Source organism: Echiichthys vipera (genome assembly GCF_963691815.1).
Source record: "Echiichthys vipera genome assembly, chromosome: 13".
NCBI classification, from domain to species: Eukaryota; Metazoa; Chordata; class Actinopteri; order Perciformes; family Trachinidae; genus Echiichthys; species Echiichthys vipera.
Window position 1 is genome coordinate 5,361,816 of NC_139838.1, and position 144,179 is coordinate 5,505,994.

Below are 144,179 nucleotides of genomic sequence, written 5' to 3' on the forward strand. Positions count from 1 at the left end.
AAAGCGATGTGTTTTAGCTCCATGACTATCTTCAAGCATGAGCAGGCTGCAGATTGTCTAACATTGCTCTGTGGTGTAAAATCATTTATGTCCAACAATGGTGAAACGTAGGGCCGCAGATTTATTTGAACGGTTACTAGAGTAACACGAGTCTAAGGCAGTAAAGGCGGTGGAAAAGACAGATTGGGGTCTTGCGAAGCAAATACGGTGACAGAGCAGCACCAGGAAAATTATCCATACATGACAAAGAGAAAGGACACCCACACAAGAAGGATGAAATCAGAAAATACATCAGCCTACCTAAAAAGACTGATGTAAGGTCTCTGTTTTCACCTGTCCAGACTAAGGCCGTGTTTAGACGAAGACGCTCTAGAAAGGAAACGCAAAAGGCGTTGCATTCTCACTTTTTATTCCACGTTTAGACGAGCGTCTTTGGTGGGAAATCTGCGTGCCTACGGTGACGTAAAGGTGTGCACGTCAGGTGGCTAGGTGGAGCTGTGAAGCACTGCCACACAACACCACCCAGAGCTGGTGCATGCGTAGAAATCTCCCTCTAAACACGTACGTGACGTGAGCCAGCGTGAGCAGATCAGTGCACACTTTTAGTTTGTCCCGCGGGCGTTGTCGTGTAAACAAGGCCTAAAACATAATCCCGTAGTAAAGACGGCCGAGCAGCATTTCCAAACATTTCCATTATATGGGCTCAGAAACACTGGAGTAGTGTGGACACGAGCTGTTAACGTAGTAAAAGATGTGCATTTTTAAATGAAAACGTAGTAGTGTGGATGTAGTCTTTATCTGCTGCTTGGTGCTGAGCAGGCAGTGTGCAGTAGGTGTATTAGAGCTTTTGCATTGCAAACAGCTGGTGGCTGCAGTTGAAAACTAGGTTGATGAGGACGCTTTTGCACCAAAAAAGTTACATTGCAGACTTTAAAACCAAACAAAAGCACTAACAGAGGCTAGAATGCAGCAGAGTTGGGTGATAATTCTCTGTAGGTTCATCATTGCTCATATAAAAATATTGATTAGAGCAGCTTTAAGATATCCCCATTGGAGGGTGGTTGTCTGGATGTTGAAAAGCAGATCGAGGGACATGGGTTACACTTGAAAGACACTTTGTACACTGATAACCCATGCGGAAACCCAACTATTTAAGAGTATCTGAAGATGATTTTTCTCTTTCCTTATTAGTGACGCAAACAGAATTGACTGCAGCTTATTAAATCCAAAAATGTCTTTCAGTTTTCAAAACCTCATATCGGCCAAACCCTAGTTCATTAGTTGACCTGTTCACCAAATAGCTGTCGATTGATTGGGTTTGATTGATTGACGACAGCTGATTGGCTCCTGGCTGAGGAGGGGGCAAGCAGCTCTGTTGTTTGACATGGAACAGGGATAAAACGTATCGACAATATTGGGTGCTGAGGTGACCATGTTGTCCATTTCTCATGGGCTCCTCTTTCTCGTTGTCCCAAATGATATATGTGTGTGTTCTGTGGATGAAGATGCCCAGATCAGCCCACCAAGTTCCAGTTCCTCCTCCTTTTTACTTTTTTACACTTGAGTGTGAGTTGATGTTCCCAAGGACAAATAACAGAGCGTCTTTTCCACAGAGCTGCCAATTGGAATGCAAAGCACACACCATTTATATAACATCTCTGCAGTGAGCTAGATAGTAGAGTATTACAGTTACGTCGGTACAACATTCAACAGAAACAAACAAGAGTAATTCAGCATTGTGAAGTTGTTTCCTAAAGGAACAGATAACAGTCCCTGCTGTGGTCAGGCGCCTGAGGGCCGTCCTGTCGCTTCAGGGGTGGATGTGGACATTCTTCGGCTGTGAAGGTTTTCCAGCTTAAAAAAAAAAGAAAAAAAGAAAAACACCAAGATGCCTCCCTTCATCTCTCACCAGGAGAGCAAGACAGAGAGAGAACCCAGGGAGAGCATTTCCTATGTTACATTGAGATAGAAGTAAGTATTCCTTAACACTGCATATCATTCTTCTGACAGACTCCATGACATTATTCACATTCACACACGCTAAAACAAAAAAACTGAAACAGCTCTGGTTTCCCTTATGATATGTATTTCTTTGCAGGGATGGAATGCAGATGGGTTTTTATTATGTGCTGCAGTGACCCAGAACCCTTCACTGCCCTAAAGAGTTGTCTTTCCTTTTCCGGATCAAATATCAGAAGCTGAATGACTCATCTTGTCACTGCAGACGGATGCATGGGAAGATATCTGTGCCAGGTTCTGAATCAGGTTAGATAGATAGATAGATAGATAGATAGATAGATAGATAGATAGATAGATAGATAGACAGACCGACTTTATTGATCCCAAGCTGGGAAATTGCAGATATAGGTTTTGATATCATCTGCAAATAGCTCAACAGTGTGGTTCCAGAAGTGAAAATCCGATTGATATTCTGCAGGATTTTGATTATTAGCGATAATGTCTTAACCATCTAGGAGCTACGAGATTGCAGCACCATAACAACACCATCTCTGATTGGTGGAGCCTGATACCACCATGGCGAAATGTTGAGCGCCCCTGCAAAAGCGAGTCACATCATTAATTTATTCCGGGTTGATCTAAGCTTGGTTGCACTTGGTCAAATGATACTTTGAACTTGGCTTTAACACAGCATGCTTCGTGTATTCATTTTCAATCAAATTCAAACTTGGCTCACAGCTTGACATGACAAAACTTAGTTTTCAATTTCAGATGAACCAAATCCAATACCTGCTGGCACAAATATCTGCTTATAAACCTTCACTAGTGTTAGAAACTTCTCATTCTGTGCGTTAAACTAAGAATGGGTCATCTGTAGTGCTCCAAACTTATAGTACTTCTGCATCATTTCCAAAATAAAGAAACAAGCAGTGTGAAAGCATTTCCAAAACTGCTCAGTATTAATATTCTCTGTGACGGATAGCTTTTGTGCTTCATTTCTTTAAAACTGATCTTTGGCCTCCTTAGTTGCGGAGGGTCTGCTGTTAGCCTTCATATTGTCCAGTTTCAGTACTGCAGTAACATTTAAAGGTTCAGCATGTTTTAAGTGCTACAGTTAGTTGGTCCCCTGCCCACTTGCTATCAGGGTGAATGGGGCCGTTGTTCAGCCAGCAGGGACAGCAGGGTAGTGAGGGATCTGGGTCCTATGAGAGGAAATAATGGAGTTGATTTCTTATTGTTCAGTATCATGTGTGACTTCAGCTGTGGAGAAAAGCAGCTTTTCTGGGTCCATCTTCTAATTTCAGCGAGACCACCTCATCCGATCCAAGACACACTGCCTACTTCTCCGCCAATGACATTAAGAGCTCAGTTGGATTGACTGTCCAAAGAGAAGCTTTAGTCGAAATGCACTTCTCAGGGGGTTGAGAGGTCATCAGGAATCTCCTTTTGCATCATTAAATATAGCTTACACTGTTGAGTCTGAAGAGCAAGGCGAACGTTCGGAGAGGGTTTGTGGATCCAACCCCACTGTGTGCTTTCTACATTACTGTACAATCGTCCAGACCCACATGGTCCGGTCATCAGTGTGATTTAAGGATTGCATTGCCCCCGTGTTTCACCGGTTCTAACAAGACACTTGAAAAGGGAGAGAAAAGCGGGTTGAGAAGCTCTGCTCATAAGGCCATAACAGAGCCCATGTGCGTTTGTAGAGCCCGGTTGGTAGTACATGCTTTTAGCGGTAGATACACACTCATTAGGTTGACATTTAGGCATTTAAAAAAAAAATTAAGTCAAGCTGCAATAGGCTGTGATCAGACTGAGTTCCAATACAAAACAGAACTACCAGTTAAAATAGAAAACAGTAAATGATAGGACATAATGAGTGTTACTGTTCCTAAAAGGCTACAGAAAAACTCCAGTTATAACAATTTGGGTGTTTATTTTGGCCGTGGTTTCTATCCATTAAAATAACATTTTATCCTATTTTTCAAAGTAATTGCTGAGATATCGGAACATTGTGACATCACTAATAGAACACACATTCGGTCAGATGATCAGACAGGTTGTAAAAATAGAAATACAACCCCAATTCCAATGAAGATGGACGTTGTGTAAAACGTTAATAGAAACAGAATACAATGATTTGCGAATCCTTCTAAACCTGTATTCAATTGAGTACACTACAAAGATATTTAATGTTCAAACTGATAAACTTAATGTTTGTTTTTTTAAAAGATCATTTTGTTGACAGTTTTCCAAGCCTTTATTATATAGGATAGTCAGGAAATGGGGTAAGAGAGAGAGGGGGAGACATGCAGCAAAGTGCTGCTGCCTCGACGACCTCCAGCTTCTTTACATGGGGTGACTGCTCTGACCACTCAGCCACTGGCCGCCCCAACTTTATGTTTTTTTTGCAAATATTCACTCAATTTGAATTTGATGCCTGCAACATTTTCCAACAAAGCTGGGACAGGGGCAACAAAAGACTGGGAACTTGAGGAATGCTCCAAAACACCTGTTTGGAACATTTCACAGGTGAACAGGAAACAGGTGAGTGTCATGATTGGGTATAAAAGGAGCATCACTGAAAGGTAACTTGAACATCTGTGAAGGCACCATTAATGCTGAAAGGTACATACAGGTTTTGCAGCAACATATGCTGCCATCCCAGCAATACTTTTTCAGAGACGTCCCTGCTTATTTCAGGAGGACATAGCCAGGACACATTCTGTACGTGTTCCAACAGTGTGGCTTCATAGTAAAAGAGTGCAGCTACTAGACTGACCTGGTAGCTGCACTCTTCACTGTCTCCCATTGAAAATGTATGAGTCATTAGTAAGAGCCAAATACAAGAAACAGAGACCCCAAAATGTTGAGAAACTAAAGTTGTACATCAAGAAAGAATGGGAAAGAATTCCACCTACAAAGCTTCAACATTAGTGTCCTCAGTTCCCAAACTCTTATTGAGTGCTGTTGGGTGATGCAACAAAGTGATAAACATGCCCCTGTCCCAGCTTTGTCATCAAATTTAAAATGAGTGAATATATGCAGAAAACCATTAAGTTTATCAGTTTGAACATTATATATCCTGTCTTTATAGTGTATTCAATTGAATAGAGGCTGAAAAGGATTTCAAATCGTATTCTGTATTTATTTAAATTTTACAGATCAACCCAACTTCATTGGAATTGGGGTTGCAAATTCTGTAGAAATCGAACTGTTTTATTACTATACTTAATTTTGTTTCAATTCACATTGGGACACAAAAGGGGTCCTGACCAAGCTAAAAGTGACTGTTACCATGTGAATAGATGATAACAGCCTTCTGGAGAGGAGGACTAGGTGTAACAGACTTCTTCTAGCCCATATCTATGAGTCTGATGACCACTGATAACCCCCATTTAATGGAGTGATTTGAAACAGGTGCTGTTGGCTTGTTTAAAACCTGTCTGACCCCAGAACATTAGCATAACTGATAAAAAATGGTGAACAATATTACAACAACAAAAAAAAAATCCCAAATTGTAATAAAACTGGACTATAACTCTGAGTGATGCTAAACTCATCAGCAGCTAGGAGGGCATCGGAGAGCGCAGACCTCTGCCAAGGCCATTTTGCATTGTTAACGATTGTGAGAATAATTTCTGTATGGAATGGCTTCTTCCTTGCTTCACCCTTCTACCAAATTTAATGAAAATCGTCAAACAGACAGACGAACACTTGGCAGAGGTACAGCTACAACCTTACTACTTCTGGTTTGACCGATAGCTCATGGTGACTTATGCTAGCTAATGTTAGCTAACATTAGATTGTTGCGTGTAACTGAAATGACTGAGTTATGTTTCAGAATTCAGCAAAAGTTAAATTGACCCATTGTATACCAGACAAGAGGCGATGAATACTGGCTCTGCAACGTGCCAGTCTGGAAAGAGAATGTGGATACGTCTTTTTCAAGGATTTATTTTCCTCACTTCATTGTTGTGTCACAATTTGCACTCCTTCGGTATGTATTCTATAATAAATTAGTTTCCCTGGCATTCAGACCTTTTCTGTACTGTGCAAACTAGACCATGGCTTTTGGGAGAGCTCACATTTGTTTAGGCATAGGCATTTTGTGCATGCCTCAAAGATAGGACTGACTGCAACTGTTGTTGCAAAGAAACATTCATAGCTGCAGGGGGGTCATGCCTATGTTCCCCAAAATGGTCCTATGTTCCCCGGTCGCATAAGCCTCTGCCTTCACAGATTTTATCCAGCATTTTGTTAGGGTAAGAGGTTACAGTTAGGGATCAGGGTAAGGGGGTAATTCAATTCAATTCAATTCAATTTTATTTATAGAGCCAAATCATAACAAACATTATCTCAAGACACTTTACAGAGTAGGTAAAGACCACACTCTATGACTTATTTATGATTTACACAGACCCAACAATTCCCCCGTAGAGTACGGTGGTAAAGAACACCTTCCCTATTACAGGCAGGAACGTCAGACAGACCCAGCTCTGTGGAGGACGCACATCTGTCTGCACCGGATAGTGTTATGGTCTACATAGATTTGCCTGTGAATTCGGCACTGATTGTGGACAAAATAACAGACCGGGGTACACCAGACCCTTTCTGTGAAAAGCGGGGAACAAGGGTCCGATGTTCCCCGGTCACATACAAAGTGGGGAACATAGGTACGCTCCTGCTGCGAGTACTTAGGTTTACTTGCCTTATGTTAGCATATCTGATTTGTAATAATCAATTAATGACTACATCAAACCGCCACACTGGTATTAAAGTTAAACACCACAGTGTTATATAATACAGCCAACTAAAGCAGAGCACAGTCGATTGACTTAGATGTTTTGGTAAACACAGAATATGCGAATACGTTTCTTTGTTTATTTTTTTATATTTATACATGAATAATGGGGATTCATTGTTCAGAGTGGGAGTTAGGGGTTAAAGTGAGTGAAGTTTTCGATATTCCGTGGCCACGCTTCGCTGGTGATGGCAACATTAGCATGCATGCTGGTATATTTATTCAAATGAATTAGTGATGAGTCACCCTCATACATCAGTAACCAATTTTACGCATGATCCATGGAGATAAGGACAGAAAAATTTGAAATATATTGCAAAAATAATATATTGTAAATAGACCCCCAAAAATGTCACAAATCATGGCCCCTGGCTCCCTGGTAGTTTGCACTGTGCTTGTACTTTTTCCACTGAACAATGAATTCAAATTGTCGAGAATTAGATTAAGCAATGGCAAGTAGACTAATGTAAAGCCAGACGGATTCTTCTTAGAATCACTTGTGGTTTGAGGCCAGTATTAATAAGCATGATGCTGTAGGGAAACAAATTCTTTAGGCGAAACAAATTGTGGCACAACATTGGCTTGTTAAACCTCTTCACTGACCAGATGATGATAATAAAGTGCAAGTTAAAGTGGAATCTCGGTCCTGCTGAAGTACAGGTGAACAGGCAAATGGATATAAAAGGTGTCCTATGTGATCACAGCCCTTTACAGAAAAGTCTCTGGAATCTATCAGCAACCTCGTTTTCCCGATTTGTTTTGACATTGAGGTAAACTGATTTAGTGAGAACAGCCACCAGATGAGCTGATTTCACAGACTGGCTTATTCTAAATCTAATCTTGTTCGCTCTCTGTGATTCATGTCGAGACTGAGACTTTAAACAGACGCCGCCAATCTGATGAGTGTGCATCGAAGGCTTCTGCTGTTGTGCTTCTCTCCTTTGAGGAAACTGTTGAACAGACTCGGCTGTCGATATGAAGAGAAGCTTTGCATTCTGGCGGTGTGGATGTACACTCATTCATGTAGAGACATGAACCAATAAGTGTTATAAAAGACAAAAAACAGTTTTAAATATAGGAACAAATATAAAATATTAGACTTCCATAATGTCTATATGCAATAACATTCTAGATAACTTTTTGAAGGACTTACAATTAGTCCCGCTTTAAACCTTGATCGTATCACCTCAAAGATAATATTTAAGACAATGAAAAAAGCACCACAAAATTCATCATAGAAACAGAGATCTAACCATACAATGGTATGTACAATGTACGTATGCCAACAATACGAGGGATGAGAAGAGACAAGGACAGAGAGAGAGACACAGAGAGAGAGAGGGAGAGAGAGAGAGAGAGAGAGAGAGAGAGAGAGAGAGAGAGAGAGAGAGAGACAGAGAGAGAGAGAGAGAGAGAGAGAGAGAGAGAGAGAGTAAAACCACTTATCAAACTCCCGTCATGCAGATAAGAATTTACACAGGAGACCTGAGCAGTATCATCTCTGGTGGTTTTGTGAGGGCCACGCCCTTCCTGTCACAGTTCCTGTCACAGAGACACCACGCCAAATAACAGCTCAATTCAGAATTATACACAAAGTACTGATCCTTTGAGGCCTCCGTGTTGACGTTTTCTTTTTAAGGAGCAAATTTTAGGGGAATCGGGGAGAAAAATAGGACGAGGATATAAAGATAACGTAATACCAAGCAAAGGAGTCGCGATACAGGGCTAATAGGGGTCGGCGCCTGGCTGTTCCTTTTTTGTGCAAAGGAATAGGATAAGGAATCAGAGAGAGCCTCCTAGGGCTCCTCGCTGGGCGGTGTGGCCGTAGTCTCCTCTGTGTCCAACGCCTCTGGCGACTCAGCGTCAGCGGCTTCCTCATTGTTGCTGCCCTTACTGCTGGGGCTGGCCACCTGCTCAGCTGAAGTGCTGCTGCCAGTGCTGCTAGTGCTGCTGCTGCTGCTGCTGCTGCTGCTGCTGCTGCTGCTGCTGCTGCTGCTGCTGCTGCTGCTAGTGCTACTGCTGCTGCTGCTGCTGCTTTGGCCATCCTGGCCCTCCGAGTTCTCCAGCATCTCCTGGATGAGCGGTGGCATGGAACCCGGGATCTCCATCTTCAGGGAGATGACTCGCTCTGCTCCTGCAAGACAATGATGGGGTGGAAATATGAGGACTAAAATTTGGAATGTGAAAGTTTAATCTTGACGTTGAAAAATAGTAGTTTAAAAAATCTCCTGACATTCCCAGGAAAAATCCCAATTGGCGCACGTTAGTGTCACGAAAGATGGAATGAAATGGTATAGAGCTCCTGTTACCTAATGGGGTGCAAAAAAGTGACAAATAAAAAACGAGTTGTCTGAGTTATCTCAATCATCTGAGGCGTTCAGAAACGTTAGTTGACGTTAGGTTAGCTGTGTTCCCAGATATCATGAGAATTTGCTGCTGAGATAGAAACAGGTCTCAAACAAAGTTCATTTTCTCCTGACAGGTCCTTCTGGAAAATGCCATTTTAGTGTCCAATATTTACTTCAGTGGCTATGGGGCTAAGGGAAATATCATAATCTGTGTTTACACTCACTTCTCCCATTGGAATCAATACATTCAGAACCTGCTGTTAGTCTCCTCAAGAGGCGGGGAAGTGGAATAACACATGTGACAGAAGGGATTTTTGTATAGAAAATGCGTCACATATGCGTAATATTCCTCCTTTCCCAAAAGACACTTTCTGGGATAGGCGTCAACATGTTACGTGCCATGAAGCACAGATTTGTGCGCACAGTGATGGACATCATAAGTGTCAGAAGAAGTTAGCCCTGTGATCTGATCATTCAGGACTTTCTTTGCCATGATGGTCGGCATTTACCAGGCTTTCCTGTTGCTCATCACAACAGTTGATATTTTGCTCTCTCTCGTTCCTGTGATCAGCTGTTTTCTGCTTTTAAAACTCCCGGCTGTGGGTCGCACAGTAGTTAACGTCATCGACACCTCCACCCAAGTCACGTCTGTGCTGCCAAGATGCATCAACTCTGTTTACATGGAATTCGAGCCGCCAATAGGTGTAGTGTCCTAGCCGTCACATTAGGGTGCTAAATCAAGGACTAGGAAATTACTGGAAGATGAAATGTCTCGCTTCTAAACAATCTCTGGTGACATGTTTTCCATCACCCAGCAGTGGTTGGTCCGCGAGAGAGGGTAGGCAGAGCTTACCCAACAGACTTGCCCTTCAACTCACGTGTGAGAAGCAGCGTACTGTTTTTATCCAGTCTCTGCTAGCATTGCAAGTAAACACCCCAGGTACCAACTGCCAAATGACTGACGTCAAACAGGCAAAACTGTTTGGATCTCTGGGAAGTGAGAAAAACAAACAATAGGTTCCACCAACGAGATTTGAGATCTTCGATCTTTAAAGACACAATTAGGCAATTTTATCGGTGGCTTTATACACTACTGAGTAAAATCAACATGAGACACCTTGTGTAAAATAATGTTCAACTGCAGGAAACTCTACTTTACATCAGTAATTTCATTATGTAGTGCACTTTAAAAGCACAGTTAAGCAGCTTTAGGGGTCACTAGATAAAGAATATAAAATAAGACAAAGGAGTAAAACCCAAAAGAAATTATACTAGAAAAAAACACTGGATCAGCAGACAAATAAAAGCAGTTAGCTGGTAATGCAACTAGATAAAACCATGCAACATTACATGCAAGTTTAAAAGATGAGATTTAAAGAAAAATACAAAAGGGATAAAGTATTGGGACTTCCACAATAACTTCTTTAGGTGTGCCATTTCAAAGTCAAGAGGCCCAGGTCTGTGGTGGGGCAGGAGTGCCTTTGAGGATCTCACAGTAAACCCCGGCTCATACGGGGTAAAAGGCTCAGCACTTTGAGCGAGTCCAGAATGTGATTTAAAAGTTGCTACAGAGAGTTCAAATCAATAGGGGTTTACAGGCAGTCAGAGAAGTTCAGAGTGAGGTAATGTGTTCACTTTTCCTGCCCCTTGTTATGTGTAATAATAGATTGTATGCTGTGTCTGCTGATTTTTTTGAGCCACTTAGGGTCAGAGAAGACAACCACAACAACTGGAACCCTCATCTCTACATCTGAAATATAACGGCTTTATATATTTGCCACGCTCACGACATACTGTTCACCTTAGTTTGTTTGAAGCATACTGAGGCCTTTAGCATTAATGTAGAGTTGCATTTCTTGCCACCTGATGAATACATGTCCTTTTGGCTCTGTTTTGGTCTTCAACTGCTGAGAAACATATCTGGCTCGTTAACTGTTCTGATGTTCCAATTCCTTCTCCAGCTACTCGCTAACCTTCTTTGTTTGTTGTTTGATGCTAGAGGAAGGTAGTAAGTGTACATCACAGAAATACATTCAGCCTAATATACCTAATAAGGTCTTAATATGTTGATAATGCAAGACACACATAAGAAGAAGTGAAGACTTTAATTTATTTTCTAAGTAGCAAACTGATATTATATTTCACGATAGGAGTTGGAGCATGTTCTTGGAGCCAGCAACTAGTGGCCATTAGCCGAACTGCAGCTTGAGACACTAGTAGTTTCCCTATTCGGCCGTGATGTTTGCTGCTTGTAGACTGACAGGAGGATAATACACAGTTTGTAGAAGAATTGTTAGGGAACCAAAGAAATCTGCCAAACAACTCGAGCTCTGACAGCCAGTCACAACCGATAACTGAAAGAGGAGTTTAATTCTAGAATCTAGTGCCTGAATGTAACTTTCGTTCTTACCAATTTACCAGGCTCATGAAACTCCGATCAAACTCTGAAAGTAGGCAGCGCTGAACAACTAAGGATCAAACTTCTGTTTCCTGCTTCCAAATAGATCAAACGGCAACTGCATGTGTCACTTAACGCTACGTTGTTTTGTTGCTGTGATTGGTTGTAGGTCATGTTTCGTTGCTGTGATTGGTTGTAGGTCACTGTCGTTGCTGTGATTGGTTGTCGGTCACGTTTTTGTTGCTGTGATTGGTTGTAGGTCACGTTTCGTTGCTGTGATTGGTTATCGGTCAGATTTTGTTGCTGTGATTGGTTGTCGGTCACGTTTTTTTGCTGTGATTGGTTGTCGGTCACGTTTTGTTGCTGTGATTGGTTGTAGGTCACGTTTTGTTGCTGTGATTGGTTGTAGGTTACATTTTGTTGCTGTGATTGGTTTTAGGTCACGTTTCGTTGCTGTGATTGGTTGTAGGTCACTTTTCGTTGCTGTGATTGGTTGTCGGTCATGTTTCGTTGCTGTGATTGGTTGTAGGTCACATTTCGTTGCTCTGACAAGTTGAAGGTCATGTTTCATGACTCTGATTGGTTGCATGTATATCTGATTGCATCCATAGAAATTTTGCTCTGAACCGTAAAAATTATGAATTCCAGACATCAGGCATAGTGTGACGATGTCAGGCCAAAGAATTGTGATGTTCAAGCCACCATTGTGGCCGGACGGGACTATACAAATCCTGATATGCCTCAGTGTGCATCAAATTCAGCACTTATTGGATTGTCTATCAGCATCTGAATCCCCCACTGTCCCACGTCATCCTACTGCTGCACAGTGGGAGCAGCTATTTCAGGCATCCCAATTACAGATGACTCACAGAGCAGCAAAAAGAACTGTGTTAGAAAACATCTGGTACACCAGCTTGTGAACATAGCAGCTTAAGTTGAGAAATAACTAAGACTTTGAAAACTGATAATCTGCATCTTAAATCAATTTATTTTCAGATTCTGGATCAGTTTTCGAGGAATACAGTAAGTGCCTCTTACTTGCTTTGTCTCCAAAGCGAGTGACCTGGACTGCCCTCCTACTACTGTAATATTTTGATTGCGATTATCTAACATAACTACAATTCGATATCCTTCCTACCTTTAGCGCTGATGCTGCGTAGATCTGTGATCTTCATCAGGGTTTTGGGGAACATGTGCGGTTTGCTGGGCCGGCGCTTCCTCACGTAGATCTTCAGAGCTTCCAGGAGCGGCTCCTGCAGCTGGTCCACCTTGGAGGGCTCTTCCAGGTCCTGACGGTCTGACACAGACACACATGCATGCATGCACACACACACACATACACACACACACACACACACACACCCACACAAATCAAGTCAGACTTAAGGCTCAGCTATGATAAATCCATGTCTTATCTTTATCTGATGTAGACAAGCTAGAGGCTAATGCATGTATCACAGCATGAAGCCGGGTTTGACTAAGAAGGAAGCATCTATCTCATTATGTCAACTCATTTGCTGCAGAGGAAAGCCTGTAGAGATGGTTACAAAGAGATAACTTGAGCAGAAAACCAATTTGAATCCTCTCCTTTGAGCCGTAGTGTTTAGCTCAGATAACGTAACAGGTTTAAAGCCTCAAACAGCAGGGAAACAAAATCTAACTGCATCAAAAGTAATCAAAAGACGTTGGATTTAAAGTGACGCATCTATTAACAGAGCACATTTCTGCACACAATGATTATTGGGATATCTCAGTGGTCGAATGCACCAGTGTCTCTGCTCTGAATAGAGGCTGACTCAAATCCTCCATCAATAAATGTTTTGGACTTTTTAGCCGACCTTTCTCTTTTGATTTCTCAGAGTCCTTGAGAATTCATCATGTTTATAGCTTTTATCTGATTTCATTACACAGTACATCATATTCAGCCATTGGAATCTTAACCAGACGCTTCCACAGTCTATAGAGATTACAGCACCACCAACAGTGCCATGGATTTATCAATAGAGCAGGCTACTGATATTTCAGAGCCATGGTCGGGGCCATGTATTGTACCAATTGTCACAAACCTCATTCAGATAAACGATCAATTACGCAGACTAAACCAACATATCCAACTAAACCACCCCTTTGCCCTGCACTTTTGTCATTTTGCTAACGCAAGGGATGGCACCCCCCTCACCTCCCTGAAATTGCCTTGTCACTATACTCATGAAAGTATTTGCTGAGATTTGAGAACTGAAGCACTTAAAGTCAGACGCTCCTACCTGTTAAAAGAAAGGTTTTCGTTGCCACTGTGTGCAAGATTTCTGGATATACTGTATATAGATATTGCAACTCACTCAGGTGTGTGTGGCACTGATTGGCTTTGATTAAGGCCAGGTGTGGGGAGTCTTCATAGTGCTCTTTGCTGACTCATTATCTCACTATCAGAAGTAGTAAGAGTGTCTCCCTGTTGTGTAGCTACAAACACTATCTCAGAAGTTTGTGTGTATTTGTTGTCCATAGCATGTTTTCTAGTGGATAGTAGGGGCGCTGCAGAGTTTGTTGTGTCTCCAGCCTTTTTGTTTATCAAAGATCTCCTGGGCAGTCTTTGCCTTTAGTTTTGTGATTTCTGGGTCTCCTGGACTAGTTTGGTTTTGTGTCAGCTGCTTGGCAGCGGTGAATGAATGAATGAATTTATCATCTTAGTGCTTTATTCCCTTAAGGAAGCCTGTAGTGGCTTTATACATTTTCACATTTTTCCCCCTTTCCTATTGATGTGGGAATTTTGGATATTTGTAATTCATAATCATAGTTTTGTCAGGTCAGACGCAGTGTAGTGTCTCCTCTGTTTAACCTTATAGTATGACTAGTACATAGCTTGTTTGTGCTTAATGGATAACGTAAATAACTGCCTCATGATGGTATAACGGCATATCTGTGCTTCAATACATCCTGTTTCTTGCAGATAACTCATGACTGTTTTTATGGCCTATGTAGACCCTGTTTTAGAGACCTTGTGATGAGAGAAGTTCAGAGAAGGATTGTAATGTCTAAGACATTTTTTATTTGGTCTCAAGACGTCACCCAACCAAGGCTTAGCTCGTTCTATCTATTACCTTGTGACCCTGTCTGTCTGGATGGGGTGTCTCCTCCTCTAAAAGGCTGAGCACCAGTGGGATCGGGGTCATAAACTCTGAGCCTTGTGAGGAAGCACGGGTGAACATATTTTTGTCTGCAGAGGAAAATACTTTGTCAAAATAAACCACGGAGAAAAAACTGATCCTGTTTGTTGATCTTTATTGAAGAAATTAATTTCCATAACACAATCTATTGCTATTTTTTTGGTTATCCCTCCGGGATAACTTTGAGACACCCCTGGGTCTGCACCGGCGTCTTTTGACCTCCCGTTGTGTTAATCATGTTTGCACAAAAACTCTGAAACTTTTGTCTGTCATTAAAGTTTTCAGAGAATGATCCATTTCATGCATTTTTTCGCATCTGTCAAAAGCCTTTAGAGAGTTGTTTGACCACTTGGCAACTGTACATGCAAACGTCATCATCCAAAATGGCATCTGATGAGTTGATTCACTTCATACACAAACACAGTAAAGAATGCAGAGATGCACAAGTAAAAGATTGTGGCAGGTGACTGAACAGCTTGGAATCAGGGATGGTAGGGAGGCCCAATGATCGCAAAACAAAGGATGTACGAAGATTAGACAGTAGTGATTGTGCTTTAGGCAGCAAAATGATAGCATTCATTTATTCATGAGTCCTGTTTGGGACAAGTGCTTTCCATTGCACCCACATGATTAATATAGGCTTTGACTTTTAATAGAATGCATCCCTGGCCACTGGTAACTCCATTTTGTATCAGTCTTTTGCAACAAATAAAATAACAAAACATAGACTCAGTGTACAGTGTCTCTGTACAGAAAGATTTTTTATCATAAGATGGATTTAAAAAATGCATACAAAAAACACAGACTGTGCAACATAGAGAAATGCTAAAACCCATTATGGCTGCACCATTCTATTGGAGTGAAGTAGATGTCTCGTAGTACATTTTATACAGAACTTACAAGGTTGACATTTTTGTAATCTTTGGAAAGTAGAATAAAAGTTATAGGTTCACATTGTTTCTAATCTGTCTGAGACACTATTCACATGTTCATTAAAGGAGTTTTCTGTTGCTATCATTGTTCCTCCTGTTTATTCAAAAAATCAACAATTACAATGTAAGAAATATATCTGTGTAAAAGTGTATTCTCAAGTTCAACTGAAGATAGTGTGTCTTCAGCAGTCTTAATCAAATATAGAGGGCTTCTTCCAAAGTTACACTTTTTAGTGTATTTAGTGTAAAACCCCTTTCCTTACTCTACCAAAGATTTTGGAAGGGACTGACTTGATTTGTCTAATGTTTTAGTTTGTTTAATTTCAACCAAATTATCAATGACTGACCTGGTGGTAGTGCAGTCATAGTTGATTGGTTCTACCTTCTCAAATTTGGAGATTTGCTGCTTTTTCTCTTTGATTCTAAAATGAACATTTTAGAGTGTTTGACTGTTGACTGGACAAAACAAGCCAACTGAAGATAACTGAGCAACCAACACCTGGAACTCTATACCTAGTGCAATACGACACCTATCTACTTTTACTTCTTTTTACAAACATCTTAAAATATGGCTTCTGGAAAATCAAACCTTTTTGTCACTAGTTGAGATAATTTGTCCACTGCTGCTGATCTATTGTAGTTTGTTATTATCTATTATGTCTATAATGTTTTTAAAAATATATAATTTAGGGACCATCTACCCGTCAGGAACCAAGGATGGAAATTAGCCTTTGGCTATAATCCTGTATATTCACTCACTTTTTTTAAAATGTTCATCAAAATACTTTGTCCCTTTTGTGAAAATAAATAAACTAAGAAGTCACCTTTGATCTGATGAATTGTGTTGGGAATATTTCACTTTTTTCAGACATAGATTAACTGAAAACAATAAGTGCACCGTGGTAAATACATTTGTTCTCTCAGTGATCATCTTTAAGGGGAGACACTAAAAACGGGGCTTGGGATTTGGGGTTATTTTGCTTCTAAAACTAGTCTTCTTTCAGACTAGTGAAAAGAAAACAACCAAAATACACATTTAGGTGTTTCTTTACTACATGTTACATATCTGTGTCTGTAGATTTCTCTTATATTCGCCAAAAGTTACATAATGCCTTATTTGCATATTTAAACCTTTAAAAATTTCAGAAAACTTGTATTATAAACAACAATTATCTTAACGAAGGTAATCAATTGGGGAAGTTTCGCAATCATATCTATTGGTTCACAATTTTTTCCAAACCACCTGTAATGTCTGCCCTTAAGTGTTACTATAGTAATATATAAATGTTATATATATTATATATATAAATATTATGTGTATAAATGTGATATATATTATATTATATATATTATATATATAGATATTATGTGTGAACAGTCTGTCACACACTGAGGATTACATGTCAAATTGTGCCTGTTGTCACACACACACACACACACACACACACACACACAAACACACACACGCACACACACGCAAAAAAACACACACACACACACACACACACACACACACACACACACACACACACACACACACACACACACACACACACACACACACACACACACACACACACACACACACACACACACTACATCATCAGGCCATAAGGTGGCAGTGTGTGCACAGAGATCAGCAGCTGCTGGACCTGTGGTTTAGGTCTGTGATTACAGATGCAATCAGAGGTGTCTCACTGCTGTGGATTATGCAAGATCCTGTAATATTTGCCAAGGCTCTGGGGATTGCGTTTATAAGTATATATTGTTGAATGAAACACCAGCAGTGATGAAAATGAAAGGTGGAGGAGAGAGAAGGGACAGGGGAGGACTTCTGGTGGTCGCACAGTAAAGAGCACAGAGGCGTGTGTAAATATGTGTAGTCTGACATGAGGGAGGTAGTGCCTCAAGTATCTCTGGGGAAAACAACCAGAGAAGGCTTCTTTCCTCTGGGAGGGCAGTTCAAACTGGTGCAGCTGTGACATACACCTGGTTTCACACTCTGTGGATTCTGACTTACGCTCATCCCGAACTGGACTGCAGCTCCACTCAATATTTATCTGGAGGAATCAATACAGGCTGACTTTGTTGAATGGAGAGCAGTCAAGTATAGTTTGAATGTTTATTCAATTCAATTCAATTCAATTCAATTCAATTTTATTTATAGTGCCAAATCATAACAGAAGTTATCTCAGGACACTTTACAAACTAGGTAAAGACCACACTCTATGATAAACATAGACCCAACAATTCCCCCGTAGAGTACGGTGGCAATGAAAACCTTCCCTTTAACAGGCAGGAACGTGGGACAGATCCAGCTCTGTGGAGGACGGACATCTGTCTGCACCGGTTGGGGAGGAAGAAAAGGAGAGAGAAATTGAGAAAAGACGGACAGATGGACAGAGAGAGAGAAAGACAGACACAAAGACGGAGACAGACACACTTACAGTAACTATAATAATATCTATAGTAATGTGAATATGACTTATATGTTATGGCCTAAACATACAGACCAGAATGTTCTTTTCTCCCAGGCCTTAAACAGGTTTAATAATGCTGTGAAAACTGTCTGTTTAACATGGCACTACTTTACCGGATCAACCAGGAAGTCGCTGTGGTGGGGGCTTGGTTGAGACACAGTTTTGCCTAAAAACATTCTAATGTCTTATCTGGCATCCTCAGCTTGTTGTAAAGCTACCAAACGAACATCAACACTGAAAAGCTTTAAAGGTTAGCGGTGAAGGTCAGCATCTGTCATTGATCCTTACACTTCAACAGTACTGCTAACACCAGCTTCTTTACTTTGTCTCTCACTGGCACTCCAACTCAGCTGTCAACCAAACATGCATGCCAGTACTCAGAGGCTTGGAAGCATCTCCGCTGTATCCCCAAAGGCCTTGTTTATTCCCTGCTGACCCCCCCAGCCCTCCCTTCACTAATGCCCAGCACTCTGCCCCGGCTTGCTCACCTCCGGAGATGAGACAGATGGCGCTGAGGAGGCCTGTCTCTGTGTCGTCCATCTCGATGGGCAGCAGCTGGTTGGCAAAAGTGAACACCAAGTCGGTGAGCGGGCCGAAGCCAGCGTTGTGCATCTGCGTCCGGTTGAGGGTCAGACCATCCGAAAAGGTCATGGTGTCCTGGTCGGGGGTGTACCTCGTACAGATGCGCAGGATCTGGCAGGGAGGGAAGGAAGGCAGGGACAGGATTAGTCAGCAGGGAGTTAGGACAGGAAACCTTCAGAGATGTACAGTCGGGCTGAGTTGTAGAGTTTTTCAACAACTCAAAGTTGAGCATTTGTCTTGCAAAAAAAGACAGACTGAGTGTTTACCTCTGGCTATTGTCAGTGTAGAAAATGTGCCAGAAAAGCATTACACAGGGTTCCTCCACATTTTCCATTTCAAAATTCGAGACTTTTCCCGATTCAAATTTCCTGACTTCTCTGAGGATTTTTCAGTCAATATTAAACATCTGAATACCAATTGTTAGAAGCTTATTAAGTAAATAAATGATTTTAAAATCCAACTTTTAACACGTATGTTCAATTTTGAATATGTATGCCATTATGTTGCCAAGTAATTACAAGACATTTTACCTTCGTATTGTAGCTCATAAGTGAATAAACTCTGTTCAACGCACAGGGATTTATTCCAGCAAAATGCTAAAAGAGTGAAATTAATAACTGAACCTGTAACACTACAGACAGGAGCAGTAGAGTTGGATAATTAACCAGGAACTACAAAAGAAAACACAAGTCTGTGTTTCATTAGCTTTAGATGGAGTAAACATACTTTGAAATAAATAAAATATTAATAAATAAGAAATAAATCACAATAATAATTGAGAATCGCAGTCGCACAACCAAAGGTAACCATGGTAACCTGACACCATTCTACAGCCAGCTTGATTAGTTTCATATCATCTACAGCTATGTTGTGTTAGTAAACTTGTTTTGATTTATATATATTCATATATATTATTTTAGAAAGTGAGAGAATAGTCTAGAAACAACACAAACATTTTTTTTCAAATTTATTATGGAATTACTCAAATTAAATTCCATACTTTTCCATACTGCGTAGGAACCCTGATTACATCATCAGTTGCCAGGTGTGCAAAAACCCTTTTACTGATTAGACAAAAACGGATTTTCATGAACGTTACATTTTTCAGCAACAACCCAGAGCGTTTTCATGCTACCACGCTGACTATGACAGCTGTGAATGGAGGCATTATGTTTTCGGAGAAACATGATTTAGATTTTGGAGGTCAAAGGTCACCGTGACCTCACAAAAGCACATTTGTCCATAACTCAATAATTCCTGCACTAATTCTGACAAAATTTCACACAAGTGTCTACCAGGATAAATTGATGAGGTAATGACATTTTCTATCCAAAATGTCAAAGGTCAGCTTCACTGTGACATCATAATGTTTCATAAATCAGGAACAGGAGGGGAGACACATTCGGTCAGATACTGAACTGGTGACACTGACTGTGCTGATTGTAGAGATCTGAAGGTATGTGTGTTTCACAAAAAATAGTGAATATTGAAAACCAAAGTCCTCACTCCATTGATTATGTAAGTCTGGACAGTTTGGATATAAACTGCAACTTGACTGTTTGCCTGAGGAATGCAACCACAAGGCAATAATTCACTAAGCACTAAGATGATAACTCCCAATGGTAGCCACACCAGACTCCAGGGCTGACACAGTGCTATGGAGATAGGTCTGGCTATTTGAGGCCCTGTTTACACGACAAAGCTCAAGGGTGAAAACGACTAAATATTTGATCAGATCAGATTTTATTTAGTTTAGACGGCGTTTCTGGGGCTTAAAAACTAAAAAAGTGGAAACCACCCTCCAGAGTGGAAATCTTAATAACGCTACACCGTTGTGTTACCGTGTTTCCGCTCTGATCTACATCCATGTGCAGAGAACAGGTAAACAACAACAAACGTGCTGGACTATTTCCATTAGTTGGACATTCAAATGTCCTACGTGGGAGCCGGGGTGGTGGGAGGCTGCAGACCATGCTGCAGATTTCACTTTTGCATGGCCGTATGCACGTAGAGTCCCCCCAAAGATGTGTGTCTAAACAGAATAAAAAGTGAGAACGCAACGCCACTTTTGTGTTTCCTTTCTAGATCGTCTTCGTCTAAACTGGGAGACTACTGGTTTAGTACTGATATATGTGAGTAATTTATTAGTATAATTATTAGTAAATGATTTATAAAAAGTGCCTTTTTACAAAATAGTAAATGCTCCCTGCAAACTGGTGCCCTTCAAAGACATAAAAAATGAGAAAGTGACACACAGGTTGATCTGCATCTTGGTGAGGGAATTCAAAATCAATGATTTATGCATGACCATACATATTTATGCGAGATGTAAATGCAAAGTAGCAAAATCATATGTCATATGTGGACACAAGCTGGAAAAATAGCCGCTTATTAAAAAGAGAGGATTAGTTTGCTGTACAGTACAGTACTTGTTATTCAGTGTATATTTCCATATTAATAGGCTGATTTTGCTGTTTGTATAGACCAAGTCATGCTTGTCAGAAGTAACAGAACGGTGAAGTGAACTCCCAGAGACACAGAGGTGAGAAGTTGAAGGCCAGCAGTGATGACTTTCTGGCTCACGCTCAGCCATCAACATCCGCTCACCAGCACATTTCTATGGTGAAGGGCGTAGATATTGTGCACAAGGGCTGGGTGACGGAGTGTCAGAGAAAAGATCAAACACTACGTGTGTGTGTGTGTGTGTGTGTGTGTGTGTGTGTGTGTGTGTGTGTGTGTGTGTGTGTGTGTGTGTGTGTTTGTGTCTAAGCGCAGGCCTGGCCAGCCGGTGCGAGTTACCGCCAGTAGCCATGTTTTATTCTGTTTCATGTTGCAGACACGCCTGCCACTCACTGTCAGAGCCAGCCCACTCAAATACTAGCTTCAAAGGCTTCTGTAGGCTTCACATCCACCATCAGTTGCTTCATTAGGTGTAACACACACCCATAGACGCACACATGTGGTGCAGAAGGAGACCCAGAGGTGACTCTTCCTGAGTGTGTGGAAGGTCATTGTTTTGGTCGTGCTCGTTGTCTCTGCTGCTCTTCATGGGAAACTTGGACCTGGTTCAGACTTTATTAGAGTTCACCTGAATTAGTTAGCAGGTCATCATCAGTCACGGGTACGATTACTGTTTCATGTCAGGTCAAATCAAAGCCACCATAAACACTTGAGGCATGGTTCAGGTGGTTCAATTTGTAGGTATTGTCTTTGTTTGAATAAAGGCTCAGTTCACCCAAATTACACACACGTGGATATTCATATCACTATAAAATCTGCAAACACAGACACTGGACTGTCCTGCTGTTATTACAGACACTGAACTAACCACATACACTGAACTATCCTGCTGTTATTACAGACATGTGAACTAACCACAGACACTGGACTGTCCTGCTGTTATTACAGACACTGAACTAACCACATACACTGAACTATCCTGCTGTTATTACAGACATGTGAACTAACCACAGACACTGGACTGTCCTGCTGGTATTAAAGACACTAAACTAACCACAGTCACTGGACTGTCCTGCTGTTATTAAAGACACTGAACTAACCACGGACACTGGACTGTCCTGCTGTTATTACAGACATGTGAACTAACCACAGACACTGGACTGTCCTGCTGTTATTACAGACACTGAACTAACCATGGACACTGGACTGTCCTGCTGTTATTACAGACATACGCCTTCAGACTTCTTGTAATTCCTTTATAAAAGCTTTGTGAATAGGTTTTTAAGAGGACAGTCTTAGTGAGTCCTCCGAGTGCGAAGAACAAATGTATTGAGAATACTGGCCGAGCTTTCTAAAGCTTCCTATGCTCAAAACTACAAGTACTGAGAGTTGAACTCTGCATTAGATGACACATAACAAGCCTGTCATCATTTTCTTCCCAGTATCTCTTCCTTCCTCTCCCTCTGAGCAATGAATTGTAATCAAATCACCCCCCCCCCCTGAAACCCACAGCAGACGAGCACACATGAGGGAGACAAAAGAGGAAGAGACAGCCATTTGCCTTGTTCCATCTCATTACTACATTAGTACTGTACATCACTCCACTTAACAACTCCTAAATAAACAAACCGCCGGTCGACTCTGCAGACATTTGTGCATCTGTACTCCATAAAGAACAGGCGGCGTCTTTAACAAATGCAGAGTGACTGACTGCCCGATATTTTAAAAAACAGACGACCATCCCAAAAAAGATTAGAGGCTGAAAAATGTTTCTGTGTGTGTAATCTAATCTGCGCTACAGACAGTTACTCCACATGAAGAATCAAATTGACTGGCATGATCAATTAATCGGATCCTCCGTGCTCCCATTGGCCAGCTGAGTAGGTCATCCAATAAGGTTTGACAATTAGTCTGATGTGAGCTGGGCTTGAGGTAAAACCCAGCGATCCCCCAGAGATCTGAGGATATTGACTCACGGCACAGTCTAAACAAATGAACGAGTTCTTTCACGACCAGGAACAACAGGGAGAAGAGAAAATAAGTGTTAGAATACACTGACGTAGACAACACCCTGTATTTATTTATAACTGTTATGTCACCGCTGACTGTGAACAGTTCTGGGAAGGTTTTAAGCTTATCACTGAATATTTTAGAGAGTTTACTGAAGAAGTATCTAAACTGTCTATCTTTGAGATACTCCGTTACTTTTTGTTGCCAAAGCTTAACCATCACCTTTTGCTGTCTAAACTGAAATGTCACCTTCTGTCGTATAAACTTAACCTCCACCTATTGTCGCCTAAACTTAACCGTCACCTTATGCGCCTAAACTTAAAATCACCTTTTGTTGCCTAAACTCAACTTTTGTTGCTTAAATTTAACAGTCACCTTTTGCTATCTAGACTAAAATGTAAAGTGTTGTCACCTAAACCAAACCTCACCGATTGCGGTGTTAACTAAAATGTCAACTTTTGTTGTCCAAACCTACCTTCACCTTTTGCTGCCGAAACTCAACCATCACCTTTTGTTGTCTAAAAAGGTTGTTGCCTAAACTTAACATCACCTTTTGTTGCCTAAACTCAACCATCGCCTTTTGTTGCCTAAACTCAACCATCACCATTTGTTGCTTAAACTTAACAGTCACCTTTTGCTATCTAAACTAAAATGTAAAGTTTTGTTGCCTAAACTTAATCGTCATCTTTTGTTCCCTAAACTAAAATGTCACCTTTTGTTGTCCAAACTCAACCATCACCTTTTGTTGTCTAAAAAGGTTGTTGCCTAAACTTAACATCACCTCTTTTTTTCTAAACTCAATCGTCACGTTTTGTTGTCTAAACTCAACTGTCACATTTTGCTGCCTAAACTTAACAGTCAGCCACCTACCAGTCGCCATTTCACAGTGTTAAATAGAACATCATGTTTAGTAAGATATCATATGAACCTGTGGAGAATATGTTGTCTGGTTTTCAGAAAATTTCAATTCGATTTGGAAATGAACTGAGGCAGAAATGGGTGGAAATTCAGTCTTTTACCTATGGGAACTCGTGCGTCTGTATTCTTGTTACATCGCGCGATAATTGTGAGATCACAAGAGCACACTGTATATCCATCTTGTCAGGCTTCGAGTTATTCCTTTTTGTTTGTGTCTTAACCCCCATTGCCTGGAATGTGTGCTGGGCAGCATTTTGTTCAAAACAACAATAGCGGCTCCTGAAGAGGTTAGGGTTAGAGGTCAGTTTCCAATGAGGCCTTCTCAGATGGTTCTGTGAGTCTGGTTAGGGAAGTTTATGAATGATCAAATTAATCAAATGAAAGTGATGAATAATAATAATAAAGAATAGCATTTCAAAGTGTAATGACAAAAAACACACTTTTGATTTATGTATGATAAGCATACACAATATACGACTGTCTTAGGCCTGATAAATGTTTTCTATGTTTGTTAACAACAGTTTCCACAGAAGTCTCCTGAGAAGGTCAATGGATTTCTGCTCAAAATGTCCCTGATTATGACCATATACTGTAACACTTGAAGTAGATTGACTGCACATTACTTTACAGGGAACATCAGAATCAAAATGACATTCTAACACACACAAAACTCTCAAAAATGAAATGAAAAAATGTTTTCCTTTAGGGGTTTGCTGAAATCTTCAATGTAGTCCTCTTCAGGATGACCCTGACTCTAAACAGACTCTCAACTAAAAGCTTGTTATCCGGCTCTGGCCGAAGTGCCAGGAAGGAAGGAAGGACAATCACATGGTCTGCAGCCTCCCACCCATGACCCTTGAATGTCCGACTGATGGAAACAGTCTGACACATTTGTTGTTGTTTACCTGTTCTCTGCACATGGATGTGATGTAAACATGTATGTGATGTGAGCCAGCATGGGCAGATCAGAGCACACTTTTGTACAGTAAATTTCAGTGCAGGTAAAAAAGAAGTTGACCCATGTAATTTTAAAAGCGACTTCCACCAGTGCATGTACACAGAAAAAAAAGGATTTCGACCCCTGGATGCAATACAAGTCAAGTGACTATTTCCTTTTCTCTCTTATGTTCACTTTACTGTTCTTCCAATCCCCCCTAGTCGCAATAATGCGTTTTTCTTCTTGTTCCTTCACTGTAATGATTGAGCTGCACTCTGCGGGATGATGGATGTGCAGAGTTTGTTTTCAGGTTTACCTGCTGAAGGAAAGTTCCTCTTTGCTCACCTCCAATCTCATGGACCAGGGTAATATTAAGCCAAACCCTGAGAATATGATTTTCACTGAAATACAAGTGAATGAAGAAACAATAGATAGATTCTGGACTTTTCAAATAGGGCGAAGGAGTAGATGTATTTAAAGCGTTTTTAACAAGGTAATGAGGATTTTTATGGGCGATATCTTTAATTACATTTCATCTTCTTTTTCAGTGTGAATGTACTTAATGCTTAAAATAACAATTTAATTATTCCAGGTGTATGTTACCTTGGCAGTTTGGTGATAAAACACATGCTAATTGGCTAAAGGACTTGTGATGCTGTGAACAGAAAAAGCACCTCACTGCAGCCACTTCAACAACAGCAGTGGGCCGTTCCATAAAGAATGCTAAGAAAAGCAGGACTTACAGTCCAAAACCTGACTTGAATAAGCCTAAAAATGCGGGTCAATTCAAGTTCACACAATCAGACTAATTCGAGACAGGTTCAAGGAGTCAAGATCACTGTGTGTGCATGCTGTTCATAGGCAGCTCAAGAGGTCGAACATGGATCAGATCGATACACCATGGCAAACAGAGAGCAGCTACATGTTCACAGCCACAGAGCAGCCCTTACAGGTCTTTAGTATTCTAAACACATTTCATGTTCAAGATTCACAGATCTTATATGTACACTAAGCCGAAACGATTAAAGGGGTGGCTTTGGCATCCACTAAATGGTTTTCTGTAGTAGAGGACATTAAATATCACTGATAAGCAACATTGTAAATCTTACAACAGTCGTTATATTTCGCTAGGATGGTTCCTGCCATTCACTCCATTCTGGCTGGTGACCGCTGGAGTTATCAACTCAATCCATTTTATAGCGCCAAGTTATCTCGAGAATTGAGTAGGTCTAGATCACACTCTGACCTATTTATCATTTGCAGAGACCCAACAATTCCTCCATGAGCAAACAGTAACGGCAACAGTGGTGACAGACAGCGGGTGGAGCTCTGTGCACAGCGGAGATGATGGGTGATGTTCAGCTACATGTTCTCCCACCCACTAAATACATTTAAGAGTTGACTTTTAAAGGACAGGGACACAGACCTACATACTACAATTTGAAATAATATTGTTTAATATATTCATTAAGCTCTTAATGTAGCTATTATCATTCAATTGGGGTAATTTAAGCGTTTGATATCAAATACCATTTAATTTAATACGTATGTAGGTCTATCTTATATCTTATAATTCATAATCGTAGTAGTGAAGTGGATTTTCTTTCTGATTTAGCGGTTAATAAAGTTCAAAAACTTGGTAGCATAGCAGGACGTCAAGGAAAATCATCTCTTTCTCTTGAGACTAAGCTTGACAGTGCCCCAGACAAGGACAGTGCACCAGCATACGTTGCCATACTAACTGAGCTTGAACTATGCTGAACTTGTTCAGTGGAACTGAATCAACTGTATAATTAGTCAGACTATCGTAAATAAGCCTGGTTTATTTGGTAAGTTCGCCTTATGGAACGGGTCTCAGGACTCATGTCATTCCCATAGACTGTATAAAAAATGGACGTATCGTCTCCTTCAGGGTCCGTTCTCTCAACTTGATCCAATCGTACTCGCCTACGGGAGTCGCCATCTTGTCGGACTTTGACTCCTCCTCATTTCCTCTTACCAAAAAAGGGCATGTATGTGACGTTGGGGGGAGGGAGACGTATACCTCCAAGGAGAAGTGAGGGCCAGAGGCTAGCTGTCACTCAAGAGACCACGCCCTTAATTATTCATAAACTTTAACATCCAATAAAATAAAAACTAGCCTGGTCCAAAAAAATTCACCCCCCTCAGTGTTGTCATGGAGATATGACCTAAACATACAGACTAGAATTTTTTTTTGTCCCAGGCCTTAAACAGGTTTAATAATGCTGTGAAAACGGCCTGTTTAACATGGGGGTCAATGAGAAACTGCTCTGTTATGAAACCTGCCCCTAGTGGACACTCAGAGAACTGCAGTTTTTTGGCACTTCCTTGTTGGATAAACCAGGAAATCACTGTGGTTTGGACTTGGTCATTCTCTAAACAAAAAGTTAATTCCTTCAAAATAAAAGCACCAACACCAACCAGAATGTCCAGACAGGCAGCTTTCAGAAGCGTGATCTGGTCTGCAATGGTCAACGCTGTGAAGCCAGGCACTCGTTTGGCAAATTCCACGATCTTGATAATGCACTTAGTGGCCAGCTCGCTGAACTTGTCCCACAGGCCTAGGTCCAGCCTCACACGATGGTCTGCGCTCGAGTTCTGCAACACACAAACAAACAGAGAGTAAGGTGCCAGGCGAAGAGGCAGCTACTTTTCTTCATTGCTCTTCGTCTGGAATTAATGATCTCCTCAGTGCACCCACTTCACTCTGCTCTATATGTGTCACACTTACATACAGTAAATAAGCTCCAGAAGACCTGAGCTCTCAAAAACTCTGGCAGGATTGTTGTTGTGAATACGCTGCGCTGAGCCGGGCGGCCGGGCTCTGAGATAATGAGCATAACAGTGTCAGTAGGATGCTCTGGCAATGATGGGATGCAGAAACAGAGCTGTGACAGGTAGCACAGTGCGGTTTGAAGCCAGAGGTGCCATTAATACTGCTATACAGTCCTGACCCTACACAAACACTGGAGGGGAGCAGGGATGAGTGGAAGCCTGGGAGCAATGAGACATTCTGAGGAAAAAGTGTAAGTAAAAGTGCTGTGAGACATCAGAGAGAGGAAGGAAAGAGAGGAAATTGAAGTTAAGTGTGTGGGAGTAGAGAGGCATTGTGGGAGGGCGGAGGGAAGAGAAGCATGGATCCTGAGTTTCTCTCTTGGGAGGTGATGTGTAAGCTAAGGGGAGATTGATGATTTGTGGATGTATGACCTTTGATTAAAAATCACACAGCAGCTGGTTCCATCCACCTCTCATGAGTTCTTTCTCATTTTTATTTTGGATCTTTGCCAAGAGAAACCATACGAAACAACAAAAAAATGAACAAACAAAGGAAAACACGATGGAATTATGACTTTTCTCGTCATCACTGTAAATGAGAGAAACCTCAGTGTACTTGGAGTATGAATAAAGGTTGATTGATTTGTGGTTGTTAGATGTATCAATGTGGGGAAGGTTACAACCTCCTTAGGACAAAATTGAGAAAGAACTCTAATATTAAAGGTTGAATATGTAGGGTCTTTATTAAAAGCTATATTTAAAAAAATAATATTATTTTAAACAATTTTTGACGAGTTTGACAATGATTTTCTGTCCCGTTCTGTTTCCATGGTAGCAGCCAGTAGCGTTGGGCGTTGCTGGTTGCCAGGGTTGTCTGTTGTTGGGTGCAGCTACTGTAGGCTGGCACTGGGTGAAATGGAGTTTTCCAATCCTGCAGCTGCTTCGGAGCCTCAGTGAAGGGGACGTTATTTGTCCCAGCAGCTGAGTGAGCGGAGACGGGCAACAACCAGAGTCAATATAGGCCGAGCATTCACTCCATGGACTGAGAGAAAGGAGAGAAAGGCCATTCAAACTCACGGCCACATGGCTACGTTTCTCCTTGATCGCTAACATCAATTTTCATCTTTACTTAGCTGGAACGGCTAATGCTAACGCTAACTGTGTGTCAAACTCCTCTAATCCTTGTTTTTACGGTGTGATTTGCCGGAGGGGATGGGTTGATACACTCAGCAATGAACCTGGCAACCCGACTGCTGGAACTATTTTTTGTTGTTGCAACTACGATCTTGGGACACTAGATGGCGGTGTTCTGCAAATTTTCCATATTCAACCTTTAATATGGTCTAATTTAGATCATAACATTTAACTTTGGTTATTCTTGTAAGTGTACTTAAGTAAACTCATTATAAATTATATAAACAGTCTCTAAATTACAGGTGAAGGTTAATAATTTACTTACATTGGATTCAGAAACACAAGCCGATATATATGAGTAAATCCTTTGTAGGTTAGGCTGATCTTAAAATATTGGTCAGCCAAAAAAATATTTCGGTTGGTTGAAAGTCAGTACATCCATTCTCCTAATCGGAAAAGTCAAAATAAAAACAAAGCCTTGGATCTCGGGTTGGTCTGTGAGTGCAGGGTTAACACCCTCTCTGCATTTTCAATTATGTTTTGAAGGAAATGTATTTTCCAGCCACCTGCGCACAAACCTACTGGGTTAGGTTTTCAGAAAAAGGGGATGTTTGGGCTCATATAAATACGTTTGGTAAGTATTTAGGTTATGTACATAAATACTTTGATTAGAAACCTATTTGTGACAACAAATGTAATCTGGGACAAAATATGTTTAACTCTGAGAATGCAGTTTAGTTATATGACAGTGTAAGTGAGCTGCTGGTTGATGAGGACACCATTTTGAGTGGAACCCTTGCAGTACTTTACACATTGTTTGTCATTACAATAAACAAATCAGCCTTAAAACACGTCATACTCGGAAGAAAACAGCAGCTCTGAGGAAGGCTGGAGTACAGCCGAAACTATCACCTAAGAAAAGGTAAGAGGACATCAGCCTGTGAATGTTCTCATTGGTCCAGGTCATCGTTATCCTCAAAGCAATTTCAGTCAAAAACAACTGGACTGGTTGTTTGTCTAGGAAGACGTTTCACCTCTCATCCAAGAGGCTTCATCAGTTCATGTACGCATCTGACCAGGCTGGGACTGGTCCAACTAACTGGTGTGGAGATCCTGGTATTTAACCTCTCACAAGGCCGATGATGTCACTGAAACCCTTTGTGCTCCAAGTGCCCACGCCCGTCGTTAGAGTGACAGTCGGTGGTGGGCAGTTGGTTTCGACGTCGTTAGTGCTCTATTGAGTCTGAACGACAGTCGTTGGGGTCACCCGGGCCATGTGTGAACAGTTGTCCTTTGAGGTTAGATTGTTGAATCTCCTGGGAAGGGACGAAAGGGCGGCATTGTAAATTGGAGATAAGTGGTGTCTCAGACCCCCTCCTCTGTTTAGCGATGGTTTCTCCACTTTGACATAGATGGCTTCTTTTACTCCTCTTTCAAACCATCTGTCCTCTCTGTCCAAGATTTGGACATTGCTGTCATCAAAGGAGTGGGCTTTCTCCTTGAGGTGTAAGTGGACAGCCGAGTCCAGGCCTGAGGAGTTAGCTCTCCTGTGTTGGGCCATGCGTTTATGCAGTGGTTGTTTTGTTTCTCCAATGTAAAGATCTTTGCATTCCTCGTTGCATTGGACAGCATAAACCAGGTTGCTTTTGTGGTGGTGTGGTGTTCTGTCCTTCGGATGTACTAGTCTCTGTCTGAGTGTGTTACCGGGTTTGAAATACACAGGGATGCAGTGTTTGTTGAAAATCCTCCTGAGTTTCTCCGATACCCCAGCCACATATGGGATGACTATGTTGTTTCTCCTGTTATCTTTTTCTTTCTCAACCACTTTGGTTTTCTTTCTGGAGGCAGCTGCCGTTTTAACAAAGGTCCAGCTGGGGTAGCCACAAGTTGTGAGGGCGCCTCTCAGGTGCTTGCGTTCTTCCCCTTGAGCCTGTGAGCTAGTGGGTACGTTATCAGCTCTGTGCTGCAGTGTTCTGATAACGCCAAGCTTGTGTTCCAAAGGGTGGTGAGAGTCGAAAAGTAGATATTGATCCGTGTGAGTGGGTTTTCTGTATACCCCTATGTGGAGGCTCCTGTCATTCTCCATATGGACGTCACAGTCCAAGAAGGGCAAGCTGTTGTCTTTAACTTCCTCTCTGGTGAACTTGATGTTTCTGTCCACTGAGTTGATATGTTCAGTAAAAGTTTGCACCTCTTTGGATTTGATCTTAACCCATGTGTCGTCCACATATCTGAACCAATGGCTTGGGGTTACTCCTTTAAAGGAGTTCAACGCCTTGCCCTCTACCTCCTCCATGTACAGATTTGCCACAATCGGGGACACTGGTGAACCCATGGCACAGCCGTGTTTCTGTCTGTAAAAAATGCCATTAAACTGGAAATATGTGGTATTCAGGCACAAATCCAGAAGTTGGCAAATGTGGTCTGGTTTGAGATTTGTTCGGTTTTGTAAGGAAATGTCCTGTGTGAGCCGCTCTCTTACCGTGGCCAAGGCCTCCATGGTTGGAATACAGGTGAACAAGGAAGTCACATCGTAGGACACCATGGTTTCATCTGGATCCATTTTTAGGTCTCGGACTTTGTTCACAAAGTCCATGGAGTTTTGGATGTGGCGTGGGGTGTTTCCCACCAGTGGTGCCAGAATATTGGCAACATGCTTGGCAATGTTATAAGTGACCGAGTTTATGCTGCTGACAATGGGCCTGAGCGGGGCCCCTTCTTTATGGATTTTTGGGAGTCCATATAAGCAGGGGGTTGAGTCCTGGGGGTAAAGCCTGTAATACTGTGGTTTGCTAATGACTCCTTCTTTTTGTAGTTGCTGTAGACATTCTATCACCTTCTTTTTGTAACCGCTGGTAGGGTCTCGTTTCAGAGTTTCATAAGTGTTAGAGTCACTGAGTAATGCGGAGATCTTTGCCTGATAATCAGTTGTATTGAGAACAACTGTGCATCTACCCTTGTCTGCTGGAAGGATAGTGATGCTGTGGTCTTTGCTCAGTGCCGTTACTGCTTTTCTCTCCTCAATGGTGAGGTTGGATGGGGGGACCTTAGCCTGGGACAACGCTGCTGACACTTTCAACCTTAGCTGTTCAGCCTCAGTTCCATTAAGGTTAAGAGGACATCCTTACTGTATAACTAACTTGTCTGACAAGAATAAACTTTAACTTTCAAAATGGATAAAGAAGACATTAGGAATAGGTCTCAGGAGAGGTTGAAACAAAGCCTTCGTGCAAATGTAATTGACTGTTGTATAGCCTTTTATTTTCAGATCACGAATGCAACTGCAAAGAGACTGTGACAAAGAGGGCTTTGTGTCTCCAAACAAACTCCTTGGATATTTAAGCTGTCTATTCAGCATAAACAACTGAAATTGAAAAAAAGTCACTAGCATAAAGCGAAAGTATCTCCAGACCAAGTTGATTTAGAGACAGAGAAAAAGCTGCTGTCTTTGTCTATTTAAGCAAGCAATATATTTCATTTGGTGATATCTGACTTTTTTCTTTCTTTTTTAAATGAGAATAACCCCTGATTTCAGTTTTTAAGTTGATAAGAACATAAATAATGAACAGAATTGACAGACAAAGCAATGGACTAGGAAAATAAAACATTACATAACTAAATCGAAACCGAGACAAACAAAAGGAAATATTAATATTTTCACACTTTTAACAGTCTAACCAAGGGAGCATACACGTCTCCCCTGTCACAGTGGTGTTATGTAATCTATTCATTTACGCTAAGTATGGTATAATTTGTCTTTCTGTGTTAGGGTAGAAAAGCCTTTTGAACAGCATTCAGACCTCAGTATATATATTAACATTTGTAAAATGGAAACTTGAATAAAATGACATTGAAACTTTAACAACTTTACCAGGTTGCCGTTAATCAGAACTTGATTTTTTCAACAGCTCTTTAGAAAACCGAGTCGTACTTGGTGAGAGCCCACCTTTCTTATATATCTCTATAGCCACATTATGCTTGTTTTTTTATCGTGCCAATAAAAGGTTTTCTGATTTATTATATATATAATTTTCTAAATTCGATCCGACCTTGAAATCTGAATGGTCAACTAGACTGTGTTAAAATCAGCACGACAGCACACTGTGCTCATCACTAAAATATTACTCCGCCATAATGCTCCTGTTATGTAGGAGCATCACACTACAGGTTTATTGGGGTGAGATTTGTGAACAGGAAAGGGGGATGGTTTTGAAACATTTTTATTCATGTAAATAAAACACAGTTTAGAAACCTGAACTAAATGTTTGAGTCTCAGATTGCTAGAGAGACTGCTATCTTAAGCTTAAGCTAACTCTACATGTTTGCGGATACAGTAGCTAAATCTGTCCAAGGAAAAAAACAATTTCAACTGATATCTTAAATATAAAAAGCTTGAACTAAAAAAACAGTTTAGTGTTTATGTGTGTGGTATTTATTCAGTTACCATCTCTACAAAAGTAACGTTCAACAGGGACTAGTCCATTGCCCCAGAGTATGAATACTCTACATTTTGATAATATACTTTATCTTGTTGGTAATGTGTGTGTGTGTATAATCGCAGTGTTACACTTGAGGGTGTGCTTTACTTTGTGCTGCAGGGCAACTTGATTAACGTAACACATTTCATACAGAGGGTAAAATCAGATTCCAATCGTTGACATTAGGGCTATACATAAAGTAAAGTATTAAAGTAATTTAGTGCTGCTGAACCTAACACGTACAAAATTAAATCATATTGGTGGGAAGTTGGACTCAATCCAAATCTTAATCTATCATTAACGTGGTGATTTTATGTAAAAAATAAAAAAATTTAAAAAAGCATTCTGTCATCGTAGATAAACCTAGCCACCCCTTAGCCAAACCACAAGCTTTTTTCTAAACCAAGTTGTTTTGGTGCCTAAACTTAACCATCACGGTTACAAACTACCGGTCGCAATTTCCCAGAATTAAATAGAAGAATATTTCTTAAGATATGTATACTTCATATTGCAAGAAACAAGATTTCGATGCAGAAATACCAAATAATGTAGTATCTTCTGGCCTAAAAGTAGTCAAACATAAACATCCTGAACCTAAAAGAACTGGAATCAGAGTTTTAAATTGTACAACGTAAAGTCTCCCCATTTGATTTTGATGACCAAAAAACATTCCAAGGAAATAACAGATGACATGATTTCTGGTCAGCACACTAAATTTGTTCTCTGGCTGCTGTTCATGTGCAGGGAGGTGATCGAGGTTTTACAGCCCAACCGCCCTGAAGCTGTTGAAGAAAAAGAAGCCAGGGGAAAAAGTGACCAACTAATATGACATCCTTTACGGAAAATCCAATATGTACTCAATATGTTGGCAAACTTCAACATCAGTCTAAGCCCAGCCCCGGGAGTAGTTTCACTGTGAGAGGGCTTGAATACAGCAGCGCCCTCCAGGACCAAGCAGCCCACTGAAGTGACTGTGGAAACAGCTGGAGCAACCCTCTGCTTCACAGCACATCAATCCCCCTGAGGTTGTTACTGTGAGGCAGTTAGCGCCGCGGCTGCTGGACACCGTCACCAGCAAACAATCTATTGTGGCCACCCGAGAGAGACAGGGAGATAAAGGGAGACAGAGAACAGCAGAGAGAGAGAGAGGGAGAGGGAGAGAGAGAGAGAGAGAGATCATTAAATATGATCTGGGGTTAAGTGAGAGGCACATTAGGGCCGTGCTTAAATCACAGACAACGAGCTGCAGTCAACACAACAGCACTACGGACACACATTCTACTGATTGACATCGCGTTTGATGGGGAAGGAGGAGGTGCCGCGACGTGAGTGTGTGTGTGTGTGTGTGAGAGAGAGTGTGTTTGCACAATGCACATATGTTCGGGGGATGGAGGCGGCTGATATTGAAGCAACTTATCTTGCTCTTCCCTCTGGGCGGAGAGGGAAAGGGAAGAAAATAGGGGGAGCTGAGGAGGAAGGAGGGTGAGATAATTCGCAGTTGGATTTTTTTTTCAACCCCTCTCGCAATCTCAGTCAATTACACAAGTACCATAATTCAATAGAGCGAAACAAGGAAGTTGCCGGGGAATTCTAATTTCATTTAAGAACATTTATCCAAACAAATTAGACAAGTTGTGACATTGGCAGTGTAGAAATGAGCACTCCGCAGTACATCAGCAGGCTCGTGTGTACAGATGCAGAAAGGGAAAGGGCAGTAAAAGCAGCCAGCACCTGTGACAGATAGCATCCGCGGACAGACTGTAATGTGGTTAATATCTCCAGGCCGGGCCTTGTACTGTACAGCAGCAGTGGCCGCTGCTGCCTGGAGCCAGCGGGGCTTGCCGAGCACTAATGTTTTATTTTGTCTTTGAAAGTGCCGAGCTCGTTTTTCATCACCATCACTGTCAATGAAGCGTTATTCATTGTCTGGCTAAGCCCTCTCACTCGCACAGCTATCTCCGCTAACCCAGCAATGAACTCCTAAATCACTGTAGACTAGGATTTGAATATTTCACCACATAATTGGAGCTTTAACCTAATCTAGGGGCGCGGGAGCTCCTCTTCTGTTTCCGACGAAGAGGACTCAAAAGGCGCATCAGGATCCAATCGCTTGTAATAATGAGGAACTTCTCACAGTCTGTGAGCAAGCATAATTACCACTGATCCAGATTAAGGCTTTATCTGAGGCCCGACTGCCACTCCAACAAACAGCAAACACTGGCTTATATCATAACCAGGGAGCAAGATTTTTGCTATTATGTCCTACTATTTTCAGCTGTGGATTTTGCCTCAATGCAGACTGTTTATTTAGTAAAATCAAGAAGTGTCTGGTGGGAGTGGGGATGGGATGAGGGTGGAGTAGAAAGGGGTTACAGTGATTAGGAGCTTTGTGTTGGGATTGAAAGGGGGGAAATACAGAGCTATAGAGATGGGAGCTTACTGTAAACTGAAACGACAGCAGCAGTGTACAGCTGCACACAGTGGAAAGCTAATAGCTACGCTGCATGCTAATTCGCCCCATTTAAGTGTCTTTTACCCGTCTCCGCTCCAAAGTTTATTGTCAGTGACTGAAGGATTTCACTGCACTTTATGGCTGCTCAGCGGATTTGTTTATGTTTGTATAAACCGTATTTTACATGAGTGACAGGTATCATGAGATTTACACAACTAGCACCACCAAATAATTAAACATACACCTCCCCCTCCTGCTCCCACACACTCCCCACAGAAGATGGTTTGAGGAGTGCCTGTGTCAATCACAGCTCATCTGACTGTAATCTATATATAAGTCATCTTAAAAACAAACACATTAGACGCTGTCTGCTCTCTTCACAATGCTGCCATGCCTACATGTCAATCAAAGCATCGCAATTTTTGCTTGTTTTCAAGCCATCAGCCATCCTGCAGCTGCAACCATTTGCCTGTCAAAACGTCAGCCGAGCAAGGGTTGGCAGCGTTAAGTACTCACTCCGGAGGTTTTCTCAACATTTGTATGACTTCCAACTTTTGTACCGAGTCATGACGAGTGCAGGAACGTCCCTCAGGGGAAAGAGAAGCTCATTGTCACTCAGAGGAGGAGAATGTACAGTCCTTCACAGGGTTGGCTGCTATGAGACAAGGCCTGATGTGTCCAACCGGCGAGATTCTTCATCAAGGTCCTGCGTGGATTAGCATCCCTTAACTATTTGGCCTTTTATGGGTTGTTAGTTAGCGTTGCTGCCTCAAGGAGGTTCAGGGACAGCGCATTAACCTCAACCTTGACGTCGGTAGATGACAGAGATAATAAAGCCCGCACAAACCCTGACATGTATTCTCCACACCCAGCTTAGCCGTCGCACATTGGTGCACAAATCTGCCACTGCCTCACCTGTTTTAATTTATGAAAGCCACAACGGTGAGTTGGATTAGTTGCGTTTATTTCACTTTTCAGACATGTCAAAAAGGTGTCCTCAACCAGAAATCAGTCCTCAACCAGACTGACGGGCAGCTGCCTGGCTGGGATGTATATCCCTGACAAAGGTTTGATGTTGGGAGCTTCATTGTCTTTCAGTTATGACATCTCCTTTTTTAATTTCTCTGTTGCAACATATAAAAACTGGGTTAAACAAACTCTACTACCATCTTGGATCCATCTCACCAGAGGCTAATGATGGCTGCACAGTGTTAATATGCATGCCTTTTACTGTCTTTCCATTACACTTAATGTCCAATCAATAACTACTGAGAGAAGAAGAAGAAGTGGTGTTGGTAAGGATTTGCCTGGACAGTCAGTGGTGTACATGTGAGCTCTGGAGCTGCATTAGTGGGGGATTTAGAGTACAGTACGAAATATTGATTATTATTATGAGCTCTGCACTTGCTGCTAGTTTGCAAGACTGGATCAAAGGAGCACACGGTGCCATCGGTAAAACAGGGTCATGGCGTAAAATACTTGTTGTCACTTGTTGTAATTATGACTCAAGGAGAAATGCAACAATGGTTGAACACTTTGATTATTCTGCTGTATACAGTTGTATACAGTGAACTCACCGTGGTGTATTTGCCAAGCTGGCAGAGGGAGGGGAAGGTTTCTTGATGGGCCTTACGGATCTTTTCAATGATGGTCTCCAGCTCGGCTGTCAGCTCGTAGCTCTCTGCCAGCTCCGGCTTTGGGCTCTCCTTCTTCTTCTTATTCCGGTCATTTCGAACAGCTGAAGGAGAACAAAGGATTAGGATTAGCGTCAACAGTGACTTGAAGATGGATGACGTGATCATTGAAGCAAATGTAAACTTGAAACAAAATAATAGTTAAACTTGAGGAACAATAGAACTTTATTGCTAGTAAGCATTTTTTGGGTTACTTTTAAGAGATGCAGCAAGTTGTCAAGTGAAAAACTGATGCCTTACATAAGGACAGAAAGTTTCTAGCTTCAGTCGACTCTGTCAGCTCAACCACTCTCTCAGCTAAGTGCCACTGGCAAAGTCCCGAAAAGAAAGAAAACAAAAGTGTCTGTGCTTTACAAATAGATGATGTGATTTGTGTGGATATGATTTGTGTGGCCCATTAAATACATTTAGTTATACCTTGATCACTTTCCTCAGAGTCTTTTTTTTTCATCTAGTGTGAGTTGAGGTCTTGTGGCTGTCTAATCTGTACTGAAAGAACAGACTTGTTTTTATGCATGTGCCTAGATGGTTTCAGGGACAGATCAGGTAGGATTGGTTTCAGAAGCCGGAGGGACAAAACTGTCTGGAGTAAAATTTTGAGATACTTCTTTAAAAAAATTAAACACTTTGTGAAACTGTGTGTGTTTGTCAATATGTCATTATGTCAAAATGTGCTCCTGGAGACGAGAGGTTCTGAGTATTTTGGAGTTTAAATATCCTTCTGTGGCCAGATTTTGTTGCTGTGATAGCATCACAAATGTGCAGGATACAGTCACAAAAACAGTGGTTTTGAGATCAAAATGAAGAATTAATGTAAAAAATGGGTGTGACCCAAGCAAGGGGGCTGGGAGTAGGGGGGTAGAAACTTAGGAAGGTAGCCGTGCAAGATGCAGTCACGAAAATAGAAGGCAGAATTCAAAGATGGGTGTGGTCCGAGCAAGGACGCTGAAAGTGTAAGGGAAGGCGCCACCCCGAGCCCCCTCTTCTCTTCTATGGATTGTGGCAGCCGGGCAGAGAGAGAGAACACTTTGTCTTGCACTGAACAATTCAATATGTAGAAATGCTGAAATAAACCCTTAAAAGAGAGTCCCACAATACCAAACAGGCAGGAGATACAACAAAGCCCAGGTTGTTGTGCTTGTGTGTTAAGTGCTACCGGAGAGACCACTGAGTCATTTGCTTCATTAGGTGCATATCTTTGAAGTATGTCACAGCAGGAGATTCAACAGTCCAACCAGGTTTATTACTCAGCACGCAGCTGTGATCAGCTGCACTCTTCCCTTTAGAATAATAAGGAGTGGAGCTGGAGAGAAAGCGCTGGGCCCATTGTGAGGGCTGAGACACCCAAGGGACCTTCCTTGGCTGACAACACAACAGTCACATCCTCTGCTCCAGTTTACAATAAAGCCCTTTATATTCATGCACTGGAGCCAGCTTGTGATCCCATATTGCACCATGCTGGTTGAATGGGAAAAGAGGAGGGCTGAGTGTGGGTTGGGGTTTTATTGCTGGCACAAATGTACAGTAGTGTTGTGACTGTGTAGAGCCTCAAGGTGTTACAAAGTATGTGGGAAAGCCATTTTTCCATTTAGCTGATTATAAAAATGAATCACATTTGTAGTTGTAAAAACTGCACTAATAGAGTTTTTTTATAACCACAATGGATCAACTATGAATATGTGTAATGTCAGAAAATCTAATTTCACCAAATAAAATATGGAGGCTGACATGAATGGTTTTTCCTATTTGGCTGCTTGTAACACAGTCTGAACGATATGACATGAATGGCATATATATAGCAAAAGTAACAGTTCAGCTAGCATTTAGTAAGCATAGCTCTGGAGAACCCAACTGAAACTGGATCTTTAACGTTCTGTTCCAGAAGTAAGAAAATCTCAAAATCCCATTTAGATTTGTGACAACTCAGAAGGATGCTGTGTGGTTCACATCATAGGTCTAGATCAAGCCAAATTACAACAGAAGTTATTTTGTGACTCTTTTCATATAAAGCAAGTCTTATAGGTGAGGGCATTAGCCTAGTGTTTTGGAAAATACGTTTTTATTTAATGTCTGTTTTTCCCATATGTCATAGACCTGTGTGAGCTAAACACACAAGAGCCAAAATGAAGCTAAAAATACACATCTTGGCAGTGCCTAACACCCGGCTAACCAAAAAAGGAGGATGAAGCTGAAGAAGCCAAAAAATAGTTTTTTGAACAGGATGTAAACATTTTTTTATTTCTGCTGTAAAGTTTGCGACGACACGAGAGGCGAACACTCAATAAAAACAACAATGGAGGCTCCTAAAGAGGTTATCTTAGTAATACGGGCGGTGGCTGTGGCTCAGAGGTAGAGCAGGTACTCGTCCTTTCGAGAGATCGGTTTTCTGTGACTGGTGTGGCAGAATTAGCAAGCTAGCTAATTAACCAGCCATGTTTTCATGCTGCATTGGTGACAGAAAACGAGCCGACCGGCACCCACTGGGTCCAACTATCGCTCCTCTTTACTCCCTGCCACGCCTGAGAAAGTCTCCCGACCTGTGCTAGCTATGTGGGTCCTTTCACCTCCTAGCAAGCTGCAGCATACTTTACGGCCCCACTGACGTGCATTGTTACCATGACAACTAACAAAAGTCCCCATTTTGATGCGTAAGCTACTAGTCAAATGACAACAGCAAAAAGCTCAATGGACCATCCATCCAATTTAATTTCTATGTTCCAACCTCTACCTTTCCCTCCAACAGCACCATCAAGACTAGACTGTGTTGATGGCAAGAGTGGTTATGATCTTGACTGATTATAGTGCTTATCCACATAATCGGGCATTAACCCCACATGAAGTCTACCTCAAAGGTCTCATCTGCTTCACCGACAACGCTTTATATCCTTACACTGGTCTCTCCTGACTAAATTGATGCACATAATTCCGTAAAGATATACAAATACATGAATACAAATATCATGTCAGTACTGTCAAATGCATATATTCTGCGAGCCAAGTTAGTCACAACCAGGTAGTCCATTTACATGCTTAATTTTGACATATTAGGACATACCCACATCTCACAACTCATGGTCTGTCTCCAATATCTAATATAATATGATTAGACTGAATGTTTTGGTCAACCGTGGCCTCGTGCAGATTACTGTCACCGCTGAGAGGCTGCTGTAATGCGCTAACATTAATCACTCCATACATTTTGACCTATATCTGTGACCTATATGTCCATTATATGGGAGTATGTATATGGAAGAGACTTTCCACTACATCAACTGTGATTATGCATACGGTTGACAGTGATTATGTTAATTACTTCATAAGGAATAACAAATGGTATTTAGATAAACGGTAACAATGACTGACTTTAACAAGACATGAGAGATCTTGGGCACAGACTGGAGTGTATTTTTATCATCTGAGAAACATTTAAAAAACATGATCTTGACTGCACAGAACTCAGCTGTCAGGCTATCAACACAAGAAACGTGACATCATTCCTGCTTAGCCTCCTTACACTGTATTAGAACGCTTCTACCTAGACCTTTTAAGACTCTTCATGGCCTTGCTCCCTGCTATATCTCTGACCTCCTAGTGGCATATACGCTGGAATGTTCTATGAGCAGAGGTCTTTTGTCTGTTCCGGGAGCAAGGCGGAAAACTAAAGGGGACGGAGTGTTTGCAGTCAATGCCCTGAGTCCTGGAGCAATCTACCTGAGCTCAAAAGGTTTGTCCTTCATGTCCATTCTTAAAACACTTTTATCAAAAAAAACATTCCTGATTTTATTGGTGGGATGATTTCACAGTATCTGCTGATGTACAGCTCAATGTCCTGGTCAGGTATTTGGCCTGTCCAGAACTTCACCACCACATTAATAATATCAGTTTGTATCAAAGACTCAATTGTCTAACCTCTCCACTTTGAGACAGAGGAGATTAAGGCCTGGACCTCTAGAAAACACCGGAGTGCAGCGTCATTAAAGAAGCAGATTTCATAATCCTTTTTTTTGGGAAGGGCTATGAAAGAGTATACATCAACTGGATGTATCCAGGAAGAGTCAAAAAGGAGTACCTCACCAACATAGTCTCGGCCAGGAGGTTTGCCTTCTGTGAATTTCAGGTGGACCCAAAACTGGCTGAACTTAGATGAGTACTTTGTACTGGGGGCCATGATGGCTGCTGCCCACTGTTCAAACTCTGACCCGGGTCTTAGGTGTAAATCAGATTAAAAAGGACATCACAGTAAAATCTTATTCTAAGTACAACTTGATCTCAGTGCTGCATTTGACACAGTGGATCACAACCAATTACTAGAGTGCCTTGAAAACTGGGGGGGACTTTCTGGCACAGCAATACAATGGTTTGAATCCCACTTGAAGGGCAAGGATTACTTTGTGTCTATAGGTAAATACACATCTGAGCGGGCAAAAATTACATGTGGAGTTCCACAAGGCTCCATTCTGGGAGCTCTTCTGTTTAATATCTACATGCTGCCACTGGCTCAGATCATGAAAAACAACAACATATGTTACCATATGTTATCTATGTGTCCCCAGAGTTCGGACTAAACATGGGACAGGTCTGCTCTGTGTCCCCAGAGTCCGGACTAAACATGGGACAGGTCTGCTCTGTGTCCCCAGAGTCAGGACTAAACATGGGACAGGTCAGCTCTGTGTCCCCAGAGTCCGGACTAAACATGGGACAGGTCTGCTCTGTGTCCCCAGAGTCAGGACTAAACATGGGACAGGTCCGCTCTGTGTCCCCAGAGTCAGGACTTAACATGGGACAGGTCTGCTCTCTGTCCCCAGAGTCAGGACTAAACATGGTACAGGTCTGCTCTGTGTCCCCAGAGTCAGGACTAAACATGGGACAGGTCTGCTCTGTATCCCCAGAGTCAGGACTAAACATGGGACAGGTCTGCTCTGTGTCCCCAGAGTCAGGACTAAACATGGGACAGGTCCGCTCTGTGTCCCCAGAGTCAGGACTAAACATGGAGAGGCAGCGTTCAGTTTTTATGCTCCACATATCTGAAGCAAACTCCCAGAATAAAATAAAAAATAATTTTAACTGCATGTACTGTATTTTAACTTCTCCTGATTTCTTATTTATTTCATTTGAATGTCATTTTAATTGGGATATATATGTGATTTTATATGTTCTCTCAAATGTTTTTTAAATGTTGTGTAAAGCGCTTTGCATTGCCTTGCTGTTAAATTGTGATATATAAATAAACTTGACTTGACATCCGGTTTTCCCGCGTCCAGACATCTTTTAGTGGTTGATTTGGTTCGGTTTTTAAAAGATTGCATAATAATGCAACAATATATGTACCCTTACTTTACTTAACACATGATAACTTATGATACTTCATGGACTATTATAGCACACTATGAATCTTTACTAAAGCTGATTGTTAACATGTGTACATGTGAGTACAGGTGGTCAAAATGTGTTATAATCAGTCCATCTCTAGTTTATAACCAGACAAGATCAACATCCATAAAACACTTGAACTTATAAATCAACGAGTCAGTGTTTTATGACTGTTGATATAGTGCATCAGAAATCATTATGTGTTTATGAGTTTAGTCACAAAGTATTATGAATGTATTATAATTCAACATAAATGCCCTCAAAATGCACCATAGACAGTTCTCCCTATCCTCACTTACACATACAGGTTTTTATACACCAACTGTTTTTTTATGTTCTCTTTTAAAACCTGATGATTTTATGACTTGTCTGTTCCATTTTGCTGCCTAGTGAAGCACTTTGGCAGTGCTCTATAAATAAAGACCATATTATTACCGTTTATTACTGGGTTTCTTGCTTCATACCCGGCAATGATAACCTTCAAAGATGTTTAATGAAACCAGTGATGGTAGAACTGAACCTAACCGTGTCTGTCATCATGGTTTATAGTGTCAGTGCGGGGGCAGTGGGAGGGGTTTGACTGACAGACGATAGAAAGCCTGGGCCTCCTTCAATCTGCTGCTCCACAGAGACAAGCTGCTTACACTCAACACACACAGCAGCAGATAAAGCAGATAGTGAAGTAGTGATTCAGAATGGAGCAATAGAAACGTGCCACACATCTCTAGAGTACATAAGACAAATGACACAATGACATGTCCCCATTGGTTTACTATAAAATCAAATATGGGATTCAAAACAAGAAATGACCTTAAGAAAGATAAAAAAAAACAATAAATGTTTAAATTGGAGATACAAATGAGATGATAATGAAGCTAAATATGCTTAAAATACTGTCCTTACAAAAAGAGCACATGTGAAAAGTTTGTAAATGTGAAATACGATATTGACCCATGAAATGTTTCACATACACATTTGACATAAACCACATGCCCCTGTATGTAAAATACGATGTTAAAGTGTGGAATTGCTGTATTCAGTTTTGAACTTACATTACTGTAAGTTTTCACATGTGAAATAAGTAAGCAATCCCATGTACCTTTATCATGTGAAATTTGAAATGCAAAATTGTGTCAAGAAGTCAGATATAACTCATGTGATGCATGTACATGTGAATATGTATGTGTGATGTATTATGTGTCTGATCGTTGTTAATTATTCAAACAGAATTGCTACTTGAAAATGGACATACAACACGCCAGAATAAACAATTTCCATATAGTGTAGTTAAACACTGGTCATGCCTGTAATTTATAATATGGAATGAATTGGTCTTAATATCTTATTATTATAAATTAAGTCTTAATGGCAACACAGCTTATGAGATAACACTGTATTTCTTGATGTGCATCATCACAGACTGACCTACATTAATGCAATGTGATATACGTCCTGCTTTCCAGTGTGGAAAAATTAAAGCAATTTTATCACATTGTTCCACAGACTGAGACATTTTCTTACTGTGATGGTCACCTCTTCTGTCTGTTTGACAAGTCTAACTAATCCTCTTTGCTGGATGTGATACTGAGTTCATCTGAAAGTAATGTTAAGATAGAGACACTGTGTGAGTGACATATTTGTTTTTGTCACATGCACAGTTGACAGTATGCATCTGAGTTCCCACTTCAATGAGGAATCTCCCTACTGTTTTCATACTGACACTGAAGTATGCTTTATCAGAACTGCTTGTCAGATGGCTCTAGAGCTGGTGTATGATTTGTCCATTTTGAGCTACTGTAGAAACATGGCGAGGCAACATGGGCAACTCTATAAAAGAGGGCTCACTTTCTATATAAGATCCCAGTCTCATTCCCAGGACCTTAAATACCTCCATTTTCTCACATCCTTCTGGGCTTACAGCTGTAGAACCATCTGCAGTGATATTAGACACTCAGAGCAGGTGCTCCAGGATGAAGAGAGCCAAACTCCATAGAAAGAGGCAGGTTGGGGTGGTGGATGGGTCATACAAACAGTGGAATCTCACCCAGGAGAGCGTGGTTCATGTCCTGTTCATGTTCTGTGCATCAGTGTAGTTATCTGAGGCATGCACTTATTTTAACCCCACTCACGATCTTTTCCTAACTCTAACCAAGGTTATTTTTTCTTTTTTCCTAAACCTATCCACATTAACCATGTGTTTCCATAATTTAGGATGTACAGATGTGCAGGACTTATTCTTAGCTTATTAGAACACAAGGATTCTTAGTTACGACTGATTATACACCAATGAAAACATAATTATGAATAATATATTCCATTTCTGCCAATAGAACTCCCCTAAAAACTACACACTGCTGCTTTAAACAATATGTCTCCATACTCTCTGTGACGGCTGTCTTTTCACTTCGCCATCAGGTTTACGTTCAAGTATAACTCAACCCACACCCTAACAAATACATATATCCAAAGTAAGCAATAGTCTCACTGTCATGTCCAAAATGGCACAGCAAAATGGCATTGTTTTATCCTGATCACAATGTTTAGAAAAGAAACGTGTCATCTAAAAGATCTACGCTTGATCTTCCAAAGATCTGCCTAATTCTGCTGTCAATGGGTTAGTATGTTCAACAAGAGGAGACGGACAGGCGTGGTGGTGGTGCGTTGAGGGTCTCTCTGTACACACATCAGAATAAACACACAAAAACACTTTGGCCCTTTGAAGGGGGGATGGTACAGAATGGTGGTATAGAAAGGGGGATGGTAAACAATCTGTTCACATGTCTGTGTATGTCATTTGTCATAGTGTGGTGACAAACTGTGTCTGGCGAGGGGGTTGTGGTCCACACAGAGGCAAGCCAGCAACGAGATGTGATTTAGGAAGACACGGCGTGGCAAGTGCACCCCCCGCCATACCCAGGGCAATCAATTACCACTGCACTCCAAGCAAATTACTGCAAGCATGAGCAGATACATCCAAATGATGCATCGGACAAGAGGCCATGGAAATATATGGCTTTTTAATACCCACAAAAAAAGGGCAGAGGGAACCCATCCACTGCAGGAATGCAACATTATGTATTGCCTGTGATCACTACTCCTGACTTCCAAGTGAAAATATCTGCACTTTTATATTTCCTGCTCTTTAAGTGTCTGTTTGGCTCCTTGAATTCTGCTTTCTTCTGGAGCCCTGTATTGAAAAAAGGAAGTCCAGGAAGTCAGGTTTTAGTATTAGATCCAGGGGTTTAAAGGCTTAATCAGATGCCAAAACACTGCACACATTAAGGCCCTGACACATCAGGCCGACAGTTGGCCGTCGATCAATGTCGGGCTGTCTGGGGCATCTATCGCCCTTGTATTTGTGTAATGTCACCGTTGTCAGAGGATTTTTTAGCTGATTCACGCTGACGCTGAGAGAAATCACTCTGAATGGCAGTTCAGCTTAAGCAAATCTGTGCATGTGAAGAGAAACAGAAATGTAGAGCAAGCAAACGACTTAAGTCAAGACTTAAGGCTGTGAGATAGAAAACAAACTTGTTGTCATGGAAGATTATGTTATGGCCATAAAGCTTTTTAGGAAAATGATTTGTTATTGTGATAAAAAAAATTCAACATGTTATTATAAGTTTTATGTGAGAACTCTGGCTGTATTGTTTTGTGTTTCACTGTAAGAACAAGGACCTTTTCTCACACTGTGTTGCGGAGTCAGCAGGAGAGTTGGCGATTGCTATGGGAAAAGTGGAGATAACTTACTATGTTTTCTAAATATATCACCATGACAACCATTACTGTTCAACTCCATGTTAAATGACTTGGCTCTGAGGACTACCCTCAGCACATGTTGAGACACTGGTGTACTATATGCTCTCTTCTTGTACAAGAATACATTTAGATTTTATGATAACTTGATTCTGGTTCCAAACTGGTCCTTGTGTCACAAGTTTTTCTAACAAATTGTTTGTTTTATTATTCGTTCGTGGGCGGCACAGTGGTTTGGTGGTTAGCACTGTCACCTCACAGCGGGTTCAATTAACCTAACACCTGCAGGTGTTAGGTTAATTGATGACTCTAAATTTCCCGTAGGTGTGAATGGTTGTCTGTCTCTGTTTGTCTCTATGTACCCTGTGATAGACTGGCGTCCTGTCCAGGGTGTACCCCGCCTTACGCCCAATGTCAGCTGGGATCGGCTCCAGCCCCCCGCGACCCTGATAGGGACAAGTGGTTGAAGATGAATAAATTAATTATTCGTTCGCCAATGTAAATATCATTTGGGGAATCACTGGCTAACTAGTATCTTGAATCCGCTATGCAGGTCTCCCAGTTTCCCATTCAGAATGACAAATACAAACTACCGCAGCCTGATGGTATGGAGAGTTATTTTCTCTCAAACAGGCGCAGAATCTATGTTAGTTGGCCATTGTCTGTAGTCTTTGTGGTGTGTTAAAGAGCAACTTTTGGCTAAACTTTTGGCTTTAAAACGATTTTTGAAGTCAGTTTTGTGTGTCTGGGCCATTTAAGATTTTTATAGGACAACCCTGCGTGTTGGACCCTGTGCAGTATCAAGTTATTGTCAACTGATTGTCTTATTGGAAAACATGAGGGGGCTGTCTGCTGTTGTCTGCATGAAAAGGGCTTTACACCCCTGACAGCTGCATGGCTAAAATACTCCTCTTTGAACTAGGGTTTGCATAAATGTACTGATTAATCTGATCAATAGTGCCTTAAGTTGTATATATACACATCCAGCAAAGCATACATCAGCGATCATTTGCAGCCATTTTATGATGACCTATGATATTAAGTAGGAAGTGTTCTTCTATTTATGGTATTCAGTTAAGTAGTTTAGCCACTAATAGTGCTACTATGGTCACCAATTAGAATGTGTGGCTACTGTTCGGTGCTGAGCAGGTAGTGTACAGTAGGTTTATCAGAGCTTTTTCACTGGAAACAGCTGCCTGTTGTCATTGTTAATTTCAAAATATTGCGACTATGAGTTTCAAAATATTCCATAGTAACTTGAGGGTTCTACAATCCACATGTAATGTTTTGATTTCTCCACATCACATAAATGCTGCATTATAATTATAGCTTATAATCGTGACATTACACATCACAACCAAAGTGCACTTATCTGATGCTTGAACTGATGCCGATGATGGTTCATATAAAGGTTAAATGTTTGCAGTCCAATCCAAACACAGACACATGATTAGCAGAACAGCATAACCTTTCCTGCTTCACTGGTAGAAAAAGGTCACTAGGACTAACCTATTGAAACGATGATATTTGAAACAGGGTCTCTGACATGAAAACATGTGCACCACCTGCACCTTTTATAGGGCTGTTTTTAATGCAAAACTGGCAACTTTGTCAGCTTTTGAGGGAGCGCAGTGAACAAGGGGACCTCAAGTGTTTCTGAAGTGCTCTCCAGAGTGTTGGACTAAGGAATGGAGGGTCATTGAGAGGAGTTCAGACACGCTGTTTAAAACACTCTGCACAGCCATGCCTACTGTCACTCTCCCATCCCTCGGCTTTCCAAGACTCTCATCTCCCCTTCCTTTTGTCAATGAGCAATATCTCACCCTCTATCTTTTGTCTGCCTATTTATTTCTTTTTTCTCGGCTGCCTCTAGCTTCCTGTTGCAGCATGGCTATTTCATCCTCTGTTCTGCTGCTTTAATGGAATGCTGTTTGGCTTGGCGGCAGCAGGCGTGTACGGCGGCTGGTTTTGAGAAGCCGCCGGCAAGCCATCTGCATGCTGCCAAGCTCTGCACAGTGTCTCTTAGAGCAAACAGATGCAGCGCTAAATAAACACTATCTATCTGGTGGTGCAGCCCGAGCCGCTTGCCACAGCACTTAACGTGGCAGCTCCCTAACACTAACCAGGTGGGTGTCGAGCAACCGTGATAATTCTTAGCAGCCACCAGAGCACTGAGTTTAAGCTAATGGTCCTGATGGGACAAGGGGATGGAGTGGAGAGCGGGGTGTCAGATGGGAAAATGGCATTGTGAAAATATGACCTTGGAGCAGGAAGGGAATGAGAAAGGCACATACACAACTTAGAAGTGATAAGAAGGAATTTTCTCATGATGTTCTTACTACTTTTCCACACAGATGACTAATGAAGAACATGACAGAGCAGTAGTTTTAATAGATGCAGCTGATCCTGGAGGTGTGAAGGAGAAGTGATCATATTACCGCCTCTCTGGAAATAGCATTGGTCATATGGTCATTTTTATATCATAAAGCTGATCAGTTATTAGATCAAATGCAGGGTGAGGTGATCCCAAGCAGCATATGTCAGTTTGCACAACTTACACTTCCCACATCCTGTGTTTCGACAGAAAGTTAAAAGACAAAACAAAAGGCTCATAGCACGTCCCTTGTTTGTGACAAGGCTATCAAATGAAGACTTGACAACGGGAGCTATGGGGTATGACCAGGCCCCCAGGAAGATGTCCAACTTGACAAAGTGGCCAAACCATGTAATTACAACGTCTGTGTCTTTCATATGATGCCATTTGGCCCAAAAATGATATCTTTGCTTCCCCTTAGCTAAGTCGGGCCTCCCTTGGTTACTGTTGCCAAGCCTGTAAAGTTTTTGGACCTTGTATGTGAATATGGCCTTTGCAAAGACATCAGGGAGAGATATTCTAAAGTTTCTGGAGTTATAGTAGTGAAATATCAGAGAAAGTTAGACCCAAAGGAGAGCTCCATTTACAATATAAAGTTAATTTGTTGGCGGAGTATGAATGAAGAGGACAATTTAAATTGGGTCCCTTATATTCTGGTCCCGATGCAAGCGTCAGGCACGTCTTGGCAATTCATAGAAAGGACCAGCAATGTTCTTGTACAGCAGAGTTAGTCAATATCTAGATTTATTTTAAGCATTTAATGCTTAGTTATGACTCCATCAGAAACGTCTAGCTGTACCATTAGAAACATGTGCTACGGTTAGCTATTGCACCCCAAGCTAAAAAGCTAACGTGCAAGTCAGGCACACACTAAAGCGGCAGAGCTGTAAGCAAGTTCCAGAAGAAAATAAGTTTCCTTCGAAACTTTATTGAGAATGTGGTTTGATTTTATCATGTTTAGGAGACAGATTTCTTAAATGTAAAGTCATTATACCGTATATACTCTGTTTTGTTCCCTTGTGCCCCCATACTTAGTGTGTGTTTACATGTAGGACACAGTTTTCAAAACTGTTTAAAAATAATATACTGAAGCAATATGAAAATGAATGAGCTGAGTAAATAGTGGAAAAAAGAAACAAATAGGCTGTATCTGTCTTGATTGTGCAACTTTTAACGGCATTATAAGCAAGAGCTTTAGCCTACACCTGTTTAAGATTATTGATGTGATGTGATTTGTTACTACACTATCACAATTTGATCCATTCGGTCCAATTACGTTTGGAAAGTCTAGAAGAGCTGCACAATAATTAGCTCGAATGCTTGCTCTATGGGCTATGCAGTGCAGAAGTAGTGCTCAAGATCGCTAAAGTAACTTTTTTTGGAAAAATGCGCCACTAAGCAATTTTCATAGGAATGAACAGGGCAACGCTGTATTTAGTTCTATGAATACATCCATGGGTATAACAAATGTTGGAAGGGTTATAATGGATGGTGCTAAAAAGAAAAAGAGTACTCAGGTACTATGCCCAAATGAATGGCAGCCAATATACATATTTTCATTTTTTTATGTAAAATATATCCAGATCCCAGGTAAACTGCGGACACCTCTGTGAAACAAATCAATCATCCACATGTTGTATGACTGTGGCACCAGCTATTCAGCAAGTGCAGACCAGATTTTATTGTGCATGTGCATGTGTTGTACCCAGGGCAGTTGCTAGGAATTCTGGGCCCCCTGAAAGAATATCGGTGTGGGCCCCTCTACCCTATTCCTTGCCACCTTCAATTGTATTGTTTTTCAGTGTTCTGCTGTGGGGTCAAACTCAGATGAAGCAGGCACTGCTGATTCTGGAGCAGCAGAGGATAAAGGTTTATTGTTAAATTATATATATTGTGTACAATAATGGTGGGCGTCAGTAGCTCAGTCCGTTGGGACTTGGCTTGGGAAGGTGACTGGTTCAAGTCCTGATATGGATAAAATATTTTTAAACCATTCAAAAGTCAGTGTAAACTGTCCAAAATTCTAAATAGTCTTTTTTTTACTTTGTTGTTGTCAAAAAAACAGAACAACAACGACAAATCTTTGAACAATTAACTTTTTTTGTATTTAGACTATTCAAATGTCCCACTAATGACACATTTTACAAGACCACATTGAACACATCATGAAAACGTAACTGACCGTCGTCAGATGCTCATAATTACTGAGTAGAAATTGAATGGGTCATAATACAATTGAATGCAGCCTCTGAATGGGCGCTTACTGGAGCACTGTCCGACAGTGTTATGTGCGAAACACACAGTCACGGTGGTAGCCCCTAAATTAGTAACGTTCAGTTATAGCTACTCTAGGAACCGTCGCTCTACAATGACCTGGCGATTTTTTTTTAATGAACTGGCGACCTGTCCAGAGCGGGCCCGATGACAGCTAGCGTAGGCTCCAGCCTGCGCCCCGTCAAAGGTAATATTACAGACATTAAATTAATGAACAAGCAGGCTAATTGTTTAAGCCGCCCTCGGTAGTTTACTCTCACCATTCATAAAAAAAAAGGTTTTGATGTCTTGGGCCCCTGCTCTGCTGTTCCTACACCTGACCTCTTTCTCAACTCTTTTCTGGTGTCCAGACTTGTGTTTTTTGGGGGGCATACTGACTCTGCTGCAGTTAGCTTCTCTACCGGCTAGCACTTAATTCCGATGACGAAGAACCCCGGGAAGAAAGAGCCGCGGTGTGGACCAAACCATTTTCTAAGAAGGGGCCAGGGGGGTTATTGAATAGAATAAACATATATATAGAGTATTGTACAACTTGTGGCTTTGTTTTAATTCGGATTCATTCGTATGAATATATATATTAGTTCAGTGCATAATCATTTTGTCATAGAGGCTACTGGAGCAGTGTGTGGGCCCTGGCTGGCTGTGGGCCCTTAGAATTGTCATCACCTTTCCCCCCTATACGACGGCGCTGGTTGTACCCCAGTGATAGGATGTGACATGCAGTGACGTGCAGTGAGGGTTGGGGTTGGGGAGGCACTGAATCACAGATTTACAAACATACAGTAGGATGCCAATAGGATAGGAGGAGAGAATAGGAGCGAATAGGATGCTGAAAACCATTTTAAAACACCAGTGCTACTGTATATTGCAGTATATCTGACCTTTACTGTAAATGACTGTATATTGCAGCATATCTTACCTTTACTGTAAATGACTGTATATTTCAGTATATCTTACCTTTACTGTAAATGACTTTATATTGCAGCATATCTTACCTTTACTGTAAATGACTGTATATTTCAGTATATCTTACCTTTACTGACTGAAAGTCCAGCTTTGAAAAATGTCTTAGTTTAGAAATCAAATCCTCCATTTTCAGTGGGAGAAATGACAGCTTGTTGCTAAGCTCTACAGCGTCGCACAGCACACACTGTGTTTACTTTTTGCACATGGGTTAGAGTTCACCGTGACCTGGCTGCAGGCGATCAGGCTGCTCACTATCGCCGCCTGCCTTGAGGCAGAGGTACTGCCTGCCTCAAGGCAAGCATTTTCCCTGTGGATTTATGTCACATCAATAAGATGTAAATATTACACACATAGGTAAAATACATTACTGAACACCATGGAAAAGAAGACCTATGCTTTTATTTCATAAAAGTGTCCTCAACCATCATATTGGAAACATACACAGAAATGGGAACAAGCATGCGCAGAGGGCACGCGCTCAATAGTTTGTGAGTGATTGCGCAATCTGGAGGGAGGCACGGCTGTCCGTGCCTCACCTCTCGTCTCCGAAGAGACTCCGTTTATTTAAATAGGAAATACAGAATTTTCTGCGATTTTTACTATAAAAACGGTCAAAATACATTTAGAACCACACCAAAATCATAGTCCAGAGGACAAATATTAATACTTGTGTTATTTTATTATTTCGTTTCTTTTTCCTCTCATGATGACAGGGGAGGCACAGCCTCACCTGCCTCCCCTGACTGCACGTCACTGGTGACATGATACTGTGACTTTTCAGCTATTTTAGCCTTTTGTGTGCTAAACTTAGCCATCGCAGTCTCCTTCCCGGTTACTGGTGCGTGGCATAAAATACAACGCCATATTTCGTAAGATATCATATGAATATTTGTGCATAACCTTTCATACGATATCATACAAATCTGTTGATGAGAATACATTGCTGGAACACAAAAGGTCCATAACACCCTACACTGTAAGAAGGTTGCAGATACACAGGGAAATAGTTTACCCTCACTTTAAACCCAAGGATGCAAACACACCTCCAAAATGTCGGAGCCTGAGGACGCTTTTTTTATATTATTTCATGAAATGAATCAAACTATAGATAAGGCATATTAATTGGAAGCTTGAGTGCAAGAACCTTGTTCTATCTATTATTACATGACTACACTGAATATTTGAGGCCCATGGAACTGAACAAAACACACACACACAGACACACACACACACACATTACAAACTCAGTACTTTGTGACTTTGTGAGACTCATGATCACTTACCACTAAAAAAATACAAAGACACAACTTGTGTAATGACGCATTCAATCACATACCTGCTGGTGAAGGATACACACACACACACACACGCACACACATACGTACGCACGCACACACACACACACATACACATAATCAGTACTTTGTGACTCTGTGAGACTCATGATCACTTACCACTAAAAAAATACAAAGACACTTGTGTAATGACGCATTCAATCACATATCTGCTGGTGAAGGATACACACACACACACACACACACACACACACACACACACACACACACACACACACACACACACACACACACACACACACATAACAATACTCCCTTTGTGTTGCACTTTAGCAGTTCCGTAATATCCAGAGGCACATGATACCATAAGTCTAGTATCCAACAACAGATCTTCCTGTCTTCTGACTCTCAACACTCTACTCCCATTATGAAATACTGTAACTAACACTACAAATGTAAGCTTTCAGGTGTATAAAGCCTGTGGCAGCCATATTGGATGTTTCAAAACGTTAGGAACATAGAGCTGAGAATGGTTAGTAGTGATTCTAAACATACAGCCTGTTGCAGCAGCTCTTGCTTTTTTCGACTGGATGTTCCACACGAATAGCTGAGGAAGAGATGGGGGAGCCATGTCGGGGTGAGACTACAAGCCAGAAGGAGACGTTACCATCCCTTTCTCCCATCTGTCATCATGAGGAATTTAAGATCTCTTCCAAACCTGATGGATGGGTAAACAACGCTCACCAAGCACCAGTTGGAGTATCAAGAGTGTAGCATCATGGTGTTTACTGAGACATGGCTAATGGACCTAGCCTCAGACACAAACTGAGGCTGGACTGCTTCCCGATGAGGCGAGTACACAAGACTAAGGTCCCGTCCACACGAATATGCGTTTTACTGTAACCGCACAACTTTAGTATCGTTTTGGCTGACCATCCCAAATGTGAGGAGTAAAAACTATTGGTCTAACACGGGGCCCCGCGGGGTGGTCGAAAGTAGAGTACATAGAACTGAACTGGGACTTTATGGACTGGTCCCTGCAGAACAACCTCTAGATCAACACGGGAAAGACTAAGGAGCTGGCGGTGGACTTCTGCAGGTGTAAACAACCTCCACAAATACTTACGAACATCCAGGGAGTTGACATTGAGACTGCGGACTCCTACTGGTACCTGGGCTACATTAATACTAAACTGTACTGCGGAGGGATGATTAATGCCCTGTACCAAAAAGGTCAGTGTAGACTCTATCTGCTGAGGAGACTCAGGACCTTTGGAGTGCAGGGGGCGCTCCTGGGGACCTTCTATGAATGTGTGGTGGCATCAGCCATCTTTTTTGGTGTGGTGTGCTGGAGAAGCAGCATCTGTCCTCTGTCCTGGGGTGCTCGTTTGACATAATGGAGGTGGCTGGAGACAGGAGGGTGAGAGCGAAAGCCAACCTTTTCATGACACTTGCATTACTGAGCATCTCCTTCAGTGACAGACTGAGACTGTGTGAAGGAAAGGTACCGCAGTTCTTTCCTTCCTGCAGCAGTCAGACTCCACAATCAGCACTGCTCTCGCTGAACACACACACACACACACACACACACACACACACACACACACACACACACACACACACACACACGCACACACACACACACACGCACACACACACACACAACAAACACACATGCACTGTTGACCACTCTCTTCATTTATCACGTTTTGTTTTATACTGTGTATATTTTTTCATTGATGTTGTTGTTATTTTCACTATCCTCTTTTGCTGCTGTAACCCTGTAAATTTCCCCACTGTGGGACTAATAAAGGACTATCTTATCTTATATTATATTATATTATCTTAACTGAATAGGAGTGTTCTTTGAAATCTGATTATATGTTTAGATATCTGCTTAGCAAAGTAATTAACACCGTATGTAAGTAACCGTAATCACTAGACGATGGAATTTTTAAACTACTTCACTACGAGCGGCCTCTTTTACATGGTCATTCAATCTATAGTTAATATAGTATTAGTAAAATAGTTAATATGGATTAGTCAGTTTTAACACACAAAATAGTATTTTTAGCACCACTTACAGTGTTTTAGTTCCTAAATAATTTTAGTGCATCTGCATACAAATTGAAGTCATTGTAAACCATAAAAAGAAAGACATATAAAACAGGAATGTAGTCTCCATGGTGTCTTTCACAGGTTTCTGAGAAGCTCAACTGAAAATCCAAAAGTGGGTAAAGAGGTGGAGCATGGGTAGAGCTGAGGTGGGCCAAATGAGGCCTACAGTCTATGCTCGCCACCTGTGATGGGACCCACCTTTCACTGAAAGTGGCCACAACCTCAATTACGGTAGTTAAACGGTGGTTAGAATCTGGGCCCTTCTGTGTGGAGTTTGCATGTTCTCCCAGTGTCTGCCCGGGTTCAGAGGCATTCAGGAGGACAGCTACACATACCTCTTTCCTTCTTCAGCCCGGTCCACTTGACATTGGGTCGGTGCATGTCAGTGTTTCTGAGGCTGTAGGCTGTTCTAATGTCTCATTCTGGCTGCTGGTATATGTTGTGTATTTTCCCCACACATGACCATTGGTCTTTCCTTTCCTTCTCAAAATACGTCACAATTGCATGTTAATCTGCCCGATTTAAAAAATGCAACAAAAAAAAAACCCTGAACCCCCATCTGAAAAGGACTCTGACTTCTGGGCTACAGCCCCAGATGTTATCACGGGGTACTAGAAACTGTTTATTTCTGCTGTAAAGTGGGATGTTTTAACATGGTGCACTGGGGATTAGCTTTGTTTTCTGAGCCAGCCTCAAGTGGCCACTGGATGAACTGCAGTTTTTGGCACTTCCATGTTGGCTTTTTTTTTAGCCCTTGAGGTTACTGCTAGGTACAAAATGAGGAGAAGCACCCATCCAGGTCAATGATACCTCAACTCGCAGCAACTACTGACCAGATTAATTCCCATGAAAAACTTGTTCATTCATGTCCTATAGAGGATTCACATTTCAAAAATTACAACTAGATTTTTGCATTTCAACGCTTAGTTTATAACGTCAATGGTTGGGGGATTTTGCCATGTAGTCCCTACAATGAAAGCACCTTCTGTTGTCGGTGTTCAAAGCAGGACACAGAGGACATCACCCAATCACCTCCATCCATGAATATAAGAAAGAGAATAGTCCCCTCTCTCATCAGTAGCCCTGTGGGTGGGGTGGGGTGTGTGTGTGGGGTGTGTGTGCTTAGCCTGAGGATATCAAGACATCATCTTTTCCACTATTCCACTGCTGAGGTGTGAAACAGCATAAGAGGAAGGAATGGATTCCCCCCTGTGTCAAATGGAGCATAAAGTGGACCTGAGCTATAAATGCTGATGCAATCAAAGGATGCCAATAACCTATGAAATGCAAGCTGTTCTTATGGATGACAATGGAAGAGGGGCGACACAAGGGCATTGACAGCAGCAGGTCTGAAATGCTGGCCAGTTTAAAAAAAAATAGATAAGATTGAATAATGGGTCAGATCAACTACTGTATCATGTGACTCAAGAGCTCTAACTCGGATGATTGATTATCCCCACATCACACTGATAACTATACAGCTGATTACCAGATGGGATCTCATCTGACAGATACAATGCCGTCCACTCATATTAATGAGTACATTTTCACACCTACAATGAACAAAGCCTCAGGTCTGGTGGTGACTTTGCATATATATTATAACATAAAATATGCAAATTATTCCTATTTATTGGAAGAATGCAGGCAGTTTTGCTAATGATATTATAATCCTAAGAAAAACAATTACATAATGTGTTGGAATATATTTTTAGTGTTAAAAGAACAAGTTAAAATCTGATACAAATGCAATGTTAGTCAGCTTTGCATGGTCAGGGTATATCACCTGTTTTGAATGTCATCGCTCCATTGAATGGGTGTTATCAGAGTCATCAGCCTCTTACATATGGGTTTGAAGAAGTCTGCTGTACACCAGTAGGTTCAAAAGGCCGTTATCATTTATTCTCATGTTAACAGTCACAGTTAGCTTGACCAGGTCCTCTTGGTGTGTCTTTGAAATAAAAAAAATAAACCGGAAAAAATAACACTTAACAATATTGTTATTGTATTGTATTTATAACTTCAGCAATTTCCGGGGCAAAATGTATTATTGTTTAGCACCTGAAGCTACAGTGAGGAAGGAGAAAAAGTCTGGGGCAAGCAAAAAAGTAGGTAGTATGGCCATGATTATTTAAAGTTTGGATTTTCATGGACTGATTCTGAAGATGCTCTACTGCCACAATGTGTTGTTTGCAAAGAGGTGCTAGCTAATGACGGTATGAGACCATTGCACCTTACCTGCTGCTAAAGATATTTGCTCCACGCTGATGAAAGAAGCTGCTGCTGCCAAGCTAAATTCCATCCTGATGTCTGACAACACCATCTCAGACATGGCATCTGATGTGACGAGTTTACCGACGTGTGCTCAATTCATAGTGTATGTGCGCTATATTAAAAAGCTCAGTATCCGGGAGAAGTTTTTGTTTTGTCATCCTCTGCCAACCCGCACTACAGCAGAAGAAATATTCAAGGCTTTGAATGATTTCATGCAGGAGAGTTGTATTGTTTGAGCTGCTGTTATGAAACATGTACGGATGGTGCAAGGGCAATGACAAGCCACCACACCAAAGCGGTCTGGTGAAGAAGGTGCAAGCGGTTGCCCAAGCCGCTGTTTTGGAAGCACTGTGTCATCCATCATCAGGCCTTGGCGACCAAGAAGATGCCAAAAGAGCTGCCCACAGTCCTGGATGAGGAAAAGTTGGAAACCTAATTAAATCCCGCGCCATGAATGCTTGCCTCTTCTCCGTCCTCTGCAATGAGATGGGAGCTCCCTTCAAACAGCTGCTGCTGCACTCCGAGGTCCGGTGGCTGTCCCTTGTGTGATTTTGTGAGGAATTGCTCCTATTTTTTGCAGAAATCAGCTCTCCACTACTGAAGGATACTGAGGTAATGAACTGGGTGGCAATGTTGGCGATTCTTTCTAATATTTCCCGACCTTGAAAGATGTTGTGAAGAAGGCAGGGCTCCAACTAGACAATGCACAACAGGTGGACATTGCGCATTTCAAGGGGCTGCGTGAGCAGTTTGGAGAGTATTTTGGAGACGAGACTTTGGCAAATCAGTGGGTGAGAAATCCATTCTCTTTACCAGTTTCACCCCTTGTCAATCTTGACTCTATTATGGACTTGTAAAGATGAGCAAAGTGTTCATTGCACACCTTTGGCTGTCTGTGGAGACTAAGTTCCCCTACCTCTCCAAAAAGGCAAGACAAGTAATCATCCTCTTCCCATCCACATACCTGTGTGAGTGTAGTTTTTCCGCATTAACAATGATTAAAAGTAAGCACCGCTCAAGGCTGCGGGTAGAGGATGATCTTCTTTTTCTCCTATCAACAGTGCATCCCCGCATCAGCCGCCTGCACGCATCAAAGCGGGTGGGTGTGCATGGAATATTTACTTGTTCTATATAACAATGTGCTATGATCTTCTGTGTGTCTTTCAACTTTGTGTTGGATAGCTTATGTGTTTGTTGGCCATTATGCCATTTCACTGACTCGTCTTTTAACATTTTTATCAAGATGTCCATTATGATTGTTGGTTTATTGCCTTGCATGTTTTGATGTCTCAAGATATGGTTATTATCAGTGGTGCTTGGTTGTGTTTTGTTGATTTGTGTTGCATGGCTACATGTAGTGAATAGTGGACGTAGTTGTTGGACTAAGATGTGTTACTGTACTAACCTGTTGATGCTTCCTGTCTGCATGGCATCTTTACCATCATGTGAAGCTTATTTGGGTGCTGTCTCTTTCTTTATGGGGTGTCATTGTCTTCTGTCTGTAAATATTAACCTTCACCGCATTGGTTTCACAACGTCTTACCAAAGTGCTGCAGCTGAAAATTAGCCAGCTGGCTAGCACCGGATCACTACAGAGATGTTGATGAATGAGCATTGTCCTTTTTTGCTTGCTTTGTAACAGAAATTTGCATTTGCAGCTCATTTGAATTAAATATCCATATCTCTCCTCATAGTCTATTACTGGAAACTATTACTTTTTTTTCTCGGTGTGCACTATAAACAGAGGAATACTGTTTTCATGCAACAGGAAATATAAATTGTGTGGGGGCATCAAATCTTGTGTTTCTAAGACATCTTGACTGATCAGAGTAGGAAAAGTATGTTAATAATAACATTAATGATGGCTTTGTTCTTTCAAGGGTAAGCCATGACAGCGAGCCAGCATACCAGGACTCTGAAACTGAAGCAGCCAAATGGAATTCAGCCATCACTCATTTTATTATTATTTACGCTTTTCCTACTGTTACAATTCAAAATGTCTTCAGTGAAAAAAAGCAACTCAGGTTAAATAGATTGCTCCTTTAAAGACCCTGAGCACTGAGTCCCTAAGTTTTTACACATGGCTGAGGTGGATAAGTTGGTTTATTGATAAATGACAAATACGACAAAGTGTAACAGAAGCAGATTAAGTGAATTAATCATATCATACATGAAACGTGACTGATGATGAAAAATGGCAGCAGATATAAACATCAGATCTGTGTGGAGTGACATGGAGACCGTAACCAAATCAAATAGAAATGTCATCTTTCCATCAGTTTTTTTTCCTACACCAATCTTCACCCATTTGAGGTTTGACTAGCATGCTGTTAATTAAGTTATGTCATTAGCCCACTTCGAACATTATCAGCTGATCAAAGTTATCAACACCATAGATCAATAAGCCATCATACTAGTTAGCTGGATCACACATCTGTATCAATTGCAGTTGCGCAGAACTCAGACTGTTGGGTTGTATGATGTTGTAGTTCTTGTAGAGCAAAACAGTAGGGAGGAGTATAAGAGCAAAAGTCTGCATAGGTTGGTAAGGCGGATGGGTAAATCAAACCCAGTACGTTCACCCCGGGCACCAGTGTTAGTACAGACGCCAATGCTGACTTTAAAAAAACAAACCAAAACAATATGTAAGATAACTTCCTCACCTAACGTTCTTAAATAACGCCACAAACATAAGCGTTTTAACACAAACCACAATCTTTTCCTAAACCTAATCACATAGATCTGTTGCTCCAGAGCAGTGTGGGGAATGTTTCATTCCAGCGCCTTGAAGCACTGCCTTTGGGTTTTGTTTCTGTGACAACAACATCTACGTTAGTTTGGTGGCTACACGGCAAACAACAAGCTAACAACAAGCTAACAACCGGCTTATAACACTTATGGCCATAAAAGCACAACACTAACCAGCAACAATCTGTCTGCTCGATCTGCTCCCACAATTGAACTGTCTTTGTTGTGTTCCTGAACAGGAGTGTTTATGATGACACCAGCGCTTTTCTGTAAAGTTCAGAGATTTTAAAAACTAGAAGCGCTTGGAACAGGCGCACAAAAGAGGTGGAGCGCTAAGAAAAAAGACGCTTTTCTCTAGGGAGCGGCATGTGGGTGCATATGCTTTGTCTTCATTGGAAGCAACTGAAACAAGATGCTGGCGCTCAGAAAAAAACACTACACACAGGTCTATTGGTATTAGTTTGTTCCTGACACCAGGACACTCAAGTGACAGTCACGCTTTTTGGTCTTTGGTCATGCATTCCCGCTACACAGTGTATTGCTTACGCAGAATTTTTTTTTATAAAATGTCTCAGAGACCAAAATATCTCTGGCCGTGGCGCAGCAGCGCGACTCTCACTATGGAACTTGTAGGAATCAAGCGCGTCTACCCTGGAGTCCAGTCAGCTGCCACCTACCAGCCATCAAAATCAGAAAGTAGCACTGTTCTATCTGGGTAAGATTAAATGCAACAGCAAATTAAAAAAAAAGGTAATCTGGAATTTTTCACATGATTTTGCTACAACCATCTTGGAGCAACCTCCAAGCATGACTTTCAGCACAGAGTAAGTCATCTTCTGTTTTAATGTTACATTACAACAAATTCACAACTTTACTGCTGTTAGAGAATGTTGCCGTGGATAATTAGCATCAGTTTTTCAATGCTGAGTGACACACCCCCATTCCAGTATGTAACTCTTGCCTGTCTACAAAACTGAGAGCCCTGTGACACCCATAACTGGTATCCCAAATAAAAATGTAATTCATGTCATTTAAAAAGAACAAAAAACAAACCCTTGAATGTTATTCTTGCTTGTGTGGAAAAGTATCCTTCTTTCCCTTCTTTCAATAGTTAATTCAATTCCATACCCACACACTGTGTGAATTCGGTGTATAACTCACACTCTTTGGACATTCCCACTCCGAAGCACTTCTGCAGGCGGCAGTATTGACAGCGATTCCTTGTCACCTTGTTGATAATGCAGTTCTTGTCCCGGTGACACGTGTACATCATGTTCTTCTGGATGCTTCGGCGGAAAAAACCCTGAGGAAACAGACAGAGAGGGGGGTTGGTTCATGAAAGAAGGACTCTCGCTGCGTTAACCTAATTTTCTTTTTAATCTTCTGTTGCTACCTATTTTCTGAAACATCCGCACAGCTCCACTGATATTCTCCTGCCACTGGATATCAAAATTTCACGACAGTGTGTATAACAATGTGCTAGATGTTTTGTCTTTTCATTGCCATTAAGGCTGAGAGAAAAGAGAGTTGGTGTGTCCCTGCTGGGAGCTCCGTGGAGCTTCAAACACTGGATTTAAGCTCAGAAACAGAGTACTTTTGGGAAGAGAGAGTGAAGAACCTTGGGGTATCAAACAGTGATACAGCTGCTGCTCTATGGAAGAATAACTGAGGACTTTGGTTCAGCTGTGTGCAGGGAGCAGCACGTCTGAAGGTGACATTGAGCTTCTGTAGAAGACCAAAGCGAATTTTCTTTCAAAACAGGGCTTTCATTACAATCCAGTAGAACAGCAGTTAAGCACTGTACTAGGTAATAATTGGGCTCATTCAAAGTTTTAGTGTTAAAAGAGATGGAAGTAAATAAGTAAAAAAAGCATCAGCACTTGTGACAGTGGAAGAGCTATGTGTTCGAGGGATCATTACAGTTTGAGCATTGAGCTCAGGGATTATTCCTAGATCACTACATGTAAGAATGACAAGGAAATTTAAATAGTGTAGCCATGATAATCACGTTTTTAACATGGGTTAAATATACTTGAATGGAAGACTGAGTGTCCTTGAGTCTTATACATGTTCAGTTACAGTTATCTATAGTTATGAGGCCTAAAAAAACCTCAATCTTTCAACAAGTATGCAAGGCTGGCCCCACAGAACACACCGTAACACTGGCTTTATTTAAAGGTCCAATATAAAGAATCTTTATTAAAAGATATATTTAAAAAAAAAATACACCTATGGGGTGTTTTCAGGGGTACAGAATGAAAGTATTGCTTTTCCATAAAAATATATATATTTAGTCTGAATTATTATTTAAAAAAAAGCTTTTGACGGATTTGACAATGACTTTCTGTCCCGTTCTGTTTCCATTGCAGCAGCCAATAGCGTTGGCCGTTGCTAGGGTTGTCTGTTGTTGGGTGCAGCTACTGTAGGCTGGCACTGGGTGAAATGGAGTTTGCCAATCCTGCAGCTGCTTCGGAGCCTCAGTGAAGGGGGCGTTATTTGTCCCAGTGAGCGGAGGCGTGCAAAAACCAGAGTCAATATAGGCCAAGCATTCACTCCATGGACTGAGAGAAAGGAGAGAAAGGCCATTCAAACGCACGCCCAAATGGCTACGCTTCTCCTTGATCGCTAACATTCCTTTCATCTTTACTTAGCTGGAACGGCTAATGCTAACGGCTAACGCTAACGCTAACTGTCAGTCAAACTCCTCTGTAATACTTTATGGTGTGGTTTGCCAGAGGGGATGGGTCCAAACAGACTCTGGTCTCCTGTAGGCTACTGGGCAACGAACCTGGCAACCCGACTGCTGGAATTATTTTTTGTTGTTGTGACTACAATCTTTAGACACTAGATGGCGGTGTTCTGCTCATTCTCCACATTCAACCTTTAAGTAATCAATTTAAAATTAATGAAGTGATTAATTGGACATTTGTTGGGTCATATGCTAGCCTGGCAATCAGGCTTAATTGCTATTTTGTTTTTGACTCATTATTCATTATTTGACAGTGAAATAAACCTGAGATTAGAACAGCCTGTGACTGTAAACACCCTTAAAAAAATACAAAATAGGTTTTTTAATACATGTCAGTTGGCATACTGTTCATGTTACATTTTCTTTAATAGAATTGGGTTTATCAACTTATCACAAACTAAATGACACACAATAAACCTATATCAGGGTCATATTCGTGGGTTATTTTCTAAGACAGCATGGTTTGGGGAAAGAGGGGCCAAGAGCTCATTTTGCCCAAAGAGCCTCAATGGAAAACGGTGCAACAAAAACTTGAATAGTGCTTGGAAATACAAATGTTTTGCTCATAGACTTTAGAGCCCCGATCAATGCCAAGCATCATTTCTAATTGTACAGAATGACACAGTACATCAGTTGTGTTTTAAAGTATGGAAAAATACTCTGTTGTCTGTTGTCTATTTTGTGTAATGTGGTTTTCATAGTTTACATTAAAAAACTCAGAGAAGGATCTGGAAACACATCTACTCTTTCTGCCTCATTGAGAAATTCTGGATCTGACCTCGATCGGCTCACCATCGCTGCTCACGCTATGGTTTTAGAATCGTTCTGTGACAACGGTGTTGAACGGTGTTGTTAAAATTAGTTTCTGTTGTTTGTTAGCTTGTGAGCTACAAACACTGAACTGACAGTTGACTCTGAGCTGGAGGTTTCACGTTTATACTTCCGTGTATAAGACAGCTATTGGTTTTAAATTTGTAAAGTACCAACTAAAGCTGCCTGGAATACGTTTGAAGCTCAAAGAAGTTCACAGACATCTGCTCCTTCAGGAGAGGAATGTGAAAATATCTCTCTGGTAACAAACTTTGCTAAGATTTAAGTTACTGTAGTCAGTCTCAGACATTTTAGAGGACCGAAACAGAAGAGAAACACTTTTTTGAGTCGACTTTAAGCATTTCACTTCTAAAAAACAAAAATGTTTATTTTGAGTGACATAGAAAAGCTAAAAAGCATATAAAACCACTTTAATTTAAACATTTATTGTCGCTTATTGGCATTTCTTTTGCTATTTTATGTATATTATTTGTATATTATGTGTATGTAAGTACTGTGGCCTACTATCACAAGAGGACCCTGCTTATTTTAACATGCTATCAATTGCGTCTTGCGGCAGAAAACAACTTTTAGATCAATTTCAGGCTTGAAAAGGATTTATATTTTTCATTGGATGGAAATAAAACAGTGTTGGTATTATGCTGGACACATTCTAGTGGCCTTTTTTCACAATTAGCTCAGGATCTCAGTGCTTTTATAACATTTGTATGACCATTTAAAGCAGTTAAATACATTTTAATCACTATAGCCAAAACAGTATTAACCCTACTTTTCAAATTAATTCTGTAGTTGTTATATTTGTTTGATGCCAGAAATGACACTTTGAGATCTTTTCATCTAAAAGCAAATGTAACCATGTGGTGTGACACTCACAGGGCTGCCTGCCCAAGGAGAGTGGTAGTGAATTCAATTTGGCTCCTCCTTGAGTCTGGTACAGAAACAGAAACAGAGGCTGAGCTGAGCTCTGAGAGCAGAGGGGAATCTATAAGAAGCGGGAGTCATCACTGATTTTTTCCTCTTGATATTAATTTGCCATTGCTCTGGGATCTTCTGCAATGATCGTCTATCATCCAGGCTCTTTTGCACATGTCTTCAGGCATCTGTGCTTGAGGAGAGTTCAGTATGGGGGGGTAAAATTCCATTTACCCTAGCTGCCTGTGACGGATGGGACCTTGCCTTTTCATTAGTGTAGCAGGATGCATGATGGGTAACAGATTAGATCACAGGACTGAAACGGCTGACTCTGTCGCCCATCTCGCCTCGGCCTCAAGCATCCGTCAACCTCCGGACCGCCCCCTCGGTAGCACAGATACTAACCAAAAGCAGCCAATAGTGTGTCAGGATTGGCCACACGTGATCAGTCCGAGGTCACCTCCCCTCAGTTGGTATTATTCATTTTCTTAATAGAGGCCTTTATCCTGGCTGATGTAAGCCGAGTGTGTTCGTAGACATTATCTGTGGGGTCTGATGGATGACCAAGGAAGCGGCCTGCATCGCCATTGTGTTCAGGTTGGGTGCAGAACCCAAGGCTACTCAGGTACTTATGTCATTCAAAGCTGAGGGCATGCAGGTCACTTAGCCTTGGAAATGTATGTGTGCGATAAGTGCTGTACAGTGTGCTGATGGTTTCACTGGGAGCTGGAGCTGCTGCAGTGTTTCCCAAGACAGATTTGCATTTTGTGAGCTTCAGCTATTTGGGCAAGGTTTGTTGACAGTTCAGGGCCTGAGCTTCAACGCTTCTAATTTAAACTTTCCTCATCCACACTATTGATATATTACATTAAATGTAATTGCTGATAGGGAAACGAAGCATAGATCGGCCTGATTGTGTACTCTTACAAGAAATTCAGTTGTATTCATTATGAGCTCAAAGTTTTACAAAACCAGGTCCAGCTGGAGCATGGTCTAGGACACCTTTAAACCATTATTCATTAGATTTCCACTGAAAAAAAATACTTTAGGTCCCTGCATTAACAGGGATAATGTTTCTGCAAGGAAACACAACTGTCAGCTTTTAAAAAAAAAAAAAATTCAACGCTACAAATTCCATTCAAATCCACTGTATCAAAGTGGAGGCCTATAACCAGCACAAGCTACCAGTTATTATCAATTACCAACTTTAATTTAGTTATTATTTATTACATTTATTAATTATTATTATTTATTATTTATTATAACTTAAACTTAAACAATAATTGATTGTGCAAATGTACACTGAGCACTGTCTCAATTATGTTACTGATTTATTAACACAATATTCTGCACTGATATACACAAAAAACAGTTTTGGTTTTGGTCCTGTGCTAAGATCAGGCCATCGTGGGTAAATACATTTATGGGAATATGCCAAAGCTCATTTATTTCTGACATGCTAGATCATCATTTCAGCATTAGAATTTTTGCGAGGTATTTCTCCATCTTGAACCGAGTGGTGCGTAACGCCATGGGTAGCACTTCTTTTGAGTTGTCTCCACCACTCTCCCCATAGGAAAACAATGGCACAGCAAGCGCAAAGGGGGCTTTAGTGCTGCCTCCCTTTGAGCTGAGTGATTCTAACATTACTGTACATTTAACAGTTTGCTTTACTCATAGGGCGAACAGTTCTCAAATCAACTTCAAGTCAGAGTAATAGCTTACTGATATAAGACAAATGTTATGGTCAAGAGGAACATTTAGCAAAGGGCACTGCCACCTATTGTAAAGTTAGCGATACAATCGTCATAGCTATCACAACAGCAGCCTCAGGTGGTAATATCTCCGACCCCCTAAACTTGCTCTGGCTCATGGGGCCCTCTCGCTCTGACATCTCTCCATTAATGCATGTGTATAGGACCTGTTTGTGTGTGTTTAAACAAAAAAAAAAGGAGTGAAAGAGTGAATTTCCCCTTGCGGGACTAATAAAGGCTTTCTTCTTTTTCTTCTAAAACTGGAACACCATCATTTACAGCAGATATAAATAAATTCTGCTGTTGTGTGGTAAACCTCTCCCCTGCCTTACTTCTTCCCCGCTTTAATTTACATTAGTGGGTTTGGTGCCTAAACCTCACTGAAGCCGCTGAAGGGCAGTCACATTCGTCGGCTTGATAAGAACGTGCTCTAACAGTGCATTATACACGGCAGTCACAGTCACCTTTTCTCTGCTAAATTTAACGGTAAAGACCGTTAAAAGCGAAGGGGGTATTTCGGCACAACACCGTTCTGCTCTACAGAAAACTTAATTTAGCTAGCTACAAACAGGCTAATCTAACCACCAACAGCCGAATTACTTCAAGAAGAGGTTGCTTACAGACAACTTGTTCGTTCAAGTTTCACGTAACTTAGTCTTATAAATATGGTAAGTTGCCTGAAGTGTCTAAAAGTTAGGCATTAGGAATAAGACTGTTTGGATGAGTAGACCAGGTCTATTCCCATGGCAACATAGTAGATATATGCTATGGCAAAAGGTGACGTGACAGATAACTGCCAGATTCTTTAATGATGACACATTTGACATGTATGAGTCAGACTTAACGAACGGTTAATATAGAGCTATAGTCGTGATGTCATGTCTGAGCTAGCCTCTATTCCCTAGCTTCTGTAACTAAATGCAACATGTCATTTAGTGATTCTTTCGTCGATCTTTCTGAAAAAAACTAAGAGTTATTTACAGGTTTTCTTTCCATATTCTGAGAGAAATCAGCTACTATACAGCACTTGCTATTGGAAATGGACACCTTTGTGATTTCAACCGTCTACACGGTTACTTACATCATCGTGACTTGGTTTTGTCCACATCTGTCCAATCATTTTGGCTCTATATTTAAAATCTTAGACTCACAGAGTAACAAGGCTGGGGATGTACCAGTCACAGCCCTTGTTAGATATAAGGAAACTATACCTAGCAGTGGCGGCTGCTGGTCTTTCAAGGAGGGGAAGCTCAATCTTCCGGCCTACATCATACATGTGTTTGTTTATGTAAATGTAAATTCCATTGTCCCATAGAACCCCAGAGACGCTGAGCGTCCGGTGGGCGGGACAAAGCCCACCATTTATCCAATGAGCATCTAGTTTGGCTGCAGTGGAACAACCCGCTCTACGCTTCCCCTTTGAAGTCAGTAGAAGCTGAGCGTCCGACTGTGTAAAGCGCTGTGGTGCTGTGGGGATGAATGAGAAGGAAGTTGCTCCGGTTACCTGTGATAAGGAGCTGATTCTGAACAAAAGATGAAGGCTTTCTAGCGTGTATTTAGTCAGAGAAATGTACACACAGCAGTACATATTTTAGCACTTTTTTTTTCTTTTTTTGGGTGATATTTTAGGGGAAGCTGAGCTTCCCTTGCAGTCTTAGAGCAATTGCCACTGATACCTAGTATACTGTATAGGCTGTAATTGTTTGTATAATGTGTGTATAGAAGCTGTTTGTGTAACATTGTGTATCTTCAGTGATTTCCCAGCACCAGTGGTAAACAGATGCCAGCTGATCTCTACAAGCCTCCAGGGAAACACCAGAGTCTGACATGACACTGAGACTCACACAATCATCACATCTGCTCTTTTGCCTTGATTTCCTCCTTTTTCCTTCCTCTTATTTTTTGCTCATCAGTATTTTCCTGTCTCCCTTCTTTGTCTCTTCTGTCTTTCTTCCTCTTGTCTTTTCATTCCTTTCCTGCGCCACAGGACACAAGTGTTGACCTGAGACCATAGACTACTCTGATATTTGCCAGCATGTGTCCTGCGGGTTTACTCATTTGAAGCTTATAAATGTGCAACCAAAGGACACCCTTGAGCTCAGTGTTGTACAAAGGTGTTTACCTAGGTGGAGTGCAGTGGGGTGGGGGAGGGGGCTGCTGCTGGGCTAAATAAATGATAGGATCAGAGAATGCAGAAGATGCTGAGAATGAATCATACCTTGAACACAAGGATGCAGAGGAGGGCAGAGCTGCTAAACTTGGTTTAACCTCCTACAGTATGTCTTCAGCATATAGCTATTCAACTCTTTCAGTCTTTCAAGGTAATTTTAACATGTTTGTATGAAAGAAGTCAGAGTCTTTTGTGCAAAGTGTCACAACCTGGCTCAAATGCATGGCAAAATATAGAGACCACACACGACTTTTAAAGTAGTAAACACAACTTTATTTAAGCAAACTAAATTAACCATGTTCAGTGGTGTGTGTGTGTGTGAGTGTGTGTGTGTGTGTGTGTGTGTGTGTGTGTGTGTGTGTGTGTGTGTGTCAAAAACAGTAAATTTACCTCAATGAACACAGGAGCTTCATCAATCAGTTAGTTTGTTTGTGTGTTTTGTGACTTTAGTTTTTAGGTTTTAAAAGGGTTAGGAAATAAACTGATTGAGGCAACGGTAGACCTGCAGCTCCAGTGTTCTCTATTTTTGTCAATGGAGTCTGGTGGCTTTGAAGAGAGCATAGGTAACAGCTTCAGTTCACCCAAAGTAAACTTAAGCAGGGCTGTCTGACAGCAAGTGGGAAAAATATTCTAAATTCAGCGTACACCTATGCTCTACGTAAGATACGCATACGGATACGGTCGGAGCCTTCTGTCCGTTCTGTGCATACATTTCGTCCGTATTTCTGCATGTAACCTGCAAGCTTGTGGATGCATGCCGACACGGACCCAACGTTGCGGTACCACCAGAAATCGTGGGGGCAGTGTCGGGCACGGTACACAAAAAGTGCTGTGAATTTCAAAAGCCAGCAAGTCATCAAAAGTCTTGAAACATCCTGAAATACTGAAATTGACGTTTGTCGTCAATTTCTCTAATCTGTAAAACCAATGTCTGGGATTCTTCGTCCCCACTCCGGGATGTATTTAGTGTCTCACAGACCACCATTGTCTACAACACTGCCCGCCATTTTGCCTCCTTCTTAACAGATGCAGGATCGTTATCTCCTCCATCATCGCCATGTTTGTTGTTGTCAAAAACTTTTTTTTTCAAACTTTATTGGAGTAACGTAATGTTGAGTAATGTTTTTCTCAACGTCCACTCCAACGTAAAGGATGAAAAGCATGAAAGCATAAGGGCAGTGACGTTTAGAACGTTGATAACATACGTCTCTATTTATGCACGAAATGGGAGCATACTGTAAATTAACCTTTAAACCTAACACACTGACTTGATAAGTACCTCACTGCCCAAAATCCTAACTATCCCTTAAAGGACTTTGTTTCACCTGGATAACAACGCATTTATATTGGACCAAAGGCTTTATAAGGGTTAGGGTGATATTATGACATATACCATCAGATGAATGTCAGCAGTTTCTACCATGTCATATATTGATAAAGAGAATAATACTAGGCGTAAACGCAGTGTTCTGCTGCCCTCTCTGGTTCAACGTTTACACAGCCAGCATCACTAATGTGCTTTGTTGCACCTGTGACCACACCCAACAGTGATTTCACGGTATCCTGGAGTGCACCTGTACATCACTGCAGCACAATGAGGTCAGCAAAAATCTCACTTTCAAGGTACATTAAGTTGCTCTTGAATATTTTTGGTTATAATAGGCTATCAATCAAAATATCTTTATTTGTCAAGTATGCAGTCAATTCGATTAGCCAACAGTGGTTACTTTACTTAAACATATAAGTCTATATCGATCTTTATGAACAAAACTGACAATATAAGTTATATCAAACAATATCAAACTGGTGTACACTGAACAGCTCTAGTCAATGCTTTTTGTGAAGTTCTTTATGATAATGTTTATACTACAGTTCATAAGGCCATGTTGAGATGTAATGTTGGGGCATCAGGGGACATGGACCCAGCCACCTGGGAGACGAGGCCACTTCACCCTGGACTGATAAACTGTACCTTAACCGAGATCATTATCCAACATCTTGTTATCTTAATGGGCCATGGATAGGGTGTCAGAGCGACAGCCCCGCCATCTTAGGCCTTCTCATTTACAGATTAAAAAACGAAAGTGCCGCTCATTAATTATTAAGTTACAACCCAACCCCTTGTCCACCTGGCCTCCTCTTCTTTCTCTCTCTCCCTCTCTCTCTCTCTCTCCGTTCTTGCCATCGACTGGCTGTCCGGGCTCCTTGGACCTGGTCGTGGCGCTTTGTGTTGCTTGAGCATTCAGTACAGCCGAGGGGAGAGAGGCAGAGCGGCGGATTAGCTTTCGTTCTTAATCGTGTCGACATTTTATCACTGCCTTGGAAAGTGGAGAGGACACTGGAGACCCTGGGGGGTTCCAGAAAAATGAGGCAGAGAGGTAAAGTGTGTGTGAGTGGGGGGTTGTATTTATCCAGTTTATCCAGGCGAGGCTATTACTTACACCTGCAGTTTACTGGAAAGACAAGACAGAGTTCAGGAAGGGGACTGGGGTGGCAGGATACGTGGGCGCAAAAAAGACAGGCTTAAGAAGGACAATGACTGAAGTAGGTTTCCTAAAGTGTTCCTGGCCCCATTTTAGGAAATGAAACAGGAAGAAGTCCCTGACTGCTGTCATATGAAAATGATTTTAATGTCAAAGATACACTATAAACTTTTCAATATGTGGAAGTGTGACCTCTTAAAGCAAAACAATGTCTACGTCTGACTCCAGTTAAAAGTTTTTGTTGTATGGTCTGAATCAGTCATAATACCTCTGAATCCCCTAAAATAAATCATTTTGTGCAGCAATATTTCTGCTTTTCTATCCAGTTTAGAGTCAGAGCAGATGTTTAAAGAAGTTGGAGCGTTGCATCTATGTCCCGCTCCAGTTTTGTTGTGGTACCGCTCACACAATGAATTACAAACATGCAGATGGACGAAGCCCGCCGTGATGGAGCTGTCATCTGATAAATACAACGCAACTTTTTTCTTGTTTTTCAAGTGAGTGTTGAGTGATTCGAGTGGCGCGGGGTGAAATCTAGTTGAATGTGGAGTGATATTAAATGGAGCAGGGGGAAGAAATAGCTCTGCGAGTTAGTGGTGGAAATTTTCACCGCTTAGCACTGCTTGTGCCTCCCTATGTAAAAGGTCTGTGTATTGACAAGAATCTGGCAATAAGTAATGTGTCATGATACAGTGGTTCAATTCAATGTATTGCAATACTACAGGCAAGGAGATGTATTGAGATGTACTGAAAAACTGGCATGGTGTAAAGAACACACGACCATATGCATATATTGTTACTTTGAAATAGAGTCAACACAGATCCAGCGGTCGGGATTTACACAACATAAAGTTGGCCAATGTCTTAACAATCAACATTGTTTTTGAGATAAAACATATCTAAGTCTACAATGAATTGTAGACTTAGATATGATAGCTTCTGGGGCTGCCCCCGAGGATTTTCTTGGTCGTCCAGTGGCCGTCATTTAGAGCGATTAGTTGACTAATCAACGTTCCACCCCGAATCAACCGTTCCACCCCTAATATATATATATATATATATATATATTAGGGGTGGAACGGTTTACCGAAAAAATCCGTCCTGTTCAGTACGCATGTCACGGTTCGGTTTATGAGGTGCAACGTAGCGTAAGCCTTCATGACCACTGTCCTCTCTTGTATCTCAGCGCTACGTCTCAGCGCTACATCTCAGCGCTACGTCTCAGCGCGTCAAATCCCGGCGCACTGGAAGACTTGCTCCATGCGCCCTGTAGGCACATGGCTACAACGCTACGCACGCTCCCGCAACGCACACTCCCGCAACGCACGCTCCCGCAACGCACGCTCCCGCAACGCACGCTCCCGCAACGCACGCTCCCGCTACGCTGTTCTTCGTGGGTTTCTGAATCCTCTTGGCAGCAGCTCACTAAGCTCCGCTCTGTTTGTTTGTCTCTGTCTGGTTAAATCTGTGGTTAATTCACCACATCAACGTCTCTTTCTACTCTAAAAAAAAAGAAAAGTTGACACAGAAAACCGTCAGTTCACCAGAGAATGGACAGAGAAGTTTTTGTTTCTGTCACTGTGAAGCCTGTGTTTACTCTGCAGCCATATCTGAGTGTAAAGAGGAGAAGCTGATTAGACATTTTCTGCAACTCTGCATTTATGTTACGTTCATTTGTGTCAGTCCAGTTTTTGATGAATAAACTAATGTTTCATATGTGCTTGTCAGCCTGGTAAAGTAACTAGTAACTGAAGTAATCAGATATATGTAGTCCAGTAAAAAGTAGAATATTTCCACTGATTTGTAGTGGAGTAGAATTATAAAGGAGCATGTAAATAAAATACTCAAGTAAAGGAGAAGAGCCTCAAACTTTACTTCATTCCAAGAATTGAGTGAAAACCTCTGGTTCACAGGTTTGTTCATTTAACAAGGATTGTTTTTGACAAGCTTGTTGCACTTTGAGGTCATGACTTATATTTACATTGATAAAATAAAGACCATATACTGTATGCACTCCTATGTCGCTGCATTGTTTTACAATATCCATTAATGTGATGCTCAGATTTTTACGGCCCCTCATTTTGGTCAACAAGCCTCCATTTCACATTAATTAAATAACCCTGATGTAGCCTATTTCCGTCAGTTCAGTGATTGCTGTTTGTGCGTATTTTAGAGAAAGAAAACCTATTTTCTTCATTTATTTAAAGATTTGATAATGTAAAAGTGTTTATATTCTTACCTAGAAGGCAAACAATTGTTTACCTTTTTGCCAAATAAATATATAAATCCGTAAATGCAGCAATGTGTGTCCTACTGTTTCAAAATCTCACTTCATTTAAGATTGTTACAGTAATCCCTAAGCAAGCTGCCTCATTATTTCAGTTTTTGCATGATTGCATGATATGTCCTTAAGAATATCTGATTAAAAATAATATAATTATTAGGCTTTAGATCTGATACATGATATTTTTAGAATCTAAAAGAAATAGAAAAAACAACCGAACCGAACACCGTGACCCCAAAACCGTGAAATACGAACCCAACAGTGGATTTTGGATTTTTGGTCGGCTAATGATTTTTTTGGTCGACCAGTGGTCGACTATTTGGGGGCAGCCCTAATAGCTTCATACATTAGGTTTTTAAAGCTGTTATACAACTTTTTAAAATGTCAACTTTGGTGCCTCGTTTGGAAGTAATTAAAAGAGACAGCAATGCATGCTGAAGATCCAACTGAATAGGCTGAAAGCAACAAATAAACTGCATGAATTTTCCCTGGGATTGCTTTGGATTTCAAACACAAAAACGTATTCCATTAGAATAATTTGAGAGATGTGTTAATCACATCACACACAGGGGCTTTAAAAAAGCCTGTGGACACTCAGTTGGTAATGGGTAACTCTGCAGGTCCTAAACATGTTTAATAGTCCTGGTGCAAATTGTCTACCAGAAAGCATCAATGAAATTAAAGACAAAGGCCACTGCAGTTACCACTTAGAGAGCAGCTCTTACATTAGAGCAAGACTATGGAAACTTCTTCTAAACAGTCAGCTGTGGACAAATGCCAAGTGCAGGATAATAAAAGTAACACTATACTAACAGATTGATTTCCATTTACTTTAAAGATTCTCTTAAGTGACTTGCTTTAAAAACATCATTGTTAATGCGATGACTAGCCAGCTTCTCTCATCCCCTAAAAGTCAACAATTTTGAGATAAGATTTTAACCAACAGAAACAACATTTATATAAAGTAGTGCACGCAAACCCTTTCTCCAGTGCACACATCAAGTATTGACTATGTGCCAAGTGGGTTTTATGGAAACACAAAATGGGGAGAGATGTTGTGGTTCACCTGCTGTATCAACTAAAGAAACAGAACAACAGGACAAAAAGGGAACCCAGACTGCACAAAGACCTGCATTGTTATTATGGCAAATGTGAAACCTCAACAGATAAGGCACAAACAGAGCAGCAGTCAACAGCTACAACACGGAAACAAGAAACAGCTCTCTCAGACCCCCACTCTTGTCTTCTGTTCCTCCTCCTCTCCACACCACTACCCCCGAAACCCAATCAGCGCTTATCTGTCCATCCGAGCACCTAAAGTGCACAGATGGAGCTAGAGATACAGTAGATATTGAAAGGCAAATCAGAGGAAGAAAGCAAAAGGAGAGATAGCTAGTGAGAGGCCTGAACAGAAGAGCTGTGTGACTCACCCAACCTGCACTGAATAGCTGCAGGGACAGAGAACCGGAGACCGAGTGAGAGGCATAAAAAGACAACGGAGGAGAGAATGAGGAGGTTTCAGATCACCCAGTCCTCCACAGACGCCCCACTGTGGCCTTATTCTTCAGGCTGCCGTTCGCCATTCAGCGCTCGTCTTTCGGCCCCAGACCTGGCGGGGGCCCCCAGAGTGATCAGAAGCCATCTTTAAGCTCTCTCACTCTCCGATGGGAGGCCTCCACTCTGCTCACTTACACATTAACACACAGCACACAGAGTCAGACCTGTTGCCGACCTATCCCATCCAGCACAGCCAAGGCCAGACTCACAGTAACAGTAGTGTTTCCACAGTAAGGACATTTTGTCAGACCTTCTTTAGGGTGTTACGGTTACAACCCAGCTTGTAAGGGAAAAGGGAAGCAACACAAAACCAGCTGATATTGGTAATGCAAGTTAACTATACCAAGAGAGTTAAAGTTGTTTAGAAAAAAAATGAACAAACAGAACTACAACAGAAGGAGAGGGCCTGAAACAAATATAACTGAAAAAGGACTGTTTAAGACTAGAGCTATCACCAAAAACAAAATCCAAACAAAAGATCACATACTGAACTAAACCTCTTAAAACAAAACACAGTGAGAGCAGCACCCCTATCCCTACTGTCTCTATACAACAAATAGCTATGGGCACAGCAAAGTCAGTTTTTAATCTAAACCTGACCCAATCTCTGAAATATCCAACAGCACCACAGAGCATGCTGCGAGCTGATCAAGGAGAATCACAGCAGCGCACCCTATTGCTAAACAGGCAGGTTATTTATTGGATGATGCGGTGCCGCTGAAGTGGTTGGAACTGCTGCTGGCTGCCGCACCAATCAGGATCTGTAGGTCTCCGACCAGGGGGAGTGGGAGGGGCCGGAATCGATGCACCAATCCCCGACAGGAGGCCAGACCTCCTACGCTCCCACGATCAGTTAAATACACGAGGAAAGAATAGTGACAGCCGTAACAGTTACATTTAGGATTTGGTTGGAGTGAACAGATATATCAAGTGAAACAAGTAACAAATAGAGAAAGTTTCACAGGAAAACAATCGAGCAAAAACGAGCTTGAACTTGGATTTTATTGATATCAGAATCCCATAAAAAGGTATCTTGTTAAAAAAAATAAATCTTTCAAATATGTGTTGAGCTCATTTTAACCAGTGCATTGTTTTAACTTGTGTAGTTATGCATCTGTTACTACCCAGTCGACAGACCACCAGCAAACCACAGCAAAGTGTACACGAGACATATTTGGCACCCTTTGACATCTGTATGTGATGTACCAGGCTTTCAGCTAAATCTAATGTAAAAAAAAAATCCATGTCAATATTAGATGGGTGATGTAGTATAACAAACCGCAAACTCTGCTCAGAGAGGAGGTCAGGGTGGATGATTGGGTCACTGGTTACTGTTGTTTTTCACAAAATAAAGGTTAATAAAGGCTTTTGAGAGGGTCATCCCTTTGACCTCCATCTCGACAACCTGCTGTCTTAGGGTGTCAGTCTCCTTAGGGCAACTGCCATCTTGCAAAGTCACCAGGAGAGCTGCAGATAAATAGGGTGCGTATAGCCCTAGCTGATATTCTATCAAATTCTGAACAATAAAAAATAACAGTATTTCAGAAAAAAGCAAGCATTAATAACTTGCTCTCAAATTTTGGTCTCCAGTGTATTTATTAAAAGGACTGTCATGAAAACAGTTCAATGTATAAAAATACCTATTGTTTACAATTTAAACTAGCTCATAAAAAGTAGCCTGTTTTTACTTTGTTCTGGCCTTTGTCATTAGCATTGTATTATAGTTTATAATGTATTCATCCTTCCTAGTCCAGTCCTCTCCCATTCAAATAGAGCTGTGTTGCTGATGTTCACTGTCTGTTTTGCAAATGACGCAAAGTTACAAAAAAAACTGTATCAAAACAGGAAAAATTAAGCCAAAACTGCAGTTCCTGAACTGGCCACTTGAGGCTGGCTACAAAAGTGAGTCAATCTCAATAGTCATGTTTTAATACCCAACTTTACAGCAGAAATTAACAAGTTTACTGTCTGGTCTATAGCTAATTTCCTGGTTCATGATTATATAACTCATCTTTTTAAATTATATTAAGGCCTAAAGTTCTGCAATATTCAGGGATTGGCTGCTTTGACAGGTGGCGTTGGCTGCTAGCTGCCTGCTCTGCAACACCTAACATAGTCACCACAGCTCAAGTATGGGTTTTTAGGAGAGTCTAAAATGTGTGTATATCTTAGCATTACTATTTCTCAACATCAAGATCCAAGAAAATAATCTTATATAGCGCATTCGATAGCATGTTTTAGTTTGCACAGACTAAAAAGACCAAAAGTATGAGCACTATTTTCAATCCGATCTTTACGTCTGACATAACACCCTTTTAAAATATTATTTCTCTGTCAAAACAAAACAAACAACAATGGCCGAAACCTGTGGACAATTACGATCACTTCTTTCTTCAGTGAGACACATTTTCATCAATAGGAAAACAGTAAAATGACAATTCTGTTGTATTTACTTTGTACTTATATCCGTATCTGTATATCAACGGGGAAAACAGCACTTTAGAACTTTAGAAATACAAAGCTATGACTTGGAAATAGTACTTTGAAAGGGTGTTACGTCATGACTTAAAGACCGCATAACGGTGTGAATGACAAAGACTGATTTATGCTCTAACTGTAGTTTCCCTGTATATGATGGAACGCAGCCCTGAGATGAATCTTTTCCACATTTTCACCAAAACCCAACAGGTAAGCAAATGTGTTTACGATAAACATTCCACAGGGTACCTTTAATGACAAACTTAGCCTAAAGGACCATCATTCAAAGCTAGGAAAGCTGTTGGAGCAGGCAAGTGCTAATTCTCCTGACAAACAGTAGAAAGGATTCATTCCTCCAACAGAAAATCACCCTCCACACAATATGTGAAAGGACACTTCACATACTGTGATTCACTTGACACGTCCTCAACAACCTGAGCTCTGTCCAAACATTCGCGCTCTAGGAAATACACACAATACTCAGGTCTCTGCAGTCTGCAGATTGCAGGGAGAGGAGAAGGATGTCTTGGAATAGCACTCGTATCCATTTCCCGTCACACCTCTGCGGCGCTGACCCTCTCTGTTGGATTTTCTCTCTCTATTAGCGCTCTGGCTTCTCTTATGTTGTACATTGTTGACAAATCACATTATAGAGTGTGCGTTAGCACCGGGGGGAGCTGTATAGATTATGGTGACAGGCAGAACGCAGGCAGAGAAAGGGCCCAGCAGATCCATGTCCTCTTTTCGCTCTCTATCTCTGCAGTTAAGTGTCAACGCAACTGGGCTCTTCATCATGGCCATCCTGCAATAGCAGCAGACAGCAGGGAGTAAATAAAGATATGAAAAGCACATGGAGGGGGAGGCTTATAAGATGTAAGGATGGTGCAGCTGGACAGGGGTGAAGTGGGAAATAAACAGGAAGGATAACTATGAGCAATGGACATACAGCACAGCTGAATCTGCATTTTGCTACTGATAAAACCTACACACTCATCTAATGAAGCAACATGTGAAATGTGTAGATGCTCCTTTTCTTTTTTCATGTAATCTGCTCATAAAACAGTATCAGTCCGAGCATCCTGGGGCCTGTTTCACAAAGCAGGTTCAAAAAACTCTGAGTCTTACCCGGAACTCTGAGTTGATCTACTCTGAGATAGGAAACTCTGAGTTTTCGGTTCCAGAACAGCAGATTTGCGTTAGGTTGATCAACTCAGAGTAGTTTGACCTGGAGTTAAGCGCGTGCACCACAAGTAAAAAAAGACAGCATCAATGGAGCCCTGATTCGACGAGTCACCATGGCAACGGGGAAGCGAAGGGCTACGCTACAACTGGAAATGGAAATATTAATGCGCTCATACGGTGACTTTGAGCAGGTTTACACCGCTGCAGCAGCAAAAGAGAGGGCGACGGTGCTGGAGGACATTGCGGCTCGGGTCAGTGCATAAGTTTAAATGTAGTCCTGTTGTAATCACAGTAATATCACAGGGGAAACTGCTTGAGTGGGAGCCTATTAGTTTATTTCATTTAAGTGCAACCCCGCGGGGGAGAAGCGCAGCTTAAGATGAAACATAAAAACATTTTTCAAACAGGTAAAACCTCAGCACAGTCTCATGGTGACGCCTCATTTTGAGCAGGTTTTACATCGTAAAGTAAATATTACCGTAAGTGGCTGTTTTTTATACAACATATCAATGTTGTGTAAAAAACTCCCATTTGCAAAAAAAAACGCAGCGCAACACACAATATCTGCTGTGTTATGAGAGCATTTCTGGTTGTTAATGTTGGAAATGTAAGGAGGGGTGAGATGGACTGTGACATGAAACGGTGTTGTGCCGTATTCAGCCCCCTCGCATTATAGGTGATATTCTGGATCAGAAGGCAATATAGGAGTAGTTTATATACCGGTAACCCAACTAAAAGCACACACTTTTGAACCTATGAATTGCAAGAAAAGCTGGAATTATATTTAGAAACGCTGAGTCAAATACATTCAACTTGCTCAAAAGATCCATTTCATTCATTTTGTAATTATGGCTGCAGTTTATTAAGGACGTCTATGCGCGGTCTGATAATCATCTCCCGACGAATATTTAATTCTCTTTGCGAAATGCGTCACCTTCATCCACGGGATCATTATCAAAATGACACGCCATGGTAGTGTAAATATTCACCACCTAATATAACTTCTAATGTAGGCCTACTGAATGACTTTTATACGTTGTATACAAAAACTCCCGTTTGCAAAAAAACGCAGCGCAACACAGAATATCTGCTGTGACATGAAACGGTACCGCTCAAACAGAGAATTGCCTGGAAATGCAAGAACATCTATAATCAATAGTCTGATAATCATCTCCCGACGAATATATAATTATCTGCGCAGTAATGCTGCAGCTTCATCCACGGGATTGTTATCAGAAGGACACGCCATGGTAGTGAAATAGTCGCCACCTAATATAACTTCTAATGACTGATGTTTTCAGTGATTTTCTGAAAAAACAGACGGAACTATAGCAGAACTATACTTCGCCAAAACTCGCCCGCTGACTGAATGAATGAGGAAATGAAACACCGTGTGTGGCTGAAAGAGGGCGGAGACAGAGAGAAACTCAAGGTTTTCTGAGAAAAACCTGGTCCCGACCAGGTTAGTTTCAGAAAGCATGTTACCATGGTAACTGACCGAGAGTTTAAGTTACCTCTCTTTGTGAAACAGGCTAGAGTTACCCCTCTGTCTCTGGTTTGAGTTACCTCCCTTTGTGAAACGGAAAACTCAGAGTTTCCCTCATTTCAGGGTTAACATACTCAGAGTTTTCACTAAACCTGCTTTGTGAAACAGGCCCCTGGTGTGTGCTGGAACTTTGATATTTTCCCTGCACCAGCTGTCACCCAGGAGAGAAGCACTGCTGAGAGTGTCTTCAGTTTATATAATGCTATTTGTAATAAACCCATACATAACATAGCAAATATGTGAGTGCACATCCAAGAATCAGTGTGGAAATGCATATGCGATCTTGTTGCCAGATTTATAAACTCCTGCATAATGCATTGTCACACCAAAGAGGTTATATTTTTAGTCCTGTTTCTGTGTTTGTCTGTTAGTCAGCAGGATACTTCAAAAACAGTGTGCAATTCTTTCTGACAATCCATGCTGTGCACTTCCAACACAGAGAAGACCTACATCAGCAACACACAACTATTTATTCCATACTCAGTGAAAGATGAAGGGATCTTATTATAAACATTTTAAGTTTAAAAGTCGGGTACTATTTCTCAAACACATATCCACCTGCAAATCCCAACACCAGGGTCGAGGGATTGCATCAATTCCTCAAAGGCAAATCGAGTAAACATTGTTTTCTTACAAAAGCTTAATTAAAATTGCGTTTGCATTCTGTTAATGATCAGTACCACTGTGGAGAACAAGTGCTCCGCTGGCACAGAGGTGGCAGGTATCAGCAGCGGCTGCTTTGGCAGATTGTTCAGTTTTTGGTCCCAGTGCCTGTGGGACAACCACCATCCAGTGTTTTTTTCTAAAGACGAATGCGTGACTCCCTTGAACAAGCTTCTGGCTCATTGACATCCTTGCTTTCAAACTATTTCTTCTCGAAGAGGGTCTCTAGTTCCTCTGTGCTTGCAACGCTGCGGCCCAGAACGCCACTGCTTTCCCCTTTGATATCGTCTGGGCCTTGCACAGTAACCCCGTCATGTAGGTCACACAACTTCTCTCAGATGGTGAGTTGAAAGGCTGGTTCCAAAAATCAAATTGAGAATTGTCTCAGGTCAAGCGCACACAAAAAAACTTGAGTGCCGTTGTTTACCAATTGAGTTAAATTGAAATGAGGACTACTGGAGGAATCGATCCCTCACGCCCATCCCTATTTTCTACGTAAAGATATAGCGGAGTATTGGGGAACCGTCTGTGAGAGACCTGTGGAGACAATCCAAATCCACTGTTGTTTTCAGTATTTAGAGCACAGCTCCTTTAAGTAGGAGAGCCAAAACTCTACATATTTCACACTGCTCAAAACAGATTTCAGTTAATTTGGTGTAAAGGTAGTCCTCACGAAATTGTGCCTTTGTTGCACGATCATGCACATCTGCACTCCCACAGTTAGACATAACGCATTAGTGTCATTATTATGCACAATGGTTACATGATGTATAGTAGATTGATCTATAGGTGTAAATGGCAGTAAATGGACTGCTTCTACATAGCATATGGCTCGAGTCCATCCATTCACACACACACTCTCACACATACTTAATACATATATACACACAGTATATATATGTATTTATGAATAAAGTCTGTTCAGTTGTATATAGAGGTATCTACAAACAAGGTGGGGTTTGAATTCAAAATAAATGGAAACAATAAAATATGTTTGAAATTTCTTTTTTTTTTGTTTAATCTTTATTGAACATGTAAAAAATAATAATAATACAAAATAAATAAAGTGAATGAGCAGTAAAAGGGAAAGCAACAAAAGAAAAACAAGCAAATGGGATCCTTAGAATCCTGAGAGATAAATACCTGATTCAAATAATGTAGTTCATGTTCAAAGGGGATAGGAAGAAGTTTTAAACTTCTTGGGTCCTACCCCCTCTTATTTTTTCTACAATTATTTATAATTATTAATCATAAACAAAATTAAAAATTCAGTTTTAATCAGTCGGTGTGGCCTGCGGGTTAAAACAAATCACAGCAAAACAGTAACAAAGAGAAGAATGCACAAAGAGAAGAAGAGCAATCCTTGTGAATATGGTGTTCAAAAGAAGTGATTTAAAGTAAATGAGAAGTTGCAACAGAATCCTGAGGTTGAGCTTAGTCAGTGGCAGGTTTAGTCACCGTTCACACACAATTTCACTCATAATGTGACAAAATCCTGTATAGAGTTGCTCTTGCATTAGCTGATTGGCATCAGCTGCTTCATTCATGCTTCACAATCCCTGGATTATACATCAGCTGACTGGTAATGCCCAATCATAGTCAAGCAGATGAACAGCAAAGCCATTATGATCTGACACTTCTCAACACTACTCTGCTGCGTTCCTTAAGTGGGGTTAGCTCCCTCAGAAGAGTCACTCAGAGCCTTTTCAACCAAATTCAACTGTTCCGTACAATCATTTGCTAAAAATGGCCATTTCCTTGACTAACAGTAAGTGGCTCTGTGCAGTGGCAGATGATGCAGGATAATTACACACTCACCATTTTTTGTAGGGTCAATTTCATTGTAATACCTTGTTCAATGTGTTTGAGATCAGAGCTGTCATACACATGCCCAGGCATGAACACAGCCCCTGACTGGTCGCCACACTCAACCCAAGGGATTGACACTGCAGCAAATTCCATGTTGAGGCTGCAAAGTAAACAAACACACTTTTTTCCTGTTCTGTGCGGACATGACAGCCTGAGAACGAGTATTGCCTAGCACTTTTTTTGCTTAAAGAGAGAACATTATAAGAGGGAAGCACACCAATGACAGAGCCTACGTGTGGCCAGAACAGGCCATTCTATGCTGAAGTATAACTCACAGTCGACCATATGAAGACACAGTGAAGAGGAATACATATATAATAGAACACCATAGTCCAGCACAGATAACAAAAAAGTGGCTGCTACGAGCTGTTTTTTTGCATTACAAGAAAAACATAGCTTATTTTGAAAATAAAAACTTAATTTCAGCCTCAGCTTTTTGACTAAGCAGAGAACATGAGGCTTAAAGGTCAGGCTGTCATCAATGACAATACCAAGGTAGTTATAATATGTGAGAACCTGTATTTCACTTCCCTTCAAGAGTGACCACAGAGGGAATAATCCGTGGTGTATTCCTAGAGCCATTAAATAAAATGAGTTTGGTCTTATGTGCATTGAGAACGAGTTTCAGCTGTTGAGTATATTGGCCAACAGTAAAAGCATTCTGTAAGTTCTCAATGGCCTGTTTAAGTGAAGCTGCACCGCAGTAAATAACCTTGTCATCTGCATAAAAAATGGAAATTAGCATCAGACACATTATGATCTAGTATATTTTTTATAAATAGCAGATGAAAGTGGATCAATAAAGTCTGTGTACAGTATCACTGATTTAAACTTCACACTATGATATATTTATCAATGCTATTTTCTCTGTGGTCTTTGCATTCTTTTTGTGCATGCATATTATTCATATATCTGCCAGGCCTGAGTGTTAGGTAAGTGTTTCCAGGGAACAATGAAACAGCCTTTTAAAGGTTTGTATTATTTATTTTGAATAAACAGATTTGTAGGTGATTCTAGTTGAGTTTATTTATCTGTTCCAGCCCTGCCTGTGGGTTTGAGGTAGAAAAAAACAGAGAGCAGAGAGTGCCGGGAGTTCACATAGAGGAGTGCTTCTTTTCCAATGTGAGCATTCTGAATTGTGTTTTATTCTAAGAGGTTATGGTCTCCCGCTTGTCAAACCAGTTCCATCAAACTAATCCTGCCGTGTCAACGCCTCAGGACCCAACAAGTAAAAGAGAGGGGGGGGGGGGTGTTCACGGCTCAAAGTTTTGTCTTGGTTGCTAAAGGCCTGTCAGTGCTGACGACACGCGTACAGATTCAAGCCGGCTTTCTTTCTGGACATTTCAGGGCTTATGCAAAACAATGTTAAGATGTCATTTTCTAAAGTGTTCTGCATACATTTGAACCCAACTGGTTTCATCTTTCCAGGTTTTAAGATATATTCTGTCTCTGAGACTTCTGTCTTCATTCCTACATTGTATCGAGATGAATATATTTTCAGGTATGGACTATGTAACATTTTACAACAACATCTTTTCTTGACACTTGTTAAGACTTTATTCTCATAAGACAGGACCACTACAGAAAAAAATAAATTGCTCACACCAAGATACCCTTTGTCAAATGTTCTCATCAATTTCATCATTTATCAGGGATGTCTGCTGCCTATTTTATAATATCCAACAGTGCACAAGCTTAGAATTACAAGATGTTAGTACTGGGCTAAATCTGGGTTCCCACAAGATCATGTTCAGTGATGATCTAGCTGGTGTGAAAGACAGGGATCACACCCTACACTAATATAATTCTCTCTTTGGACGTCTGATTTAAAAGTCCTGTTGTGGATGTTGTCACTCAATGTTATCATTCAGGCCAGCAATATGTCTCAGTCACTCCATTCAGTTGCCATAATCAATCAGCCTCATAGATATGGGTTAGAAGGAGCCTGATACATAGGGCCGTATAATATATTTACATGGTTATGGTTGCAGGTAATTTGTTGACAACCCCTTGGCATCACTTTTCCCATTGTGAATTCAAACAAACTAATTTTTTGGGGTTAGGTTTAGGCAATAAAACTACGTGGTTAGGTTTAGGAAAAGATCCTAGACTAGATGAAAAATACTACTACTTTCTTACATAACGTTATGTAAGAAAGTTAACTTAGAAGTCACCACTGACTTTTGGTGTCACATGGGATGCAAACTCCTGGGCCAAAGTTGTGTGTTTGACCCATCCATCACTTCAACCTTCCTAAGAGTTTTGATCCTGAACATTACTTAACCGTTTCAGACGGCAATGTTTCATATATAGATGAGTAGTTTACTCTCATCTAAAGTAAAATAGGAAGATTTTCCAGGACATTTTACTTTTGGCTCATTTTCATTTGTTTTCTATGAAACTCCCCATTGCTGTTGAATTAGATGATTTTTCATTATTTGTCTACAACAGCATTTCAAGTTTCCTCTTCCTTGAGAAACTTGGATGCACTTGGTTAGGAGTGAAACATTAGCTGCAGGTATTGATACCAAAATATCAGGTTTAACAGGTAGACTGATATCTGATAGCCAGCAGTGTCTAATGTCTGTAAAGCCACATATAACTAGATGGATTTTTACAATGCTACTAATATTCAACTTTTTCTTCATATATCTGTTAGTGAATGAACAGCAGAGAGTACAGAAATCGTTGCAGGAACTTTAATCATATTCCTTCTGGTGTTTGTAAGATGGTCCTTTGTTTTCAGAAGGATGCTCTGTAAGATGTTAAATGAGCAGGAAGTTGTGGGGGTGCATGTGAAGGCTGCACTGACTTTGGAGGATTTCTTGACTTTGGGTCAACACGGATGAAACTGTCAGCTGTTGCATATGCATGTGCTTCTGGAGGCCCATATGCCTGCATCCTGTTTTAACAATTCAAATCAGCTCTGTCCACACAGCAAAGCTGTGGAGGCTGGGCAACACGCTAACTCAGCCATAAAAGAATTAAACACTGCATAAAGTGCCTCTGCTACCTGCTGTACTAATGCTGTTTTCCTGTTGCTCGGTGTTCAGTCTCAGCCTCTCAGAATAAACATAGAAGTGAATGATACTTTTTGATGCTATTCTTTGGTTAGAAAAACTATTTGTCTGCTTGAAAATTACTTCAATGATTAATGTTTTACTAAAATGCTGCTGGTTAATTTTCTGTCTTTTGAGTAATTGATAATTACAGCCCTTAGAAAATCGAGTCTAGTTCAACACCATAAAAGGCTTCACAATGCGGATGTAGTGATTAAAGAGGTAGGTTCTAACATCAAACTCAAGCTGAGTCCAAGGCAATTCAGATTCCTACAAGACACAGGACCAAGACTTTAACTCACTTTTTAGTGTTCCCTGGAAACAGTTTCCATTGTGACAGGAGCTTTAACTAACCTGACTCCGTCACATGGATTGATTTGCATGATTCTCATTGTCTCAGCATATCCATCTGGGAACTCTCATTTGGAGATCTTTTGGGGAGGGCTGGAAAATACTGGTTGCTGATTGGATAAACCATCTGTCTATCACAAGCCTCCATGTTGATTACACTGAACAGTCGCTTCTCGTTGTGTCACACTTCGAGCCGCCTCAAAACCAACGCTGATTGGTTCAGTCGCTTGGAAAACTTCTCCAAATTTTCTCCGCCGCACGTTACCAGACTGATCTGTGAGTAAAATATAATGGAGCTCAGAGATCAGGATGGTCTCACAAGGGCAAGCTTTCGCAGCCCTTTTTCTAAATGCTCAGCATGTGTCGTTAAGTTGATGTAGATGTTTCATGTGCTTGTGTTTTTTTTCCAAGTGCATCTTGGCTCATTCAGGACAAATATACAGCAATACATTCCTATACAGCTGCAGAGTCCAGGTTATTGTTTTGGTCCTATAATATCTTATAATATTAGGCTGAGCCTGAAAAGGATGTCAGACTTACTGTACCACTGGTCTTTTACAGACTAATTGGACTATAGATTTTATTCAAAACATTTATAGCTGTTTTTATTGCTCCCACATTTCTCCACAGATTTGACAGCTGAAATGCTGTGCAGAATTTGTAATTGCCGTCTGCTAAAATGAAGGAAGGAACAAGTATGTCCCGTTTGGTGAAAACATTTCCTCTGTGTTTGCATCTGTCTCTGGATGAAACACAAGTGAGCGAGGAGCCCCGAGAGCTGAATGGAAACCCCCTTTTTAGAATGTAGTGCACTATTCTTACCTTCCAACTTATCGATGACTTTTATTGATGAATTTCTGACAGTTGTGCATTGCAAAACAAGGCCAAAATGAATGCGTCTCTCCGGCTGGAAACTTGCGACAAGAAAAAGTCATGGCGGAGAGGAAGAAACGATCCACCAAGTGTGGCTTTGTTTCATAAAGAACGATGACAACAGTGCAGCTAATGACACTCCATGCACCCAACCAAACAGCACAAAGATGCTGAAAACCTGTGTTGGACAACTTTTTTTCCCTGCACAGAAAACTGATCAGGAATCAATAAGGGAATTGGACCAATAAGCAGAATTGATACCAACATTAATATCAATAAAATCGTATTAATGCTATGCCATAGATGATTCATAAGTGTCAGGATGTTCATGCTAACAATAGGGCAACATTAAACACAATTAGAATTTGATAAAATAAGCCATTTTACATTGAATGATATGATTTGAGTCAGTGGGTAGATTTAAAATAAAGTGACATTCGTAAAACTGTTGCATGTCTTCAGATATTCCAGTGCTGCTATTGTCTGATAGCTGTATATAAATACATGATGTCTATAAACCCGGATTACTGCCATTTCTGGGAAAACCTCCAAACTTACTGTATCTGCAGGGCTGGAACCAGCATTCTTTGCGATATGATTCATTATATTGCTGCATCGTGAATGCATGTGAATGTGCATGAGGTTTCTTTATCAAGTGCTTCACACACACATCCATATAACAATGCAAACACACGCACATGCACGCACACACACACACACACACACACACACACACACACACACACACACACACACACACACACACACACACTGTGTCGGTCTTTGAGTCTATTTGTAGCTCTTATTGGCACATTCACCGGGCAGCAAAAGGCTCTTCTTGCTGGCTAAAAGCCTACAGCTGTACAGCATGCTTGGTTGCATCTACCCAATAGTAGGGGCTTGCCCCTCGCACTGCAGACCACAATGCCTTCGCCATGGAGAGAGAACTCCAACACAGCAAAAAAAAAAAACTATAATCCGCTGCTTAATCCTCTTGAGTCAGGACGTCAGAAAAATCAAGGCCATTCTGCCATGAATTCAACTATTTTTACATTCAGCGCGCGGGAGTGAGCCGATGGATGGAATGAAACCACACTGTGTGTATTCTCAGAAGCACTGTGACAGTGATTTCACTTTATTCACCGCCTCCTTCTGTCATTAGGGAAGCACAATCTGCTCTCAGGGTGCTCAGTCCCATAGGCATGTGATCCAGTGATGTGATGATGACTCTTCACTTATCTTTTCTTATCTGTCAGGGTTTTCGACCTAAACTAAGCTGTTGAGTGCATATTGCATGAAAAGTCATTATCATATCATACCGTATTTTATATAGTTTAGGCAGAAACATATTTTGTCATGCACTGATCAGTTTTGAGATTTTGGAATATTTTGCTTCCATGTCTTTTTTCAGACTAGCTGAAAGAAAATACTTATTTTACTACACTTGGTCTGTTTGTGTCCTTAGTATTTTTTCCCCCCAAAATGTAGCAAAAGATGGTGTCTTTCTATCAATCCAAAGACGACCGATGTTATAGAATTTAAAAAAACAGGTAAGAAAAGAGCTGAATTCCAACTCATTCTTGGCAACTGTGACCTTGAATTTACAAATGCATATTTGTACCTTGGCCTGTTCCTTGATGAACACATGTCACACACAAACACATGTCATTCATACAGGGGGAAAAATATGGGCCATGCCACTCATACCCAATTATATCAGGCCTGTGTAAACTATTCCTCTGCATGCACCCACTGCCACTAATGGTGACATGGGGTGGATGTCGTGCGGTCAGATGGAAGGTAAATACTTATGGAATAAATTGCTTCACATGCCAAACAACAGAATGGCAAGTAAACTCTTTAGGTGGGACCTCTCAACAGATGGCGTACGGACATCAGAAATGTATGACCTTCTTCATGAATACGGGCTTGGGTATCGCTACAGCCACAAACAGAGAGTGGGTGTGGGGATGTTCAAAGATCTTGCCATGAAGACGGTCATATATTTATGACGCATTTATGACACATTTATGGCACATTTATGACGCCCATATGCCACCTGTTAAGGGGTCCCACCTAAAAATCATCTAAAGAGAGGAAATTTACCACAAACCAAACGTATGACTTTATGGTTGATTTAAAACAGTATATAAATATGTTGTGTATGATCTACCTAAGAGCTTGCGTTCTCTGAGGAAGATCACTCTGGGTAGGACGCCAGTCTATCACAGGGCACATAGAGACAAACAGAGACAGACAACCATTCACACTCACATTCACACCTACAGGCAATTTAGAGTCATCAATTAACCTAACACCCTCTAGCTGTGAGGCGACTGTGCTAACCACCACACCACCGTGCCGCCCATAACCACATATTTGCCATATCTAATTATATACATAAAGCCTGGAACAGAAGAAAACATAAAACTTGTGCACAAAAGGAAGCTCACAGAGTAGTTCTTGCACAGCATCATTTTGCATAGTGTATGGATGTCCAAGTGCACTTATACAAGCACGCAGTCTCTCTCTGTCCTCCCTTACTACTTATTTGGAATACAGTATCTGCCTAATCTGTTTATTTTCTACTTGTACCATAATTTTTTCTTGTCTGAAGGGGTTTTTTGTTGGAATGTTAACTTTATGTTTGTATATTTCCCTATTTGTATTTCCCTGGTTTTTGTGTTGAATTGTTTATTTTATATTTGTACCCTTTATGTACATACTTTGTTTTGTGTCAGCACTAGGAAAGTGTTTATTTAAAAATAATACAATCGCTGGGCTGTTCGTGGCCAGACACGAATATTAACAATTCATTCATTCATTACGGAGTTGTTGGGTCTCTGTAAATCATAAATAAGTCATAGAGTGTGGTCTTTACCTACTCTGTAAAGTGTCCTGAGATAACTTTTGTTATGATTTGGCACTACTAATAAAATTGAATTGAATAGAATAGAATTGAATTGAATTAATTCATTGTAGCATTAGATCATGCTTCATTTGCATGTTTAAATGTTAAATGATGTCTTTAAAATGTGTTGTCTTTAAGTTATGAACTGTGGCGGTTTCATGGTGATTTCTATTACTTATATTAGTTTATTTTATTAGTTCTATTAGTTTAACCCTATTGACCTATAGTTTGTTACATAATTTAGGGCTGTTTTCTCAAAATTAGTTTTTTCTCACTCTGAGTCAGAAATCTCCACTTACACAGCACTTAAATACAGCAAATATTTAAGTTTTATTCCTTTCTATATTCTGAAGATTTTTACTGAGGGCTTTGTTCATATATCATTCATAGTCTGATTTAGACAACATTCATAAAAACATATTGGACAGTATTTTCTGATTTATGGAGTGATAAAAAAGAAAATGCCCTCTGTAAAAACCTTTAACTCTAATGTCTAATGTCAACTAAGTGAAACAAGCATTTTTAACCTGGCTTTATCCAGTGTTCACATTATGTTCTGCATATTTAAACAAACAAGCTCATTGCATAGTTAACAAATATGAACATTATTATATTTGTATTAAAAATAATTGTAAGTAATCAACTGGGGAACTTCATGGTGATAAATATACTAGTTAACATTTTTACCCTATTCACCTGTAGTGTGTCCCCTTAAACTGAGGCCAGAGCAGCGAGGTCAGAGGTCACGACAGGCCTCTACGATGAGGCTTATATTGGCACTTGCACTGCATGGGAGCCTGCGGAGAACTTAGTTTGACCTAGAGCCTAGTGAGTGAGCTGATCACCACCTCCCCCTTGGCCAAAAACTCCAAAGGATTCCTGGCATACCACTGCTTCAATTACAGAAGCTGGGAGGAGAGAGGACATCACAGCACAGTCTGGCTGCATGGGAGAGCACAGCATGGCCTGGGATGGAATCACACAGTCTGTCTGCAAGGAATACAAGTGCCCTTCCCCAGAGGGTATTACTGTAATCTTTTACTGTCCTTACTGACCCATGCAAAGATTTACCTTTTTGTTTTTTAGTTACAGTAGGATTTAATTATGCTTTTAAAGGTACAGAAGCCTAATCACTGATACTGAATAATGTTTATACATGTATGTGTCTATGTGCAAGCGGGCGTGAGCTGTTGCCTAGCAACAGCTGCTGTAAGTAAGAGAAGACAGACAAGTGCTGGCAGAGCAGATGTTGGAAGGAATTTCTAAAAGTAGCACATTTGAAAATGGTAGACTGAGACTGAGAGGAGGTACTGGCCTGTCTTAAAGGAACAGTTCACTCATATGACAAAAAAGGCCTCCCTTACTCTGCAGTTAGTTTTGGTTTGTGTAGTTCTGTGTAGGTTTGCAAAATGTATTAAGGTTGTGCTGTTTAAGGCATTCAAAAGCCAGCACAAATAAAAGAATCAACATATCTATATGGATAATAAGTACCCCTAGAGGTATACGTGAAAAAATATGTTTTGTTTGTAAATGAGGTGAACTGACCCTTCACTAAAATACTGACACTCTTTTTCTGTCCACACATCCATCTCATTTTGATTGCTAGTAACTGAAAATAAATGTGAAGCTATCATTATATAAATGACTATATATATATTAGATTTGACAACATTATTTTGTATTATTTATGTAATAGAACCATTTACGCTCACAGTTAGAATAAAGCATCACTGATATTTCTGTGGCCAATATCAATATTCAGCGTATTCTCATCAACGGGTTCATATGATATCTTACAAAATATGACTCTTTACTTAATGTGTTGACATGGCGACCTGTACGTGACCACAAAGGTTACGTTTTGGCATCCAAAGGTGACTGTTAAGTTAAGGCAACAAAACAGTTTAGGCAGCTTAGGACTTCTGGAACACAAACACCAAAGTCTGGTGTTTTTGTATCCATCCACCACCCCAACCCTCCTTCCTACGCTGATTTTGCCGCTCTAAGGGCCAAACTCCATGGACTGTGTACGTGGCCCAACACGGCTGCATCCATTTGATCTGATTAAAGCATCTACATGGACCATGGAAGACTTTTCAAAAAATCTGATACAAAGTTGTCAACCAACATTATTATTTTTTATGAGGACGTAACATAACCATACATTTTTGGCGAGTACCCCTTTAATTTGGTTATTTAAGAATTGTCAACATTTAAGAATTGTCAACATTTAACAAAACCACCACTCAATGTCCACTTACTCTGGAGCTTTTAACTGTACTACACCCACAGCATCATGGATCTATTCGAATGTGAGTTCAGTAGCATGTTTTAGGACTGTTTGTGCAGGCTGGCTCAAAGGGTAGAATTCATTGTTGTTACATGCTTTTTCCAGAGCTGTCAGTTGTATCACACAGTATCTGTGGACGAGGACTGTTTGATACTGTTGAAAGCTCCAAAAAAGCTTTGTCAAACTATTTCTAAGGTCAGTAATGAACTTTCACGCGTAACTCAAATCTCGTCCTACTTCATGTTCTTCATTAGGCAACGACATTAACGCTGATGCTGATTCATCTGCAATGAGCAAACGTCATCACATTTAGAGATACCAATTCACCTCTGATGGACCGATTTTAAATGTCACACATCAGCATGTACCTGAATGCTGTAAAATACGGCCCTTAACTAACCACAAATCCATTTTCAATGTGTAAATAGTTTCAAATATCAAAAATGATTGCAATAATAGACTGCACAGGGCTAGTGCAAGTTAACATAAAGCCCGTGTCAGAAGTAAACTTCAGTGCTTTTTTTCCGTTCACACCTGAATAAATTCTTCAAAGCACAACCAAATTATGCAAATATTGTGCCACACAGAAGCTGGGTCAACTTTAGAATCTAATTCAGACAATTTCAATTAAAACATTTTTTTATTCATCCCCACGGACAATTAGTTTCTGGGCATACAAGATAAAAAGGAATGGAAATTATCAAATACTACGACAGTGGGAACGTAATTAGACAACATTTCAAATAAAGTGCAAGGACTGAAACCAACAGACGAAGGAAAAAAGTAATATTCTCTATTAATATGCTTCTCATGCGTTTTCATATGTTACTACATGTAATATTTGCCCAAAACTGAGCAACTAGCATTTCTCTCCAGTACAGACTTTTATGTATTGACCCATGTTTTTTTATTCCACTTCGGCTAATTCTTTTGTTGCATACTGAGCAGCTATTCAGGTCATTTCAGGTCAAAGCGTTAGGAACCATATCATTCAAACTCTTCAGGTCCTCATTGTTGATTCTTTTTATGATCAGTAGGAGGAGATCTGACAGTCGCTTTTGACCAAATTGACTGTCAGCATGAATATTTGAAACAATTTGGTTATTTAACCGACATTACATGTTTTTATTTCTGGGCTTCTATCGATTACATCTGCTTGTTAGTTGTAAATGAATCACAACCTGAATGAAGCATGTTCAATAATGTAGCTAGCAGCAGCACTGAAAATTTTTATTCATGGGGCATCCCATCTACATAGTTATATCATTTGTCGTTTATCATTACCACAACTAAAAAAGACTAACTGAAAGCCCTCAACATCAACAACACAAAGTCTGGATACTACAGACTATACTAAAAACTTAGTATGGATTTATAAAGAGAATTGGACACATTTGAGACCGGGCACTCACATTCCTGTGAAAGTGTTTCAGTGACCCATGAAGCCAAAAAAGTTCAGGTTCTGTCGCCTATAAAATTACCCAGATGATCATCACTACTTCCGCACTGTGTGGCCTATAGAGAAGGTGCACGACTTCCACCAACAGCTGGCTATACTTCCAGTTTAGTTCTTTGTCTAGCTAGCTAACTTGGCTAACTTGAATTGGGATTAAATTACTTAATCGTGTGGCTGTTCTAGACTTTGCAAAAAGTTGTCAGACCAAACAGATCGAATTCTGATATTGAAACTAGTCATGACTAACTAGTTTGTGATTTTCATGGACAGGATATCAAGGCGTAGACGTGGTGGGGAGGGGTTGCAGTTTGGTGGGCTGGGGATTTCATCTTTGCTTTTTGCAGATGACGTGGTACTGATGACATCGTCGGTAAGTGACCCTCAGCACTCACTGGATCGGTTCGCAACCGACTGTGAAACGGCTAGGATGAGGATCAGCACCTCTAAATCTGAGGCCACGGTGGATGCTTTCTCCGGAAGGGAGGTCTGGGGTCCCCTGCTAGAGCTGCTGCCCCAGTGACCCGACCCCGGATAAGCGGTTGAAGATGAGTGAATGAGTGAAACTAGTCATTTTGCAGGGGTTATGATGTTAAAAAAAACATGTATCAACTGTATTACATACATCTCTTTCCCAAAATAGTCTATGGGAAAACGTTTTTTTTTTGGGCCACATAGCTTTACGCGACAGACTTGGTAGTTGCAATTCTACTGTATGGCCAATATGTCAAATTGGATTCAAAGCAGATGCCTGCCTATCAACAAGTAATACAAGTTTGGATGATAAAGTGATTAAATTAGGTCTAGCTTTTGCAATTATGGGCTGCTCGTATTTATGCAACCACAACAGCAAGCCATAGAGGCCAAAGGCTTAGCCAAAGAGGGCAAATGGGCTATTGCTTTGGCAACTTTATCCTGTCCTGGTGCATGTCCTTGCTACTGAAGCACCATGCCATACCAAATTTCAAACGACACAAATACAAGGGGGCCACACTGAGAGGCAATCACGACCTTTGGATGCAACTTGGTTCTTTCTTTGTGGTAAACTGCATATATTTGGAGTCTGTTTTCTATGGAATGAACCTGGATCTTGTTTTATTGTTCCATTCATAACCAGAAAAAACCTACTTTGCAATGAATCTGTTTATGAAATGCACTTACAAAAGAAATATAAAAGCAGTTATATCCTTCAGTGGTCGGAAATGTACTTCAGGCAAGGCCTCCAGGGAAAAAAGGTCAGCATAATTCAAACTGAATCATAATCAGGAGTTCAGACAAAATTTCACAATTTGGTGTCACAACGTACAAAGAAACCTTGAAAACAAAGCTCCTAGTCTCACTCAGTCACTCCACTCTCACTTCAGTGTTTCATAATAACGTCTTAGAGTGAAGGTGCCCTTTGTCTCAGCGTCACAGAGAGAAAACACAGCATATCTCAGTCTGAGGAGGTATGGGAGTCCTACCTTGCAGCCTTCACAAGCACTGACACCATAGTGGTATCCAGAGGACTTGTCCTGGCAGACGAAGCAGGGCTTGTAGACTCTAGGAGGGGCCGGCGGGGATGGCGGGCTGGGGACCAGCTCCTCAGAACTGGTGCTCTGCGTTTCAATGGCTGCAGGGAATGCAAACAAGAGAAGATATAAGATGAAGAGGCTTGGTTTCCAATGACTGAATGATTCATGTAGACATCTGCAACTAGGAAAGACATATTACATAAAAAAAAAATGCTTCCTCAAAATTTTAAAGCTCAAGACAAGATAATTTTAGTCACGCACTCAGTTCAAAAGACCCTCCTTTAGTATTAAGATAATGAGAATCCAGGTTTTTAGCCAAACAGGCAGTTTCATGGATGGTTATGGTTGGTGAGTCACTCAGTTGGCATGTTCACTACTTTGGTCCAGGAGAAATAAGCAAAGATGGGATGGATAACCAAGAGTAAGATCAGTTAGAATAAAATCAGTGATTCCCTGGATTTTGTTGATTTTGTTCATAATCGGGTTAAGATTTTGCTTAACTTAACTAATGGCATTTAAACATTTTTTTCTAATTAGCTAAAGGTACAGTAGCATGCTAACAATCTACATTTAAAACCGTGAATCAGGATTGTCATTGAGCACATGTTAGCATGCTAATGTTAGTATTTAGCTCAATGCACAATTTCACAGCCTCACAGAGCTGTGTGGTTTTTTTGGGAGCGTACCTATGTTCCCTGAGTCCTATGTTGAACAGCAGACCCCCCCACACTTTTCACAGAAAGGGTCCTATGTTCCCCGGTCTGTTATTTTTTCCATAATCCGGGCAATTTCCCAGAAAATAGGCCTATGTAGACCCTCACACTACCCCCTAACCCTGACCCTAACCGTAACCTATAGCCCTAACAAAAAAAAGAAATCCACAAAGGTAGATGCTTATGCGACCAGGGAACAAAGGACCCTTTCCGGGAAAAAGGTTCCGATGTTCCCCGACCAGGGACAAAGGGATGACCCCGTGTTTTTTCTATCACTTGATCTCAAAGGTGCCCTGTGGTGTTTTCTTGGAAATGAGCAAAAGTGTTTTTCATGAAAATGTTTAATGCATTTCAAACATTTTCAAAGTCACTGAAAAAAAAAAGAAATTGTTTAGATTGGCTTGCTAGCGGCGATCTTCTTCAGTGTCTTTGTGTGTTACAAGTCCAACAAGTCCATCAGTGGAATAGCATGAAAGCTGTGGCGAGTGTAATTAGTAAAAAAAAAAAACAATGACACCCACTAACATCTGGTTTATCTGCCCTCTATGTTGTTTTCTACTAACTAACTAGCTAACTAACTCGTTAGTTCGTCCACTGGCAATGGGAAAGGAGTCTATTGCCTATATAAGCGGGTTTTCCTTTGTTTAAAAAACCTGCATATACACCCTGAAGAGTATTAGTTAACTGATGTTAACTGATGACATCTCTAAAATCTGCCCAGAAGTTCTTGCATACCCAAGTCCATTTAGAATTGGTAACCTCCAGGGCAGATTTAGCTGTAAATCTGTTTTACATCTGATTTTTAACATGAATATATGCTGTTCCAGTGGCACACACACATGAAAGAAGTAGTGGAAGGCCACTGATTAAAAAAACAAAAAAACCTTTATATGTATTTTTCTTATATGGTTAAAATCTGTCTCTATCTGTCAAGAAAGCAGCAAGCAGCCATTAAACATAGTTACTCATGTAAGATGTGCTCTTAATTTGCAGCAACAAAAGCACAGACAGCACTTCAAAATAGAGCAATCATTACACACTTAGCACCATGAAGTGAAAAGGTACCAGACTGAATCCATGCAGGATGAGACCAAACCGCTGTCCACATGCACACACAGCCTCTCTACATAGAAAACGGTCTCTCTAGCATCTCTGATTAGATTACCTTCTTCCGTACTTCATCAGAGTGAACTCAATTACTGATGGTAAGGGACAAGCTCTTATAATTACTGGACCCTCGTCCTTGCATGGAATTCCCTGGCGGTTTAATCTAATCTTCCGCTACATTCACCCTGTGTGACTTTTTGCGCATGTCGAATTTGCAGCTTTGCATTTGGCAACTACAGTGGCTTGAGGGAAGTCTGTGAAACATACAGTACCGTACGTGAGGATGGATGTTACCTCTGTAATATGGGATGAGAAAGTTAGATGATCACCAAGGTTAATTAGAATGAGATTATTTATAAATCTATCGATTCCCACTCTTATCTGGGTGTGAGGAGCAGTTTGGGCAGCAAGGAGAAGTCTCTGCGACTCGTTATAAAACAGTGACAGCATCAACTGAATAAAAGTTCTGCAGAATCTTTAAGTAGACTTGCATAGAGCTGACATAATGGTGCTGCGTTAGGATTTAGAAAAGCTTGCTGGTCTGAATTTCAAGTGGTATTCATCTAAGAGTAAACAACTTCAGCAGGAAAAGTCAGCCATGTTATTTCTCCTTTCTTTAAACAACTCCAGTGCGATCTGGTTTCATTGATGAGGACTAACAGACAGACATTTGTTTTCATTGAAGTCGGGTCATCTCATTGCTCCAAATGGGTTCCCTCTGTTGTTGGCAGAGAGCAGTCAGGAGCAGCTTGCACATAAAGCAGATGTATGGTGAGACACCATCCTGGAGGCAAGCCAGGGGTCTGACACACACAGCCATCTGATAGGAGAGGGTGGGGGTAGATGGCTTGGCAAACATATAACTAATGCAAGTTCAAGTTGGGCTAAAGTTTCAGTACTGGTACCAAAAGCTTATGTTTTCAACTAAGGATAGAAACAGGTTTTTCTATCAAATGTCTTGACCCTATTTCCACTTATATCTTATATCATATCCACATAAAATCCACCAGCAATTTCATAGACTGTTCTCTATACTTTCTCACATATGCTGCCTGTCTCTGTTGGTCAGATAACAAATCTGATTGCGATGTGTCTTGATTTTCCCTGCCTAAATGTACACCAGGATCGGCCCTACTCCAATTGGCTTGTGGTAATGCACCTGATGCTGTTTGGTAACAGTCAAAATGCCAGGAGAAGAATAACTTGATCAATGTGGCATCTGAGTTTTAACAATAACAGTAGCGCATACGTACCAAAAAGGCACTGAGGTTCAATCCATAACCTTGGTTTAAAGTACTATTATGTAAAGGGTCAATCATTGAAATTCCATTTCTTTTGAGCATGGAAAACAATCTCCTGCTTTATAATCTCTATACACAGCTATAAAAAGCTTTGGTTGCATGCAGGTTAAACAATCAGTGTGGAGCAAAAAAAGCGGAACAAATCGGCCGTCATGCAATCATCGGACCCATCCACTATTGTCTTACACAGATTTTGCTTTTCATTAGCTTTTTAATGTTATTCATCTCCATTAATATGCAGATATCTGTTTAGCAAGACACCGTCTCTCAACTCCAACTCCATAATTGTGTCTCAAGTTGCTGATAAGACCGTAAACAATGGCTGCCACTCTGAAGGTGAAGTCTTGGACCGGGCTATGGGTTCCAACATTGCCTGCTTTGTAAAATGCAGCAACTAGGCTGACAAACTCTATAGCTATGCCAAGCAGTAACCACGTGTTTTAAACTGCTGTACTTGGAGCGTCATGGTTAAAAATATTCTCCTGAACAGGTTATTATGATATCATACGATAAGTTCTGCACAAAAATTCCGATGATATCTTACGAACTGGCTTTTGATTTTATTTTTTTATTTTTAGTTTTTTTTGTCGTTGTTTAGGTTTATGCACTAAAACTACCGTCACATGATAATTTTAGCCTACAAAGGGTGACAGTTATGGTTAGGAATCAAAACCACTGGGTTTCAATTTAAATGGATTTTGATATATGACTTAATATATTATAGAAAATAAAACAGTGCTTAGTACGGTATATTCAAGAAAAGTTGAACCCTAACATTGCAAAAAATATTTAGAATAATATCCTTGGCATAAAATTAACATTTTACCATAAAGGGCTTTTTCAAAAATGATCAATGGACTAATGATAGTCCCTCCTAGGAGCTAACGTTAGCTGCAGCATGTTCAGCGTTGTCTGTGCTAACGTTAGCTGCAGCATGTTCAGCATTAGGGTGAAACGGAGGCTGAGGAGCTCTGGTGGGACGTGCATTTTTACACAGCCGTGCTCTTGTCCATGTTTCCACTCGGCCGTTTCTTAGAACTCAAATGTCGCCCACTGAACCCAGCAACAACTCATCATCTGCTTCTCATAGGTTTCATTTCTCTCGTGGTGCGTCCTGTGTGTTGGTATTAAGGGCCAAGGGGGAACTTGTGCAATGAGCAACGTTTCACACTGAGTGCAAAGATAAATTATGATTAATTGCGTTATTTTTTTTGTCGCGTTATTTTTTGGTCGCATTATTTTTTCTGTGATTAATTAATCGTAATTAATGCGTTAAAGTCCCAGCCCTAATATATATGAATATATATATATATATATATATTGGTTTGATCTATTGTTGTAACTTAAATATTGATACGAGAGCAAAAACCTCAACATGATTCACATTGGTTGACGGGGCACTTTTTTTCTTTTTATGCTCTCCTCCGTCACTTATGTAACATAATCCTTAATTCCAAATCTCTGATCTACTATTCATTGTGTGTATGCTTGCTCGTGTTTATCCATGAGCTCAATACTCCTCCTCTACAGCCCTTTCCTGTATCAAACATGTAATAACTGAAACAAAGCGACATGAGGATGTATGACAACTGGAGCACAAAAACAATGTATATTAGCCTTCCCCAGGAGGTGCGGCGCACTTTAACATGCATCTAGAGGAAAAATACTTTTGTTACTGATATGCCTTCGGAGCATTTGTGACGGCTGGGTAGTCCCACACTGAGGAGAGGGAGCGCCAACAATTCAGCTCGCTGCCTATGAAACTCATGACTGCGTCTGGGAGGCAGTGTGACCACCTGCAGACAGATAGGACGCATAAACGTAGATTCATTACGGCCCTCAGAGGGAGAGCGTGTGTGTGTGTGTGTGTGTGTGTGTGTGTGTGTGTGTGTGTGTGAGGCGGGGGTGGTCAATGGTACCTGTATGGTTGTGTATAGGCCCTATCAGGTGCAAGGGAGCCTTTTTCCATTTTCTGCGTGATTAAACTTTGAGTCGACTTCCCCGCATGTTAACATACACAGAAAGCTCCATTACAGGAATAAAGGCTGGTGACAGACAAGTGTGCATGGTGATTCTGGTTTAAGAGCAGACAGAGAAAAATCTGTGGCTGCTGAACCCTTAGCCTCTGGCTGAACCTGCTGCCAGGGTCAAACAGGAAAGCACACACTCCCTGCTGGAGGCTGCAGGCAGAATGAGGGGAAAGACTTGAGAAAACAGCCCCTCTGATTGGCCCTTCCACAGGGACTCAGCCTGCTGACACCAGGAGCACACTGATATACAGGGCTGGTACTGGTCTTTTTAAGTATCAGCTAGTCAGGGTGAGGGATGAGCTCATAGTCAATGAAAGTTGGAGTGAACTGTGGAACTTTGCTCTCAAAGTGAGGCAATGTAACTTCTGATTGGCGAAATAACACAATGATCCTCTTTAGGTTGTCACCACAGCAGAACTTAAAACTATGATAAAATACAAGCATAAAAAATGTTACTTGATACCTCTTTGGATAATGTGGCAATGAGAAAAATAGGATAGGATCATTTCCCCCTGTTGTGGGTACTAGTTCATAAAAATAAAATAAAATAATCACTGAACACATACAAACAGGATTTTCTTTCCTGAAGATCTGATTGTAGATCTGCTTTTTAAAAAAAATATTTTTGATGTTATCAAATGTGGTATTTGTTTTATTGAAAAGTTTTGACATCCTCAGTTACTCTTACAAACGCAAAGTTCATTCTCCTTATGAGTTTTTCTGCTGAAGCCTTACCTTGTTGGCACTAAATCATTAAGTCAGTTCACTAACCTAGTGACTCTTCTCTACTGGCTGTCACCATTCACTGTATTTGTATATAATCCATGTATTTATGACGTGAAATGTGAAAAATGATGTGTGGAGCAAAGAAGGAAAACAGATGACCTAGTTTAAGAGCGCCAAAATGTGCATATAAGGAGGCGAGTCGGGGTTGTGGATGGATCCTAAAACACAGGACTTTCACGTCATACTTCGTAAAGTATCATGCGAACCCTTTAATGAGGATATGTTGAACCGGTGGCCACAGTTAACAAAAGTTCCATCTAATTTTGCTTTTCCAATCTTACTCTCCAACTGAGGGCCCTTCCTATGATCGAAAATAACCTTTTTTTTCCCCGTCGTTCTTAAAAAGTTTTCCGTCCACACAGACTCGACTCGAGAAATATCTGCGTCCACACGAAACCAGTGAAACAGTCTTAAAACGCTGCAATACACATGTCAGGCCTGGATGTGGTGCTGTAACTGCCACAGAAATACACCAACAACAGAGAAGAAGAAAGGGAGAGCTGCTGTTGTGTATAATCACACAATCAAACATCGGAGAGTTTCTCGCTAAATCTGAAGACTTCCCAAATCCTCGTCCATCTTAGAGAGAAATGTTTCACTCTTCCTGGAGTTAGTGGAGATTTTTGTGCTGTTTTGGACTCTGATGCACTAATCAGTCTGCAGTTAGTGTCCTCACCGAGCAGAGGGTGCTGCTGCGAGCCCCTTCCCCGTCCCAAAGCACTCACAGGCAGGCACTGTCTCACTACTTTTTGCGAAAAGCTACTAGCGACCAATTTAGCGACTTATTCAGGCCATCAGGGTAAAGGGAGAAATCTGTGGTAGGCCTAATTCATTCCCATGCATGTGGCTCAGAGTCCAGTTCAGTAAACAGTCTATGGGTCAGTCTCTCTCCTCTCACGCAGCAGCACTGTTGTTGTTGTTATGTGACCCCACAGGGGTTAGAGGCCCGAAGTGGGGCAATGACAGCATCGCTAAACAAAGTATGCGGTTTCACCATCCAGACGACAACGCCACATAGGGCCTTTCCAAATCTTCCCACTCTGGGAAGTCTGGTTACTCTGGTCACAAAAGATCCTGTTTTCAGGCTCCGATAACGCCGGCTGTGTGTGGATAGTCGGCCAAAACCATACTAATGTTGTGCGGTTACAGGAAAACGTGTCACGTGGAGAGGTGAAATGGGGAGAAATGATTTAAGTGTCAGTACTGTATTAAAAGTGACTTAAAAAAATCTGAACCTATCCTGCAACTGTGAGTGTCGTTGAAATGTGGTAATAATCCCTCATTGCACAGGGAAACTGTGCAGGAAAAGCCCCTTGGTCTGGTCCAGGTTTGTTCACAGCCTTCCTGATCGTGTGACTGCTCGTGTTTCTGTCTGACTTTATATCAAAATGTTTCTGATGCCAGGAAATAACTCAGGGAGAACAAGTGCACCACTGCCAATAGTATCAATAGCCAAAACTGTGACAATAAGACCCGGCTTATAATGAAAAACATGCTTTTTGTAAATTTGCCAGAAAGGTGTCCTCACTGAGTAAATCAAAGTTATTATTGTGCTCTTATGTACTGTGAATACTAAGCACTTCAAAAGATGGACCACAAAGTGACCAAAACTGTAATTAGTCCTTGTGTGACAATAATGTCTCTATAAATTATAATAAATGCAGAATGTGCCTGTTCAGAAATGAGACACAAATTTACGGCAAGAGTAAATTGGTCATTACTGGTAGGTTGTCTACGGGCCCTTGGCATCAACCCTTAAAAAATATAGAGTGGGCGCCGCAGTCAGCTCAAAAAACCTGAACGCTGGTCCAGCCCAGAACGAGCGGTGTGAAGCAGGATGAGAGGATACTCGTAGGTAATGTAGTCACAATCTTCAGAGTCATCTATCCGATATGTGCCCTCTACGTCCTTATATCCAGTTCCCCCAGTCTAAAAACCATCGACATGTAAAACTCTCCCCACATGGTCCACATGACCAACAGATGGTAAAGAACCCCGAGCAAAGTCTGTCGCTGCACACAGGCCATTTAACACAATGATGCCGCATTGGGAACGAGGACAACGCTGCTTTTCTCCTGCAAATAATGGAAGGAAAAGGAGCACGTCTAAATCTAACGCTTGATTTTAGTTTAAATAAAAATCAATGACAAGGGAGAAACCATAAATCCCAGAGATCGAATTAAACCTGACAAATTATAACAGATCAGCAGAAACAGAGACAAGGAGGAAAAAAAGGAGAGAAAAGAAGAGGGCTGACGAGAAAGAGAGGCATTTCCTGAAGCTCCTCGGGGTATTTGTGTATTTGGTTTGTGTTCAGGAGAAAGCTGTGGTGATTTGGGTGTGGAGCCGTAGGCATAGCCTGGGAGGATTAGAGGAATATTACTCCCAGTCTGTGGATCCAGCCCCTCACCTCCGCCTCCTTTTCTTCCTCCTCTGCTCAGCTGACGCTCCCTCCAGTCTGAGTGTTTTTCCTCCAGGTTCTCTCTGCAGGAGCGCTGAGTGCATAGCTCACATACAGCAGGCCCAGTCAGAGGAAATGGTCAAAGTTCACCCAAAGTACACCAAATTAGAAGCAGCTTTGCTCCGGCTTCCAAGCGTTTTACAGAGGGGGATATTTGGAAGAGCTTTAAACACTCAAGGAAAAGAAAATAACAATGAGGAACGGTCATTCGGCCTGGTGTCTGGTGGGGAAATGGAAGAGAATAGAGGTGTGGAGAGGTGAGGATCTGCTTTTCATCAGGGCTTCTAAATCTATTCGACAGAAAAAAAAACACCTCCCAACTCTGACTTGATTTCTGGATTATGTACTGACAAGGTATTGTTAGGTGACCAGAGATTCCCAGGCTGTCAACCCCCTCCTCCGTGACCTCACAGCGACCCCTGAGTGACTGCAGCATTTAGGTTAAACTACGCGTCGACGGGAAGAAGCAGCAGGTGCAGGCCAGTTCAAAGCTTTCATAAAAACAGTGAGAAACTGAGACAGCCACAAAAGCCGACGAGGAGGGAGAGAGAGGAGGAAAGAAGTAAGGTTGTTGAAACGTGAGACGTTTCTTTTGAATCCACAGGAATTTGCGGCCGCTATCATTTTATTTCCCCTCAACCAGCACTTTTACACACAACTGAAGTCTGGTGTCAGCTCTGTTAGAAAACAGGCAAAAAGAAGTGAAGCTGGGAGCTCTGGGATAGGTGTGGCAAACAAGGGTAAAATTCAACACTTCCATTGATTTAGCTGAAGCACACAGACAAGGACAAACAAAAAAGTTATTTTCAGCTGCAGAAATCTATTGCTATTTACACTTTTACACTATTACACTTATACTTTTGCTTTTTGGGGCTGTTATTTTCAGATTTAAGTGAATATAGATGGCATTCACAATCAAAATTCTATCTTTTTATGCTAAAACATCAGACCACACTCGATCTCTTCATCTTTGTAAGGGCACGAACGGCCACTTCAACTAATTCAATCTTTTGAGTCTGAGGTCTATTTTACAATTTGAGGGGCGAGCAAAAATCCCTTTTTTTTCTTTACACCTCACAAATCCCGTTAAACATTCTACATTAATGTTAAGGGGAGACACTACAGGTGGTCACATTTTTAACTAATACATATCACCATGAAACTTCCACAGTTTATTACTGACATTAAAGGTTGAATATGTAGAATCTTTATTAAAGCTATTTATAAATAAAAAAATACACCCTCAGGGTGTTTTGAGGGGTACAGAATCAAATTGCTTTTCCACAAAAAAATACATTTAGTCTGAATTATCTTTTATTTTTTTAATTGACAGGTTTGACAATGACTTTCCATCCCATTCTGTTTCCTTTGTAGCAGCCAATAGCCTTGGGTGTTGCTGGTTGCCAGGGTTGTTTGTTGTTGCTACAGAAACTAGAATAATTTAGAGTTGAAAGCTAGCTAATGGTTACACAGTTAAAGACTGGCTAACGTTAAATACTGTTGTCAAATTAACTGATTAGTCAATTGAGTGATTCCCCTTTATGATTCATCACTGACATGGAGCAGGCTGATTTCTGACACACTCTGCAACAAACCTGGCATCCCGACTGCTGGAATTCTTTTTTGTTGTTGCAACTATGATCTTGAGACACTGGATGGCGGAGTTCTGATCATTCTCCATAGTCAACCTTTAATATTATTATTGTTTTGTATTTCAAGTTTTCTGATTTTTTTTGTTTAAACATACAAATGAGGCATTATCTTAGTAAAATGTCTTAATGTCCAGAACAGAAATGTGGATAAAGCAATGTTCAAAATTCCTTCATTTTGTTGACATATATTTTATATTATATATTTATATATATATTTATCACTCCATAAATCCCAACAGCCTTAAAAATACAGTATTCTCGATGTTTTAGGAATAAAATGTTGTATAAATCAGATGAATGATATGAATAATATCAGAACGAGCCCTTCTGTATGTATCTGGAATGAAACTGGACAGTTTGGCGTATGTAAGTGCTGCTGAAGAGGAGATTGCGAGAATAGAAATCTGTTTGGAATGTAAAATTCATATATTTTGCAACACTACGGGGGATTGAGTAAAATCATTCATTGTAGTTTTCTGAAATGTTATGTTTAAATATGCAAATGAGGCATTATCTAAAGGTAACTTTTGGCTGATTTAGGACTGATGTACAGACACAGATACACACTGTAGTAGGTTAGACACATACATGTGTAATTTGGATCTTTTCTCTCCACCAGTCTGAAAGAAGTCGTGTTAAGGAAGGAAAAAAGCCCAAAATCACAAAATTGATCAGTGTCTGAGGTGTCTGCCCTTGAGTTAAATGTGCAAAAAATGAGTCCAAAACAACTGAAGTTTGTCCTCAACAGACCAAAATAAAGCCTACATGTTGCAGTATCCCCACAGTTACGTTCACGATAAAGTTGTAATAATGAAATTCCCCTTTTAAAAACAGATGTAAAATATATGTTTTGGTTAATGCATGTAAACGAGTGTGTGTTCAGATGTTTGTGGCAGTTTCTAAGGCTGTCACTATAATCCTGCTGTTTCTAAAAAAGACTTTAAAAAAGGTTTGGGTTGTTATGAGCAACAAGCAATTCATAATTCATATGCAAATGAGCTGGTTTGAAGCTGCTTTTCAGACAGTTAATAACAGGACAAACTGTGAAGAACACATAAATAAATCGTCTACAAAATCGATAATGAAGGTTTGAGTGAATTAATAAAAATGTTCAAAGAGGATCGAGCATGATGCCTCGCACCTCAGCGACTTGATCCTTTCACTGAATAGCCTTTCCTTTAATAATCCATAATAGGAAACAACCAAAGTCACAATGTATCATTATGAAACAGTTGGTTTACAAAGCGCTGAATGTGTTTTCATCATGACTCATCACAGCTCTCAGCCGCTCTGGGTCACTTGCTTTCGGCCTTTCTGCCTTTAATCATCACTTTACTATCAACTGTTTTCTTTTTAGCTTGCCTCTAGTTTATTTCATATTATCGTCCTTATGCCCTTTAATGTTTCATATGATGCACTTTGAATTCCTTTGTTGTAGAAAGGTTCTATACAATGAACTAACCTTGCATTCACACACACACACACACACACACACACACACACACACACACACACACACACACACACACACACACACACACACACACACACACACACACACACACACAAATGAAGTGTTCACTTTTAACGAGGGTTGAAAAGCCTCTGAAACCGCAAATAAAGCATCTTGAGAAAGTCAAGTTCTCGGTTGGAACCAGATTCAAAAATATATTTAGGTAGCTTTTTAAAGGCTACAAAAAAAACAGATTAACATACACTGTAAAAACATGAACTGTAATAGCCGGTAAAGCAAAGTTTCCAGACTTATACCGTAATTACAGTATGTGTGCATTTGTTTACAATAATATACTGTAAAAACATGAACTGTAAAAAACAGTACAACGACTGGCAGCAAGGTTTACAGTAAATAACCATATTAAATGACAGTATTCTTATGTAATTCAATGTGTGCTCTGTTTTTTAGTTTATTACATGTAATTCTGTGATACTGTGGTTATTTACTGTAATTCCACTGTATCCGTCTTTGCTGCCAGTCGTTTTACCCTTTTTAACAGATTTTTTTTTACAGTGAAAGGGGCTTTTGTTCTGTAGCTGTGGTCGAGTATTTGTGATACTGCTGAAGGCCGATGTGGCTGCAGATACACAGTACGGGTGTAACCCTGGTGGGACTCTAACACGGTCCTAATCATGTCGATTAAGCATGCGTGGCATCAGAGAGCTCTCCTTACATTTCTCTGTTGAACATCACTTTTTATTTCCCCCCATCCGCCTTTCATTTCACACGCCCACTAAATTAGCTTGGTGTGCAAGCTGTGCTAATGGCTTTTCATGTCCATATCAGGGGCGCTTAAGCCTTGAAGACAAAAAGGCTCCAATTATCCCATAACACACATCAGCTGTACAATACATATCAGGCTGAATTATCACACTCTGTCTTTTTGAGTTAAAACAGCAGCAGTATTTTTTGGGCCATCACCTTTCCACTGATTTGTCTGATGGTGTTTTGATGAGATAAAATGACTTGATGCTTTTAAGGTGAAATTCTTCGCACAGCGTGGGTATCATGTGCAGCAATCCCTCCGCCGCAAAGCCCGTTTTATCTGTGCAAAGCAGGTCCTTGATCATTCTTAATTAACATCTAAACTGGAAGAGGAAGTGCATTAATGGCTGGCTCGTTGTCAATGCGGCTAATTAACACCCAGGAGGTTTCCATTATCCTGAACAAATAAATTAATATACCAACATTTCAATGACCCTGAGAGAGGCTTTCTCAAATCAAAGTCTTATTTAAACAGCGCCTTCTTCAAACAGGAAGAGGGCAGGAGTGTCCTGTGACAGCTCTGGAGGCTCTACGGGCCGAGGACAACTAGGTGCAACAACTTGAGATAAGATTTTTTTTAAATCATGAGAATCTTCTTTGTCCTACCTCAGTGTGAACGTGTGTGTTGAAGGCTGCTGATTATCTAACTGCATGACCAGTCCAAACATGTTGGTGTGGTGCTGTGTATTAATTTTATGTTGGATACAAAACCTGATGTTACACGTCCTGATACAGGCTTTAGTTTGATTCTGTGGTGACTACAGGCAGTTCATTAACAAAGAGAACGTGCTCAGCAGTGCCTTCATGTTTTTCAGGGTTCAGATGTTTGTTCAGTTACAGGCACTAATCCTCAAAAGGGAGTCGGTTTTTCACCACCATGAGGCATCTTTTTCATATGTCCCCTTCATGAAATGGATGGCAATAACAAAAATATTTCATACAGGAAAAAGTGCGGAAATGTATCAACATATTAACTCACCTATTATAGGTAAAAAAGTGCAGAATAAAACCACTCATGTAATGTTACAAATGCCCTGATATCTGCATTATGAATATTAAAAATATGTCTTCATAAAAAACTGGGTGATTTTAAATACTAAAGATGTCAAAGACAGACACCCTTTTAAAAGTACCTTAACTACAGGTTATATGATGACACAGTGTAGGCCATCACATTCATTAAGGGAATTTGCACAAAAATAATAAAGCAAAATGAGTAAAGTGATGAGTATAGTACATTTTTTCCGTGTTAATATGTAACAAAGTATGCAGTTATAAAGTGTTTTAACTCTTATGCTTTTAGAGACATATACAAAAATGAATTTGTACTAATGCATCTCCTTTTAAGATGTTCAAACTAGACACTTCCTCAGCTTTCAGACGGTCAAAAGTGCGGGGGTCCAATACTGCCTTCTCCCCCCCTATTAACAATGACACGCTGGGCCGTAGCTCTCACTGAGGAGCTCCTTGTCCCCCTTATTCTCATTCCATCCTGCTATTGTAAATGCACACGTGGTGGTTACAGCGTTAGTGTGTTGGGCTGTGTCTTTGTTTAGACCACCAAATAAGTGAAAGGATTTCATTCTCTGACTGTGTGGAGGATGAGTGCATCTGGACCTTGAAGTAAACACACACACAAATAAAGAAGAAAATCAAAATAACGCAGAGACCTTCAGTTTGGTGTCGGGCTGAATTTTAGTTTGAAAGGACTTGGTGTGGACTTAAGAAGCTACTGCAGTGAGGAGCCAGAGGTCATTTTAGCAACGTACCCACACTCTAAGAAGCATTAAGAAGTCTGTTTGAGGAGTAAAAAAACAACAAGTGAAGTTGATGCTTAACGGACCAAAATGAAGCCCAAATATTACACTACTTTATATTATATTTACTCTAATAACATGATTATGTTTTTAAAAATAAATGTAAGCTTTATTCCTTTAAGGGATTTAACGGAACCTCGTCGGCAGGTTCTTGTATAGGTGATTCATTTCTAAGGGAATTAAAAATGGTTATGGACATCATGAGCAATAAGGGGTTCATAATACACATGAATATGAACTCACTTTGACCATGTGCTCCTCCCAAGATTAATGACAGGACGAACTCTCAACATATTGAAATAAATTAAATAATCTACAATTCATGAGGAATTTCAAATGACAGAAAATATAATTCAGCACTTAATGGAACCGTTGAATACTAAATATTCATATAACGAGAAAAAAAATAAAGAATGTGTGACAGGTGCTTAGGAGAACCCAGTAACCTTAAACTCACAGAGCCTCTGACTACATGTGAGATCAAATAATACAATGATACATAACTAGGTGGGAAAAATGAAGTAAGTACTTCAACTGCAAAGGTGAAATCTCATTTTCTCCAGTTTGAAAATGATTTTTTTTTTAGTTAGTTAGAGTTAAAGAAATAACTTTCCATCGCCTTATATTATTTTTAAGCAGAAGCATTATCAACAAGTTAAGCCTTACAATAAACAAAGAAATGACCGCTCACAACGGTTTTTTTGTTATTGGTCTAAAAAGCTAAGATGATTAGAAAATGCTATACAATTCATCTTAATTCATCATGAATCATTTTGAAAGCAAAAATACCATAAATGTGTTGGTTCCAGCTCCCTTTATGCAATTTTCCAGCTTTCTTTGTCCTGTGAAATATGAATTTTATTTGATACATCTGTGTTGGACGGCTGATTGGACAAAAGTCATTTAAAGATGCCACCTTGTGATGTGCATGTTTCTCTATTTTCTGACATTTTAGAGAGAAAATGAATGGTGAAAATCATCAGTTGCAGTTTTCAGTCATATCTCAAATTCTGCACTTTCCCTCCACTGATGAGAGCCTCTTTTGACTGAGTGCCCTTGAGCAAACACTTCCTAGGGAATGACAGCTGGAGACTGGTCATTATCAAATGAGGATAAATCATGGAGCAGCAGCAGCAGCAGCAGGGTGACAGTGAAAAACAAACACTGACAAGTGCCTCATGAGCGAAGTCAGTGGATGAAGGTGATGATGGACAAATGCACATAACGACACCTTCAATGTTTGTTCTTACATCGTGTCTGAAAGTTGATTTTGATTGATTTAATTGTATTATTGTGTCGTGCATATTAAATATGCCCAGCTTACAAGGGCTTACAAGACACCATTATTAAACAAAGAGGGACCAGAAACCAAAAGTAGATGCTTAACAATTCTAATACTAACAAAATAAACCATCCGGACGCTTCTTCCAGGCTTTTGCAAAAAAAGAGGCAAACTCATAAACAATACAAGTGAACAACCGTTCCATCCTGTCATCATTAGTGCTCCAGAACATTCCAGGATTTCATTGAAAGAAAGGAATTCTCAGCTCATCATCGAAGGGACAGTATGAAAATAAAATGAGATTCATTCTCTGCCTCTCCTAAGTCCCACAGTCTGTGTTCCTCTGGGATGTTTTTAAATCAGCCAACTTCCAGGGCCAGAGGAAGGGGTCCTGTTCTTAACCCAGCAAACAAACATCTCTGATTTCTCATTAAATTTGCTTTTACATACGATTAAGTACCATAGTGATGCTTAATCTGAATATATGTCCGCAATTTCGGTTTTGACAATATGCCATTTAGCCACTTTTCTTCAAATCCAAAAAGAAATTTCTTTTTGATTGTGTTTACACTTCATCGTCAATTATTTCTATAAATATAAAGCTGTCACCACCAGCCTGCCTTTCTTTTCTGCTGTTTAAATAATGATTTCATCCTCGTGCGATTCGAAACCTGACTGGATATTTCTGTCTGAGAATATCCCTGGAATGCAGCTGCCTTTGAGGCACCCACTTAGTCGCCAGGACAAAAACTAGGAGCAGTCCATCGATCAGCCTCGGCCGATTCAAAACGCGAGGGCTTGACATGCAGCTCCGCTAATCTTGTTGAAAAGTCCGCGGGGTCATTTATCTAAATCAGTGTCACGGAGCGCAGGTCGCGGCTCGCCAGGCCGCCCCTCCTGTCATGTCTGGCCGGGAAAGGAGGTGTGGAAACGCCGCCTGTGTTTACTCTACCCATTCCTCCAGCCTGCTGCTCTCTGAACTCGACTGATCTGAGACAAGCCATACATCAGCAGGTCCCGGGCTGCTTCCACTGCTCACAATTTATGACGACGCACGGCAGGAGTGAAATATGACGTTTGGGAGAAAGTTGGGGAGAGTTTATCCTCCCGAGTCCAACATCAACTGCAAACTTTTATTTCATGTCACAGAGCTGCTCCTAACATATGTCCCCCTGTGTTTATTATTCCTCCTGGTATTTTTAAGGAGCGCCTGTGATGCGTTCACGCGTCCTAAGTTTTCCTACAACTCCTAAAGGAGGGTTCCCCAATTTATCTGCATTATCTGATCCCCAGCTACGGTAACGATCACACCTGGAGGCCCTTTATGGAAACTTGTGGGTGACAGACTCAGCCTGCACCGGCCCGTCATCACTCCACGGCTTTAAGTGAGCCAATAACTACAAGAGCAGCAACAATAATAACAATGAGAGATGATGAGAAGTTGGACCTACAGTGTGCGCTCCGGCGGTGCTGCCACTCTCGGTGCGCCAGTCCGCTGATGCAGGCTTTCAGAGCCTTCTCCTGCAGCATGCACGAGGACGGGCTGGACGTGTAGAAATCCAGCATCTGCCCGGGACTCACGGCCAGCACGTCCATGCAGTCGAACATGATGACGGCGCGTCGTTCAACTAGTCTTGTGCGTTATGGATAAATATCACCGGCATAAGCGCACACAACTCCATCAAACACTGTTGTTTCCCCCCTCCCTCCTCCTCCTCCACCTCCTCCTCCTCCTCCTCTTCTTCTTTTTCTTCTTCTTCTTGGAAAGGCGGATTTCGCTCCTCTTGTTCTTCTCCGTCCCGCACCGGAATCATGAATTATTTGGGACCAAAACGCTCCGCGGCTCCTTCTAAAAGCTCATTTGCCATTTTCTTGCACCGTGTCCTGTCAGCGCGCTGCCGCGGACGTGTGGCCGGGACTCCTCCATGATAATAAGAATGACAATTATAATAATAACAATAATAACAATAATAATAATAACAACAATAATAATACTAATAACAGAATCCCGACGTGTTTTCATTGACTCGCCCGTCCCGGCTCGCAGCAGCGGTGAAGCCCGTCCGAACTGGAGGATCTTTCTGTTTCTATTATCAAAAATAACACGGCGGGCGCTTAAAAGCACGCGTTCTCCTCTCCGATGACGAATGGGTTATCCGTCCCCCCGCGCAGCTCATTTCCAACTAGTTTTTGCCACAGAGAATGAAAGATTGAATTGCCTAATATATGCGAGTGAACTTTGTATGAACCCTTCCGAGGCTGCTGACCTTCAAATGACCCAGGCAGGCTGACATCACTGCAGCTCCGCAGCGCGGAACAAGGCGGAGAGAAGAAGCGCAGGCGGACAAATAATAAAAGATCCTTTTCTTTCTTGGGAAGAACAAAATGCATGACGGTCACCCAAAATTCCAAACGAGCTTTTCTTTTCTTTTTTTGGTTATTACAGCTCGGGGTGTCTGCGCTCTGCTGCTGTTCGCGCACAGTGGCAGCATGAATAAGTTGCTCACAGTCACTTTATAAAAGTCTGTATTGGTTGTCTGCAGATATGACCGAGGACACGTTTTGTTCAGTGTAAATCCATCTGTCATTGATACACAGCAGTTTAAGTGATGGAAACTTGCTTTTCACTAAAATAACACAAAGACTTGATAAAATCAAGATTTGAACTCAAATTAACTTTACATTATTGCCTGGGTGCAGATCCTGGGGGGATGGGGGCGGGGGGGCATGTCTCCCCCAATTTCTGAAAAATATGAATTACCCCCCCCCCCCCCCCCCAATAAAAATAATTCAAAACTGTACAAATGTATCTTCAGACTTTACATTCTTCAAATTCGGGATCACTACTAGAAAGAAATGATTAAAATGGCGGAACAAATCATTTTATTGGGTCAACTAAATAAATAAATGTTTTATATATTTATTTGAGTTTATTGTGCTCTCAGAACTGTGTTTGTTTAGATCTGTTTGCCAGCATAACTGGTATTGTAAAAAAAAACATAATCAGCTAGTTTACACAACTTGGTTAGGGCTTCATATTTTCATATTCATCTATATCAATGAATCATGCATAAAGTAGTCCCATACACTGGGAGAACAGGAACTGAGCCTCAGTAGAGATTACATGACCCTTAAAATGATGATTTACTAATATAACAGTTAAAATGATGATTTGCTAATATAACAGTTAAAATGATGATTTACTAATATAACAGTTCAAATGATGATTTACTAATATAACAGTTCAGTAAAATGATGATTTACTAATATAACAGTTAAAATGATGATTTACTAATATAACAGTTAAAATGATGATTTACTAATATGACAGTTAAAATGATGATTTACTAATATAACAGTTAAAATGATGATTTACTAATATAACAGTTCAGTAAAATGATGATTTACTAATATAACTGTTCAGTAAAATGATGATTTACTAATATAACAGTTAAAATAATGATTTACTAATATATAACAGTGAAAATGATGATTTACTAATATAACAGTTAAAATGATGATTTACTAATATAACATTTCAGTAAAATGATGATTCACTAATATAACAGTGAAAATGATGATTTACTAATATAACAGTTCAGTAAAATGATGATTTACTAATATAACAGTTAAAATGATGATTTACTAAAATAACATTTCAGTAAAATGATGATTCACTAATATAACAGTTAAAATGATGATTCACTAATATAACAGTTAAAATGATGATTCACTAATATAACAGTGAAAATGATGATTTACTAATATAACAGTTCAGTAAAATGATGATTCACTAATATAACAGTTAAAATGATGATTCACTAATATAACAGTGAAAATGATGATTTACTAATATAACAGTTCAGTAAAATGATGATTCACTAATATAACAGTTAAAATGATGATTCACTAATATAACAGTTAAAATGATGATTTACTAATATAACAGTTAAAATGATGATTTACTAATATAACAGTTAAAATGATGATTCACTAATATAACAGTGAAAATGATGATTTACTAATATAACAGTTAAAATGATGATTTACTAATATAACAGTTAAAATGATAATTTACTAATATAACAGTTAAAATGATGATTTACTAATATAACAGTTCAAATGATGATTTACTAATATAACAGTTAAAATGATGATTTACTAATATAACAGTTAAAATGATGATTTACTAATATAACAGTTAAAATGATGATTTACTAATATAACAGTTCAGTAAAATGATGATTTACTAATATAACAGTTAAAATGATGATTTACTAATATAACAGTTAAAATGATGATTTACTAATATGACAGTTAAAATGATGATTTAATAATATAACAGTTCAGTAAAATGATGATTTACTAATATAACAGTTAAAATAATGATTTACTAATATATAACAGTGAAAATGATGATTTACTAATATAACAGTTAAAATGATGATTTACTAATATAACATTTCAGTAAAATGATGATTCACTAATATAACAGTTAAAATGATGATTCACTAATATAACAGTTAAAATGATGATTTACTAATATAACAGTTCAGTAAAATGATGATTTACTAATATAACAGTTAAAATGATGATTCACTAATATAACAGTGAAAATGATGATTTACTAATATAACAGTTAAAATGATGATTTACTAATATAACAGTTAAAATGATAATTTACTAATATAACAGTTAAAATGATGATTTACTAATATAACAGTTAAAATGATGATTTACTAATATAACAGTTCAAATGATGATTTACTAATATAACAGTTCAGTAAAATGATGATTCACTAATATAACAGTTAAAATGATGATTCACTAATATAACAGTTAAAATGATGATTCACTAATATAACAGTTAAAATGATGATTCACTAATATAACAGTTAAAATGATGATTTACTAATATAACAGTTAAAATGATGATTCACTAATATAACAGTGAAAATGATGATTTACTAATATAACAGTTAAAATGATGATTTACTAATATAACAGTTCAGTAAAATGATGATTTACTAATATAACAGTTAAAATGATGATTCACTAATATAACAGTTAAAATGATGATTCACTAATATAACATTTCAGTAAAATGATGATTTACTAATATAACAGTTAAAATGATGATTTACTAATATAACAGTTCAGTAAAATGATGATTTACTAATATAACAGTTAAAATGATGATTCACTAATATAACAGTTAAAATGATGATTCACTAATATAACAGTTAAAATGATGATTCACTAATATAACAGTTAAAATGATGATTCACTAATATAACAGTTAAAATGATGATTTACTAATATATAACAGTTAAAATGATGATTCACTAATATAACAGTTAAAATGATGATTCACTAATATAACAGTGAAAATGATGATTTACTAATATAACAGTTAAAATGATGATTTACTAATGTAACAGTTCAGTAAAATGATGATTTACTAATATAACAGTTCAATACATTTTTTCATACCAAACAACGTGTGATAAAAAATAAAATTTCAGAAACAACTAAATGCATTGGGTTGACGTTTTATAATCACACGTAAAGTCCTTGTGTTGAGTTGTAGACACACTGTGAGAGAATCTTTGAAACCACTTCTGCACTATAGGCTGTCATTTATATCAGTTTACAACTCAAACACAGTCCACCATTGAGCAATCCTCAGAATTTGGAAATCTATATCTTAATCAACTCTTTACGACACTGAGCTATTACAGTAACAGATACAACATGCCTTCATGGACTGTAAAGCATCATATATGTAGTTTACATGTTTCTGAGTAACTGATGAGTAAAAGGGCACAAAATAATAATAATAATAATAATAATAATAATAATAAGAAGAAGAAGAAGAAGAAGAAGAAGAAGATGAAGAAGAAGAAAAAGAAGAAGAAGAAGAAGAAGAAGAAGAAGATGAAGAAAAAAAGAAAGTACAGACACATGAATGAAATATAAAAAAAGTTGTACTTGTAGTAACTGTAAACTGAATTTATAAAATGAAATGTTGGATGTCTAAAGGTTGTGTGTGTGTATGTGTGTGTGAATAATAATATGAGCAATGTTTTTATGAACATGGTGTAATAATTTGAATGTGCAAGCCTGTAATAAAGCAACAAGCATCATGCTTCACTGAATGAATCATGTTTTTTAATCTTAATCTGTAAACTGTAACTACAGCTGTAAGAGTTATCAGTGCGTGCACTGAGATCATGTGGTTGCTTTAGGAAATGTGGAGGTGTTTGAAACATCCACCTTGAAATGTTATGTGGAAACTCTCCGGCAGAACAATGATCAATGACTACATCGACTTTTATCTTTAAAATGTAGGACTTGGTTCTGGTATCCTATGGTGTATATGGCCTTATGTACTGTAAGAATGATATAACCGTGTGTGTGTGTGTGTGTGTGTGTGTGTGTGTGTGTGTGTGTGTGTGTGTGTGTGTGTGTGTGTGTGTGTCTGTGTGCATTTGAACACTATATTTCACCATTAACTTTCTTTGAAGGGGTCTGCTATTTTACTCTACTTTTAGTGACTTTATCAGAAATGTGTGTGGGAATTATTGGAGTATTAACACCTTTATCCAAACAAAGGAGTCGTGATCCAACTGTATGACCCTGTTTTTTTTTATTCTGACCACGCTGGACCACAGCCCAGAAAATAGTGGAGTTAAAGGTACAATATTCTCCTGAAATGTAGTAGAGAAGAAGTATAAAGTGGCAGCAAATGGAAATACGCAAGTGATACAAGTACCTCAAAACAGGGGCCCTCCTACTTCATACCTACATTTTGCTGATTATACGTCTGTATCTCAAGCTAAGGACTTTAACAGTGTTTCTTCACTCAGGTTGCTACTTTAGATCGGAATACAACACTGTAAAAAATGAGACATGATCGTTCTGACACCACTCCCCTGAGGTTCTACATCGTAGTTTGTGTGGTGTATCAGACTGAAGTGAAGACGGGTAGTGCAGCTGAAGACCATGAGGTGCAGCACTGGCCTGCAGCTGGCTTAAAGGAAACAGTTCTCTTCCTAGAATAGTTTGAAAACATATTAACTTTAAAAGCCAGTGGCCAAACAAAAAAAGTTTGACTATTTTTTTTAGTTCAGAAATGTTGCACAACTTCTAACCATAGACCATCATTAGTCTACTCATTATTATATGTTAATTGGAAACATATCTAGAGAGTCTATTTTTTAAAATGATGAGTCGTGTTATTGGTCTATTATCTCTAATTCAAATCAGAACCACTCTTTCTATAACAGGCCAGATAACATATCTATCAGCAGTGACACTGGTCTGATTATGGCTGCTAGCAAAACAGCAACAGATGTTACCATCTCACGCTTTATCGCCTGAGGGATCAGCACCGACCAGGGTTGTCACAATACTAGAATTTCAAAGTCAATGCCGATACCTAGGAAATACTCGATATCATTTTGGATACCACGGGGGCAACAAAAAACCAATAACAAAAATTTTAGAATAAAGATTAGAAACAATACAAACATCGATAACAGCACTTTTAAAAAGTTGTCTGACTTTTTTTTTATTCTCTTGTTTGTTTTATTGTGTTGTATATCTCAGGGATTTGTGTGGACGTTAAATGATTCCATGAAGGAGGTCAAACCTTGGATTCAGTAGGTAAATCAGTCGTTGTTAGTCAGGTTTCTCCACAGTGTAAACAGGGATCTTCTCCATGCTAATGTCTTCAGCTTCAGTCCTGTTTATCTTCTGTGTTTCTGCTGACTCGGCTCCATATTATCTCTGCTGTTTCAATAGAGTTGGTAAAGCAGCTGCTACTGTTTCTGTCTCGCTGCTGGTTGACTTTTCAGACACGTTATTGTGTCATCCTGTTAAATGAATGTTAGACCGACAGGACTTAGCTCCGCCATTAACGTTACTGTCTATTATGAGATGTTAGCTGCTAGCTTCACATCCTTAGCCTTTCCCTGGTTGTTAGCCTTGTATGCTAAATACTTCCAAACGGCACTTTTGCTTTGTTCTTTTTCTACTAAAACCGGTCTTGAAGGTCCTCCAGCAGCAGTGCTCATCTCCGTGTTGTTAACGTGATGAACCAGCGTTCATGTGCTCCGAGAGACCAACTGTAGCTTCTGTCTTGTTAAGATAAAAGCTTTTATCGCTTTAATACTTTTATCCTTTTTTGATCAAAGAGTCTGCTAAATGAATGTAATGTAACATAATTCTACAGTAATACATCCGTGGATTACATACAAATTACAGTGCATTAATCACTGTTGGTATATGTAGAAACACAGAATTGGGACAGCCTGGTTTAAATATTTGTTTACATACAGCTGCAGCTTCTCCTGTGCTGTAACACGCTCCAGCTGCAGATGTTGCAGGACAAATGATGATATGTTGGGAAACCTCCTGAGTGTGTAGCTGCTTCTGCAAATTGAGTTGCAACAGCATGAATTGCTTATGAGTCACAGGACTGTAAACAGTATGAACTGAAAGTCAGCAGAATCACACAAACATAGCTCTGCCATTTCATCATTTACTCTTCTTAGCAGAGGAGTGGCTCATTCAGTAACACTTGACTCACATTGTGATGCATAATAATCAGATATGCCCAAAATGAACAAAGATCTGTTTCTTTGAATCTAATTGTGTATTAATTATGTCATCATGTCATTAAATGTCCAGCGGCTCCATTAAATATAAACCTCCTTCATACCATACACATTATGTTAATCATATCATGTTGTGATTATAGTAATCATCAGGCACTCATAATGCATTATATGCTATTGAGATGCCACATAAGGACTTAGCAATCATCATTCAGTTTTGTAGATTGGTTTTCCTGACTTTTATACATGATTCAAACAAAACTATGTGTTTAGGTTCAGGCAACCCTACGACTTGGTTAGGGTAAGGGAAAGATTGTGGGTGGGGTTAAAATAAGTGTGTTCTTCCCGTAACGACGCATGATGCATGAACAGGACACAAACTGCAGTCTTTGGGTGAAAGTCTGGTGCTTGTTTGAGCAATCCGTTACCCCTACCTGCCTCCTCAAGCAGAGTTTGGTGCTCTTAATTCTGGAGTTCCTGCTCTGAGCGTCTAATATCACCTCAGACGGCTTTACAGTTGAAAGCCTCGGGTGTTTGGCACAACACACAAGACATCCTTGCGCGTCAATGCCAAACGGCGGGGTACTTTAGAATGACACTCCGTACCTAGTACAGCCACGACATGCTCTGGGGCCCCTCTGGTTCCCAAGCCAAGTCCCTATGGACTGAGATTCTACCCCTCCTTGTGTCCAGTTAAAGTTAAGCCCAGTCGCTAAAGATCTGCAACAAGACAAACCCATTTCAGAACGTTGCAGTGGTGTGAACTGGCTCGTCTCATCTCAACACAAATGGTTTGATGTTGTTGTCTGCGACTCATTTTGTCAAGTCGCTAGCAGCCTGTTTTATAACATCACCTGTTTCAACAGCCAATTAACTCGTAGCAAAGTCTGCTGGTCAGGTCAGCTACAGACTGTCAGCTGGTGGAAATAGCAGTTTTGGACGGAGCACAAGAGATAGAAAAAAAGAGACACGGAGAGAGGGTGGAATGAGCCATTGATTAAATGAGGAGAATGAGCGCTGTAATCCAAAATAAAGCAAAGAAACAGTGAATATGTTATAGGCTATGGTGACGATCACCGTCTCGTCTCATTGGTGTGAACTGGCAGGTTTCAGAACATGGCAAGTACTGTCAAGTTTCAACTTGTCATTTCGCACATCTTTGATCTGAACTGTGCTTAAGGTTCACAAGGTTTATAAGCTGAAATAAGTCATTTACAAAATGACCGAAGATTCGGTCTGTGTTTCCAATCAGCAGTATACAGACGTGAACTCCTTTAATGGCTCTACTTTCCTGCAGTAAGACCTGTCTAATTCAGCCTTCTGGAGCTGTTAAAACACCTGTAGCATTTCTATTACTACTATTTATTTCCCCTGTCAGTTGGGGACAAGATTACATGCCTTTTAAAAAAAATTATGTCGAAGAAAATTCAGCTGTCAAGGCTACATCCAGGGCCGGATTAACCCCTAAGGTGAGCTGTAGGCCGTATTTACTTTTACTTTTTTTCGTAACCAATCCACTATCCCAACACCACCACCACTGTAGTCTAAATCAGAGAAAATGCTTGTTCTGCACTTCTTTACAGACAACAGAGTTTGTTAAAATGGAAACCATTTCCACTTGTCAACTTGGGACACATTTGAACAATGCCAAACTTTTTCTTCTTTAATTTTTAAAACTACTTTGTGCAGCATTTTCCACATATCACATATAGTTTTATGCACAGTAGGTCCCATCACACATTTCTATCTGATTCAATATTCAATGTGTGTGTGTGTGTGTGTGTGTGTGTGTATGTTTGTATGTGTGTGTGTGTGTCCATGGCCCAGGACAGGCGGACTCTGCAGCATGTTATCAAAACGGCCCACAGCATCATCGGTACCCATCTACCGAGCATCAGCGATATCGGTGAGGTACTTGTGCAGAGCCCAAATGATACTAAAAGCAACACCCACCCAGCAACAGCCTGTTCACCCTGCTGCCGTCTGGCAAGTGATACAGAAGTATCTGCTGTCGCACCACCAGACTACAGAGCAGCTTCTCCCCTCAGGCTGTGAGACTCCTCGACTACACCATAAATGAATGACACGGACCTGTTCTGTTTGGTTTTGCCCATCACCATACCACTACTTTTTGCTTCTTACTGCACTGTAAGTCAGAACTGATCAAGTGGTTCCCTAAGTGGCTTCAGTGGTGTCAGTGTTTAAACCCTTCGACACATGCTGCCTTATCTTGTCTCGAAGGAAATGTCTTTTTTTTTTCAATTTAATCAGTCTAGTTTTTGTAGTATTGACCATTTTACTCACACACTTATTGTCTGAGATCTGGGAGTATACTGTTCCCACAGCTTTACAAAAAATAGAGCAAGCCAGATATACTGCACATGCTGGATAAAAGGAATGAGCCAAATAGGCTTCTAACATGTTTTTCAGACCTCTGTCTGGAGTAAAACCTTTAAATATGGTCCTCTACACACACCTCCCTAGTGTTTACTTAGGTCTGATTGAGTGAATGATTCACACATACAGTTTAAGCAGTGTTAGGGTTTCACTAAGTGCTTTCAATTACTGGTTAATTTTATTCTTTATTTTTTTGCTGTGAGCCTTTATAACCTTCAATTACTTATGAACCTGATGGAGCAAGCGGATCAAATGCATCCCCATTATTCAATTAGGGGGAGCAAAGTTATAGTTTTGTCTCTAGCTGATGTGGTGATTTAACCACGGATTTAACCAGACAGAAACAATTGAGAACAACAACAGAGCGGAGCTTAGCGAGCTGTTGCCAGAAGATTCAGAAACCCACGAAGAAGAGCGGAGTAGCGCTGTGGCCGTGCGCCTACAGGGAGCGCATGGAGCAAGTCTTCCAGCCCCCAGACGGTAGTGCCGAGATGGATAAGAGAAAGGACGGCGGTCATGAATTACTTTTTCACACAGGCTTCTACTCGAAGGGCCAGGAAATATTCCCTCGTGGGCCGGATCCATCCCGGGGGCCACCAATTGAAAAGCCCTGCCATAGATGCTCAACAACTGTCAGCCTAATATTTCTGTTTGACATAATTTCATGCTCCATTAAATACATTTTTAAAGTCTGTCAAAGGTTTATTTTTTTATTTTTTTTTTTACTTTCTGACTCTATGAAACTGGAAAAATAGTCAAATTACCAGAACGTCTGTATCTTTGAACTCTCTCTTTAACACACATTTAAGCTATTCTGTGTGATCTTCTTTTGATAACTAATGTCATAATTTTCAGTTCCATTCACTGGACCTCCCTTTAACTGTTTGGGGACCCCTGTTGAGGCTTGCCTCACAATTTAAAAAACCTGTGTGAACACAGCAGGCCACCGTCTGGAGGATTCAAAGCAAGCGAACGGGTGTATTGATGACATTTCTCTCATGCAGCTCGCTCAAAACTGGATAAAAACATCAGAGGGTTAAAAAGAATGGTGATCTGCACAAAGACAGCAATAAAAAATGTCTAACTGAAGGGACGAGATTCAGGAACTTCTGACGGTAAGAAGCAATGCCAAAATTGTCAAGGAACAGCACGGGACTTGGTTGTTGATGACCACATTACTTCACTGTCATGACCACGTTGTAATGCACCTCATGTGATGCCTCCTGCTAAGCTTTTGGGGCCCCTAAGCATAAATAGTCAGAAACATTAAATAAACATATAACAATTTGTCATCATAGCAATGTATGTGTATCTTTGCAAACATGTCACATGCATTGTGAAATCTAGATTATATACTTTTTGGCATAGAGCTACATTAAATCCAATTGCTAGCCTAGCTTGCTGATGTGAGCTACAAAAAAGCTACGAGCTACATTAGCAAAACAATTAAACACACACTTACCACCCTCGTCATCTCTCTGTTTTCTCTTTCAGCCAGGGGCGCAGATGACATTTTTGAACTGGGGGGGGGGGGGGGGGGGGGGCGCACTCAATTTGTCTGTGTAATTTGGGCTTTAATTAGGGCTCAAGTAGTTACTTTGGTAGTAGCCTATGGGCCAATGGTTCGCACAAAAAAGCCACAGGATCATTCTTATTTGAAATCATGGATAAACAACAACGAACATTGTAAAACAAAGACCGACCTGATCAACACTAGCCATGGATGATGAAACTGTTATTTGTCTGGGTGCCAATCACCCACAAAAACGTCCTGCCCTTTGCAAAATATGTTTTATCCAAACATTTGTTTATAAACTCAGAAGTGTAAACAACAGCATATGTACATAAATAAAAATAAGTATGTGTACTGTAAATAAAATTCACATTTTAAATGACAGAAGTAGTACTATTAGGAATTCCCTATAGGGCAGCCAAACAAATGCACTGTCATGTCTGTCATGCACATTACATTAGCTTTACAGTAAGTTTCAGCTCATTGTTTAGCTGTCTGGCTAACAGCCTTACTGTTTTTATTCCTGCTCACCACTCTAACAGCATGTTCTTAAGTCGCAGCAAACATCTGTTTTGAGAAAAGTTCAAAAGTAAACAGTAACTATGTGAAAAGACTGCTTTCCCCTTTTTCATCTGGTCCTGTTCCCAGCTTTAACAGTGTTTTGGTGTTCACGTAATCACTGTGTTCAGTATAATGTTTTTTTGTTGAAGTAAAGTTTTCTTCTGTTTTTGTAAACGCACACATCCGGTTTCCAGTTCAGCTTCCTAAAGATCCTTTTCTTTAAAAAAAGTTTTTGGTGCACCATCTTGCTTTGAATGAGATGACAACACCACAAACTAACTGAACATAGTGGAGATATTTTTCATCAGGAGTTGTTAGGGACCAAAAGAGAGTGAATGTTGGATTGCCAAACACATGATGAATGATAATGTTGCTCTGTATCTACTGGATGTGTAAATGAGTGACTGTTTGCTGATGACTACGCTATCTATTTTACCCTCTGCTTTGCTCCGCCCAAGAAGATTGTGATTGGTTTAAAGAAGTGCAAACAAGCCAGAGTGTCCCCCCCAACTCAGCATGATAAGCCGGTGTAGCAAGACTATACTCCAGTAATGTAGTGTTCACAACTTGTTTCCGCTGCCCCCGAGTGGCCACAAACCTTTTGAAAAAATGAATACCAATCGATATAATTTTTTTTATTTAAAAGGAAAACTAGTGGGAAATATTGACTGGCAAGTTCATTATACAGGATGAACCTCTTAAGATATACTTTCTCCTTTAAAAGGGGGTAGCACCTCATATACTTACTCAAAAATTCATGTATGATGAGAAACTGTAAGTTGAGTCTCATATACACCACATACTGTAGGCCTATGTGGTACATATGCAGCAGCAGTTGTTAGACAGATGCACACTAACACTTGTGATAGTGTTTGATGGAGTAAAGAAGGCCGTTTGAGACTGATCCCCACGGAGCTCATGAATATTGCAGAGAGCCTACAGCGGAGCTGAAACAGGAACCCCAGGACCCCCCCAACACACACCAGCTGACCCCCTGTAGTTCAGCCGATGTAACAGTAACCCCCGGACACACACACACGCACATACACACACATACATACACACAACCCTGGTCAGCGCGGGTAATGAATACACCTGAAAATCCACCTGTAATTAGAAGGTGATAATGAACCCATCCATCAAGATAAGCCGCTTTTTGGCATCAGTGCTCTGCAGCTCATGGACGTCGCTGCCAAAACTCACCAGGCTGTGACAATACACAGCGTAGCTGATCATTTAATAAGGCCGGGTAAAGCCTGACAGCTTCGGGGATGACACACATGCAGTGGCTGCTATTTTCACTCTGTACTGAGCTTCAACACGACCACTAAGTGGATAAATCAACCACCTAATCTGCAGCTTCAGGTACACTTTTAATTCCCACTTCTTCCACACGGGAAACCCTTATTTCATCTCATATTGATGAGCAGAGCTGAATTTGGTCTTCACAATTCATCTGTGGGTCAAACCTCGTTCAAACAGCTATATTTAGTTACACTTGCACTTAGTCTATTGGTAATTTAATTGAAGCTGCATGGCAGAAGCAAATATATTTTCCACTCGGGGTTGTGTATCAATTCCAAAGCATGCATCAGAATTATGCCTTTGTGTAGGAAACATGATACACAGACTGAAACTGTAAATTAGGATTAATTTCTGTTTGCATCATTAGCATAAATTCTTTAAATTTAAACAGTAAGGGAACATTTACGGATTTAAATACCTTAGCATTTCAGATTTTTTATTTAATCTTATTTAAATGTAACATTAAAGCATTGATTCATATTGTTACTACAGTTAAAGCTGGACCATCCATCAGTTGATTATTTGCAGGGTTTGTTTTTTTGGACCAACAAAAAATAGACCTTGTCAAAAAAAATAAAAAAAAGAACAATCTTCCACAATAACTGGAGCAGTTTTATCCAATGCACATGCTATATTCAACCCTAACACTGTCAAGAAAAATAACAAGAAAGAAAAATGGCTATATAAGATGTTATATTATTCTAGTCTGGCTTCCTCATTCAAAGAGCTTCTCCTCCTCTGTAGGCCGACTGAACAAAGCTGCAAACCAGAATAAGGCAGAGAGTCTGAAGAGGCACAGAAAACACAGGAGACTTTATTCTGAAAATCACAAACCAAGCAAATACAAAGGGCCAAGAAGATTATTTATATTTTATTCACAAAATATACTGTATCTGCTGCACCAGGCATACATATCCTCACTTCTACAAACAACAGTCATCCAAAAAATGAGTAGACTTTTGCAATGTTATATGATTACTGCCTGCACAAAAAGCCAGAAAAATTCAATTTTCCCATCTAAAAAACATGAAGGATACACAAAAACCGAACATTGGAGATACTGAACAAAGTGAGAATGTGGAGGTGGAGTAGGATGACTTCAACTTTAAATATGACTTTCACTTTCACTAAGGGTGCACTCACACTGTCCGTCCGTACCGTGCCCCGTGCTTTAGGGTACTTGTCCCCCCCTCCCTCTCCCCCCGCTGCCCAGGCGCGTTTGTACTCACACTACCTGGGCCTCGGCTGAATGCTTCTTGCTGTCTATGCGTCATCACGACGTCACACGCATTGATGACGTCATCGGGATGCGTCGCTTTGTTTACAAAAGCGTGCGGCCGTTTTGCTTACAAAAGCGTGCGGTCGTTTTGCCACATAATGGAAAGCAGTGCAGAAAACATGGTAGGCCTAACGTTTTTGGCTTTGTGTTTTTTTCTGACCAAATCTGCAGTAAACACTCCACCTCCGCATCACACCAACGTGAACCTTTCGCCACCATTGTTTTAAATGTTTTAAAAAATGTTGCGATTTTAGAATTTGGGTATTTTATTGTTTTCGTCTAATTTAACAACTTTCACACGTCTACTTTATTGTGCTTAATCAACAGAGAAACACGGTTTAAGTTTATTTAAAGAAAAAAAGTTTATTCACAATTATGCACAATGATTATAGGCCTACACAGTTCCTTTCAGAAAATTTAAGTACTATTAAAAACTCGGAAAGCATCATAAACATGTCTGGTGTAACGGCAGTTTTCATTGAACACAGCTCCAGCTGCAGTTATTTGATTCTAACGTCTGTAAAGACATGAATCTTAAAGACATAAACGGATCATTCATTTTAACTGCAATGTGCTCAAATGCAAGTAGTCTGTGCTAGGTAAGGTAAGCTAATATTAGCGCTAGCCCGCTAACGCGTTAGCTTCAAACAGAGTCTAACATTAACATATTACATTCATTGTTAAAATAAACCTCAGAATCAGAAAAACTTAACTTAACAACAACAACAACAATATATACATACAACATACTATATATTTGGAAAAACATAAATATAAATAATGCATACTACTTTACATATATTTATGTACAGAATATGTATATATATATACAGTAGTAATGCATACAAAAGTACTGTAATAATTTGCAAAGAACAGATTGTTAATGACTGAGTCCATATTACAAAGAGGAGGTGACAGACTCTCCTAGGGATGTGTTGTATAGTTTAATGACCACAGGCAGGGAAGATTTCCTGTGGCGCTCTGTGGTGCAACTGGGTGAGAGGAAGAAGAAGAGTCCACTTTGGCCCTTTATGTAGACAGACGTATACAGTGAAGTAATGACATGGCTCTCTGGCCTGTGGAAAACCTACACTAACATGTTCTGAGAAGGTTCTCAAGTTGAACCAACAGTGAACCAGCACTAGCACCAGCCCAGCACTAGCACTAGCACCAGCCCAGCACTAGAACTAGGTCTGGGTTAGTCGAGATGGGGTATAGGTGTCAGGAGACTGCACTGTGAACTCTTTCTACTGATTGTTTGTCTGTGTTTGCTTTAGACACCCTCTGATAACAACATAGGAAGTCAGTTCCACTCCATTCACCAGCTCCCTGACCCCGAGGGGAGCTCTCTATGACCCTTTCCTTCTTACTCGGCAAAGGCACAGACAATAATACACGTCAACAATAATAAAAACACAGTGGCCCTCATTTATCAAACGAACGTACGGCAGAAAAACGTGCGTACGACCATTTCCTGGCAAACTTCGGCATTTATCAATTTGGACGTGAGCGGGAGCTACAATCAAATCTCACGTCTGGTCTGAGGTCGTGTAAGCAAATTTTAGTACTGTGTATTTGCGGTGCAGCACAGCAAAATCTGGCAGAAAATAATTAAGAAACCTCAGCTGTCATTAAGCATAAACAGTCACATATTAAGAACAGATCAAAACGGATTCTTAAAACAAATTTAAAAAAATAAATAAAGCAATTGATTGTACTCATGTGCGTCTGAAGGCACCATCCATGAATGATTACGCATTCATCAATCGCCAAAACTACCACTCGATAAATGCACAGGTGATTTGTGATGCCAAGCTGTTGCGTTAAAACGTGGTGGCCAGGGGGGGAGGGGGCACAATTCTTTTATATTTCAAAACAGCTCGGCTCCAGCCCCCCGCGACCCCGACAGGGACAAGCGGTTGAATATGAATGAGTGAATGAATGTGTTGGCGCGTGGGTGCAGGAATGCGCACTGCAGAGCCAAAGTCATCTCCTCGGTTAGTGGCTACCCTCGATAAATTGCATTAGATCAAACAAGGTATCAGATGATTAACATCTTGGTATGGTTCTTCTAGGTGACAAAGGTTATCCTCTGACGAGATACCTAATAACCCCGCTGACAAACCCCGCTACAGAGCAGGAGCGTAGGTTCAGCAGTGCGCACACACGCCACAGTGGAGTGCTGCTTCGGGTTGACTGCCTCCGTTATTAATTTCCATACAGTGTTTTTATGGGCCCCTTTTATTCCACTCTTAAGACTGACAAAAAGCACATCTTTATTTTGCTCCATCTCGGATGTCAGGATGCCGATCTGTGTGTCGGAAAAGTTTCTTTTCGTACCAGCGTTTCTCCTCTGCATGTTTGACCTCAGTGGGCGAGGCCTCGAACTCATGCTTTTCATACTGAGTCATCAGAATCATTGATGCACACATTGCGACTTTATGATTGACGTAATCAGAATATTATTTGATAGGCATGGAAGAGGTGCATTACTTTTAAGATGTGTAAAACAATGAAAAGAGGTTGAGATATTGCAAAGTGTGATAAAAAAAAGTGAATTGTTTTTCCCAGTCTAAATGCCCAGTCACACCTCAGAGCCAGTGAAAAAAGGGGTGTTGTTGGAAGCTTGGTGATGCAGTATATTAATTGTAGCACATACAGGCATTATGCTAACACTTAATTCAAGGGAACATATTTGTAATATCCACTACTACTACTGTCTTACATCTGACTGCAGATTACGCCTCTTTTCCAGAGCAGTCAATATCACCTTCCTGTCTGTACACTAAAAATGGAGGTAGAGCTTTTAGCTATTAGCTAAGCATAGTGGCTGCCAGAGAATCAAAAATTACCCAATTAACGTGTGGTATCTTGTTTGTTTAATCCATACAGGAACAGGCAAGTAAAAATGATAAGTTGTGCTTCCACAGGGTGTTATGTGCTGCAACTAATTTTCTCTTGGGTAAGAGACTTCCTTGAGTCTTGTCATCAATTTGAGGTTGCCAGGCAACCAGTGAAGACTCAATCTTTGCCAAGTATTTCACAAATACCAAAGATGCCTCAACAGTCACGACTGTCATAGTCCTATATCAGACTGAATTGTCAGATAATTACATTCTGTTCCCTCTTCAGTCTGACATTTCCTGCACTCTAATTGATTTCCATTGGGGAACCATAACAAATCACTAGAGACTTCTGGGGCCTGTTTCACAAAGCAGGTTTAGTGAAAACTCTGAGTCTGTTAACCCTGAAATGAGGGAAACTCAGAGTTTTCCGTTTCACAAAGGGAGGTAACTCAAACCAGAGACAGAGGGGTAACTCTAGCCTGTTTCACAAAGAGAGGTAACTTAACCTCTCGGTCAGTTACCATGGTAACATGCTCTCTGAAACTAACCTGGTCGGGACCAGGTTTTTCTCAGAAAACCTTGAGTTTCTCTCTGTCTCCGCCCTCTTTCAGCCACACACGGTGTTTGATTTCCTCAATCATTCAGTCAGCAGGCAAGTTTTGGCGTAGTATAGTTCCGTCTGTTTTTTCAGAAAATCACTGCAAATATCAGTCATTAGAAGTTATATTAGGTGGCGACTATTTCACTACCATGGCGTGTCCTTCTGATAACAATCCCGTGGATGAAGCTGCAGCATTACTGCGCAGAGAATTATATATTCGTCGGGAGATGATTATCAGACTATTGATTATAGATGTTCTTGCATTTCCAGGCAATTCTCTGTTTGAGCGGTACCGTTTCATATCACAGCAGATATTCTGTGTTGCGCTGCATTTTTTTGCAAACGGGAGTTTTTGTATACAACGTATAAAAGTCATTCAGTAGGCCTACATTAGAAGTTATATTAGGTGGTGAATATTTACACTACCATGGCGTGTCATTTTGATAACGATCCCGTGAATGAAGGTGACGCATTTCGCAAAGAGAATTAAATATTCGTCGGGAGAGGATTATCAGACCGCGCATAGACGTCCTTAATATACTGCAGCCATAATTACAAAATGAATGAAATGGATCTTTTGAGCAAGTTGAATGTATTTGACTCAGCGTTTCTAAATATAATTCCAGCTTTTCTTGCAATTCATAGGTTCAAAAGTGTGTGCTTTTAGTTGGGTTACCGGTATATAAACTACTCCTATACAGCCTTCTGATCCAGAATATCACCTATAATGCGAGGGGGCTGAATACGGCACAACACCGTTTCATGTCACAGTCCATCTCATCCCTCCTTACATTTCCAACATTAACAACCAGTCATGCTCTCATATCACAGCAGATATTGTGTGTTGCGCTGCGTTTTTTTTGCAAATGGGAGTTTTTTATACAACATTGATATGTTGTATAAAAAACAGCCACTTACGGTAATATTTACTTTACGATGTAAAACATGCTCAAAATGAGGCGTCACCATGAGACTGTGCTGAGGTTTTACCTGTTTGAAAAATGTTTTTATGTTTCATCTTAAGCTGCGCTTCTCCCCCGCGGGGTTGCACTTAAATGAAATAAATTAATAGGCTCCCACTCATGCAGTTCCCCCTGTGATATTACTGTGATTGCAACTGGACTACATTTAAACTTACGCACTGACCCGAGCCGCAATGTCCTCCAGCACCGTCTCCCTCTCTTTTGCCGCAGCAGCGGTGTAAACCTGCTCAAACTCACCGTATGAGCGCATTAATATTTCCATTTCCAGTTGTAGCGTAGCCCTTCGCTTCCCCGTTGCCATGGTGACTCGTCGAATCAGGGCTCCATTGATGCTGTCTTTTTTTACTTGTGGTGCACGCGCTTAACTCCAGGTCAAACTACTCTGAGTTGATCAACCTAACGCAAATCTGCTGTTCTGGAACCGAAAACTCAGAGTTTCCTATCTCAGAGTAGATCAACTCAGAGTTCCGGGTTAGACTCAGAGTTTTTTGAACCTGCTTTGTGAAACAGGCCCCTGGTCTGAACCAACTAACTTTCGGTTTGGCGCTGTGCTATCTTTAGTAGGAGTAAAACAATTTATCCACCGTTTTACAGCCACAACAGCAGTGACCATAGCCAATGACGTTGGTTGTGATTGGCCAGTGACGTAAACACAAACCTTGACAATGGTGCTATTCTTGCCCGTGGCCCTGATTGGCTAATGGTTAGCCCGGATCGCTCACTGGCTCGTCCCTTTTTTTTTATAGAGAAATCGCAGCTTCATATCACGATGTCAGACGAATCAGTCAACAAGAGGGCGGATTCAAAAGGCTGGACTCATGCATGGTCTGTCATTCATATGGTTTGAAATGACAATATAGTTGTTTAAACTTTGAGTCCGTGCTGCCTTGTTTATTTTTTTTTTGCTTTTTAAAAATATAATCTAGATTTTTTTGGACCCTCTAAATTTGTGATTTTGGGTTCAGTGTTTTCCAAGACGTTACGAAAGCCCCTGATTTAACACTTTTCAAAAACTAACTTAATTATTTACGGATAAAAAAGCAACAATCAAAGTATAATTTTCGAAAAATGAATTTAACGCCTTTTAAAAAAAACGACACAACTTAGCCAAATGAAATGAAATGATTGTCTGTCAACATGAGCAAAAAACAATTTATCATCAGATTTAGATTTAAATATTGCCTAATTCTGATTACTGCAGAATAGTAAGTGAAGTGATATCACCTTTTTCTAACCGTGCCCATCCCATTTAAACCAATGCTTAGAACCCAGACAAAAACAACTATCTCTCACGTGAAATAACTGTTCTAACTTTGGCAGATCATTTTGTGTTCATGTAGAACTGAGGATTATCACAGCGTTTTATTTCAGTTCCACAGTTAAAGATGTGTTTCTTCAGCAGTTGAACTGAATTTAATGTTCTTTGGACTAAAACTCCTTATACAATATTTAAAATTTGAAAACTTCCAATGGTCCAAATGTATAATCAGTGATATTAAATCAAACTTAATTTTACTCGGAATCAGTCAGTTGGAAAATTAGTATGTGCCTCTAACGGGGTTATAATATGCTGCAAATACATAAAAATAGCCCTGAACTAAATTTAGTATGTCTACAATATAATAGAATCCACTCAATTATCAAAGGTCATAAAAGGAAAGTAGCGGTCACATGATGATATATATAGCAGTCTATTGACAATGTGATGTTGGTGAAATGTTTATTTTAAAATACTAGAAGAATAGTGGTGTGAAACAGCAGACCCTATTTGTTCAGTGTACTGATCCTTTTCAGAATCAGAAATACTTAAATAATTATTATAATCCTAGGGGGAAATTATTTCCGTTGCAAACTCCAGCTATACAAGACATGAAGAGAACATCCATTATTGCACCAAACGCTGTTTGTGTAAACGACAAAGCAGTATAATGATGTTAAAGAGTTGTAGGTCGATAACCTCCATGAATCACTTGCCATGACCATTTAAATTTCACTATTCATGTTGCTGTCACTGCTGCCTTTTGAGCCGCTTTTCTGAGTTACATTAAGATCGAGGATTTCTATGTTCAGCTGTTTCGAGCAGGTCAAACCGCTACCAGCTGTGTGAATCTGAAGATTCAAATGCAAATGATCTTCTTAATGAGCAATTACAAGAGAGAACCACAAAAAAATGAGCAATTCATGAGGCTGAATCCAGGACGAGGAAGCTGTGCTGTCAGTTACATTCATACAGAGAGAAATAGGACATTAATGCATTATTGAACTTTTCTATAGATACATAGAAACAGTGTTTACTCCAATTGAAAGTTTGAACATATTCCAAACCATATTTATGACCATATGAATCACCCAGCTAAATTGCTTGTTAACTTTGATCAGTGTCATGTACTGTATCTGTAAAGTATTGAGTGTGGAGTCATGACCTGTTTCAGTTATCTTAGCATTGAAAAATAAACACCTATCAACACATACAAGACAGTTTAACAAAGTTTTAAAATGTTGTATCTGGTTTGTTTAATGCGTACACACTGGAGATCATAATTAAAGAACAAATTATAAATACTTGATTTGATAGACTATCAGCTGTGGCTATACCACTGCTGTACTAGCATGTTTTTTTTTTTTTTAAAAACAGTGAGCAAAATTAGAGAACAGTAACTACTGTGTCAGAAGACACACAATGGACATCATTTGTTTGTTTGTTTTACATGGACGACCTGTCTTTTTGAGGGACTTAAATTAATCTGTGTCCTTGTAAAGTTTCAATCTTGTTGAAATCAGACTGATAGCTGAGAGGGTCATCCCTTTGGCCGGACAACCTGCTGTCTCAGGGTTTCAGTCTCCTTAGAGCAGCTGCCATCTTTCATAGTAACCAGGAGAGCTGCAGATAAATAGGGTCCACCGATTAAGTCAATTGTCACCAGATGCAGATTAACACCAATAACTGGGAGGTATCGGAAAGTGTTTTTTCTTTTGAGAAAATAAAGGTTTTTGTTGAAGTGCCTTTGTTGTTTAAAAAAACATGCTAGCACAGCAGTGATATTGACACAGAGGATATTCTATCAAATTATGGACTTTAAAAAACAACAGTATTTCAGAACGAATCAAGAATTAATATTTGTTCTCTAATTTTAATCTACAGTATAAATGGAAACATAAACACAGAAATTAGTTGTTTTAAGACCGCTTGTAACACACAGTGTGTTTCCATGCACATCAGTAACCTGAAAATGGCCTTACCCCAGTTTAGGGAATGATCAGATTATTGAAGTTCCCCACGTAAAATGACGGAGTAACTCTTCCTACAGTAGGTGGTGCTCTGCCAACATACTGCTGGACTGAATACAGCATTTTTACGGTTCACCTTTGTCAAAATCACAGTCTCTTGGATGGAATTACGACCGAAACAGGTCTTCTTGGTAGTGATGTTGCTTGCCGTTGCAAGAACATGGTTTAAAGGTAATGCTCTATTATTGTTGTTTTTTCACATTGTTTTCCATGCCGTTAATTCCTAGTTTATTTCCGGGTCAAAAGCCACTGCCACAGTGTTGCGAGCATGCGCAGACAAGAAACCCGATAATAATCAGAGAACGCTGTTTACATGCGCGAATAATCGGGGAACTGAAGGAGTTCTGTAGGTCTGTTGACCAGGGTATGAGACCCCGATTTATGGGGTATGGTGTTTTTAAATTGAATGTAAAAACACTGACAGACTGTATATCAAGATAAACCTAAACCTAACCATATATTTTGTTGTTTAAGCCTATCCATGTAGTTGTGTTGTCTAAACCTAACCATGTAGTTTTGTTGTCTAAACCTAACCATGTAGTTTTGTTGTCTAAACCTAGCCATGTAGTTGTGTTGTCTAAACCTAACCATGTAGTTTTGTCTAAACCTAACCATGTAGTTTTGTTGTCTAAACCTAACCATGTAGTTTTGTTGTCTAAACCTAGCCATGTAGTTTTGTTGTCTAAACCTAACCATGTAGTTTTGTCTAAACCTCACCATGTAGTTTTGTTGTCTAAACCTAACCATGTAGTTTTGTTGTCTAAACCTAACCATGTAGTTTTGTTGTCTAAACCTAACCATGTAGTTTTGTCTAAACCTAACCATGTAGTTTTGTTGTCTAAACCTAACCATGTAGTTTTGTCGAAACCTAACCATGTAGTTTTGTTGTCTAAACCTAACCATGTAGTTAGGTCTAAACCTAACCATGTAGTTTTATTGTCTAAACCTAACCATGTAGTTTTGTCTAAACCCTACCATGTGACATACGTTTTGGTTGAATTCAGAATGTGACTCCCAGACTTCCATGGTTTCCATCTTAGTGTAGCATGCTTACATTTGCTTGGTCTTATACAGAATACAGCTGAGGCTGATGGGATTTTATTACTTTGCAGGTATGCGGTCACAAACCAAAGTCTTGAAAAAACATTGGAAGGCAAATTAGTGGTGTTACGTGGCTTAAGTGAAGCATTTTTTTTTCAGACAATTAAGACAGCATATGACATGAACCCATTGACAACAACAATGTTAATCATGCAAAGCCAGGGGAGTTAGTTCATGCAACAACGTCAATGTTGGTGTGTTCTGGATCAGCTGGCAGACCAGCTAAGGTTGCACATTGCCATTTTGGCGGTTTAATAAATCTATCTATAGGCTCTGTTACCTCATGGTTCACCATGTAAGGGTTGGATGGATTTCTGCCTACTTTGTATGGCTTTAAGGTTCACAGGAGGTGACAGAAAGCAGAGCCTTAACACCAAAATACAATTCAGATGTACAGTCATCCTTACTTAAGTGGTAGACATCCGCTTGTTCCTGCTCTATTTAGCTCCAATTTGCTTTCTGAGAGCAGGGAGAAATGTAAAAAGATGAGATGAGATAAGCACCTTTGCAGGAAAATTAAAAGAACATAGCAGTAAAGCGTAAGTAATAAATAGAAATAAAGTAAAGCTATTTATAGGCAGTTAAATGTACTCAAAATAATATTTATAAAAATGTAGGGATTAATTAATTGATAAAATGTGACATATTTTTTTCGAATGTAGATGTTTTACCAGAAAACCTACAAACAAAAGCACAACAACATGCATGAATATATTCCTTTGGCTGCTGTGTGGACGAAATGGATCAACAGATGTAATAAACCACCTCTACCTCTGAGCTGCACAGTTAGAAAATAAAGTGCTCTGAGTTGAAGTCATAAGCACAAGCCTCCTGTGGTCATGACAGGGCATTTCAAGTCAAGTGCACATTATTGTCTGCTCAGTACAAGACAATAGCTAATAAACATTGACTGTGCGGGCTGATTGTGATTGGTTAAAGACGTGCACCGCTGGCCAGAGGTATTACAGAGAGACCCATTACAAACTAGAAGGCAATAAAGTGAGCTCATTTACTCCTAACAGCCTAAGTACCCACAGCAATGGGTCCCCTGCTGGAAATTTGGGTCGATGGAGAAGCAGTAATTACACTTCTGTCTAAGTGTCTTAATGTGACTGTCTTCATTGTTTACTTTTCTGTCTCCTGCAAAACACTGGCTGACAGATCATTTTCATTTCCTATCAAATCTGTGAGTATGTGTGTAGCTGTGTGTCACCACGAGCATGTGCGAGTGTGTGGGCGTATAAAGATAATGCAATATAATGTCATCATCAGTAACGTAATTTGTTTGCTCACTCTCAGGCTTTCTTGGAAATATGTTAATGTGGCAATCTGTTTTTAGTTTTTAATATATACCGTTTACTCATTACACTCTTTTATAGACATCACCTGTCAGACTGTATGTATGACTAGTGCTGTGATGTAGCACTGTGCGCTACTGAACAAGTTGGCTGTATGATCAAATTTTTGTTAATTTTTATGATTACATTTGTATGATTACATTTTTGTAGAATGTAGAAAGACAGAATAATAAGATGCTCCTCTACAGCGCTCAATACTAACTTTTAAAAATAGTTGCCATGCTGGCAACCAGGCAAGAGCCTTTTGGTAAACTGAAAATATGGCTAGCTTTTATTCTGAGTGATTAAGGGCCCGTCCACACAAAGGCATGTTTTCCTTAACCGCACAACTTTCGTATCGTTTTGGCCGACCATCCACACACAGCCGGCGTTATCAGAGCCGGAAAACAGGATCTTTTGAAATCGGGTCCCAGAGTGGGAAGGTGTTAAAACACCCCCTGTGGCGTTGTCGCCTGGACGGCGAAACCGAATACTTTGTTAACGATGCAGTCATTGCGCCACATCCAACTTCTAACCCGTCAAATAACAACAGTGCTGCTGCCTAAGAGGAGAGAGACGGACCCATAGACTGTTTACTGAACTGGACTCTGAGTCACATGCATGGGAATATTTTAGGCGGACCATATATTTCTCCCTTTTCCCTGATGGTTTGAACAAATCGCTAAATTGGTGACTTTTCATAAATAAAGTTGCTAAGAAGGTGAGAAAAGTCGCTAAATCTAGAGAGAAAGTGCCCGCCTGTGAGTGCTTTGGGACGGGGAAGGGGCTCACAGCAGCACCCTCTGCTCGTTGAGGACACTAACTGCAGAGTGATCGGTGCATCAGAGTCCAAAACACTACAAAAGTCTCAACTAACACCAGAAACAGTTGACAGATTTCTCTCTAGGATGGAGGTGGATTTGGAGAGTCTCCAGATTTGGAGAGAAACTCTTCGGTGTTTGTACTATGATTACAAACATCCTTTGTTGTTGTATTTCTGTGGCAGTTACAGCATCACATCTAGGCCTGGCATGTGTTTTACAGCGTTTTTAGTCGGGTTCACTGGTTTCATGTGGACGCAGATACTGTGACTTAAAAGAACAAACCTGTAATACAGTAACCAAACACATTAGTTTTCTCTATGTTGTTGCAAACTGAAGTATTAAATGGAAATAAACTAATACTATTTAGAGCCCTGCTTATATGTTAAATGCAATCCAGAAATGTCTCACTTTAAGTAATTTCAGTGGAGTCATATCCATCCATGGAAATGTGCACCCATCACCACTTACAACGGTCCTGACAGTGCTGATCTTTACTGGAATGGAGAGAACCAAAGGAAGTGATATCCATTTCTAGTTCATGGTGGCAGCAAGTTAAGCAGTATAGCCAAGATGTTCTATTTCCTAAACTCCAACTCTTCCTGAGGGTTGTTCCGAAGCCAGATGGGCTATGTAATCCCTCCAGTATCTTCTGGGTTTTCTCCCAGATCTCCTCCCAGTTCAATGTGCCCAGAAAGCCTCCAATGGGAGGTATAGGAGGCATCCTTATCAGATGCTGATACCATCTCAACTAGCATTTTGACCAAAAGGAGGAAAGCAGTTCTAGTTCTTTCCAGATTTCTGAGCTTCACCAAGACAGCTGGTATATCCAGCAGTCCATATCAAATCGAATGAGAATATAACTTGAAAGACACAAAGACACAATGGCCTCAGACTTAGATGTGCCTACTCTCACAATACACTTTTATGTTACACTGCTTCCACCATCACCTATTTAACGATGGGACCGAGCACAAAATCAGCAGGACTGTGAATAAGGAACAGTGTGAGGAGCTCACATATCTGGAATGAGCAAAGAGTGGAAGCACTTCTCCTTCATCTAGAAAGAGGCCAGTGGAGGTTCAGGCATTCTAATCTAATAGATGACGGTTCCCTGTGGAGGGCAGACCCAGGACACACTGAAGGGAGCGCAAATCCGATCTAGCTGGGAGACAGTTAAGGATTGGAGGTGCTGGAGGACAATGGTAAGGCGAAGGACGTCTGGGCTACTTTGATAAACCTTCTGCTGCTGTGACGAAGAACCAGATAAGCAGCAGGATGGTTGGATGGGCAGATGGAAAGATGGATGGATGGATGGATGGATGGTTTTGTCAGTTTAGACTCAAAATAAGTCAAAGGTTTAGAATCATATATGGTCCTGGTAGAGACCTACCAGATGGCAGGTGTCAAAAATTGAAAACTTTAATGAACTGGATATCTAACAATTCAATCCTTCAAATGAAATGAAAAAATATTCCTTTTATAATTGCCTTCCAAAACAACAAAGTTTTTATGACCAAACAGACCCTATCAGCAGGATAGCATCATTGGGTCATGAACACTACGGTAACAGGAAAAATCTGTGGTCTACCAAACCCATCCATCCACCCCAACCTGCTCCCTATGTGGTTTTGCTGCACTATAACAACGTCATGCTACGTCCCCTTTTGCTTCTCACAGACAAGAGTGACTACTTACTGACACAGCAGCTAGTGATAATTGTCAAGTAAGCAGTAAGTATAAGTCTGAGTTTGCTTTGTTTGGTTATGGTTAAGGTGTATAAACTGTTCAAGTGGAAAATGTTAGCGCCTTGAAATGATGTACTGTAAACACATAATCTGATGATTTCTATCTCATTGGAATAAATATACACTTTCTGTGCATGTTTGTTACATTTGTAACATAACTGATCTGTTATTTTTCCAGCGGATTACACCTGTCATTCCCAGAGGTTGTGGGAGGCAGGAAATTTTATTTGGGTTGCCAAATAAATTTGTAGAATTTAAATAGTATTTTATTTCAGATGTTGTTGTGGGTGATAAATACACAGAGATGTTAACTGGATATGCAAAAGACACATTCACTACCGGATTTGAACTTTAAAGTATGGGCTGTGGCCAAATTAATGTTACAGTTAGAGGAAAAACTGCAGTCAATTCAGCAGTCAAACAATCATGAATATCTAGATAATGGAAATTCATCGCGAGTGTTTTTTGTTTTTTTTTATCACAATCTGCAATAAAAAAAGATTATAGTCCCATTCCTAATGTGTATAGAATAGAATAGAATTAGAATAGAATGACTTTAATGATCCCAGACTGGGAAATTATTCTGTATTTGTATTTGCGTATATGATTCCACTGATTAGAGGAAAAAAAGAATACTTATTTTGTCTCAATTATGTGTCTCTATATTGTGTTATAAAAATGAGAGGCTATTAACTCCTCCTAAATACATCACTTGGTCTCATTTATCAAATCAAATCAGCTTTATTTATATACCTTTCATACAAATAAATAGCACCTTCCATACCCAAAGTGCAACATCACATCGTGTAACACACACACACACACACACACACACACACACACACACACACACACACACACACACACACACACACACACACACTACCGATACGTACCCCCTGCCAAAAGATAAAAGGAAGTATGGCTGTATGGCAAAACACTGATGACAAGTGAGGAAACACCATCCTAAGGGGGCCATCCCCACTGAGAGCCATCCAGGTCCACGACTACAGGGGATACTATCCCGACCCAGACAGATAGGGACCCATACCACGGCCATAAATCCCTGGGTCAGGACTCCAGGCCCGACAACCCCCAGGGCGGCACTCCCGCATTATAGTGTTTAACATGTATATAGGTATATTTTTTCAATAACACACGCATAAAACAAAGTTGTGATTTATTAAACGTATATCTCTTCCAAATGGCTGGTTTACCTTTTCAAGATAATATATGGAAACAACGTTAAAAAAATAATAAAAAATAAGTTCAGGAACATTCATTAGAGCTATTCTTACCTTTCTGGCATATTGCACTAACCTGACTCTCGCCAGATGAACTTTGTTTCGCCTTGCTCAACTCATCCATCTGGGGTCGCTCCATAGGAGAGCGATTTCAGGAGGCTGGATCATAAATCCTTGCATATGATTGGATAAACCACTTGTCAGTCATCTTTATTGACATGCTACTTCAACCACTCACATGGAAACCAACCAGTGACGCTGATGAGTGACGCAGGGAAAAGCCAAACAAAACAGCAGACATGGTTTCCACCACCAAAAGCCTTCAGAGTCGTTCTCTGGTTTTCTTTTAAAGAAGACAGATTCTCTAGATTGGACAACATGGATGAAATAGCAGCATCGATGTTGACGTCCGCTTCCTTGATGCGAACCGCCATTGTTGTCAGTCGCTTCTCCGCTACGTCACATCTATAAAACCCGGCCTGGCGGTCCTTATGGGCCTGACCATTTTTTGCAGACCCTGAAATCCCTCTGCAATGACGATCCCAGATGGTTGAGTGGAGTGGTGTTTACACTACCGGTGACGTTAGTCATGATGCTAATGCTAATACTAACGCTAATCTTCCTTGCACAAAAAAAACATAGTATTACAGAACTATAGTAAGTGATAACTGATAGCATCTGGATGCTACATTATCTCATTTAATGCTACGTTCTAGGATTACGCAAACTAAAAGTACCTTTCCATTAGAAACTCCGCCACCATCTAATTTCTTTTTAGCTCCGAATGAAGCTGCATTAGCCTCCGCCATCGAGGGAAAGCAGAGCCCATGTTGACTGGTGTCTTGCCTCTTGACGGGTCAGTTCTTCGCCTTTCCATGCTATCTCTCACAGACGACTCTATTGCTCTGCAGAGAGGTGCGTGACTTGCAAGCGGTGACAGCGGTAGGTAACTGAAAGGGATGCTGTAACATTGTTTTCGGACCGCCGAATAAAAAGATTTGTCAGACTTTTATTAGAAATATATGAGAACTGAATCTTGATAAGTTTCAACACCTGGAGGATTTATTTTACATATTAGTGTGCCATACGCTAATTCAAAGTGTAAAAATGCCCGAATAGTAAAAATTGCTTTAATGCACAAATTTGCTGTTCTCACGATATACAGATAATGCTTATTGTGACATTTTAAAAGAGTGGGTCACCAGAAATGAGCTTGAGAAACACTGGATTCCAAAAAGTTCTGTATTGATTTTCTGCTTTGGGGCGTGTAAACATATCTGATCACTTTATTTAATGTTCATGTAAACAAATGAGCAGGAATGTGTTTCATCAATTTACAATAACAGAGCAACAGAAAAATGATACATAAATAATGATGAAGCAAGTAGTGTGACATTATTTCTATGGAAACTAAAAATCTATTCAGAAAGGGAGCGTCGTTGTGTCAGCAAAGTAACATCGCTGCAATTGCACTGCTTATTTGACAGCAAAATAAACTTTCTCCTCGTCTCTCCCCACTAAACCATCACCTCAGCCCTCACCTCCTTAACCCGCCTGTAGTCTTGCAGTCCTGGCTGTGATGAAGTGTTGAGGCAGAAGTCGGGTGTTTGCAGTGAGGGGAGCTGCCCATCAATCAGGCGGGCTTCTCTGTGGCTCTGGGAGGGATTACTGGGCATTCAGGCGGCTTCACACGGTGAGCCACAGCCCGTCTGATCAGAGAGGCACTCGCCTATCTCCCCACCTCACCCCCTGGGCCCATGATTTCACAGGGATTAGCACACAAAGTTGCCTAATCTCTCCCTCCACTCTTTCAATTGATGGCCATCTCAAACATGAACACACACACACTGGCATTCACACACTCACACATATAAACATGGTGAATGCAAAGAAAGTAAAATAAAATGACAGAACATGAAATCCACAAACTGTGCAGAATAGTAACTGAATACTTTCGTAAGGCGACAATCCAATGAAATCCAATTACATTCAATTTGATTTAGTTTTCTGTAGTCAGTTGCATGAAGCATCTGATAGAAATAGTTCAACATTTTGGAAAGTATGTTAAGTTACATTCTCTCTGATCGTGAGACAAGGAGATCAATATCTGTTCTGTAAATAGATCTGTTTGTGAATTGTTTCTTACCAAACAACAGACTGTGTGTATCCTCACAATGAGGTTGCCAAGTTTAGTACCATCTTATCTGTGCAGATATTTATATTATTGGGGTTTTGATGTAAAAGTTATACTAAAATTGATTCTAAAAGTTTCATCATCCGATGGTCTTTTTCGGCACTTACATACATCAAATAAGCCATCGTGACAGTTGTTTTGGGATATGAACTGACGGCGAAATACGGTAGAGTCGCTAACAGCTGAACGTGGCTAACACTGATTAGCTTAGGGCAGCAAGGTGACGGCATTAAAACGTCTTTTTTATCCACTAATCCTGCTCAAAATAACAGCAAACCTCTGCAGCAGCATGAGAAGAGTCTCCACACACACACAAACAAGAACCAACAACGTAGTTAGTGAATCCAGAGTTTATTAAAAGAGTGTTTTAAAGACTTACCAACTGGCCCCTGTACCAGCTCCTCTCATAGTAAAGACCATTCAAGTGGATTAACAAAGTCAATCCCAAAGGAAGGAGCCCATTGGTGCTTTGTTTTCTGTGTAGGGACTCTTCTCATGCTACTGCAGAGGTTTGCTGTTATTTTCAGCAGTATTAGTGGTTAAAAAAGACGTTTCGATGCTCCGTTTAATGCTTTCTCCGTTAAAAGTTGTTGCACAAAAAAAACTGTCTCGATGGCTTATTTGTTATACGTAAATGGCGAAAAAGACCATGGGATGATTTTGCGCCAGCATTACACTTTAAGGCAGGGACACACCAAGCCGACATCAAAGAACCAGCAACGACAAAGGACAACTGTTGTGTCGCCACATGTCGCCTGTGCTCCGTCCAAAATGTACTTGAACACACAGCAAAGACCAAAGGCAAAGGTTTGTTAGAGGAAATACCTCTCCATACCAGCGGACGGCGGTAGTCTGTATTAGAGTTTAGATTCTCTGCCTGAGCTCACGCTTGAGCCTGACCCTGACCCTGACCCTGACACTATATGTCACAGTGCACAGTGTCTCCTCCACTCGCCTGCATCCCAACAGGCCTGCTGCTGTGCTGTGCAGCTAAAGTGCAACATGGAGCTTGGAGATGTAAAGGATCAAATAAAAACAGAAGAATTAACTTTTATCAAGTCTGGAGGAAAATCTGAGGTATGGAAGCATCTCAAACTAGTAGTGGGAAGTGACAAAATATGTCCGCTTCGTCCAGTGCATTAAGTACGGTTCACGTTTCTTCATTCAGATCCTTTTGTGATCAAATCCATTCTAAATTATTCCATCCCGTAGTTCAAACAACTGCAAATTTGATTTGAAAACGCCAGATATAACAAC

The 144,179-nt window shown here is 40.4% G+C and overlaps 1 protein-coding gene across 1 annotated transcript; it reads right to left on the bottom strand.

Moving 5' to 3' along the window:
* Positions 1 to 8,562: 8,562 nt before the first annotated feature.
* On the bottom strand, positions 8,563 to 112,691 carry LOC310955913 (retinoic acid receptor beta-like; the record flags this gene model as incomplete). The annotated part of the gene is made up of 9 exons (XM_083925994.1): positions 8,563 to 8,702; positions 8,784 to 8,900; positions 12,651 to 12,809; positions 18,577 to 18,781; positions 27,438 to 27,614; positions 37,433 to 37,593; positions 61,886 to 62,027; positions 95,603 to 95,751; positions 112,535 to 112,691. The coding sequence occupies 9 exons, from the start codon at positions 112,689 to 112,691 to the stop codon at positions 8,563 to 8,565; spliced, it is 1,407 nt and encodes a 468-aa protein (XP_083782120.1).
* Between the last annotated feature and the right edge of the window lie 31,488 nt (positions 112,692 to 144,179).